The sequence below is a fragment of the Nomascus leucogenys genome, chromosome 15 (assembly GCF_006542625.1).
Source record: "Nomascus leucogenys isolate Asia chromosome 15, Asia_NLE_v1, whole genome shotgun sequence".
NCBI classification, from domain to species: Eukaryota; Metazoa; Chordata; class Mammalia; order Primates; family Hylobatidae; genus Nomascus; species Nomascus leucogenys.
In genome coordinates this window covers 20,944,456-21,062,755 of record NC_044395.1, presented here as the reverse complement: position 1 = coordinate 21,062,755, position 118,300 = coordinate 20,944,456, and the positions used below count along the sequence as shown (strand labels likewise).

At 42.7% G+C, this 118,300-nt stretch overlaps 2 protein-coding genes, 2 non-coding genes and 1 pseudogene across 11 annotated transcripts; 2 read left to right on the top strand and 3 right to left on the bottom strand.

The window, feature by feature from the left end:
• Positions 1-617: 617 nt before the first annotated feature.
• CLDN25 (claudin 25) lies at positions 618-1,291 on the top strand. Its single transcript, XM_004092837.1, is given in 2 exon segments — positions 618-690; positions 693-1,291. Coding segments are annotated over 2 exon segments (672 nt in total).
• Positions 1,292-14,454: 13,163 nt separating this feature from the next.
• On the bottom strand, positions 14,455-93,571 carry USP28 (ubiquitin specific peptidase 28). Of its 8 annotated transcripts, none has more exons than XM_030829307.1 (26): positions 93,450-93,571; positions 70,177-70,254; positions 68,422-68,554; positions 57,285-57,390; positions 56,223-56,382; positions 49,617-49,703; positions 48,789-48,926; positions 47,305-47,378; positions 46,253-46,329; positions 44,578-44,726; positions 42,622-42,749; positions 39,051-39,146; positions 33,153-33,332; positions 30,673-30,881; positions 29,379-29,449; positions 27,777-28,005; positions 24,543-24,734; positions 23,779-23,918; positions 23,434-23,619; positions 21,972-22,067; positions 20,341-20,519; positions 20,141-20,219; positions 19,263-19,342; positions 18,624-18,747; positions 16,937-17,132; positions 14,455-14,807 (listed from the first exon to the last, which is right to left on the bottom strand). In XM_030829307.1, exons 1-26 carry the CDS (start codon positions 93,504-93,506, stop codon positions 14,632-14,634), a joined length of 3,420 nt encoding a protein of 1,139 aa, XP_030685167.1. In that variant the 5' UTR covers positions 93,507-93,571; the 3' UTR covers positions 14,455-14,631. The 8 variants fall into 8 exon arrangements, with proteins under 8 accessions (XP_030685167.1, XP_030685166.1, XP_030685171.1 ...); XM_030829306.1 differs by lacking the exon at positions 93,450-93,571 and adding an exon at positions 92,515-93,183; XM_030829311.1 differs by lacking the exon at positions 23,434-23,619.
• On the bottom strand, positions 36,308-37,341 carry LOC105737562 (annotated as a pseudogene).
• LOC115830513 lies at positions 75,586-75,689 on the top strand. Its single transcript, XR_004026066.1, has one exon. It is a non-coding gene; the product is annotated as a U6 spliceosomal RNA (small nuclear RNA).
• On the bottom strand, positions 81,225-81,284 carry LOC115830530. The gene has a single exon (XR_004026080.1). It is a non-coding gene; the product is annotated as a U7 small nuclear RNA (small nuclear RNA).
• Positions 93,572-118,300: the final 24,729 nt, after the last annotated feature.

The window sequence follows — 118,300 nt, the reverse complement described above, 5'->3', positions numbered from 1 at the left end:
GGTCACTTGCTTTTCTCACTTAACAATATATCAAAAATATTTTTCAAATCATTAAAATTCTTTCTACAAAATCACTTTAAAATGGCTGCCTAGTATTAACAAAAACTGACAATTCTTAACAATATTACAATGGACATTTTCATAAATCTTTGTACATATTCATGATACATTAGGTAGACTCCTGGAGATAAGGTGCTGGGTCAAAGTATGCGTATGTTTAAAAGCATGAAACATAAAGTCATGTTGCCCTTCAAAAAGATTATATCAACGTATATTTCCAGAACATCAATCATCCTTGTGATCTCACAGCTGAGGAGTGATTTTAGTTTATGAATTTATTCATCAAATATGTATTGATGGCTCCCTGTATGGCTTTTTTGCCTGTCACGGGACCCTCCCCCAGATTTCACACCCACATCCGATATTGGACACACCCCCTAAACCCAAACATTGCCAATTCCTGGCACCTGCCTCAGCTGCTGCTCAAAACACTGAAACAAGAGCCCTCTCCCAGTGTGAAAGATCTTCCACTCAAGCCTCCCGAAAAGTAGTCCCTGCTAACCAGTCACTGACCCACTCGTGCTCCTTTTCTTTCTGCATCTGTAGTGGGAGTGACTATGGCCTGGAGTTTCCGTGCAAAAGTCCAGCTCAGGGGGCTACTTCTCTCCCTCCTTGGCTGGGTCTGCTCTTGCCCCAGTGGAAGACTCTTAATCTGGAACTGAACGAGATGGAGACCTGGATCATGGGGATTTGGGAGGTCTGCGTGGATCGAGAGGAAGTCGCCACTGTGTGCAACGCCTTTGAATCCTTCTTGTCTCTGCCCCAGGAGCTCCAGGTAGCCCGCATCCTCATGGTAGCCTCCCGTGGGCTGGGCCTATTGGGGCTTTTGCTCTCCAGCTTTGGGTCTGAATGCTTCCAGTTTCACAGGATCAGATGGGTATTCAAGAGGCGGCTTGGCCTCCTGTGAGGGACTTTGGAGGCATCCGCTTCAATCACTACCCTCCTTCCAGTCTCCTGGGTGGCCCACGCCACAATCCAAGACTTCTGGGATGACAGCATCCCTGGCATCATACCTCGGTGGGAATTTGGAGGTGCCCTCTACTTGGGCTGGGCTGCTGGTATTTTCCTGGCTCTTGGTGGGCTAATCCTCATCTTCTCAGCCTTCCTGGGAAAAGAAGATGTGTCTTTTCCTTTGATGGCTGGTCCCACAGTCCCTCCATCTTGTGCTCCAGTGGAGGAGTCAGATGGCTCCTTCCACCTCATGCTAAGACCTAGGAACCTGGTCATCTAGGACTGGCTTCTCCGTAGAATCCTTTCTCACTCTAGGTTTGTTTGCTTCCTTTTGGGGGTGGTGGTCACTGTCCCACTTATCAAGGATGTGATTGTCTTGATGATATGGTAGTCCTCTTTTCAGAATAAAAAATCAGGGCACAGTGTCTAACAAACATATTTTTCTGATTTGAGATTTTATTTATATAAAAATGCTTTAAAACTCATAACCTTAATTACATATTTGATTCTTTTATTACTAAGGAAAAATATATTACAAAATTGCAACCATCAGAGAAAATCTAGTGTGAAGAGGCACTTACTGTTCTGTAGAGGTTTAAAAAATAAAACTTGGAGAAGGTGCCTTGGCAAAGGAAAATGAATTATTGGCCCAGAACAGCATCTTAGGACAGAAATTCTCTTTGTGTCCATTTTCAGCCTCAGATGTACAATTTGAAAGAGAGCTTCATGATATACCTTTGCTGTTTTATAGATCCTTAATATCCCAAAGGAGAGACATGGTCTTGATTCTGCTACACTGTGAGGCAATACGCAGTCTACTCTGTCTTCCCTACCTGAAGGTTAACAGTCAGTCTGAGTGAGTGGTAGGGTGGCCAACCCTCCTGGTTTGCCCAGAACAAGGTACTTTCAGTGCTAAAACTAGGAGAGTCCCAAGCAAACCGGGACACAGTGATTACCTTAGAATGACTGTGTCCGAATACTGCCCAATGTGGGCATGTATATGAAAGAAGTAGCTTCTCAGAAACGTCTTCTACCATGTGCAAAATCACAGTATAAACTGCTTGCATTTTTGTTTTGCTGTGTTTTTTTGTTTGTTTGTTTTTGTTTTTGAGACAGGGTCTCACTCTGTTACCCAGCCTGGAGTGCAGTTGCATGATGATAGCTCACTGCAGCCTCAAACTCTTATTAGGCTCAAGGGATCCTCCTGCCTCAGCCTCCTGAGTATCTGGGACTACAGGCATGAGCCAACAAGCTCAGCTAATTTTTAAATTTTTTTGTAGAAATGGGATCTTGCTATATTGCCCAGGCTGTTATCAAACTCCTGGCCTCCTCTTAAATTTTAACCTGAGTGTCAGCAGACCTACCCCGGTTGTGACTACAAATCAAGTCCCTTCCACAACAATAACCTAAGTTCCTTTGCTTGTTCTGCCTGCAATGGACTACCCCACCTCAGGTCTTCCTCTGGCATTTCTGCAGGTCCTCAAGGAGGAGCCTCCTGTTGCTCATAAACCTGTTTGTCAGCTGCAATCATCCTGCAGCATCCACCTTGTTCCTCTCCCTGCCACCTGTCCTCCACTCCTGTAATCAGTTCAAGAATCACCATTAGCCCTGCCAACCGTTCCCTCAGGAGAGTAGCTAAAGGGGATGGCTCCTAATGACCCAAGTAGGTCATTTCTCCAGGTTCAGAGGCGTGCTGCATTCCTCACAGTACCAGGGACATTTCTCCCTCCCCAAGCTGGTGCTGTGCTTTGTCAGCTCAGCTCTGAGGTCTCACAACACCTCTCGCCTTCTGATAAAATAGCCCAAATATCACGAGATAGCCATTGCTCAAGCAAGAATACACACACTACGACACAAGAGTAAACAAATTTGCCAAAGTAGCCCAGGACAGTTCCCTCCTTAGAAAAATACCTTTTTTTTTTTTGCAGAAATTGAGTCTGCACAGGTGCAACTTCATCTTCTGCAACTCTTACCTTCTTACACAGAGCAGATTTCTCTGGAAGTCACAGTTTCTCCAGAAAGCTCCTTCTCCTTTTATGCCTGTCCTTTTGTGTATGTCTACTTGGCACGTGCAAATCAAAATGATCCCTAGGCAAATACAGCTCTGAGTACAAAGGGCCAGTTTGCATCAAAGGTGTATTCTGGCTTTCTGTGTCTGGTAAGTCAGAAAATGGTTTCCAATGTCTGTTTTATTAGCTACTCCTTCTCAATAAAGTTTCAAAGCTCTTTGGACAAAGTTTCAATCAGGGGTGAGGCTCAATTATCTAAGCATTTTCATGACCTTCCAGCATCTACATGAAAGAATAATTTCATTATTCATCCATCTGATCATTTATTCACTCACTTAACAAATATTTATTGAGCACTGACCATGTGCTAGGAACCAGGATAAAATGGTAAGACAAAATATATTCCTGTCCCTCATTCAGGCAAAATAGGGAGACAAATTTTTTTTTTTTAAGACGGAGTTTTGCTCTTGCCCACACTGGAGTGCAATGGTGCAATCTTGGCTCACTGCAAACTCCACATCCCAGGCTCAAGCAATTCTCCTGCCTCAGCCTCCCAAGTAGCTGGGATTACAGGCGTGTGCCACCACACCCCACTAATTTTGTATTTTTAGTAGAGACAGGGTTTCACCGTGGTCACGCTAGTCTCAAACTCCTGACCTCAAGTGATCCACCCACCTTGGCCTCCCAAAGTGCTAGGATTATAGGCGTGAGCCACCGCACCCAGCCAGGAGACAAATATTAATGTAAAATCACTCAAATAAATGTAAATAGTAACTTAGACAACTTTTACAAATTTGGAAAGGTACATGGTTCTATAAGATCATGCAATAGTTTAATCAACGTTTATGAATGTAAAAAAGAGAAAAATATATATACATAAAAAAGATCATGCAATAGGAAGGATTTAACCTAGTCAGTAATTCACGGATCGGTACTCAAAGGAAGCGATTACTGGCTGAACAGTAAAGGGTGGGTAGCAGTTCCAGATGAGGAGGGGAGAGGAAGATGCATAAGGTGAAGCTGGCAAAGTAGGAAGAAGCCAGGCCTTGTAGGGCCTCGTAGGCCTCAGTAAGGAACATAGTCTCTATTCTCAGGACCATGGGAAGCCAAGCACGTGGTCCGGGAACAGGAGCTTGGCTTCCAATTGACTACAGCAGTAAACTGCTCTCCCTTTTCTAATGACTTGTCTCTGTGAAATTACCTTATCACACGGTTGTGATGGGCTTACAGGTTTACAAAGCACTCGTACAAATTTTGGTAGTTTTACTGAACATATCTTGAAAATTTTTTGAGTTTTCGAAGAGCAGATATTATTAGTTTTGCTACTGAGGAAAATGAGATTCCGAGAATTTAGGTGACATGACCGTGGTGAGTAATTAACTGAGTCAAGACTTGAAGCCAGGTTTGGCACCATGGCAGTCTTCCTTTGCCTTATCTTATGGCCCCATGGGATGAGTTGCCTAGACAATCGACCAGACCAAAGGAAAAACTCGCTGAAGGCCAGGTGTGGTGGCTCATGCCTGTAATCCCAACACTTTGGGAGGCCAAGGCAGGCAGGTCACCTGAGGTCAGGAGTTCAAGACCAGCCTGGCCAACATGGTAAAACCCCATCTCTATAAAAATACAAAAATTACCTGGGCATGATGGCAGGTGCCTGTAATCCCGGCTACTCAGGAGGCTGAGGCAGAGGTTGCAGTGAGCCGAGATCACGCCATTGCACTCCAGCCTGGGTGACAGAGCGAGACTCCGTCTCAAAAAAAAAAAAAAAAAATTCTCACTGAAGTCGATGGAAAAACCAAAGACCTTCAAATAAAACCCTCCTTTGTGCTTATATTGAGGTTTAAACAGGGTCTTTGTTGCCAGGTGGCTCACCTGCTCCTGCTGGTGGCTTGCAGCCCTCACCTGAATCCCACATTTGCAGGTGCTGATATTTTTTCATCAGCAAGTGATTATGGCTTCCTCTGCAGAGAAATGGACACTAAAGATTTGTTAAGAAAATATTGTCTTCCCAACTCTCTTTATAAAGGACAAAAGGAATTTTTTAAATGGGTGTGGGTAGAAACTCTTGATGACATACTGGCCATGTGGCCAAAAGCATGTCTTTCCCTGAAAGGGAATGTGATCTGAATTCTAGTGGGAATCCACATTTAGAGAAAGAGTTTGAGGAAGGAGATGCTGTCCACCTAAAACTGCCACTGTTTTTAGCCATCTGCTTTGAAGGGGGAAATAATGAGAAATAAAAATAGAACTAACTAAATCATAGCTTCAACACAGCTTTTTCTCATATAGATCTGTGGCAGATTACTCTCACATCAAAAACATTTCTTTATTGTGGTTACACATGGAGAGGTGTGTAGTCATATGTATCAGAAAGAGAAAGAAACATTAATCAATCAATATTTCAAGCCAGAAGTATTGTGCAAGGTAGTGGAGGAAAATATGTGCAAGGTAGTGGAGGAAAATAACTCAGGGACTCACCAAATTTGATGCAGTTAGAGTTTAGGAACTTGGTGCTATCTTCTCCATCAAACTATCTTTGGGTTTGAAAATTGGGAGTGAAGGCATTCCAGAAGGTCTCTATTAAAATACTCATCTGTAACCCTTCTGAGCTTCTGAATTAGCTCTAGGGAAAAGTCCTAAGGGAACCTAATTTGGGGATGGGAAAGAAGTCAGAATGGTTTCATGGGCTTCTGGCCAGGAGATGTGTTCTCACAGCCAGGATTAGGACAATAAGAAACTCAGTTAGGAAAATGTTTGTTTGCAGTCACTGGTCTCACAGGGAACTAAAAGAAGATGTAGTTTCCTTTCTACTCCATCAATTGATGGATTATTTTTTAAACCAGTTGTTTTTGTCATGATCCCATCTACGTTTATAGGATGTGGAACGAACTTTTCTGTTGCCCAGAGTTTTGAGTAAAGCCTCAAAGCCCTGTCCCATAGGTGATAGTGCCTTATATTCTAAAGAGAGGGGCTGCTAAGAGGTGTCCAAACTGGTCCACCTTCACTCCCAACATCCTACAGGAGAGAAGAGTCCAGACTCACTAAGGGAATTCATAACGGTCTAGAGTATTATTATGTTCTCTGTCCTTCCTAGTGAGGAATGGGATGGAGGTGGACCTTGAGAGAACCACTTGCAGATCCAAGTTGTTCCCAGGAGGGAAGACTGGCATCTGAGACAACCCCCATTCCAAACCTGCTGAGCCGCAGAAACTCCATGGGCCCGCTCCTGCTGCAACCAGAATGGAGCCCAAGAACGCTCTTGGGAAAACCTAGGCAGAGGCCTAGAGGCAGGTGTGTGACCTCCACTGAAGCAGCCTGAAAGCAGGAGGCTTGTCGGAGTGGGACAGCAGCAGCACTTGCACTTCTGCCTTTTACTAAGACAAAGTGGTGAACGTCCTATACCCAAATGGGTGCTGGAGAAGGCAATCGGGGTGATGTTCCAAAGTGCCATTGGAAAGTGTGGATGACTAGGGCAGTACCCAAGAGGAATGGGAAGAGGTCAGCCAGAAAACCCAAAGCCATCAGGGAATGAATGGCGTGTGAAGGTTTTCTACAGGGCTCTCTGAAGAGCCCATAAAATGCCCCCTACAAGACCTAGTAACAAGACCTAGTAATTGGGTTCCTGTCATAATAAAGGACATTGAATCAAGAGACTATTATAAATGGCAGTTATTTTTATAATTTAATTTTTATTTTTTAACAGAGGCAGGGTCTCACTATGTTGCCCAGGCTGGCCCTGAACTCCTGGGCTCAAGTGATCCTCCCATTTCAGCATCCCAAAGTGCTGAGATTATAGGCATGAGCCACTGCATCTAGACAATGACAGTTTTTTGGTTTTTTTTTTTTTTTTTTTTTTTTGAGACGGAGTCTCTGTCGTCCAGGCTGGAGTGCAGTGGTGCAATCTCGGCTCACTGCAAGCTCCACCTCCTGGGTTCACGCCATTCTCCTGCCTCAGCCTCCCGAGTAGCTGGGGCTACAGGCACTCGCCACCATGCCCAGCTAATTTTTTGTATTTTTATTAGAGACAGGGTTTCACCGTGTGAGCCAGGATGGTCTCGATCTCCTGACCTCATGATCCGCCCGCTTCGTCCTCCCGAAGTGCTGGGATTACAGGCATGAGCCTGGGTACCACTTTTGTGCCAGCTTATCAATTCCAAGTCATCTAAATTCTTCAGATAGTTTCTAACCTCTACTTGTACTCAAAGTTAATATTCCTACTCATTAATTATGATAATTTCTTGTCCTGCTGGGATAGCAGGGACAACCCAGGCTTATCTTCTTTTTAAAAGGAAAGAGGCCAGGTTTGTCCCTTGTTGGACCCATTCCTGGAATAGATTCTATTCTCTTGTCTATAAATGGCAATCAGATAACACAACAAGGAGATTGAGGGGTCATCATAACTAGCCAGCAACTTAATGGGCAATGCAGCAATCAAAGGTGCTGTTTTGTTTTGAGACAGAGTCTCACTCTGTCCCGACTGGAGTGCAGTGGTGAGATCTCGGCTCACTACAACCTCCGCCTCCCAGGTTCAAGCGATTCTCCTGCCTCAGCCTCCCAAGTACTGGGATTACAGGTGCCCACCACCACACCTGGCTAATTTTTGTATTTTTAGTAGAGATGGGCTTTCATTGTGATGGCCAGACTGGTCTTGAACTCCTGACCTCAAGTGATCCACCCCACTTGGCCTCCCGAAGTGATGGTATTACAGGCGTGAGCCACTGTGCCCAAGCCAAGGGTGCTAAAAGGAAGACATGTTAACATCCTTAAAATCTCTTCTCACCTATGCTTGTGTCCCTTTACTATACACACACACACATACCCCTCTCTTAAGCCAGTTCTACTCAGACTTATAGTAAATCAATGTGTCAGTTTATTGTTCAACAACTTAAAAAGAAGGTAGAGAATTTTTTTAAAGGCTCAGGAAAAAGTTATGTAATGATTGATTAGCTCAGAACTTCAACTTATGAGAAAACCTTAAGGAACTGACGGGTTTTGGGTAATTAAAGGAAAGGCTAATTATACAGAAAATTATATATATATTTCTATATCTCCACTAGAGTCAAGTTTAACATGAAGAATGTGCAGAAGATAAAAAGTATTAATTTAAAAGATATGTAACATTTAATCTATCATTGAAGGAGGTTCTACAGACTTTTTATAAAACCATAAAGTGTTGATGATAATGTAAAATCCTTTTTTTTTTTTTTAGTAGGTATAAAAGTTCTATAGGCCAGGCATGGTGGCTCATGCCTGTAGTCCCAGCTATTCAGGAGGCTGAAGCAGGAGGATCGCTTGAGCCCAGGAGGTCGAGGCGGTAGTGAGCCATGACCATGCCACTGCATTCCAGCCTGGGTGACAGAATGAGACAGTTTCAGAAAAGAAAAATAAAAGAAAGTTATATGAATGAGTAGGTCTCAATTGTGACTGTATATCAGAATCACCTGTGATGCTTTTTAAACCATAAAAGCATCAGTGGCCCAGCCCAAGTCTAACAACCAACCCTACAGTATCCATAGGGTTGAGGACTTGGCAGCTGTATTTTTTAAAGTGACACAGCTGATTCTGAATTGGAAGCCAAGGTTAACGACCACCACTGAAGAGTTTTTTATTAAAAATATAGGAAAAAGTGCTGGGCGCAGTGGGTCACGCCTGTAATCCCAGCACTTTGGGAAGCTGAGGCAGGTGGATCACGAGGTCAAGAGATCGAGACTATCCTGGCCAACATGGTGAAACCCCATCTCTACTAAAAATATAAAAATTAGCTGGGCATGGTGGCACATGCCTGTAGTCCCAGCTACTCAGGAGGCTGAGGCAGGAGAATTGCTTGAACCCGGGAGGCGGAGGTTGCAGTGAACCGAGATCGCGCCACTGCACTCCAGCCTGGCATCAGAGCAAGACTCTGTCTCAAAAAAAATAACAATAATAATTTTAAAAAGCAGGAAAAACCTTATAAAAGAGAAAAATAAAGCAAATAATTACTTGAAAAGACTAATTAATAAACCCCTGAAAAGACTGACTGCAAAATACTGAAAGCAAAAAAGATACAAATCACCCAATATCAGTAACAAAAGGCAGATATTACTATACAGACCCTAATTAGAAATAAAAAGTCGGCCAGGCGCGGTGGCTCACACCTGTAATCCCAGCACTTTGGGAGGCTGAGGCGGGCAGATCACGAGGTCAAGAGATTGAGACCATCCTGGCCAACACGGTGAAACCCCGTTTCTACTAAAAATACAAAACTTAGCTGGGCATGGTGGTGCGCGCCCATAGCCCCAGCTACTCAGGAGGCTGAGGCAGAAGAATCGATGGAACCTGGGAGGCGGAGGTTGCAATGAGCTGAGATTGCACCACTGCACTCCAGCCTGGGCGACAGAGCAAGACTCTGTCTCTAAATAAATAAATAAATAGTCACAAGATAAAATTATGAACTTCTTGTAAATAAAATTTTAATTTTAGATAAAATGGACACACTTCTAATAATTTTCCAAAACTGATACAAAGCAACCAGAAAGATCTGAAAACCCCACATATCTGAAAGAAACTACATCTATAATTAAAAGCATTCCCACAAACCAAAATGACAATTCCAGGCTCAGATGGCTTCAACAATGAATTCTTCCAATCATCAAGGAAGAAATAACCCTATTTTACCCACACTCTTCCAGAGCATAGAAAACAAGACGACTTGCCAATGCATTCAATAAGGCCAGAATAATCTTGACACCAACACCTTAACAAGCACATTATGAGAAATGAAAATACAAGGCAAATCTGTCTTATGAATATTCATGCAAAAATCCACCTACATATAAAAAATATCATGGTCAAATTTACTTTATTCTTACAACGCATGGCTGGTTTAACATTGGAAATCAAGAAATGTAATTCACACATTAACAGAATAAAGAAAGAGACCTATGTAACCATCTCGACATAAAAGCATTTGATAAAATTCAAGCTTAAAAAAAACTCAGCAAACTAGTAACAGAAGGAATCTTTTTCTACCTAATAAGTGGAATTTACAACAAACCTACAGCATACTTAATGGTGAAATATTGAACCCCCCCCCCACCAGATACTAGGGGACAAAGATGCCCACTTTTCACCATCTATATATTCAGCATTGTACCGAAGGTCCTAGTAAGTGTAATCAGGCAAGAAAAATAAATAAAAATTGTAAGAATTTGAAATAAAAGTCATCGTTCACAGATTACATAATTATGTATATAAAAAAATCTTCTGAAGTCTATAAACTATTAAATATCAATTCACTTCTAGATATGAGAAGAAATAAAAATGCAATCTGAAAAATGACATTTACCCGGAAATGTCAAAACTTAAAAAAACCCAGGAATAAATCTTTTGGAAGAGGTGGAAGACCTTTATATAAAAATTAAGAAAAACCTTTAAAAAATAAGATATACCATGCAGATATCAGTTTTTCCAAATTATCTCTGGTCATTGTAAACTTAATCAAAAATACTTGGAGATTTGTGTGTGCATGTGTGAAACTAACGAACTGATCCTAAAATTTATGCCAAAATGCAAAGGATCAAGAACAGCCAAGAGGCCAGCCTCAGTGGCTCACGCCTGTAATCCCAGCACTTTGGGAGGCCTAGCTGGGAGGATCACTTGAGCCCAGGAGTTCAAGACCAGCCTGGGCAACATAGTAGGACCTCCATCTCTACAGAAAATACAAAAATTAGCCAGGTGTTGTGGCAAGCTACTGTTGTCCCAGCTACTCAAGAGGCCTAGGTGGGAGGATCACTTGAACCTGGGAGGTTGAGGCTGCAGTGAACCATGATCATACCACTGCACTCCAGCCTGGGTGACAACAAGACCCTGTTCAAACAAACAAAAAATGAATAGCCAAGACAATCTTGAAGTACAAAACTGGAGGGAAGACTTTTTTTTAACAGAAATCAAGAAATAAAGACTTGTTACAAAGCTATACTAATTAAGAAAATGTGAAGGCCGGGCACGGTGGCTCACGCCTGTAATCCTAGCACTTTGAGAGGCCAAGATGGGAAGATCACCTGAGGTCAGGAGTTCAAGACCAGCCTGGCCAGAATGGCAAAACCCCATCTCTACTAAAAATACAAAAATTAGCTGGGTGTGGTGGCATGCGCCTGTAGTCCCAACTACTTGAGGAGGCTGAGGCAGGAGAATCACTTGAACCCTAAGGCAGAGGTCACAGTGAGCCGAGATCATGCCACTGCACTCCAGCCTGGGCGACAGAGCAAGACTCTATCTCAAAAAAAAAAAAAAAAAAAAAAAGGAAAAAAGTGCAATATTGGTACAAGCAGACAAATAGGATAATGGGACATGCAAAAGAGCCCAGAAACAGACCCCTGTGAACACATCTGATTTATGACAAAAGTCGCAGTGCAAGGCACTGGAAAATGGATGATGTTTTCAATAAACAGGGCTTGGTCAATCAACTACCAAAGATGAAACCTGGCTGGGTGCGGTGGCTCATGCCTGTAATCCTAGCACTTTGGGAGGCCGAGGTGGGCGGATCACCTGAGATCAGGAGTTTGAGACCAGCCTGGCCAACATGGTGAAACCCCGTCTCTACTAAAAATACAAAAAGTTGCCGGGCATAGTGGCACATGCCTATAATCTCAGCTACCTGGGAGGCTGAGGCAGAATCGCTGGAACCTGGGAGGCGGAGGCTTGCAGTGAGCCGAGATTGTGTCACTGCACTCCAGCCTGGGGGACAGAGTGACTCTGTCTCAAAAAAAAAAAAAAAAAATGCTTAGCCTGACAGCTGGGAAACAAACAAACAAACCAGTCTGAGACCTTAGTTTGTGGAGGCCTTTGGTTGTACCTAAAGGCAGCCAGCTACTCTTAGGAATAAGAAACTATTAATAGTTCTCAGCACTCCCCCTGGTGGATCCAAATGATACAGACTACTCAGCACCACATACTCCAGATGTCCATCCGTTCCTTTCTTGGCCACCTGTAGATTCCCAATAGCTGACCAGCAAATAACTACTGTGAAGGAGACACAAAACAAAATATTTCACATGATTACCAAGGACAGTTGAACAGCTGTTAAAAGCACAGGCTATGAAGTCAGACACACCAAGGATTAGTGTCCTAGTTCTACCACTTACAAGATCTACGACCTTGGATAAATCATGGTCCCTATCATCATCCCAGGGTTAAGTAAAATAATATAACTGAAGCACTGCACACAGGACTCAATATTGACAGGGATTAAAAAATGAAAGGCAAATGGTGGTACACAGAATGTTAAACTGTAAAGGGTAATCAGTAAGAAAATTGATCAAATTCCCATGAAACAAATCTTTGCGATGAGTTTTAAAACACTAAAGCACCTCTGAATATCTGTAAAGCATGGCCTACCATTAATCAAAATACAGTCTGACCCTTGAAAAACTCAGGTTTGAACTGCATGAGTCCACTTACATGAGGAATTTTTTCAACCAAACGCAGATTGAAAATAGAGTATTCACAGGATGTGAAAACCCAAGCGTATGGAGGGTCAACTTTTCCTATATGTAGGTTCTGCAAAGCCAACTACAGAATTTGAGTATGCATGGATTTTGGTATATGCAGGAGTCCTGGGAGCAATTGCCAGTGTCTGCTGAGGAATGACTATATAAGAAACTCCATTCTAAGAAAATTGCTGTTTTTGCATTCTAAAATTTGACAAATTACAAAGTAGATAAGCTTACATGCAATGCAAATAGCCAAGGAGATTAAAAAGTATCAGTTACCACTAGGTGCTGCTCAAGAATTGACTGTTGCCTTCTATCTCAAACACTGGCGCTTCAGTCCCCATCCAGTTTATCAACCCTTGCTTTTTGGTTTTAAAGAAGAAAAACTGGAACAAGACAAATACCAAGTATGTCCATTTCCCATATGGAAAATATATATTTAAATAAAGGCAATACTGCACACCAAAGGTAAAACAAATACTTTTATTGCACATTTATAAAATCTGCATAGTTTTATCAATTTTTTTTCCCTTTCATGATTCCATTAATCTTTAAAATTTGGTTAAAACACAATATCCAATCAGAAGCCTTTTAAAAACGATCAACGGGAAGTATTTTTCTCTACATATACATATATATATAGTTTTGCATATGTATGCTGCTTTTTTCTTTCTTTCCTTTTTTTTTTTTTTTTTTGTACAAACCCACTCCCTTGGCCGGGCACAGTGGCTGACGCTTGTAATCCCAGCACTTTGGGAGGCCGAGGCGGGCGGATCACGAGGTCAGGAGATCGAGACCACGGTGAAACCCCGTCTCTACTAAAAATACAAAAACATTGGCCGGGTGTGGTGGCAGGCGCCTATAGTCCCAGCTACTCGGAGAGGCTGAGGCAGAAGAATGGCATGAACCCGGGAGGCGGAGCTTGCAGTGAGCCGAGACAGCGCCACTGCACTCCAGCCTGGGCGACAGAGCAAGACTCCGTCTCAAAAAAAAAAAAAAAAAACCCACTCCCTTACTTTTCAGGGCAAAAAAGAAGGCCGGATACGGTGGCTTGTCTGCAATCCCAGACTTTGGGAGGCTGACGCAGGCAGATCACTTGAGGCCAGAGTTAGAGATCAGCCTGGCCAATATGGTGAAACCCCATCTCTACTAAAAATACAAAAATTAGCCAGGTGTGGTGGTGCACGCCTGTAATTCCAGCTATTCGGGAGGCTGAGGCACGAGAATCACTTGAGCCCAGGAGACAGAGTTTGCAGTGAGCTGAGACTGCATCACTGAACACCAGCCTGGGCCACACAGTGAGACTGTCTCAGAAAAAAAAAAAAGCAAAAAAGAGGAGGTGGACCAAAATGGTCTTTGGGCCAGCAGTAGCCCTATTGACTGTTTTTGACAATTTTTAGGTATTTGAAAAATTTACCTAAATGCCTAATAACTATTAATGCATGATCTTCGGTCAAGTTACACAATGCTGTTCTGTCTAAAGTCCTTAATACTTTACTTTCTTTCACTGAGGACTGAGTATGAGGTTTTCTGGTTTACTTAAAGATAGAAAAGAAAGGAGAAAGACAGGTCTCTTTTGACTTTTCAACATCTCACTGCCATCTGACCTTATATTCTACCCACATGTAAAAGGGTGCAGTTCATCAGCAACCCATTTTGTCATCTCCTGGCAAGAGCCAGGCAAGGTTTATATTTCTAATCTCTTGTAGTTAAGAATTTTTAAATGTCAACTGTATTTGATAACATAACTAGTAGCTGTTCATCTGGTTCAGGTTCTCATGAATCATTCTTCTATTCTGCTGTCAAAAATATTTATGCCTGAAGGATAATTTTAAAAGTGGCAAGAGGCTTAGAAAAGCCTAAGCATTGTTGTAGGTACAAGGCATTTCAGGTCTTCTGGTGTAATTCAACACCTTAATACACTGCTTTCTGCCTTTTCTAGTGAAATAGCTTTTATGATTTTGTACCTAAAAAGTGCAATTTTATTTTCAATCCTTCTTTACCCATGCAGCATGGTTGGGGTCTGAATTGGAATCTTATGTGCCCACCTAATCCTTTTCCCAAGGTGAGCACTATGACAACGAACTCTGTGCAAGAGGCAGGCAGCCAGAAACCAGAATGGGCCTTGAACATGTGGGAGCTTATTTCACTGTCACAGTTGAAACTCCTTGAATTGACTCCATGACAGCTGCAAATCGGCTACATAGGTCATAAGGAGAATTGGGTCGAATAGTTGGAGGCTCCTTCAAGACGATGATTTCTGCAGAAGGATCTAGTAGTCTGGGTAGAAACTCCCCTAGGCACAGCTGCAGATTTTCTGTGGAGGGAAAACAGATGGTTACATATACAGCTAAACAGATTTCTGAGTAAAGGTGAACAAGCCTTCTATTAGCCCCTTACCTAACCTCAAAGGTCAAAGCATTATGCTGGCCAGCTACTAACAAATGATTATTCCTTCAGGCTAAACCAGGAGCAAAGGCAAATAAACCAAACTTTAGCTCACTGCTATATAACACCATATAATTACTTTATTATGAAATGGTCTTCTAACCAATTGTTTTCTTAAAATACAAGGATGTAGATATGATACTCTAACATAGATATGATGGTAATTATTTTCTTTCAAATGTTTACAATATATCAGTGTATACACATGGTTTTAAATCAGGGGTGTACAGTCTTTTGGCTTCCCTGGGCCACACATGAACCTCACTAACAATAGCTGATGAGGTTAAAAAAAAAAATTCATAATGTTTTAAGAAAGTTTAGAAATTTGTGTTGGGCTTCAGGTTGGACAAGCTTGGTCTAAATAAAAACTGAAGACAGTAAAGGGAAACACATGGCAACTAGCTATTACAGGATTTTTAAATAAATACTATCAACTTAAACATTTGAACAAGTCAATGGAATATATTTTTATATATATATATATATATATATATATATATATTTTTTTTTTTTTTTTTTTTTTTTTTTTTTGAGACAGTCTCACTCTGTCGCCCAGGCTGGAGTGCAGTGGTGCAATCTCGGCTCATTGCAAGCTCCGCCTCCCAGGTTCATGCCATTCTCCTGCCTCAGCCTCCCGAGTAGCTGGGACTACAGGCTTCCACCACCACGCCGGGCTAATTTTTTGTATTTTTAGTAGAGATGGGGTTTCACTGTGTGAGCCAGGATGGTCTCGATCTCCTGACCTCATGATCCGCCCACCTCAGCCTCCCAAAGTGCTGGGATTACAGGTGTGAGCCACTGCGCCCGGCCTTTTTTGTTTGTTTGTTTTTTAAAGATAGGGTTTCACTCCAAGCTGGTGTGCAGTGGTATGATCTTGGGTCACTGTAGCCTCGGCCTCCCATACTCAAGAAATCCTCTCACCTCAGGCTCCTGAGTAGCTAGGACTACAGGTGCACACCACTATACCCAGCTAAGTTTTCATTTTTTGTAGAGGCAGGGTCCTGCTATGTTGCCCAGGATGGTCTCGAACTCCTGGGCTCAAGTGAGCCACCCACTTCAGCCTCCCAAAGTGCTGGGATTACAGGTGTTAGCCACTGTGCCCAGCCCCATCAATACAATAACTTTATGTCAGTGAGAAGCTAACAAAGAGGATTCATATCAGAATATATAACAATTTTCCAAGTCTACTGAACTCACCTAAAAACAACCAGCTTTAGGTTCCCTCCTCAAGATGCTTTAAACAAGCAAGGATATTCCACTAATTAATCTTGAAATCATCATAGTTAATATGTTATATAACTTCAAGCCACAGAAAAAAATTCGTCAAGGCACCCCTCCCATAACCATACTCTGCATGATTTTTTTTTTTTTTTTTTGGATATGGAGTCTCATTCCGTGGCCCAGGCTGAATTGCACTGGTGCTATCTCGGCCCATTGCAAACTCCGCTGCCCAGATTCAAGCGATTCTCCTGCCTCAGCCTCTCGAGTAGCTGGGATTACAGGCGCCCACCACCACACCTAGCTAATTTTTTTATTTTTAGTAGAGATGTGGTTTTGCCTTGTTGGCCCGACTTGGTCTTGAACTCCTGGCCTCAGGTGATCCGCCCACCTCAGCCTCTCAAAGTGCTGGGATTACAGGAGTGAGCCACTGCGCCCAGCCAGATTTTTATTTTTAAACTATAAAAGAGTTCATCTTTTGGTACATGAGAGAGTAATGGAAGTCTGACATTCCTGGAGAGCAGTGACTTTTTCAAACCAGGCTTGTTGGTTGCCCATGGAGGTGATTTGGCAGTCACGGGGAGGCTAAAGGGAGGTTAAGAGTGGCAGAGGCCCAGGCTCCCTCCTCTTGTTTCAATAGAGCAGATCCATTTTTAATTTACTTATATGCTAGAAGGTTCCAATTCCTTAAAAAGGTTTGGCAACCAGTGCTATCAAGTGAGAACACTGCAATTTCTAGAATTCTCAAAACCTTAGAATATTATTAGCAAGAGCATATACCTGCAATATCTTGCCCAAGGTAAGAGCACCAATGGTTTCTCATGACCTCAATGGCATCCAGGTCATCCTTGGAAATGTCATTATTAATGATAAGGTGAATGCAGGGGATGATCAGTTCATTCATCACATTAATGCCCTCAGTTACAGAGTGATCATCATTTGTTTCAAAGAGAGAAGCTGCTTTGGCATTCAGCTCCTACAGATAAACGGTAGAATTAGGTGGGAAAAAGTCTGAAAAAGATAAATATCTCTTTAATAACAGTCTAAACAAGTGGTTCCCAAACTTTACTGAATATTGGATGTACTTAGGGATCTTTAAAAACTACTGATGCCCGGTTCCCACTTGTGATATGATGATTTAATTAGTGTTTAGATGACCGGGACATTGGGATTTTATGAAAGCTCCCAAAGTGATTCTAATGCAGCAAAGTTTATGACCCACTGGCCTAAACTTGTAAGTCAAGGTCATGCTTAACACCTGTTTCAACCAAAGACCTGTTCACTGGTTCTCTATCTCCTCTGAGCATCAGAATCACCTGCAGAAGACACACTGATGCCCAGGGCCCTTCCCAGGGATTCTGGTTTCAGTGTCTAGGGAGAGGCCTGAGCTTCACGACTGTCTGAAAGCTCCCTATATGATTCTGATGCACACTAGGGGTTGGGACTCAATAATGGAAAGAGTCTAAATCCCTATAATTGCATTACTTCAGAAGCTGAGTAGGATATTCAAAATGTCAATCTATTTGGTGATTTAAAATATAAAAACATGGCTCTAATAAAATTCAGATCCATCAAACTAACAAGATCCCTTTTCAGCTTCAAAGTGGCTCTGCCACACCTATAACTAATACAGATGTCAAAGCATAAAGCAGAAAATAAAGCTATTGAGTATATGTCATGACTTAATCTCACCCATTCGGTATGAACAAGGCCAAGGCAGTGGTAGAAATATTGGCCTGACTTCTGTGAAGGGCAAATTTGCTGGGTATTGGTGAAAACACACACAAGCCCACACTCTGAAGGCAGGCCACCCCTTTACAGTTCTCTGAAGGACACACATCACATAAACCCCTGGGGAGGCAAGGGGATGTAGGTCTGCCTTTCCATGTAGTTACACAGTGCAAATCAGGCCAGGAGAGAGTTAGTCTTCACTAGTATATGACAATGATGTTATCAGAACAGCAGGACCAATTCTTACAGTTCCTACCTTTATTTAAAAAAAATGGAGTGTCAGAAGTCACTACAACTTTAAGTCTACCAGCTTAAATGTGAACATGGAAAAAATGCTGCATTCCTTCCACACACATTTATTACATGCTTCCTACATGACAGGCACAGAGGAAATGGCTGAGTGAGAAAAGGATCTGTGCTCGAGGAATTTACAACCTAGTAGGGAAAGCAATGTGATAAAATCCGTAATGCAGGCATACATGAAGGGCACACAGAGGGATGACTGATTCTCATCTTAACTTCTATCAGTTATCATGAAGAAGAATGACATTCACTAAAAGTAACTGAAAAAAAAACACCTGTTCCAATGTAAAACTGTTCATGAGAATTGGGGGGGGAGGGAGGAATCTACAACCTACTGGAGATAGTCTGTTTTGAAAGCCATGTACTTTCCTGCCTTCAAGGAGCAGAGGTAAACAACAAAAAAAAACCTTAAGGCTTTACAAACAGTACAAACCAGAAGGCATTTTCTTCGGTATAAAGCAATCACAGATTCTTTGACCCCCCGGCGGGGCCCCTTCATCAGCAAGGCAGCATTGCTCTGGTAGGCATATACCAGGTAGGAAAGTGCCTCTTGGTACCTTAGAAAAATGGGAGACAAACAACAGCTGAGTGCTCTTTTACTAAAATCTAGGGCTCAGACCTCACTTCTCCCCATTTCAAGAATCTACTTGGCTGCAATTATGAACAAGTGAAGGGCCAAAGACCATAGCCAGTCTCAGCTCTTCTACAAATTGGCCTAGCCATCCAAAGCAAATATGAAACTTCCCTAGGCCTCAGTTTTTCCCATCTCTAAAACAAGGAATGCTCATTAGGGTCCATGTCAACTCAAAAATTCATTTTCTGAGTTCATCTTCATTGATCACAAAGACAGCCTGGCACAATATATCTCTCAGCTAATACATCTCATCATGTGAAGGATGAAAAACCATGTGTGATATTTAGAGCAAAAGCGAAGCACTGCAAGAGAAGAGGCACACTAGTGTATGGGACAAGGGAGGTTATGCATGGCTGTGACTCTTAGTATTCTCAGGTAGGCATCTACAGAGAACAGCATCCTGACTAATAATCTTGGTAAAATAAAAGGCCAACATACTTTCCTTTTTGATAGAGTTCTAGGCCTGTTAGGAGATACACAGACACTTTTCGGAACAAACTATAATCTTCATGCCACTTCTGAAAAAGAATGACGATTATTAATAATTATGATCATAATAAATTGTTAGTGTCCTTTCCATCTAAGTTTTAAATTCATTACAAATATTTACTGAGCACATCTGGCTAGCCACAAAAATAACAAACAAAACCTTTCAGATAAAAACCTACTCAATGTCTAAAATAAAAGTCTACCATTGACCTTAATTTTCAATGTTCTGTTGTTCCTTTCACTTGAGTAACAGAAGTATTTATTTCCTACGAGCTTTGGATTTTATCCTAATTTCTAACAGCTATGTCAAAGATATTCAGCTCTAGCTTAAGTGAATGACCTCTTTAGGACTGGTAAAACCATCCAGATGTTGAAAATACGGAAGCACACGGACATTTCTAGTCATACAGAGCAAGTTCAAGTTCAGTAAGTGTGGTGAATACACCTTGAGTGGTACATAACATTGTTTTACATAGGATGCAATTGAAAACATGTGTAGCTATGTATTTTAATGCATATTTTTAAAACTGTATCATTTAAAACAAACCAAAAGCATGATTGCAAGAATTTTACTGCCTAGGACAAGGCTAAAATAGGTATTTACGGGAAGTGAAGTGTTGACTCACTCTAATTGAAGAATGAAAATACAGAGACCTACTATTCTGAGGGCAAGAAAATATCATTTATCCATTCTTTACCAGGATTTTGGGGGGAAGGTGGGAGAACAAGTCAGTTTGTGATAGCACAAAATTGTTCATTTTGCCTCAGGTACCATTTACCTCAGGAATTAATATTTTTGCTCTATAGACTTGAAGGAAAGACTTTACCTTGTACTCTTCCATATTCATGTCATCTGGACCAATTTCCTTCAGTTTCGCTTGAGCCACCTTCATAATGCTGATTGATCTGTGTGGGACAAAGTTCAGAAAGCAATGAAAAGGCACAGGGCAAAACTTCCCCAACAGAAGAGTCGGTCTAGCCCAACCCAGACCCCAAAGAGGGATTCACCTGAATATTCTCTTCTCACCTTTCATCATAGCTAAGATTTTTATCTGCAAACTGTTCCAGAAGGGTTCGTTCTACTACCCTTTTGGGTGCTTCATTTTGGAAAAAGTAGACAAGGACATGCTGAAGTCGAGGATCACTGTGAGAGGTGGGGGTCTCTTTGGCAAGCTGATAGAGCCTGGAGTATTCTTCATGGAATGCCTATTAAGGGCAGAATCAATAGTTAGAAAATAGTGTGCTGTGGGCTTCTGCACACAGAAATTGATGCCTAGGAGCTAGGCAGTCTCTTGACTCTAAAAAGACTTCTAAAAAATTCTTATCGAGGAATTACAAAAACAACTATGGAATTTTGAAGTTTCTTGCATTTCATAAGGGATAAAACTCTTTTAGCATTCTGGCACCAAAAACATACTTTTTTTTTTTTTTTTTTTTTTGAGACAGAGTATCACTTTGTCACCCAGGCTGGACTGGAGTGACATGATCACAGCTCAATGCAGCCCTGAACTCCTGGGCTCAGGTGATCCTCCCACCTCAGCCTCCCAAGTAGCTGGGACTACAGGCATATACCACCATGCCCAGTTAATTTTTGTATTTTTGATAGAGATGGGGTTTCACCATGTTGCCCAGGCTGGTCTCGAACTCCTGAGCTCAAGCCATCCACCCACCTTGGCCTCCCAAAGTGCTGGGATTACAGGCATGATCCACTGCGCCCTGCCTACTGTACTCTTAAGAAATTCAGTTTTCTCATAAAGTTCTCAGAAAAACAAATATTTAGTTTTAATTGTTATAAAAGGCAGATCCTTGCATGTCAATGACTTAAACTTTAAGCATCTATACAAATGCAACTTTACTCACGTATTTTTAAAAACATGGCCTGCTTTGTTATGGCCTCAAAATTACAAAGGCACAATCTAACTCAGTGTTACTAACAGACAACTCCTAACAACGACAATGAAAAGCCCTCCAGGCTAGGTGTCACAGAGAACGTTACTGCTAGCCAAGGCTGGATTAGGGTCAAGAGAAGAGAAGTGAACAGCTTGTTCATCATTTGGTCAGGAAAGGGAGTTTCATATTTCACTTCACAGAAGACTTTTTTTTATTTTTTGGAGACAGGGTCTCACTGTCACCCAGACTGGAATGCAGTGGCACAGTCATGGTTCACTGCAGCTTTGAACACCTGGGGCTCAAGTGATCCTCATGCCTCAGCCTCCAAATTAGCTGGGACTACTGGTATGTGCTACCATGCCCAGCTAATTTAAAAAAAAAAAAAAATTCCTTAGTAGAGATGGAGGTCTCACTATGTTGACCAGGCTGGTTTTGAACTCCTGGCTTCAAGCAAGCCTCCCTCCTGGGCCTCCCAAAGTGCTAAATTACAGGGGTGAGCCACTGTGCCCAGTCCTTTTTTTTTTTTTTTTAAGAGATGGGATCTCGTTATGTTGCCCAGGCTGGGGTGTGGTAGTGCAATCACAGTACATTTCAGCCTCCAACTCCTGAGCTCAAGTGAGCCTCTACTTCAGCTTCCTGAGTAGCTGGGACTACATGCACACACCACCACACCCAGCCTTAATCCCATTTTTTCCCTTCTTATAGAATTATTTCCCCAATATTATGATGCCTGTATTGTAAGAATTAGAATTTTAAAAACAGAGATACCTTAATCAGCCCTGCTTCAGACCCATCTCGGTCAAAGGTCTGACGGGCTTTAGCTATGGCCAGGATGACCCCTTGCATGGCAGGGCTCAGCATCACCTACCACAAGGGGGCACAAAACACAGAGAGAAAGGAGAGAAGAAAGGTTCAGCAGAAGACTGTATGAAAGCAGGCTGAACAGAGTGCTAAAGGGCAGCAGAGCAGTGTGCTCTTTGGCCAGCATGTATTGCAAGCTGAGTTTCACACACCCATCCCTATGTGCACCCACCGCCTCTGTCCTTCTATATAATGTCAACACCCTGCCCAAGACAAGCTATTCCTACACTATATGTTCTAATTTAGTAGGATGAAGAAAGATTTATGCCTAAAAATATCTCCCAATATGGCACTGCTGAAGAATTAAGTTAAATTATAGTTCTCAGAGGGGAAGTGTCTAAGGTCAGAATTCCAATTTAGTTCTGTACTTTAGGTGTGTATCTTAAACACACAAATACTTTAGAGTTTTACTAGGATGAACAGTACATTTAAAATAGTCTGGAAACTAGCGACTATACAAATATGACTCCATAAAGTGAAAACTTTTCAAGGATTTTTTTTTGGGGGCGGGGGAGACAGAGTCTCGCTCTGTCGCCCAGGCTGGAGTGCAATGGCACGATCTCAGCTAACTGCAACCTCCGCCTTCCAGGTTCAAGCAGTTCTCCTGCCTCAGCCTCCCAAGTAGTGGGATTATAGGTGTACGCCACCATGCCCAGCTAATTTTTGTATTTTTAGTAGAGACAGGTTTCACCATGTTGGCCAGGCTGGTCTTGAACTCCCGACCTCAGGTGATACACCCACCTTGGCCTCCCAAAAGGCTGGGATTACAGGCGTGAGCCTCTGTGCCCAGCCTGATGTCAATGATTTTTTTTTTTTTTAAATACTCCACAGAAAAAAAGTAGAAATCTGAGAGAGACAGAATTCATTATTGTTTATGTGCAGTGCAACTGAAGAGGAGACAGACAACAAATAACTTGGGATTCTACAGCTTCTTCCTAAAGCTTTAGAATTAAAAATAACTTCAATCCACATTTGTTTAGCTCACTGGACAACTGAAAAATTTATATCTGGAGGTAAAACAATGGACTAATATCCAAAAAAAAGATTCCCTACTTTAAATTAGAAGGCAATCTTTTGTCCATAATACCAAAAAGGGAACTTAATTTTACTTTTCTGAGCAATCTAGACTCTGCAGTGGCCCCATTAAGTATAAGCCTGGGTAGATATACATATGCTGGGAGCGCTATACAATAGAAACATGGCTATCTTTTAAATAATGGTAACTAAGGTCAAAACCAAATAGGCTTTCTTGACAATCATTTTTTGCAATGAGAAAATATCAGCTATTAGCAGATACCTTAATATAGTCACAAGAGAAGGAAATATAAGACTGACAACAAACAACTATATCCTGCACTCATCTCTGTACCTCCTCATCATATCCATCTGCATCAGATCTAACCAGAATCCTTCCCACACTGGGAATCTCGACTTCAGAGACCTCAGAATTAGGCTGGGCAGTAGACTCTGCATCATTAGCCTTTGGGGGCTGTTCTGACTGCTCTGCAAGGTTTGTTTCCTGGGGCATGGGCTTCTTGGGTTCAGCTTCTTTAAGCTGTGGCAGCAGAGTGGGGAAAAAGAGTAAGAAAAAACAGGAGAAATAAAAAGGGGTTGGTTAAATGCAGCAGAGACACAGAATAATAGAAATGTGAGAAAACTGACCATTGCTGCTGAAAGCCCGGCTCTCCTGAATTTGGGCTTCCCAGTCACTCACCTTACTCAGCGCCGCTTCTACACCGCTCTTCTCATAGGCACGGGCTGTGTTTGCAATAGCCTGGGCAGTTTGCTCCTTTACAATCACAGCATGCTCAGATGACAAGCAGCGAACCCCATGAGAAGAGGCTACTGAAGGCTCTGATAAAGAATTGTACAAAGGTCTTAGCATCTAATGATAAATAGTCTAGAACGCTCAGATAAAAAGCAAGCAGAATGTATACAGTTTAATATATAACCCTGTTAACATAGCTTTCTACAAAGCCTATGCAGATTTTCACTAGAAATTAGTAACTATAAGAAATGGCTAATTCAGCAAGAACTCTATTGATAAAGTCTGTAAACTTTGAACCCACAGATAAGTCTGTAAAATTTAATGCACTCCCAACTTTGTCATATCTCTATCCATTAAGAAAGCTTTCTACAAACAAGTATCTTTTAGGAAGATCACCTTTGGAGAATGGTTTTCATAAAGTCTACCTACTAATCCTATCACAGTTTCTCCCATAACCTGGGAAATAAGCAAAACTATATACACAGTGAAGGTCACAGGTAGTTAGTCTTTCTGATACTGCTTCTGTTCATCAGAAATCACATTCTAATGCCACAATTCATTCCATCAGGTTGTACCTGGCATACCAACTGTATATGAAATATACTGTGAAGACTGCGGCATCACCTAGCCAGCTGAAGGGTATAGGGCTGGCTAGGGGAGTACAGCATGAGATGTTACTGGATCACTGGCATAAATGCCTTCTCAGGTACCTTGTGATGTAGAGAAGTCCTGTGATGAGGAGTTGGTGGAGGACTCCATTTGAGGGATTTTGCAAGACTGCTCTTCTTCCCACTCCTCTACTTCCTGCTCAAACCGCCAGTTATCCTCCTGAATGTAATGCTTGAGTTCCACAGATAGGGCTTCCACTTCTGACATTTGATCTGATTCATTTGGGACTGCCTCTGAGGAAAAGCAAAGATAGAGTTAAAAGGTCACAAGGAGCCAAAGCATCCTTTTTAGAAAAGAAGAAAGCAGGGTATTTCATCTTTATCTTACTTCTAACTAAAAATACATACACATAGAATCCATCAGAAATGCAGGCTGAGTATCTCATCCAAAATGCTTGGGACTAGAAGTGTTTTGGACTTCAAATTTTTTTCAGATTTTAGAAAATCTGCACCATTACAGTTGAGCATCCCAAATCCTAAAATCTAACATCTGAAATTCAAAATGCTCCAGTGAGCATTCCCTTTCAGCATCATGTAATGAAAAAGGTTCATAAAGTTTTGTGGAATTTGGAGAATTTGGGATTTTGGATATTCACATGTGGGATGCTCAACCTGTATGGACAATGTAAGGGCAACAATTGATAACAGTGCCTGACATTTAGTAGGCACTCATTAAACATCTGCTAAGTGAATGAATAATACAGAGTTAAAGATAGGGAAAGTGGGCCGGGTGCAGTGGCTCACGCCTGTAATCCCAGCACTTTGGGAGGCCAAGGTAGGCAGATCACTTGAGGCAGGAGTTCAAGACCAGCCTGGCTAACATGGTGAAACCCTGTCTCTACTAAAAAAAAACACAAAAATTCGCCAAGCGTGGTGGTGCATGCCTGTAATCCCAGCTACTCAGGAGGCTGAAGTGGGAGAATCGCTTGAACCCGGGAGGCAGAGGTTGCAGTAAGTTGAGGTTGCGCCACTGCACTCCAGCCTGGGAGACAGAGTGAGACTCCATCTCAAAAAAAAAAAAAAAAAAAAAGATTTGGAAACTGGTTACTGTCAATCACTAGACATACCAATCATTTCAAGGAATTTCAGAAAATCATTAGAGCCAATAAAAATTTCAAGCTAAACAGTTTTATCAATTTAACCACTGCATTTGATGGATAAGAATGTCCATTTCAAAAAGGTTAGAGATGAATTTCAAGACATTTATACCATTAACTTTCACACAATTAAGTACTATGAGAAAGCAATTTGATACAATGGTGAAATGGTCAATAACACCTGGCTTTAATGGCAAGGATATCAATGACATATTAAATTTCATTTTCTAATCCTGTGACCAAAACAATTAAAAAAAAAAAAAGTCTATAGCAGATTAACACATTCACTTACTGGTTGCCATTAATCAGCCTTTTCACTAAGCAAATGACAGTTTCCACTTGTTTGTTTCTACAATATAAAAATAAACCATGCATGCAATAACAAGGCTCCTATATACTACCAACAGCTAGTACATTCAAGCAGCTATTCATTCCTTCACAGCATAAATATACAATTGTGAAGATACCATTCAATGATCATTCTCTCCATTCCCTAATCCCCAACCACACTAGCAAATCAGACAGATAACGTACTGCCTGGACAGAACGCCTTACATGTTTGTTTTTTTGAGACAGAGTCTCACTCTGTTGCCCAGGCTGGGTGCAGTGGCACGATCTCAGCTCACTGCAACCTTTGCCTCCCAGGTTCAAGTGATTCTCCTGCCTCAGCATCCCAAGTAGGTGGGATTACAGGTGTATACCACCATGCCTGGCTAATTTTTGTATTTTTAGTAGACACGGGGTTTTACCATGTTGGCCAGGCTGGTCTTCAACTCCTGGCCTCAAGTGATCCGCCCGCCTTGGCCTCCCAAAGTACTGGGATTACAGGCATGAGCCACCATGTTGGGGCGATGTTTTCTTACTTACACCACACAGTAAAGTTTGAATACTAAAGGCAAAAGCTTTCTATTATCTTACTTATAAAATGCTCATCATAAGACCTCTCATAGAGGATGTGAAAGAGAGAGAGAATAATGTAAATTGAAAACACCACAGAATTTGGAGAATTGTATTTGAATTTTGGGACTGCCATTTATTTACTGACTATGTGATTAGTCAGCTTTAGAACCTCTTGGAATCTGTTATCCAGCTGGAAAATGAAGATGACAACATTTTCTAACTCCTTCCCTCCTTTTCACATTTGTAAGTTCTTAGAGAAATAAAAGTTTGAAAGCATGCTTTAAGGAGTAATATAAATGATAATTATTACTGCTCTCTGCATGAGTAGTAGTATTATGAAAACTGTGAAACTATTCAGGCAAATACACCTGTAAAATTTAGTTATTCTGGGCCAGGCTCAGTGGCCCACAACTGTAATCCCAGCACTCTGAGAGGCTGAAGCGGGTGGATCACCTGAGGTCAGGAGTTCAAGACCAGCCTGGCCAAGATGATGAAACCCCGTTTCTACTAAAAATACAAAAATCAGCTGGGCATGGTAGTGGGCACCTGTAATTCCAGCTACTTGCGAGACTGAGGCAGGAGAATCACTTGAACCCGGCAGGCGGAGGTTGCAGTGAGCTGAGATTGCGCCATTGCACTCCAGCCTGGGCAAGAGAGCAAGACTCTGTCTCAAAAGAAAAAGAAAGGAAAAAATTTAGTTATTCTCCAAAGGGTGCAAAAATATATGTACTATCAGCACCCTAAGATGGGGCAAGAAAAAAAAAAGATGTCACTAAAAACAACAACAACTAGAGAATTAAGTCTATCTACGGGAGGAAAGATTAGTAAATTTTTAAAATATGTATATTCCACACAATGAATTATTATATAGTTGTTAAACAGAATGAGTTAAATTCTTTTTCTAAAAATATAGAGATTGCTAAATACTTGATTAACGAAAAAAGTTCAGAGTTGAATGGAAAAATAATCCATTTGGGGAAAAGGGGGAGGGGAAGATACAGATAAATAGAATCTAGCATATGTATACAATGTGTCTTGAAGACTACATAAGAAACCTAACATTGTATACTTGCTGGGGAGTGGGACCCATCGTCAAGGAAGGAAGTAGTAAAGCAAACTTGTTTTTCCTTTTCATTTCCTTTTATACTGTCTATATCTTTTAAATCTATTATTATAAAATAGTAAGTTGTAAATTTTTTAAAAAGCAGTACAAGACCATTCTCCTTCCTGAGCAGTACAGATTTTCCCCAATCTATAGATTCTGCCAAGATATTTTTACCTGCATTGAAGTAGGGTAGTTTGTCATTAATGTACATCAGACAGTAAGCACTAACATTTCTCAGGCCTCCATAGGAATCTCTTTCAACTTCTTCCCAGGAAGATTCGGTAACAGAGATGTCATTGTACTTGAGCCAGCTCTGTCGGGGTTGATTATAGATATAGGCCCAATAGTGTCCAGCATTTGCTTGTCCTTCATGAACAAGAACTGCATGCAAGCGATAAGGCACCTGTAAGTCAGAATGTACATTCTCCAGTCAGGTGAAGAAAAGTAATCTAATAAAGTTTAGGTTATTAAGAAATGACTATTTATGATGTGATTAATATGGGGTTCATATTAAAACATCTTGTTGATTCACGATGAAGCCCACAAAAACACAGCCTTGGAATTGATCAATTATGTCTCAGTTCCCAAATCTTGAAAACCAGATCGCTGAACTACATGACCTCTCTGAAGACTCTTTCAACTCTAAACTCCTCAGATCTAAAACCAAATATAACCTAAACATATGCATCCTTCTAAGTCAAAACCCTGTTTAATCTAAAAATAGAATCACCTTGACCACTCACGCTGAAAATGCTTAGCATATTGCTACAAAGGTTAGCAGCTATTTTGTTCCATGCCTATTTTATTTGGCACCAAAATTTAAGTTAACATATTTAATTCAGCCACATGCTTCTTAGAGTTGTGATCACTTATCTATCTGGAGTGAAGACCTTTTTAATGACATACTTGTTTGTTACAACATTTGAAAAGCACATTTGTATATTTTCAATATGGAGAAAATAGAGCAATGCTTAAATGCTAACTAAATACTGGTAAAAGGGATGAAAGTCAGTCACAGAATCAAATTAAATTTACACTTACTTTGACCTATTTTAACTACTGGTGAAGATTTTTGAATTAACACAAAAGAAAAAATGGGGAAGCCTGAGTTTTACATGGTGCATTCCTGTTAAGCAATGGGACTGTGCCTCAGTGCCATTCTACAAACAGGGCTCTCCTCCTACAGCCATTCTGCCCATTCCGGTGATTCACACAGAAGCCACTGAAAGTCCATGCCCCTAACCAGAATAGGTTCAGAGACACTCCTGGAGGCTCTTTACCCCTCCATTCCCAGAATTTATTCTAACAAATGCTTCTGTGGATAGTTAAGAATTTCCGTCCTAACTCTCTTTTGGAATTTATTATTACAGAAATAGAGCTTGAAAGCATGTTGTTAAATTAAAGATCCTGAAGAATCATGGAACTTTGGGAAAGAAAGGATAACTGTTCTCTAGTTCAGTTTTTCCCACTGCACTACTTAAAGTACCATTTTGTGAGTAATTTTTATTAGTATCTGACAGCAAACCTTTCTACAATATGAAAAAATTCCATGTGGCAGAATTCAAACAAGTATGTGTTAGGTCCTGTTGTTGGTAAAAGGTATATTGCTTTCTTTAGCCTAAAATAAAGAAACAGAACAACATCAATTTATATCTTAAGTTTATTCTTATATCTTAGGGGGATTCCCATTGGGTTTAAAAGAAAACTATCAAATTTTATTTTTGTATCTACCATCAGCACATACTTTGACTACTTTCCCATCAATTTTCATTCTACCTGACGAAGGAGAGGATCGCAGTACATCTGTTCAATAGTCTGAGTAGTACTTGCAATACAATTCTTTAAATCTGTTTGGAAAAAGAAAAACAAAGGCTTCATTAAAATGATCTCATTCTATGTCACACAGGCTACTTCAACTAAGCAAAGAATATTGCTAGGGTCCTAATGATTTCAGCTTCCCTCTATGAACCACGAAACAGTATACAGTTTTAAAGCATCTAGTACTTTAGGTTATGAAGGCTTTTAGTTCAATATAATTATATTAAGGTTTTTAAAAAATATTTTTTATAATTGGCACCAAAATTTCTCAAAGAGTAAGCTGTTTAGGAAAAGATCTTAATGGGTCACTTGGCTGTAAAATGTATGCCTCAGATAGGATCTGAAATGAGAAAGCAGAACAAAGCGTAAAGCTAAATTTCTCTGAATAGGAATCCGGGAAGAATCTGGAATTTCCATCATCTTTTTGTTCCCTAGACAAAAGGAGAAAGCAAAAAGGGTAAGGCTAGTCTGAGCAATATGGGCAATGAGGTCAAAGGGCTTTTTAAGAATACAATGCTGAATAATCCAATTTTACATTGTGCATACTGCTCAAACACTCTGCCTCATTAACCTTCAGTAAAGCATGCTTCATATAGAAAAGACTGAAGAGTAGAAGCCCAGAAAAGCTAAATGCTAAATCTGGGTCAGCTTAAGCTGGAGTTCAGATAATCTACCACAGAAATAGAAATCAGCAGATGCAAAAAAATCTCAGCAAAGGTGATCCCAGAAATTTTGAGGCGGAGATCTTTCCATATCTGTATAATAGGGGTGTGTGAGCCAAGCTTACAGGGCACTAAAAGTGCAAAAGAAGTCATAATTACCATGTCAAAATTCAAAAGCATGGGCCAGGGGTAGTGGCTCACACCTGTAATCCCGGCACTTTGGGAGGCCAAGGCAGGCAGATAGCTTTAGCTCAGGAGTTTAAGACCAGCCTGACCAACATGGTGAAACCCTATCTCCACTTAAAAAAAAAAAAAAAAATCAGCCAGGTGTGGTGGTACATGCCTGTAAGCCCAGCTACTTGGGAGGCTGAGGCAAGAAAATCACCTGAACCCGGAAGGCAGAGGTTGCAGTGAGCCGAGATTGCACCACTGCACTCCAGCCTGGGTGATAGAGTGAGACTCCATCTCGGCAGGGGGGCAATTCTGTAGCATGTACAGTAATGTCAGGAAGTGTACCGAGGTGCTTAACCTCCAAATAGTCAAAAAACAGAAAAGGCAAAGAGTAACTGACAAGTTTTAAAAGAGCCAACCTTGTATATCTTGTTCAATCTCACTCCTCCACCTCTGAAGACAGGTCTTAACAAAATTTATCTCCTCATCTGTGACTGTTCGTGGAGCTGGCTGTGAAGGCATTTCCATGGAAGACCGAGAAGATGTCAGTGGTTTAGACTTGTGTAAAGAATCTTCAGGAGAAGAAAAGGTACTTTCAACATCCTGAGAAGAGCTTTCTGTACTTGTACTGAGGAAGACAAAAATCATGCTCATATGATAATTTCCAAAAGATACCTTGGCCTAAATTATGTACTTTGGAAAGCAAGATGCTATATGAAAAAGTACAGGTATTGAGCAAGCATTAACTCTATAAAGGTACGGAGCCAACCTTTTCCTCTATCATCTCATGTACCACAACTGGCCTGTGAGGTAGATACTTTTCTATCCCTATTTTACCAACTGCAAGCCTAAGGTTTAAATAAATTATGCAACATGCCCAAGTTCACCAAGCTAGAAGGTAATGAAAATGAATCCAAAGCCAGATCGGCCAGAGTCTTTAGCTCATGTTCTCTGATCGCTGATTATTCCTGCCCCTGAGGATGGGAAGAGAAGGAAAATGGAAAAGAGAAGACTAGGCCTGGAAGAATCAAGGAATCAACTACAGAGTTTACAAGATGAAGCCAACTAAAGTGACACTATCCTTCCTGGAACAAAATACACAGATGCAAGAAAAAGGAAGCATCAGCTGAACACACAACTCACAGGAATACACACCAGGTGACACCTTGGAGAGTTCTGAGAGAAGGGCTTCAAGTCAAACAATCCTAGCTCTACTACTTTAGCTAAATACCCAAGGAAAAAAGTATTAATATCTCATCTACAAAATATAAATGCTAAATTCTTTATGTCATTTCTGTAAACTAACAGAGAATAAAGCATATAAAGTAAATGCTAATTTCTCTATTGTCAAAGTAAAACTGCAGGTCAACAAACCAGCAGGAATATAAAATAAGCTTCTAACTGTAGTTAGGTTTCTCTTTTACACCAAAGCTGAAAATATAAACTTCCTTTACTTTGACTTTGAAAAAAACTCTCACTCCTGCCGGGTGTGGTGGCTCACGCCTGTAATCCCAGCACTTTGGGAGGCTGAGGTGGGCAAATCATGAGGTCAAGAGATCGAGACCATCCTGGCCAACATGGTGAAACCCCATCTCTACTAAAAATACAAAACTCAGCTGGGCGTGGTGGCGCGCCTGTAGTCCCAGCTACTTGGGAGGCTGAGGGCAGGAGAATCGCTTGAACCCAGAAGGCGGAGGCTGCAGTGAGCTGAGATCACGCCACTGTACTCCAGCCTGGCGACAGAGTGAGACTCCATCTCAAAAAAAAAAAAAAAAAAAAACCCTCACTCCCTCCTCCTCACTCTCTCACATGCACAAAATAATGGAAATCTCTTTTCCCTAAGGTCCATACTTATGGAAAAATAAGCTCAACAAGAGAACAGATATCTCAGTTTCAGAGGAGATTACACACATACACCTCCCTGTAATTTTTAAATCTAATACCAAGCACTATTATTTTATTTGATTAAATAGCCTGCCGAACCACTTTTTAAAAATTAAAACTATTTACATTTCATAATATACATAAAAAGATTCTATTTTTAAAAAAATTAAAAAATCTAAGTAGAATATAAAAAGTGAAAGAGCAGCCCCACTCCTATCCCCAGACTCATGTCACTCCTTAGAGATAATCATTCTTGACATTTGGTATGTTCTATCCAAATAAGCATTTCTATGCATACATGGATGAATAAATATTAATACGTGGGGTGGTGGGGGGGGATGTGTTGGGGAGAATAGTTAAGATTTTTTGACAAAAAAGTCTAACTTTTTATTGAGTATTAGTGTTTTTATTAGCCAGGTAACACATATCAAATGTCCCAGCTACCTATCATGGCTCCTCTAGGCAATAAAGATTGTTGCACATGACTGGATGGAATAAAATCAGAGGGCTCCTGTGACTTTGCCTCCCTCTGTCTCTACTAGAGAAGCCCCTCTAGGCTGTCCTCTTATTTCTAGCCAGTTCTTTTTCAAGTACTAATTTTCTATTCAAGAGTAAGCCTCTCTTTCTTTGATGTTTCTTAGTCATGCATACTTCAAGTGTGGGAGCATGAGATGTTTTGGAAGAGCAGGGCTTGAGGTTTCCTCTGAGAACGGCCTTTAATGGCAGCTGGCTTGTAGTTCAAAACAAGGTGCCACTGGGAGGAGCCTGAACACTATCCTGAACAGTTCGAGAAGCCTCTGAAATAACCCAACAATTCTACGGATAAGACAAATGCACTGGTGGGCCCACTCCCACCCAAGCGACAGTCTTAAAGACAAAACCCTTCCCTTTAAGACAAAGAGCTCCCAGCTCCTGTGCTCTTATAGGTGAGTGTGAATCAGGTATAAAGATGGTGCATAGTTTAAATTATACCAGAAAAACAATACATACCATTTTAAAAAAATGTTTTCATTACCTTTCCTTGGATGTCTGGTCAGAAACCGGGCAGTGCACTGAAGAAAGTGGTAATGTCATGTGTGTGTCACTTTCAGGTGGACAGCTTTCTGAGGCAGGTTTTGTACTAGCAAATTCAATAACATATTTCAGCATGTCCGGGAGCGGGAACCGAGCTGGGCCTGAGCCATATTTCACATACCTAAGTGACAAAGACAGTGGTACTCTACTGCCCAAGTCTGTTTTGTATTTTAAGAGTTGCTGACAAAAGATCTGTTTATCACAGGGAGTCAATGGAAAGGCTTATTCCTAGAGGCTATACAATATTTAATAGGGTCCTCAAACAATCTATAGGGTAAAAATTCTCTAACTACAAAACTAAAAATTGCCAACAATCTGAAGTTTTATATCTGGCAGGAAACATTTCGAATGGGCTGCTAATCAAAGTCATGCCAGTTACACTTTCTCATGATGTCATATTACATTTAGGCTTTGGTCATTTATTTAATGTATCTTTTATTTATTTTTTTTTTTTGAGACAGAGTCTCCCTCTGTTGCCCAGGCTGGAGTGCAGTGGCACTATCTTGGCACATTGCAAGCTCCGCCTCCTGGGTTCACACCATTCTCCTGCCTCAGCCTCCCCAGTAGCTGGTACTAACAGGCACCCGCCACCACGCCTGGCTAATTTTTTTGTATTTTTAGTAGAGACAGGGTTTCACCATATTAGCCAGGATGGTCTCGACCTCCTGACCTCGTGATCCGCCCACCTCGGCTTCCCAAAGTGCTGGGATTACAGGCATGAGCCACCGTGCCTGGCAATTTTTAAGTCATCATTTTACAACTTTAATTCTTCCCAGGTTTGCTGCATTTTAATACAATACTTACACAAGAAAAATTTTTCTTTAAGAAACTTATCTTCAATTTTATGACATAACAATTTTCAGCTGGGCATGGTGACTCATGCCTGTAATCCCAGTACTCAGGGAGGCCAAGGAATTCAAGACCAGCCTAGGCAATATGACAAAACCCCGTCTCCACAAAAAATGAAAAAAATTAGCTAGGCATGATGGCATACCCCTGTAGTCCCAGCTCCTTGGGAGGCTGAGGCAGGAGGATCTCTTGAGCCTGGGAGGTTGAGGCTGCAGTGAGCCAAAATCATGCCACTGTGCTCCAGCCTGAGTGACAGAGTGAGCCTCTGTCTCAAAAAAAAACAAAACAAAACACCAAAAAAAAAAAAGAAGACAAGACATAATCATTTTCATCTACTGAATTCCTTTATACAACTTTTAGGACCAACTACTTCATACAATGTACACCTCTATCAGTTTAGTAGAATCAGAGCAAAAGTGGTTTAAAAAAAAGATGTCTATACTATATACAAGAAATTCAATTTTCAAAAATATATCAAGGTTATCTTACAGAAGAAATAGTGAGCATCTTTATTCTTTTTTTTTTTTTTTGAGACAGAGTCTCATCGTCACCCAGGCTGGAGTGCAGTGGCACGATCTTGGCTTACTGCAACCTCTGCCTCCTGGGTTCAAGCAATTGTCCTGCCCCAGCCTCCCGAGTAGCTGGGACTACAGGTGTGCGGTGCCATGCCCAGCTAATTTTTATATTTTTAGTAGAGACAGGGTTTTGCTATGTCAGCCAAGCTGCTCTCGAACTCCTGATCTCAACTGATCCACCCACCTCAGCCTCCCAAAGTGCTGGGATTACAGGCATGAGCCACTGTGCCTGGCCAACATTTTTATTCTTAAACTGTAAAAGTAATGCATGTACCAGGTACAAAAATTCAAATACAAAAAAGTATAAAACGGACCATAAAAGTCATCTACCTTCATCTCAGTTCTACCACCTAATGGTATCCATTAACAGTTTCTTTTATATTTTCCCAGGACTGTGTCACACATATACAAGCAGGTATATGTAACCTTAAAAAAAAAATCTGAAATTTATAGTCATTTTATTTTTTCCATTATAAAAATGTATCAAGAGAATAATTAGAGTTTTTAGGGGCTTGGTTTACCAAGATAAAGACTAAAAACAATTATTTATTTATTTATTTATGAGACAGAGTTTTGCTCTTGTTGCCCAGCTGGGGTGCAATGGTGTGATCTCAGCTCACTGCAACCTCCGCCTCCCGGGTTCAAGTGATTCTCCTACCTCAGCCTCCCGAGTAGCTAGGATTACAGGCATGCACCACCACGCTTGGCTAATTTTGTGTTTTTAGTAGAGACAGGGTTTCACCATGTTGGTCAGGCGGGTCTGGAACTCCTGACCTCTAGTGATCCACCGCGCCCGGCCAGACTAAAAACCATTAACCCATTTATGCGTAGTGTTCCATTATTGGAATGCTAAGCTTGTGGGAGTTATTTAATATCCTACTGCTCAAGGTCATTGCCAAGGTCGTATTTTTCACCAAAAAAATTTGCAACCTCCAGCATGAATGAGTTAGAAACACTTTACAAATTCTTTTTTAACCTACCAACTGGGACCTATATGAAATAAATCCTCTATTACCTTAGGAAAGAGACTGCTTTCCTAAATCAGAAAAGTTGACTTCCAAGCTACTGTCTTACCTCCGCTGCCTTAGAACCCTAAGGAGAACTAAACCTCACCTGCGATGGCACCTCTGGCAGTCAAGTAGGAAGAACGAGCAATGTCCTGAAACAGGCTAGATGCAGACTGTGAGCCAAAGGCAGAGGCTGTGTTAGGAATGGGACCATATAATTTATTATCAAACCAGGATACTTCTGAGAGTGAAAGAAGGTGCTGTTAATTACTCAAGAAGAAGAGGCACAAAATGAGCCATATAGCCACTCTAGTGATCAGGCATTTTGGGAAACTACATTTCCCAGTATGCCCTGTCCCTTGAAATTCAAAATGCTTCACTGGCACAGAGCACCCTGGGACCTGGGTATAGCACCATGTAAGAGGTAAAAGGCACAGGGCTGGTTCTGACATGGAGGTGTCTTCCTCCCATGGGACACTTAACTAGACACAGGACATAACACCAAAGATGGAATTTCAATGGATATTAAATCTAGAGTAGAACCTTTCTCTTGCCAACAATTTTAGCTTCCAAAGATGTGGAACTAGTTGAGATGTCCACTGGTCCACTGCCCTATTTCTCCTGGTGCTGCTTCTGACTCCCCCACATCACCAACATCCCCATTGTCACCAGTCTTTCGAGGAATTCTGGGCAAGGTGTTCTTCTCACTTGAGTTCAACCAATTTGTATAGCTCCATGGTGGCCTGGGTGTCTTCCACAGAGGAATGCCTATTTTCCCAACCCAGATGTCCCAATTCAGCAGATTCTTGATGAGATGCTTCAAAGACATGGTGACATTCACTGGGCAATCAGCCTTCCAGTTGGGGGGGAGAAGGGGGATATGGGAGTTGTCACTGGTGAGGGGCTTGGGATGAAAGTACCAGGGCTTTGAAGTCATTGTGGATGGCATGTCCACCACCATCTTCCCTGTATCTTCAAGATATGCCATGAGCAATCTTGAAGAGCATGGCATTCACCATGTGCTGCTTCTGGACACCACTCCACCTGGTCTGACAGTCCACAGTGCGGCCGGGGAGAAGGATGTACTTGTCATGAAGCGCATCTCCACTGTAGCTGACAGTGCTACGTGGAACCAAGAAAGTAACATGCCCCTTGGGTCCTGTGTCCAGCATCTCACAGCCAAGTGCCACTATTCTTCCTTGGCAACTTCTGGGATGCTCCAAAGCATTTATTCTGAGTGAGCTTGGGTAGAGTTCTGTGGGGCGCTGACCTGACAAGATTTGTTCTGGGGGCCTTTCTTCTGGGAGTGGGTTGGGTGGCTGTTACTCTTTAGAAGGGCACCTCCAGCAAATCTACTTAGCTGCAACAGAATCAGCATTCTTTGAAGGGGCAGGGGACAGCCAAGACACTGCAGCTTTCCTGTCCAGGGACTCTTCTGACACACTGCTGGAGGCAGCTGCCTTCTTTTCTGGGAAGGCAGGGGTCTTCCAAGTGCCATGCACCCTAGGAGTTTCTTCTTTCTTTGGAGGTTCTGATTGCAACTTGGGTGTCTTGCTAGGGGGCTGGTTCTTTTTATTGAGAAAGCCTCTCTGTTCCAAAAGTTGCCATTTCTTAACAAAATTTAGTGCTTGGCAGTTCCTTCTAATGCCTTTTTGGGAGCAGGTTCCACCAAATCCAGATTGAGGAGTCAGATAGACATGGGGACAGTGGGTGGTGGAGGGTGTGAGGGTGGGGTTGGGGAGTGGGGGAATACATTCCCTGGCCCCTCTAGCCTCATGAAAGTACAACTCGAAGGTCTCATTTTATTTTAAAACAAAAGTATTATCATGCTAAGGAAAATGCTCCTATACTCTATTTTAAAATCCAGAATACCCTGTTGTCTCCTGGTAAATTGGTATTTTTGAACTATAAAACATCAGTATTCTCGTTTCTTTTATGTTGTTGTGAAGAGATGGGGTCTCTTATGTTGTTGTGAAGAGATAGGGGCCAGGCACGGTGGCTCACGCCTATAATCCCAGCACTTTGTGAGGCCGAGGCAGGTGGATCACGAGGTCAGGAGTTCAAGACCAGCCTGGCCAACATGGTGAAACCTTGTCTCTACTAAAAATACAAAATGAGCCGGGCATGGTGGCACATGCCTGTAATCCCAGCTACTCTGGAGGCTGATGCAGAAGAATCGCTTGAACCCAGGAGGCAGAGGTTGCAGCGAGCTGAGATTGTGCCACTGCACTCCAGCCTGGGAAACAAAGCGACACTCCATCTTTAAAAAAAAAAAAAAAAAAAGAGAGAGAGAGATGGGGTCTTGCTAAGTTGCACAGGCTGGTCTCAAACTCCTGAGCACAGGCAATCCTCTTGCCTCAGCCTCCCATATAGCTGGGATTATAGGCACATGATACCTCATCCAATTGGTATGGTTGATTCTATAAAAATAATTTAAAATTTCTAGCCTTACACAGTATCACTAAAACTTAAAGGTTTAGTAAAATACTGCCAGACTTAAGAGTCCTGAAAATCACTTCCAGGACAGTATTTGAGGAACTGGTTTTCAGCTTAAGTCTCTATTAAGGGAGACAAATGACTAGTCACAATACATCTTGTATAAGCTCTTCTGGAGTGAGAGTGGAAGCTACAGTGGTAGTGGTGGGAGTACAGTGCAGGGTCCATCTTAGGCCTGGTAAAGAAAGTGTTGCCCTTCAAGGAAATTAATGGCCTAATAAGGGAGTAGGTGGAAGTGGGGTGGTCATAGAAAGAAAACTGTTAAGTGGATAAAGGGAGGAGAAGCTATTGACTGTGTATGGGATCTCTTTCTTAAGCGCAAAATCAATGGGATCTATCTAGACAAGAAAGAAATTAAACTGACTCCTAAGGAAATTACAGAAAATCATTCCACAGAAATAGTGTAAAACCAACAATCAAAAAAGTGAAAATTCCTCCGAAAGAGAAAGAACTTTGTACGCATCAGAAATATTGGCCCTTTTAATCAGTTAGCACTGCTCTAGGTAGAAAAGCACTGTTTTTTATCTTAGACACTTCAGAAACTGCTTTTCCAAAAGTGGACGGCACCATCGTGACACATGCTTCTCTCATGTTTGTGAAAAAGATGGCAAGAGGAGCAGAAAAAAAGTCTATAAAATCAGAACTCAGGTTCTCCTTGGTACACTGTAGTAACTAACTGTGTGACTCTGAGTCACTTAAGTAGTCTGGGACTATTATTTACCCCCATGAATAATACTAGCTGATCTTGAAGACTGCTTCACACTTACACAAAAAATTTTCTTAGCTATTTTATAAAATATTCTAGTTAATATTTAAACGTTGAGTTAATTTTTAAAGAAAAACAAATTATCTATTTTTAATATTCTGTCTTTTCTGCTTACATTTCTAAGCATGAAGGTGTCCAAAACTCACCTTTCCAATTTTTGCTGCAGAATTTTTATTTCCTCCTTCAACTTTCGAATACACTCTCTCTTATTTCGAATAAGCTCCTTGCTCCTGTACATGTACCTAAGTAAATAATCCCATAAACACAATTATATTATAAAACATTAATGACATAAAGTCTCAATAAACTAAAGATTCAAGGAAACTTCTTCAATCAGATATAGGGCATCTATGAAAAACATACAGCTGATAGCATACTCAAGGTTAAAACTGATGCATTCCCCCTAAAATCAGGAACAAGGATACCCACTCTTGCTACTTCTATTAAATATTTAACTGAAGATACAACCAATGCAATAAAGTAAGGAAAACAAATGAAAGGCATGCAGATAGTAAAGAATGAAGTAAAGCTGCCTTTTAGTTCCACATGATGTAAGTATGCAGAAAATCTTAAGGAACCTAAAAAAATACATCAGAACTAATAAGTGAGTTTAGTAAAGTCAAAGGACACAAAATCAATTTAAAAAAAGAAAACAAATCAACTGCAATTCTATACACTTGTAAAGAACAAATGAAAAATGAAATTAAAAGCAGGAATTAGAGATAAATTTAATCAAACATGTGCAAGACCTGTACACTAAAAATTTACAAAACACTGTTCTGTTGAGAGATATTAATAAGGACTTAAATAAATCTCTATTAACTTATTTAATAAATGGAGCTATACACTGCTCATGGATTGAAGGACTCAATATTATTATTATTTTTGAGATGGAGTCTCACTTGTTGCCCAGGCTGGAGTGCAATGGCGTGATCTTGGCTCACTGTGACCTCCACCTCCCGGGTTCAAGCAATCCTCCTGCCTCAGCCTCCCAAGTAGCTGGAATTACAGGTATCCATCACCACGTCTGATTAATTTTTGTATTTTTTAGTAGAGATGGGGTTTCATCATGTTGGTCAGGCTGGTCTCGAACTCCCTACCTCAGGTGATCCACCCGCCTCAGCCTCCCAAAGTGCTGGGATTACAGGTGTGAGCCACCATGTCCGGACGAAGGACTCAATATTATTATTACGATGTTGGACCAGGTGCGGTGGCTCACGTCTGTAATCCCAGCACTTTGGGAGGCTGAGGCGGGTGGATCACGAGGTCAGGAGATAGAGACCATCCTGGCTCATACAGTGAAACTCCGTCTCTGCTAAAAATACAAAAAATTAGCCGGGCGTGGTGGCGGGCACCTGTAGTCCCAGCTACTCGGGAGGCTGAGGCAGGAGAATGGCATGAACCCAGGAGGCAGAGCTTGCAGTGAGCCAAGATCGCGCCACTGCACTCCAGACTGGGCGACAGAGGGAGACTATGTCTCAAAAAAAAAAAAAAAAATCCCAATAGCCGCTGGGTAGAAACTGACAAGCTGATAAAAATTTACATAGAAATGCAAAGGACCAGAATACCTAAAACAACTTTGAAAAAGAACAAAGTTGGAGGATTCATACTATCTGATGTCAAGATTTACAATGAAGCCATAGTAATCAAAACAATATGGCACTGACATTAGACCAGACAACAGACAGAACAGACTCCAGATATAGACCCCCATGTATATGTTCAATTAATTTTTGACAAAGTGCCAAGATAATTCAATGGGGGAAAAGGAAATAAAAATCAAAAGAAAAATAAGATATTCCTACACACTCACTAGATGGCTAAAATTAGAAACACTTATAATTCCAAGCACTGGCAAGGATGTAGAGCAAATGGAGCCCTCACACACTGCTAGAGGGAATGCAAAATTGTATAGTCACTTTAGAAAATAGGTTGGAAATTTCTTATAATGTTAAATATACACTTTTCATAGAACCAAGCAATCCTACTCCTACATATTTTACCCAAGAGAACTAAAAACTATGCCAAGGATTATATGTGAATGTTCATGGCAGCTTCATTCATAATAGACTAAAACTAGATACATCACCAAATGGTGAATGGAAAAAAAACACTGCAGTACATATTACAATAGAATATTACTCAGCAATAAAAAGGAGCAAATTACTTATATATGAACAACATGGGTGAATCCCAAAAACATTATCCTAAAGAAAAGACACAACCAGAACAGGGTACCTACTAAATATTAATGTTACTAATGCCACATTCTAGAAATGGTAACATTATAGGGTCCAAAAACATTAAGTGGTTGCCAAGATGTGGGGATGGAGAGAAAGGGATTGACCACAATGGGACAAGGAAGACCTTTTGGGTGCTGGAAATGTCCTACATATTGACTGTGATATGGGTTATTTGACTGTATATCTGTCAGAACTCTACTGGTTATATGCCTAAAAATAAACCATGGGATAAGAATGACTACATAAAAAATAAGTAAAAGAGGCCATGGCTCACGCCTATAATCCCAGCACTTTGGGAGGCAGAGACAGAGACGGGCGGATCACAAGGTCAGGAGATCGAGACCATCCTGGCCAACATGGTGAAACCCCATCTCTACTAAAAATACAAAAATTAGCCAGGTGTGGTGGCGCATGCCTGTAATCTCAGCTATTTGGGAGGCTGAGGCAGGAGAATCACTTGAACCCGGGAGGCAGAGGTTGCAGTGAGCCGAGATTGTGCCAGTGCACTCCAGCCTGGGCAACAAAGCAAGACTCCATCTCAAAAAAAAAAAAGAAAAGAAAAGAAAATCAAGCCATCACACCCAGTTTTTTTTTTTTTTTTTTTTGAGACAGGGTCTCACTCTGTCACCCAGGCTGGAGTGCAGTGACACGAACAGAGTTCACTGGCCCCACCAAGTACCTAGGACTACAGGTGCACACCACTAAACCCAGCTAATTTTTTTTAAGAGAGAGGGTTTTGCCATGTTGCCCAGGCTAGTCTTAAACTCCTGAGCTCAAGCTATCTGCCCTCCTTGTCCTCCCAAAGTGCTAGGATTACAGATGTGAGCCACCATGCCTGGTCTCAACCAGACTTTTATAAAATTAAAATTCTAGGCCGGGAGCGGTGGCTCACACCTGTAATACCAGCACTCTGGGAGGCCAAGGCAGGTGGATTACCTGAGGTCGGGAGTTCGCGACCAGCCTGACCAACATGGAAAAACCCCGTCTCTACTTAAAATACAAAATTAGCTGGGTGTCGTGGCGCATGCCTGTAATCCCAGCTACTTGGGAGGCTGAAGCAGGAGAATCACTTGAACCCAGGAGGTGGATGTTTCGGTGAGCCAAGATCGCACCATTGCACGCCAGCCTGGGCAACAAGAGCAAAACTCTGTCTCAAAAAAAAAAAAAAAAAAAAAAAAATTAACGTTCTATAATGTAAGTCTGCTAGGAGCCCCCCACCCCTGTAATTCAGGTAGTTCCTACCCCCAAAAGGAGGAGGGCTTTCACCTAAAGTCTTGCTTCTGGAGATCAGAAGCAACATGAGCACAACCCTGGGAGGTCTCAGAAAAAGGCAAAAACCCTCAACCTAGACTGATAGAATCCAAATTTGCATATTATCATGACTCCCAGGTGATTCCTATGCACACTATACTTAGTACATGCTCATCTCTACTGCTGTAATACATCAGGAAAAAAAAATCAGCCAAGAACTCACCTGTCCATATAAATAATCTGAGGAAATTCCAGCTTATTGTGAATTTTCTCTGGCTGCCCAAGGGACTGATTAAACTCAAATCTTGAGAGTTCAAAGGTCAACACTGGAGGTAGCTTTGTAAACCAACGCTAGTGTTAAGAGTAGAAATGTGAGAGAAAGAAAAATTAATTTTAGGAAATAACAATAGCCAGATTTAAAATCTCTCTCATCAAACTTTCTTCCTTTGGTATAGAACTTATACTCAAGGCAAACTCATACTAGAACTTTTTTTATCCCAAACACTAAAGGGAATGAACACTTAGAATCTCATTTTCTTACAGAATATGGTTCAACATTCCTCAAGACTCCAAATTTACTAGCCAGTCAACAGAATTTTACTCAACTATCATCCTCAGAATAAACCACCCTTGAATATGCGAACTGCACTAAGCATCTACACAACTCATTCATTACATCATCAGTATTCAAAAGAGGTTTAAAAACAGCTAGCCTAACTACAGAATATGAAATTATGACCGAAGCAGCATGTAGCTAAAGAGACAACTCCATGTGCCAGCTAAAAAGACTCATATGTGTACATGTATTACATGCTGTTTTAGTCTATTAACCATAATTTGAATCTCCTTTATATATACAAAGGAAATTTGAAATAGCCTCATGGTTTTACAATTTCTCAATGTCTAAGAAAAATCTCTGAATTTCAAAAATTTACAGAGGTCTCATAAAGAAGCTAGTCAAATCAACCTACGATGTTACTTGAGTTTCAAAGAAGGAAGGCACTGACATAAAAAAAGACTCAACTGTCAGGGATCACAGGTGAGGAAAAGCTAAATCAGATTTGGCTTTTCTATTCAATTCACCTGTACGTCTGAGGTTCCTCTCAACAGCTTTAAAATGTTTCCTTTACCATAAGTGCAAGCAACGTTTCCTTCACATACCCTGTCAGCATAATGAGGTGAATTCAGACAGGCTGTGAGACCACCTCAGGGTGAAATCTAAATGAGCATGACAATTTTGTTGTTTTGTTTAATTTTTATAGAATTCCCATCCTGGAATACAGGTCTCCGCAGGCCTAAGTATAACTGGTGAACATTGCCTCTTTTGTAAGAGGATGCACCAGGTTTGCACAGATGGTACATATGACATAATCCCTCCATTAGGAATCAGTTTTTCCTTGAAAAGCCAGGGAGGCAGTAGCTCTCTGAGTTCCAACACTGCTCTACAGTGAATGTATTTTCATATGGCTCATGTTAGGCTCCCTATTTTAATTCAGGAAAGCTGCACTTTCTCCTATAAAGAGTTGGACTCACATATAAGCCACAGTTTTGTCTCAAAATGCATGATCAATGGAGAACAATCCCAACTGTGTAAAGAATTATGTTACAAATGCTATTCACTAATTCTTAACCTAACTGGAATACTGAGATGTTAACTACCCATGCTCTCCCTTTAACTTCCCCCCTTTCTTTCCAACCCAGAAAAAAAAGTAGATAAATAAATAAACAAATGAAAATTAAATTTTAAAAATGTTAAAGCAAAGGCAGAATTTACAATTGAGAACAGTAAATACTATAACAGGGAAAATATTCTAAATGGCATACCATAGGAGTTAATCACTGTACTTTTACCCTCCGAAAATATGGAGGCAGTGGGTTCTCCCTACTCAGGTACAGGTAGGCTTCAACAGAAAGAGAGAAACTTGATCATACTTAAAACATCAGAAGCAGCATACAACCTTTACATGAGTAACTCAAATTCATAGTTTTAGTAAAAATTTTATTTATCAAAGTACTGATACTCACTGACTCACATCAACTGATGAGAGACTTAAAACAAATTCAAGTTCTGCTAAGTGTAAAGTTACTTAATATGTGATGGGAAACTAGTCTGCCCAAAAGCTCACTCCTACTTAACTGGCTTTGTCACTGGCACAGCAAATAAAGATCTCCAACGTACCTCTTGTCCATACTTCACTGAGTGATCGGAGGGAAGAAGCTCAACATCACCCTCCACCATGGCCCCTTCCAAACACTCGTCTAAGTTGCGATAACCGTTTACCTGAAGAGGATACTGGCCGAAGGTCTCATTGTTACAAAAGGGTTTTCCTAGGCAAAGAGAGAGACTTTTTAAAAAAGACGTCACTATGACTATCTAAAGCCTATCTTCTGGCTCCACAGAGACAACATTTTAAATTCAGCAACTTCCTAATAGCTGGTTAGAAATGCACTTAAGCCTTTATAGCAACCTCTGGTGAGCCAGTCAATCTAGACACTGAACACTGAAAACCAGTAACACTGGAAAAAGGCCAGGGGCGTGGTGGCTTATGCCTGTAATCCCACCGCTTTGGGAGGCCAAGGTGGGAGGATCACTTGAGGCCAGGAGTTTAAGACCAGCCTGGAAAACATAGTGACACCCCTGTCTCTACAAAAAATAAAAATTATCCAGGTGCAGTAACACACGCCTGAAGTCCTGGCTACTCAGGAGGATAAGGTAGGAGGATTTCTTGAGCCCAGAAGTCCAAGGTTACAGTAAGCTATGATGATGCCACTGAGCTACAACCTGGCCAACAGAGCAAGAACTTGTCTCAAAAAAAAAAAAAAAAAACTGCAAAAAGAAAGACAACCAGACATTATGTACTTCCTAATCAAGAGTTTTCTCACCACCTGTGAATAGTCTTGCCAAAAAAAGCCTTACCTAAGTCTAGTCAAATCTCTAGATTCAACTACCAATTTATAAGAGGAGAAGTAGAGAGGAACATGGGGATATGTTAAAATATGTTAAATATGTATCAGAGGACATGCAAACAGCAAAATTTCCAACTGTGGGAAATGCTACAGAACAAACAACCCAGTTTCTCCAAAAAATACATTTCAAGGAAAAAACGATGGAGGGGGAGCCTACAAATATTCAGTCATAAATGAATCACACACTGGAGTCCTGATTAAAACAAACTCTAAAAATAAATTTTCCGTTTTTTAAAAACTATGAAAACAAATTAGAAATCTGAACACTGACTAGATATTTGATAGTTTAAAATGCTATTTTTCAGAGTCATATTGGTATTGGGTTATGTTTTAAAAAGAGTACCAGATTGGTAAGAGTGGGGTGAGATGGGGAATGACTGGCTGTGGGCTAAGGCTGGGTTCATGGAGGTTTTAAAATTGCTCTATTTGAATGTATTCTAAATTCTTCACAATTAAAAATAAATTACGTGCCTAGCATGCAGCTTAGATAAATAAGCCTTCAGAGTGAAAAGCCTCTAGTCTAGAAAAACATTTTTGGCAGTCTCACTCAATAAAACCTTTTGAGATTAGGTATTGTATTAGAATAAGCAACACAGAGAAAACTGAGTAAAATCACTATCTGACATTAATGTCAGATTTGGGCTGTGCAAGTATTAATATGACAAATCTGAGATAAAGATTGTGCACATTTTACAGATGAAGAGACTGAGGATCCAGAAGCTCCCATAGTTTAACCACAGTTAAACAGATACCAAGAGGCAGAACCAATATTCAGACCTGGGTACTGCTGACTCTCAAGCCTATTCACTATACTGCCTCCTCAAAGGGACACAGTAATAAAGATACGATCAAAGGTCTAGAATTAAAATTCAGAGCAGAGAATTTACCTTCACGAACCCCTTCAGTCAGGAAAGTACCATAGAACAGCTGCACCATTGGATTTTCAGATTTGTTCCTGGGACTGCTGCTTTTAGGAAAAGGAGACAATTCTGGATTGTTTGGATTAAAATACGCGCTACATAAAATCCAAGCATCATTCAAAAGCAAAAATAGTGCATTTTCATCAACCCCCAAAGAGCCAGGTATGATCTAAATAAGTAACAATTAGTTCAGTTCAAATATTATTTATTGAACACCTTCTTGCGAGCATTGTGCTAAACTCTGAAGACACAAAGACAAGAAGGCCCAATCCCTGGACCTAAGGAGCTTAAAGCCTAATAGTGGAGTCACACATGCAGACAAATATGCTTTCAGTATATACATCTATATCCAATGATAGATGTATACAAGGTATAGAAGTAGTATAAAGGTAAGAATGAACTCTGTTGCAGTTTTACAAATAAATACAAAAAATTTTTCTCCATGGTACAACAGAAATAAAAAGTTTCTTCTTACAAGTCCATAAATTGCTAACTATGTTAAGGTGCTGTTTCCAAAACTATTTTATAGTTACAATTCTTCTACCGAGAATTGAAACCATTTAAAACACAGATTTCTCAGAGGGATATCCGTATTGTGCCCTGAATTTCACTTCTCAGTGACTGAAATGACTATAGCCTATCCTCTACACATTCTAAGTAGACCTCAAAAGGGATCTTAAATTTAAGTATCCATATTATACCATCGTGTTCACAACAGAGGTTGATTTGTCCTTTTTACAAATACATTTTACAGCACATGCTGAGTTTATTAACAAAGTTAACAGTTATAGTCCTTTAGTTAGAAAAAAAAAAAGCTGCAGGATAAGATGACTGCTATATCCTCAGAAGGGAAAGCTGAAGGCGACAGTGATACATGATGAGGACTACCTCAGTGGTTATCCCAGGAGGTATGGTTAAAAACCAGCAATTTCTAGTTAAGGAGAGTAACTTTCCAGCATATAATTCTCACTGGCCCACTGTGAGTCGGAAGGATGTACAAACAAACCCTCAACACTCACTTAACATTAACAGCTAGCTGGAATGCGTCCTCTAGCCAATCCAGGAGCTTGTGTGTGAATTCACTCACATCTTGCTATAAGAGAGGCACAAATTGCATAAAAGTTAGATGCAATACTAAGAGAAATTAAAATTTATGCTTATCCCACCAGTGAATTAAGATTATACTACTATAAAAGCATTTCTTTTCTTTTTTTTTGTTTTGAGACAGGGTCTCACTCTGTCGCCCAGACTGGAGTGCAGTGGTGCGATCTCAGCTCAATGCAGCCTCCACCTCCCAGGTTCAAGCGATTCTCCTGCCTCAGCCTCCCAAGTAGCTGGGATTACAGGCACATGCCACCACGCCCGGCTAATTTTTGTATTGTTAGTCGAGATGGGGTTTCACCACGTTGGCCAAGCTGGTCTTGAACTCCTGACCTCAAATGATCCACCTGCCTCGGCGTCGCAAGTGCTGGGATTACAGGCATCAGCTATTGCGCACAGCCTGAAAGCATTTATTTTTTGGGGCTGAATATCATGAAAACATAGGAACACTGAAACCCAGCTACTATACATAAAAAAGAAGGTGCATTAAGCAACCTGTAAGTTGTAGCTAGAAGGAAGCTGGAACTCTACTACTTCCAGTCACATCTATTTATGACAAAGAAAGAAAAATAAACAAAATCTTCAAAGTAGGACTTTTTAAGAAAAAGGCCCAAGGAACTCTAGAACAATACAAAGATCTGAATAAAGAAAGAAAACTTCAATGTTTTGAGAATTTTGTAGAACTGTAGGACCTTCAAATAAAGAAACAAAAAAAAATCATATGAGGAAGAAGCTGATCTAATTAATGACAGCTTTGTTTTTGTTTTTAAATTATTTTTTCAGAGACAGGGTCTCACTCTGTCACCCAGGCTGGAGTATAGTAGCGCAATCACAGCTTATTGCAGCCTCCAACTCCTGGGTTCCAGGGATCTTCCTGCCTCAACCTCCCGAGTAGCTGGGGACTACAGGTGGGTACCACCATGCCCGGCTATTTTTTAATAGGAGGTAGGGAAAGGAAAGTAGAAGAGAGAAGTTGCTGAGAAAAGCTCCTCAACTCAGGTTTAGATAGTTTTAAACATACAATTTCCATCTGGACCATTCCAAGACAAAGGTGCAGACAAAGGACTACTTTTCTTGGTATCCCTTTTGTTATAGCTCATTGAGGTATTTTCCAATCTCCTCCTTTCTACATCAATAGCCCTTGAATAATTCTACATTCTTTCTACTACTATTTCTTCTTCTCTTTACAACTGCCAGCCCCCGTGCAACACACGCACACTCTCTCACACACACATGCTTTCTCTCTCACCACCTGTTCTGTAGGCAAAATAAAAGTCAGAAACGAGCATCCATAGTCCTGCTTAGTCATGTTCACAGCTTGTTACGCAGTTGAAATAAAGCAGTACCACATTAACGCTGACAAGGCATGACTTCAAACTCAAGAACAAGGCTTCTTCTGTACCTGCTGTTCCTCAGATGATCGGAATGCTCCCTTTAATAGATCCAGGGCTGCAGACGGGTCTACAAATTTTCTATTTGATCCCATCATTAGAGCAAACAAATACTGAAGCTCTTGCATAAACATGATATTTCTCTTTTCCTGTAGAAAACACAGCACATGTACTCTTACAACATCTCATTTAGAAAATCAGAACGTGTAAAGAAAAAAAAGTTGTCAATAATCATGCCCTCATTTATATTTACCTAGATCTAGATCAAAGTCACAGGGCTATGTATGTTACAGAGACTCTGGTAAGGACTGCACTCTAAACTGAAGAATAACTATGTAGAAGCCAGAGACAGCACTGTTGGAAAAACAGAAATGTCCACTTTCTGAAGCTGCTGCCCTTCCTCTCATGAGGAAAATGCATTGCGCCAAGGTGGAATCCTGGGAAGGGTTAAATTGCTAGGAGGAGGCTACGACCTTTGGCAAAAACAGAATAAAATAGACTAAGAAGGCTCAGGTCTCTGGCATCAGGGCATCTCTCCAGCATCACATCACTTGAGCAGCTCAAGCAGAGAAAGGATACAACAAACACAACAGGTATTCAGGGTCTCCCCACCCACATATTCTTGGAGCTGTTTTTCTCATTTTATTTCTACTTAATTTTACATTTTTGCATACCCTTATATGTTATCCCAAAAAAGGAAAATGAGCCATTTAGAAATGAAAACAAATATTAGCACAAGCCAAAGAGTATCACGGATATCAGCTTTAGGCAAAAATCTAGAAGCCTTAGGGATGAAAGGGACTAAACAACAGTGAAGAAATTCCTTGACACCAACTTACTGTATGACTTCGACAATTTTCAAGTACATTTTGTGGCAGACTATAACTGAGAACAAGTCTTCGAAATTCAGGCAATTGAAAGAGAGACTGAAATAAAGAAAGAAAGGGATTCATAGCCTTTCCTGAAAAATTAACTGCAGCAACATATATATTTTTCATATATATTTTATTTCATATTTAAAAGTATGTAAAACTATCAACCTGGTAATTTGACTTATGTTATTTCTAAGGAAATAATGGTTGTGCACAAAAAATTAGCTCAAAGAATATTAATACTTTTAGGTAAAAAATAGAAACAACCTAATGTCTAACAAAAGGAGTAGCTTTTGTTTTGTTTTTGTAGAGACCGGGTCTCCCTATGTTGCCCAGGATGGTCTCAAACTCCTGAGCTCAAGTGATCTGCCTGCTTTGGCCTCCCTAAGTGTTGGGATTACAGGCATAAGCCACCAAGCCCAGCCAAAAGAAGTAGTTTATATAAACTATACTACATTTATACAATAGACTATTAAGAAGTCATTGAAATAATATTGTACAAAGTGTTTATAAAATGACCTACTATATAAAGTGAAAATGAAAAAAACAAGAGCTATGTGTATCAACATGGATAAACCTCAAAAATACATTTTGAGTGAAAAAAAGTTACAGAAAAAAAGTATTATACTGCTTATATTAACAACATGTAAAACAATACTACATATTGTTTAGGGATACATCCATGAGTGGTTATGACTGTGGGAAAGGGAGGATGTCACAACAGGAACTCAATAGAACAGAAATTTGTAACATTAATTTTTTAAGCCAGGTGGTTAGTATAGCAGTGTTTACTATTCTCCACTTCTTGTCATAATATTGTATTTTTTAAAAGTTTAACAGCAGATGGTACAACTGGAGAGAGGGATTCTTTTTATTATTTGCAAATCACATTTTTCTACTATGAATACCTTTCATAAGTTAATTTTCTTTAAAAATATCTCCTGTATGAATATACAACTCCTCATCTCAACATGCTCCTCAAATGAAAACCCTCTCAGGCCTGCACTGTGGAACTCTCAAAGAAGCATCCTAGGTAGATAATAGGCAAAACTTTGGAATTAGAACTAAATAAAACAGCTTCTTGGTATTCTAAAAGCCCCAGGTATATTTCCTAATGTCAACCAAAGAATCCAAGTGTCGGTACTGACTAGAGCCCACGTGCACCTCTCTGGCTTCCCTCACTCTAACACAAGCCTTGGTGGGATTCAGCCAACAGGGTGAGTGTTACCCAAAATGGAGTGTAAACCCGGGTCATGCTGCACCAAAGTTCTCTCTGGAACCAGGGCTTGGCTAGTGAGCTCTATCCTCAGCCACTCTCTTCTCTTCCACCTCACCTGTCTACTTAACACACTTGGATTCCTACTCTGCTGGCTACCCTGTGACATTCTTGAGTTTCTATTCTGCTGTGAGAAAAATGGCTTTACATTCTCAGCCACTTAACTCCACCTCTTCACCATCAGGAAAATCGGGCTTTGCCATTATTCTCAAAAGCCACATTAGGCTGGAAGTGGTGGCTTACGCCTGTAATCCCAGCACTTTGGGAGGCTGAGGTGGGTAGATCACCTGAGGTCGGGAGTTCGAGACCAGCCTGACCAACACGGAGAAACCCCATCTCTACTAAAAATACAAAATTAGCCGGGCGTGGTGGCGCATGCCTGTAATCCCAACTACTCAGTAGGCTGAGGCAGGAGAATCGCTTGAACCTGAGAGGCAGAGGTTGCTGTGAGCCGAGATCACGCCATTGCACTCCAGCCAGGGCAACAAGAACGAAACTCTGTCTCAAAAAAAAAAAAAAAAAGAACAACAACAAAAAACCACATTGAGTGTGAGCTAATACTATTCACATCTCCCAATTTATTCCCTACCCAACCGCAGCTGCTTCTGTGTTTTCTGCGTCACTTCATTACATCCTCCTCCCCCAGTCACCAATGTTTAGAACTGCAGAAAAATCTTGAATCTTTCTCCTAGCCATTCACATCTAGTAAGTAGCAAGTCCCTTGGCCTCTGACTCTGGGTGCTCTTTATAACCTAACTGCTTTCTCCCCATCAGCGCCCCATCAGCTGCCCTAATCCAACTCCCAACGCCGCTTACTTACACATGGTCTCTCTGCTTCCAGAACTTCCCTCCACCAACTCACACTTGCTCACAACTGCCACGCAGCTCCTTGTAAGTACCTCACTAAAATGGTGAAAATAAAGCTCCCGATTCACTGAAGACTGTCATCTAGTAACAGCTTTCCTCACTCTCCCAAGTCCTGACATCCTCCTAGGTGACTAGAGTCAACATCCAATCCCTGAGGACATCCTGTCAGTGCTGCCTTGAGAATATATCAAGAACTCCAACTCTTTTCTATTTCCAGGGCTACCAGTCCAGTCCGAGTCACCATCACTCTTCATGGATGACAGCCATGGGTCTCTCCCTGTGCATCCTTGCCCCTCCATCCTCATCTCGCCACAGGAGCCAGAGGGAGACTCTTAATACTTCAGCCAGAGTTGATCAGTCTGCCACTGGGGACCTTCAGTAACTCCCTGTCCACTCCGACTCTCCTCTCCAGTGACCCTCCCTTTGCTCTTAGCATCTAGCCACTTGGACTCTAGCATGTTCCCTGAACACACCAAGCCCATTCACACCATGAAGCCATTGCTCTATGTGTTCCTCTACCTGGAATGTTTTTTTTATCCCAACAGCTGCCTGGTTCACTCCCTTGCCAGTCTCACCCCCTTCCCCACCTCAGTGAGGCTCATCCAACACCACAGTTAATACTGCAACCTGTTCCCACCTCTCCCGCAGTTCCAATCTCCCTAACCTTGTTCTTTTTTCTACTGGACCAATCACAGTCTAATGTATTATACACATTTTATTCAGCTAGTTCATAATTCTGTTAGTTTTTAGTTTACTGTTCATTTTCTATCTCACCTCATGAGAATTTACATCCCATGTGGGCACAGTTGTCTTTGTTTTGTTCACTCCTACATCAAGGGCCTAGAACACTGCTAGACACAGAGCAGGTGTTCAACTGTTTGCTGAGGGAACGCGCATGCATCCAGTCTGGAGATCTCTCGGCTTCTTGGGCATCCCATCTCTAGTGACACATTCCTCCACTCCATCTCTATCTACACCCACATCCCAGGCTGCACCCAAAAATACACCAACACTTGAAAGGTGTCAGTTCGCAGATTACACGTTCAGAAAAGCTCACTCTGGGACCATTACATGTCTTCTTTGTGTCCAGTTACCTGCAGGATACCTGTTCTTTGCCTTCAGCAGGGGCCCAAGCAAATTGATCTCTTTCCTGGCTCCCTAACAATCAGTTCCTTCCTATCTTCATTTCTTTCTCCATCTAGCTTTGATGCTACGGTCTTAACTACCCTTCATTAAATTCACAAAGTGCCCTTTTGTCCTTTGATCACATACCCAGCAAATGCTCCAAATTAAATGAGTTGAGTTTTCCATGTAAGAGGTTCAAAGTGCTGTCAAGAGGATGCCCTGATAGAAACTGAACATTTTAGTATCACTACACATTTAAAGCCAACAATTTCAAGCAGATCTTCAAATTTTTGGAAATCCTACTACTGTACTCTGGTGCCAACTGGTTCTCCCACCATCTCCAACAACTATTTCAAACTTTCACTCCCTTTAAAATCTGACTGTCACTTCTCCACTGTCTCAAACAATAGCTACTTATTTCACAGAGGAAAAAAAAAGACTAGACACTACTTCAACTCTAATTTGCAGTTATCATTTCTTCCTCTTCCCTTCCCATTATTCTCCTGTCCTTTTCCTTGTTAAGGCCGACTCCTCAGATATACTTTCTATGCTGTCTGCTCATGCCGTCCCAGAAGCCTTACTCAGCTATCTTCTCCATCTGCTGGCTCTTGTCCACCCTCCACAGGAGTGAAGGCTAATGGGGGGTGGGGGGGGTGTGAATCCAGGGAACATTCTCTTTCTCTCTCTCTATCCTTTCAGATAGGAAAGAACTGACATGTTCCACATTATCTTCCTACGTTCTATTCTCAACACAGATGCCAGTGATCCTTTTAAACTGGAAGTACGGTCATATCACTTCTCTGCTCCAAACCTTCCAATACATTCCTATTTCATCTACAATTCCCAAATCTTCATCATGACCCCAAGCTCTCCCACTCCACCTCCACCACCTTTCCTATCCCACTGCTATCAGTTCTGGATCACTCCGTCTTAGCTATTTGCTATTTGTCAGACACATTAAGCAAGCTCCTGAACCTCAGTCTGCTTATTTGCTGTTCCTTGTCTGAAATGTTCCCTATGTAATTAAACAGCTCATTCCCTGGCCACCTTCAGACCTCTGCTCAAATTCTCGCCTCATCAGAAAGGCCATCCCTGACCCTCTGCCCTCTCCAGCTGAACCCTGTCCAGTCCCCCAGACTCATTCATTCATCTTTACACTTGTCACCTCCTGATGTTTTGTTTACTGTCTGTGCCACTCTTTCCAAAGTAAACGATGAGAGTATGGGCTTTGTTTTAGTCACTGCCGTTTCCCCACAGCCTAAGACAGTGCCAGGCACATAGAAGCTGGATGTAGTGGATGTGCAGAAAGGGAGAATTCCATTTTTTCGCTTGAGCAGCTGGGTAGGTGCCATGTACCATGATGCAGAAGACTACTGTGGTGAGCACCAAGGGTTGCATTGGGGCTATGTAAGTTTAAGGTGCCTGATTGATTAGACTTCTAGAGAGCCACTACACTCTAGTGAATTCATTCACTCCCTTGGTTTTATTGCCATCTATATGGTACTGATTTCCAAAACTGTATCTGAGCCCAGCACTTTTTCTGAAGTACAGATTCATATAATTATCTGCCTACATGGTATCTCCTTAAACTCAACTCATTTAAGTTGGAGGATTTGCTGGGTATGTGATCAAAGGACAAAAGGGCACTCTGTGAATTCAATGAAGGGTAATTAAGACCATAGCATACACAGGCACAGGCACCTCAGACTTGGCATATCTAAAACTGAACTGATCGTGGGGCGTGGTGGCTCATGCCTGTAATCTCAGCACTTTGGGAGGCCAAAGCAGGTGGATCACTTGAGGTCAGGAGTTCAAGACCAGCATGGCCAACATGGTGAAACCCCATCTCTAATAAAAATACAAAAATTAGCCAGGTGTGGTGGCACATGCCTGTAATCCCAGCTACTTGGGAGGCTGAGGCAAGAGGATCTCTTGAACCTGGGAGGCAGAAGTTGCACTGAGCTGAGACTGCGCCATCTTGTCTCAAATGAATAACTAAATAAATAATAAACATAAATTTAAAAAATGAAGACATTGCGCCAGGCGCGGCAGCTCACAGCTGAAATCCCAGCACTTTGGGAGGCTGAGGCAGGCGGAACATCTGAGGTCAGGAGTTCGAGACCAACCTGGCCTACATGGCGAAACCCTGTCTCTACTAAAAAATTAGCCGGGGCCGGGCGCGGTGGCTCACGCTTGTAATCCCAGCACTTTGGGAGGCCGAGGCGGGCGGATCACGAGGTCAGGAGATCGAGACCACGGTGAAACCCCGTCTCTACTAAAAATACAAAAAATTAGCCGGGCGTGGTGGCGGGTGCCTGTAGTCCCAGCTACTCGGAGAGGCTGAGGCAGGAGAATGGCGTGAACCCGGGAGGCGGAGGTTGCAGTGAGCCGAGATTGCACCACTGCACTCCAGCCTGGGGGACAGAGCGAGACTCCGTCTCAAAAAAAAAAAAAAAATTAGCCGGGTGGCCAGGCGCGGTGGCTCACGCCTCTAATCCTAGCACTTTGGGAGGCTGAGGCAGGCAGATCACATGGTCAGGAGTTGGAGACCAGCCTGACCAACATGATGAAACCCCGTCTCGACTAAAAATACAAAATTAGCCAGGCCTGGTGCTGCATGCCTGTAGTCTCAGCTACTCCAGAGGCAGGAGAATTGCTTAAACCCGGGAGGTGGAGGTTGCAGTGAGCCGAGATCGCACCACTGTTGCCTGGGCAACAGAGCGAGACGCTGTGTCAGAAAGACAAAAAAAAAACCTGAACTGAAACCCACTCTTAACACACACCCAAATTATTCCTCCTCCAGGGTCAAATGGTACTATAATCCACCTGGTTACTCAAACTAGAAACCTCATAGTCTTACTCAACTACTGCAGGCATATCCTGTATCCAACTGCCCACCAATCCTGTAGATTTGTTCTCCTCAGCGCCTCAAAAATGCATTCACTTCTCTCCTTCCACAACTTCTGCCACTTCTCTACTCCAGGCCACCACGGTCGCCTACCTGGATAGCTATGATAGCCTTCAACAACTGATTCCTCCTTATTCACTCTCACTGCTATAATACAGTATTCACTAAATGCTTATCCAAAACACCTATTCAATATATTTACAACCACAGCAGATTTCTTTTTAGTACTGCCCAACTTAGACATCAAAGCATCTAAATCCAAACACAATAACGCCAGAAAAACTCCCCAATTTTAAATATCTGTTTTAATCCTTTGAAAGCTATGTTTCTACTTTTCAGTTTAATAAATTACAAAGTTATTTCCAAAGGACACAGTTATCTCTTAAAAATATCATACCTGAATAACAGCACTAAACCAACACGTATTGCCAACATTTTTCAGCCCAACTGGCCAACCATCAACTCTCCTCCAGTCATTGGGATTGGGGTTTTCTCCCCAGACTTCGCAGCGTTTTCTCTTTGAGCGTTTAGTTTCTGCAGAGGTTGCTTCGTGCATCCTATATTGTGCAGCATGCCACACATCAAAAAAGAAAATAGTTAAAGAATAATATAGCATATGGAGGATGCTATCACCTTTCATGGATAATTAAAAACGCCAGAAAAAGTATTTACTGGATAATCCCTAGTTATATACGGAACTGTAAGACTGTAATGCAACTGAAAAGCAAGATTTATACATAGAAATGTTAATCCTTCCATAACAGACATTATTACTAATAAGGTCTATGATAGAACTGAGTTGAAATTCAAGACTATTTAAGGCTACCATATTAGAAATTTTAGATTTCAACACAGTGTACTATCTAAGACCTCACCATCGAATAGGGCAGGAGAGACACTGTGCTAAAGACAAGAGCCTCCAAATTGCCCAGGACATAAAACACAGCCCTGTGTTCCCTGAAATAAACATCTCAGCAGTGTGAGGGAATAAACATGTCCAGAAACTGATAGGCCACCACTGGAACTGGATATTGGTGAACAGTACCAAACAATCACCCAATTAGTACCAGTTCAAAAAAATAGATTCCTTGATCACCTATGAGACAGGGTAGTTGAATAACTTTCACTTAAAGATATGCAACAGCGTAACTCTCAAAGTTTATAAAAGAGAATATACATTTAGCAGATACCTGGACTAGGTTGTTTTTAATTCACCCTAGCAATTGTAAACTGAAACACCTTGCACACTTCTACTCAAAGACACAGGATGCAATAAGACCCCTTTCAGCTGGCTTTTTCAAAAATGAACCAAAGAGTAAGCTAATGCGAAATCAAAATTTCTCCTAAAAGAAATTTCATTCAGGTGCTTAACAGAATTATTCCTGAGTGGCATTCACAGAGCTACTGCCTTTGACATACACACAATGTGGGGGCAAGGATTATAAGTTAAATCAATAACCTGTTAAGATCTCTTCCATCAGCTTGAATTTTGGGGGACTCCAGTAGACTCAAAGCAATGGCAGCCTGAAGATCATCTTTGTTATCATGAGTAAGGTCTATCACTTCTGTAAGATAAACAGAAATTTAATTAGTCTATATATAGAAAACACTGCCCTTCTGTAATATAAGAAAAAGGTAAAGACATACTCCCTAGCTTTCACTACAACAATGGCTCAACTGTGTAACAATTTTATTACCCTACTGCATAGTCAAATGAGTAACTTCAGCTACACTGTAACCTTAGACTAGCCCACAGTACAGAAATAACAAGCTGCAAAAATCAAATGAACCAAATACCCTCTTCTGTATTCTCACTCCACAAAGTCAAAAGTAGATCCCATACATGTGGGTTAAATAGTCTCTATTATCACAAAACATCAGCCAAATATCAAACATCCAGGGAACAGATATTTTCAATCTCATACAAAATATTCCAGAGAATAGGGATATACTCCTCAACTAGTTAAGAACGGTAAGAGAAAGAAAAAGTGAAACTCACATGTGATACAAAATACTCACAGATACAAAATACCCAAACAAAATATTAGCAAATAGAACCCAAAAATATAAAAAAAAAATTACATATTAAGACCAAGTTGGCTGGGCGCGGTGGCTCACGCCTGTAATCCCAGCACTTTGGGAGGCCGAGGCAGGCAGATCACGAGGTCAGGAGATCGAGACCATCCTGGCTAACACGGTGAAACCCCATCTCTACTAAAAATACAAAAAATTAGCCAGGCATGGTGGCGGACACCTGTAGTCCCAGCTACTCAGGAGGTTGAGGCGGGAGAATGGCGTGAAGCCGGGAGGTGGAGCTTGCAGTGAGCCAAGACCACGCCACTGCACTCCAGCCTCGGCAACAGAGCGAGACTCGATCTCAGGAAAAAAAAAAAAAAAAAAAGACCAAGTTGAGTTTACTGCAGGAAAAAAAAATGAGTTAATACTAGATGGAGCAGTAAAATTCACTGTCTTAACAGTTAAAAGAAAAAAACGATCATCTTAACAGATACAGAAAATGTATTTGATAACATTCAGGATAAAAACTCAAAGCCAACCAGGAAGAGAAAAAAATATCCTTAGGCTGAGAAAAAGTATCCATGAGAAGCCTATAGAAAACTTTTATACTTAATGGAGAAACATTCACTTTAAAATCAAAACTGGGACAAACACATCTATTATCACTGCTTTTATTCACCATGGTTCTGGAAGTTCTAGGCAGGCAATAAATACTTTTGGGCATGGTGGCTCACGCCTTTAATCCCAGCACTTTGGGAGGCCAAGATGGGAGGATCAATTGAGGTCAGGAGTTTGAGACCAACCTGGCCAACATAGTGGAACCTCATCTCTACTAAAAATACAAAAAATTCGCTGGGCGTGGTTGCACGTGCCTCTAATTCCAGCTACTTGGGAGGCTGAGGCAGGAGAATCACTTGAACCCAGGAGGCGGAGGTTGCAATGAGATGAGATTGTGTCACTATACTCCAGCCTGGGCGACAGAGTGAGACTCCATCTCTAAGAATATAAAGACTGGAAAATAAGAAGCAAAGCTGTCATAATTCACGGATAATAATCACCTACAAGGGAAACCCAAAATAATCCACAGCTACTCTGGGCACACTGCCTATGTGGTAGCCCTATTCCACAGGAGCAGTTAAAAAAAAATAAAAGACGCTGGAAGCGGTGGCTCACGCCTATAATCCCAGCACTTTGGGATGCCAAGGCAGGCAGATCACCTGAGGTCAGGAGTTCGAGATCAGCCTGACCAACAAGGAGAAACCCCCTCTCTACTTAAAATACAAAATTAGCCGGGCGTGGTGGTGTATGCCTGTAATCCCAGCTACTTGCGAGGCTGAGGTAGGAGGATGGCTTGAACCCGGGAGGCGGAGGCTGTGGTGACCCAAGATCGTGCCATTGCACTCCAGCCTGGGCAACAAGAGCGAAACTCCATCTCAAAACAAAAAAAAAAAAATTAAAAAAGATTTTTTTAAACAAAATAAAACACAAATATTACAAAACTCTAGTAATCAAGACTGTGTGCTGCTGGCATAAGGAGACATATACATCAATGGAATAGAATTTATAGTCCAGAAATAAACTCTTACATTCCCGGTCAATTGATTTTTGACCTAAGTACTAAGACAACTCAAGAGGGAAAGAATATCTTTTCAACAAATGGTGCTGTGACAACTGAACACCACATGCAAAAGAATAAAGCTGAACCCCTACCTAGCCCCACATACAAAAATTAAGTCAAAATGGATCAAGTCCTCAAGATGAGAGCTAAAATATAAAACTAGAGGACAACACAGGTGTAAATCTTCATGACCTTAGATCAGGCAACGGAATCTTAGATGACACCCAGAGCATAAGGAACCAAAGAAAAAATAGATTAAAAAATCCTTTGGGCTTCAAAGGACACCATCAAGAAGTAAAGAGACTGCCGGGCATGGTGGCTCACGTCTGTAATCCCAGCACTTTGGGGGCCCAGGCGGGTGGATCACGAGGTCAGGAGTTCGAGACCAGCCTGACAAAAATAGTAAAACCCCATCCCTACTAAAAATACAAAAAAATTAGCCGGGCGTGGTGGCAGGTGCCTGTAATCTCAGCTACTCGGGAGGCTGAGGCAGGAGAATCGCTTGAACCCGGGAGCTGGGAAGCGGAGGTTGCAGTGAGCCGAGATCATACCACTGCACTCCAGCCTGGGCGACGGTGTGAGACTCCATCTTAAAAAAAGAAAAAAAAGAAAAGACAACTCACAGAAAGCGAGAAAATATTTGCAAAACATGCATCTGATAAGAGATCTACACACAGAACATACAAAGAACTCCTGTAACTAACTGAATGAAACACACAAATAGTGATTTCAAAAATGGGCAGAAAATCTGAATTGACATTTCTCCAAAGAATACACAAGATAAATGACCAATAAGCATAAGATGCTCAACATCACTAATCATCAAAAAAATGCAAATCAAAACCACAATGAGATATAATTTCACACCCATAGGGACAGCTATCAAAAAATAATATTAATAATAAAACTGGCAAGGATGTGGAGAAACTGGAACCTTTGTGCACTGTTGGTGGGATTTTAAGATGGTGCAACTGGCCAGGCGCGGTGGCTCACGCCTGTAATCCCAGCACTTTGAGAGACCAAGGTGGGCAGATGGCTTGAGCTAAGGAGTTCAAGACCAGCCTGGGCAATGTGGCGAAACCTTGCCTCCAAAAAAAATTCAAAAGAAATAAAAATAAAAAATAGCTGGGCATGGTGGTGTGTGCCCATAGTCCCTGGTACTTGGGAGGCTGAGGCAGGAGAATCACTTGAGCCCGGGAGGTCAAGGCTGCAGTGAGCCCTGTTGGCACAACTGCACTCCAACCTGGATAACAGTGAGACCATGTCTTAAAACAAACAAACAAACAAAATAAATAAATAAATAAAATACGGCCAGGCATGGTGGCTCATGCCTGTAATTCCAGCACTCAGGGAGGCCGAGGCAGGCAGATCACTTGAGGTCATGAGTTCGAGACCAGCTTGGGCAACATGGTGAAACACTGTCTCTACTAAAAATACAAAACTTAGCTAGGCGTGGTGGGACATGCCTGTAGTCCCAGCTACACAGGGGGCTGAGGCACGAGAATCACTTGTACCCGGGAGGTGGAGGCTGCATTGAGCTGAGATTGCGCCACTGCACCCCAACCTGGGCGACAGGGCAAGACCCTGTCTCAAAAAAAAATTAATAAATAAATAAAATAAAATAAATGGTGCAACTGCTACAGAAAACAGTATGAAAGCTATTCAAAAAATTAAAAATAGAACAACCATATGACCCAGTAATCCTACTTCTGGGTATATATCCAAAAGAATCTAAAGCAGGGTCTTTTTTTGAGAGAGTCTCACTCTGTCACGAGGGCTAGAGGGCAGTGGGTACAATCTCAGCTCACTGTAGCCTCAACCTCCAGGGCTCAAGGGATCTACTTGCTTCAGCCTCCCAGGTAGCTGGGACTACAGGCATACACCATCACACCTGGCTAATTTTTCTATCTTTTGTAGAGACAGGGATTCACCATATTGCCCTGGCTGGTCTTAAATTCCTGGGCTCAAGCTATCCACCTGCCTCAGCCTCCCAAAGTGCTGGGATTACAGGTATGAGCTACAGTGCCCGGCCTAAAACAGGGTCTTGTAGAGATATCTGTACATCCAAGTTCACAGCAACACTACTGACAAGAGACAAGAGGTGGAAACAACCCAAATGTCCATTAATGAATGGATAAACAAAACATGGCATATACATACAATGGAGTATTACTCAACCTTAGAAAGCAAAGAAATTTGAGGCATGCTGTAACATGAAGTCTGAAGACATTCTGTTAAGTGAAATAAGCCCACTGCAAAAGGACAAACAGTGTATTCTACTTATACGAGGTTCTCAGAAATTCACAGAGATAAAGAGTAGAATGCAGGAGAGAAAAAATGGGGGTTACTATTCAACGCATACTGAGTAAAGGAAATGTTCTGGAAATGGATGGTGGTGACAGTTGCGCAACAATATGAATTCATTTAATACTTCTGAACTGTACATTTAAATAGTTAAGATGGCAAACTGTATGTTTTACAAAAAAAGACTGGAAAAAAGAAGAAATACTGTCACATGCTACAACGTGGATGAAACTTAAGACAGATATTATGCCAAATGAAATAAGCCAGTCACAAAAAGACGAATACTGCATGAGTCCACTTACATGAAGTATTTAAAGTAGTCAAATTCATAGAAACAGAAAGCAGAATGGTAGTTACCAGGGGTGCAGATATGCAATATGGTAACATTCTGGGGGTTGTTTCACAACAATTTGACTATTCTTAACACTACTGAACTCTACATTTAAAAATGGAGAAAGTATTTAAAAATCAAATATTTGAGATATTCTTAGATTTTATGTAATGTGTTTTTTACTAAAATAATAATTTCAAGTAATAAATTATCCAATTATCAGGCTGGGCACTGTGGCTCACACCTGTAATCCCAACACTTTGGGAGGCTGAGGCAGGCGGATCACCTGAGGTCAGGAGTTTGAGACCGGCCTGGCCAACCAACATGGTGAAACCCAGTCTCTACTAAAAACACAAAAATTAGCCGGGTGTGGTGGCATGTGCCAGTAATCCCAGCTACTCGGGAGACTGAGGCAGGAGAAGAGCTTATACCCGAGAAGCGAAGGTTGCAGTAAGCCGAGATCATGCCACTGCACTCCAGCCTGGGTGACAGAGCGAGCCTCCTTCTCAAAAATAAATAAATAATCCAATTATCACTATAACTATTCCAATTACCATAATTATGATAGAATATTACCATCCTATTTCCATTTATTTTTACCAAAATAATGAATCTAGGTAACAATCATCAATGGCTGCTGAAAATGCTAAGTGAGAAACTTCGTAATAGATGAATTAAGCTGACAATACCTAAATACAATTACGATTTTAACAACACAAAGAGGGCAACCAGACATTATATGCTTCTAAATGTAACAAAATAGAACATATATACACAACACTACCTATGACACAGTCATGCCAGATAAGTATCTACATTTATAGGAAAGACATGAGACAGAAAAATCCACTGAAAGATACCACAGTAATACAATCGCCAAACTCCAGAATGTGTGAAAGCTGACATAACAAAGGACTTGATTTCTTTGGATATTAAGCTGCAAGAAACAGGGCAGGGGGGTGGAGATTTATAAATAAAGAGAGTCTTAAAAGACACCTCAAACATACTTAATGTTCTAATTTATCTGGAACATTGTTCTTAACAAAAACTGCAAACACTGTTAATGAGATAACCAGGGAAATTTCTACACGGGGTATTTGATGAGATTAAGGGATTACTGATGATATTAAGGGATTATTTTTAGTGTGATAATGTCGCAGTTTCAAAAAATAAACAGTCCTCTTTTAGAAATGTTACCCAAAAAGCTAAATACAGAATTATCATATGACCCAGCAATTCTATTTCTAGGGATATACACAAAAGAACTGAAAACAGATACTCAGTTAAATAGACACTGGCTTTATCATGACAGCGATATTCACTCACTGAATATGCCCATTACCCAGGTCATGCTGGTTAAGGACACCCCTTCAGTGTGGACCCCTCATACAACATGACTAGCAAAATGGACAAACAGTTCTGGAAGCCATATTAGATTTGCTATCTCAACTTCCTCTCATGGGTCTTACAGATGCTAATAAAAAAACAACAGGTTTATTAACAGGAAAATGGTGAAAGGCAGATGGGAAAAGTCAAAAGACAAAGGTGGAAATGTTTAAAGGATTATTAAGGAAGTGAGTAAAGAAAACACTGATAGGGTGAAACTAAAGGGAACAAGAAATTTTGAGATAACACAGAATTGATACTGCAGATCAGTGGGGAATTACAGTCTTTCAATTAAACATACTGATTAAACATTTTAATACAGCATTACCAAAGGTGGGTGGACCAAAGAGAACTCTGCTGATTAACCAACATTAAAGGGCTTCAAACAAGTTTCTTGCATTTACCCCAGTTTGGAGAAACTTTATAAGCTGAAAGGCAGAGACCACAAAGAGAAAGATGATCAACAATTGTGTGGGGCAATGTTGAGGCAGGTTAATCAAGATAAAGACTGACAAACAGCCAAGAGTACTTTGGTTCAATCCCTTGCTGGGGACCCAAAGCCTTATGTACGCCAGTGGTGAAGGGTTAAGGGTGTGGAGTAGAAACCTTTCTGTGGCTTCGGGACACAGAAGCACAATGCACTGTGATTTCAAAACCTGTTGATAAAGTCCTAATGGAGGCTATACTTAGGAAAGTAAGGGTTGATGGAATTAGGATAAAATTTTATAGGCGAGTTGGCATATCTGAACCTGCTTCAATGTGAAGTGGTTCCATCTTTTCTACTTGATTGTATTATGGGGATGGATACTGTATCTGCCTGGAGAATGTTCCCTCTACCTACTCCTGTAAAACAGAAGGCATGTAAACTTGTCCTTCAAGCAATAATAATTAGACATGCTAAATGGGAACCAGAAAGATTCCCTGAGCCTACACAACAGAGAATTGAAGCTGAAGTGCTGGTAGGGACAAACTGATTGTGGAGCGTTTACCAGGTCTTATGGCACAAGCCTGGGAGTGCCTCCCAGAGACGACTCCTGAGACTTTGGACTAGAGAATTACCACTTGAGGGGCATTTATTACCTTGATATGAGACATTAATTGAAGCTACCCCTATAATTGAGGACATAAAATAATCTTGAAACCTGAAATACTCATGCTGTCTTGCTGGGGGATGTCAGAGAAACACTTCAATGAGGATGGCAGTGCCCAAGAGAGTTCCATAATAAAATGGAAATGGTTTATACAGGATCTTGCTACCTGGAGAATGCAAGGAGGTCTTTGCATTCTCCAGGTAGCAGAAAGCCTCTTTTCCCCTAGGACTGACTCCGGAATTGTGTGAGGAGCTGCTGGATCCTATCCACACTTGGACAGTTTCCCAATAAACAGCTCCCAATAGACCAACAAAGAGCTGCTTGGTTTGCAGATGGCAGTTCCAAGGTGAATGGACAACATCCTATTTGGAAGGAAGGACGCCAATGGGATCAAAGAAGGTAAAAACCAATCAGCAGCATGTGTTCATTGCATGCTGTTTTTCTAGCAGTGATGGAAGAATTGAACAGTGATAAAAGCCCGTGTTAGGCTTTTTACTCACTCATGGGCGGTGGCCAGTGGCCACATGATCAGGCAGGAGAGCAATGGAAACCTGGCCTATAAAAGGGATGTCCGTATGAGGCATGGCCCTATGGAAATTTGAAGGGTGCATTAAAGTAGGACATGTCAATGCCAACCAGAAGAAATCCCTTAGATGAGTTGATATGGGAGTACTGCAGCAGTGCCGAGATGGGCTGAGTCTAGACACGTTCCGTTTCCACCCTTTCAAGAACAAAATGCCAATAAGAACTGTTCTGTCTGCCAGGAAGAGAAAGATACTGCCGACAGCTATGGAGAGATTCCCTGGTGGCAAGGCCCTGAACGCTGCTGGCCAGTGAGACTGATGCTGGTAACCCTAGGTGACTACAAATGGGTCCTGACAGGTATAGACACTGACTCTGAACTGGGCTTTACTATCCCAACAGATCATGCAAATGCTTTCGGTGCTAAAGAAAAACAGTTAACAGAACCATTTAAAAATTTCCACCTTCCTGGAGTGAGCCCTTTGACTCTCCCCTTCCCCATTCTTTTGTTAATTAACCTAATGTTTTTATTAGCATCTGTAAGACCCATGAGGGGAAGCTGAGGTAGCATTTCACATGAGAAGGAAGGGTGACAATTTCCCAATCTAAGATAACAAATTTGAGAGCAATGGTTACTCTCAAGCCCTGTTAAAGAGAGTATAAATAGGTAAAAAAATATTTTGGAAAAGACTGTCATTACCTATAAAGTTGAAGATAAGCGTATCTTAATACCTACCAACTACATCACTAGATATATACACTAAAAAACCTCTTCCATACAAGGACAAGAAGCATGAATCTAAACAGCTCACAGCTGGCTTGAATAGCAAAAGCTTGAAAACAACCTCAAAGTCAATCAACAAATACATACAATGTGGTATATTCAGACCATGGAACACTACACACCAGTGAAAATGAATGAACTACAGTTATAACCCTCAGCATGGGTGAGTCTCAAAAAGAACAATGTTGTCCCAAAAAAAGTTGCAGTGTGTACCAAGAGAAACATATGAGAATACTCACAGCAGCATCATTCAGAGTAGCTCAAAACTGTTAACAGCCCAAATGTCCATTAACACCACCTCGCCTTCCTCCCAGAAGGTTCTCCTTGGTCTCTCCTCCCAGAAGTCTCCTTGGCTTCCAGAGTCCCATTCTCCTGGCTTTCCCTGGGCACTCTTCACCTCCCCAGACCTCTGAACACTGGCAGCAACCAGTGCTTAAGCTGCAGAACCTTCTTTCTCCTATACCCACTCCCGTGGAGAGCTCCTCAGTCTCACAGCTTTACAGAGCATTTTATAGGTTATGATTCCAAGTCCACCTACCTCCAGCCTGGACCTCTCCTCTGAACTGTGCACCTGGGTCTCCACCATCTTTCTGACACTTCTGCTGTGAATGTCTAACAGGCATTTCAAATTTCGTATTCCCAAAACTGATCTCTTCATCTACCATCCCAAATCTGCTCCACCTACAGTGATTCCCATCTTGGTTAAATGCAACTCCTTTCAGTTGCTTAGGAAAAAAATGTTTGAGTCACCTTTAACTCTTCTCTCTCTCACAACCCTAGCTCCTCAGTAAGTAAATCCTACTGCCTTTACCTTAAAAATAATATATGCCGGAATGCCAGCACTGCTTACCGTACCTCCACCACAGCAGCCTGGCCTGGGCTCCCTGATCTGACCCATGCTCGTCACTGCCTCCTCTCCCACATTCTGTTCTCAACACCACAGTCAGAGTGATGGAAAATGGAAATCAGTTTGTATCATTCCTTTGCTCCAAACTCTTCAAAGGCTACCCACCTAACTCACAGCAAAAGCTAGTACTTAGGAAGGTTCTGAATGATCCACCTCCTTCTCTTTCCATGGCCCCATCCCTTTCGGCCTTCCTCACTCAACTAAGCCTTAGCCCTGGCCTCCTTGCTGTTCCCTGAGCAAGCCAAGGTGCACTCCCATCTTAGGGCCTCAAATGACTTACTCCCTCACCTCCCCTGCACGTTCTTAAAAGTCCATCCCGGCCAGGCGCAGTGGCTCACACCTGCAATCCTAGCACTCTGGGAGGCTGAGGCGGGTGGATCACCTGAGGTCAGGAGTTCAAGACCAGTTGGTCAACATGGTAAAACCCTGTCTCTACTAAAAATACAAACAATTAGCCAGGCGTAGTGGCGGGCGCCTGTAATCCCAGCTACTCGGGAGGTTGAGGCAGGAGGATTGCTTGAACCTGGGAGGCAGAGGTTGCAGTGAGCCCAAATCGCGCTATTGCATTCCAGCCTGGGCGACAGAGTGAGACTCCATCTCAAAAAAAAGTCCATCTGTCGGGCGCGGTGGCTCACTCCTGTAATCCCAGCACTTTGGGAGGCCAAGGTGGGCGGATCACGAGGTCAGGAGATCGAGACCATCCTGGCTAACATGGTGAAACCCCGTCTCTACTAAAAATTAAAAAAATCAGCCGGGTGTGGTGGCACGCGCCTGTAGTCCCAGCTACTCGGGAGGGCAAGACAGGAGAATCGCTTGAACCCAGGAGGTAGAGGTTGTAGTGAGCCGAGATGGCACCACTGCACTGCAGCTTGGGCAACAGAGCGAAACTCAGTGTCAAAAAAAAAAAAAAAAAAAAAAAAAAAAAAAAAAAAAAAGAAAGTCCATCCAATTGGAAATATAGTACCCAGCACTCTCTTTTTTCATCTCTTTCATTCTGTCCTTTTTCTCCATGGCATTTATCACATTCTAATATATCAATAATTTATTTACTTGTTGATGTTCTCCCACTGAAAAATAAGCTACACGCAGGCAGGGCTTCAAGAGTGCTTGGCACATAGTTGGTCCTCACTAAATAAATGCTAAACAATGAGTAAATGAACAAATGAAACTTTTTCTTTTTTAAGAGACAGAGTCTCACTCTGTCGCCCAGGCTGGAGTGCAGTGGCGCGATCTCAGTTCCCTGCAAGCTCTGCCTCCGGGGTTCATGCCATTCTCCTGCCTCAGCCTCCCGAGTAGCTGGGACTACAGGTGCCCGCCACCACACCCAGCTAATTTTTTGTATTTTTAGTAGAGACGGGGTTTTACCGTGTTAGCCAGGATGGTCTCGATCTCCTGACCTCGTAATCCACCCACCTCGGCCTCCCAAAGTGCTGGGATTACAGGCGTGAGCCACCGCGCCTGGCCAAAACTTGTTAAGTGCTTAGAATTGTGCCTGCCACATAGCAATAGCTCAGTCATAAGCTGTTATTACTATTATTTTCAAAGGGCTGATGTGATTGACAGGGAACTCACATACACTTGGTTTGTTATTTTCTGCTAGTTCAGCAAAGAACCAAGACAGGATATACGGTACCTACTTGCTAATACTTCCTTGTTGGCAGCACTCCCCTCTACTTCAGAAGGTTCTGTAGCAACAGTGTCTTGACTGGGCTCCTTAACTCTCTCATCAGTGAGAAGGCTCACTGCCTGAGTAATGTCCCCATTACTGGCCTATGGGAGAAAAAGACAATAGAAATTTCAAAAGGAATCATCATAGAATTTAAAACCAGTTTTGAATATTAACTTTACTACCCTGGTGACACACTTGAGTACTTTTAGGCATAATTCTAGGGTAGAATTATGAGACTATGGTGAACAGTAGGTCTAATGTGCTTGAAGGTCTATCAAATGCTCGTTACAGGAGGGAGTTTCCATGCTCTGACTTCCCACAACACCCAAACAAAAGTGAAATCTCGATGGAGATTTGTTCCCATTGCTTCGGATACTACTACTCATGATTTCTCTGAACAGTCTAAAGCACGATGTGTCAAAAAAGGGGGATGGCAATTAACATAGACATTCTAAATGAAGTCAGCCCTACAATAAAAATGCCAAGCAGGCCAGGCGCAGTGGCTCACGCCTGTAATCCCAGCACACTGGGAGGCCAAGGCGGGCAGATCGCTTGAGCCCAGGAATTGGAGACCAGCCTGAGCAACTTGACAAAACTCCGTCCCTACTAAAAATACAAAAACTAGCCAGGCATGAGTCCCAGCTACTAGGGAGGCTGAGGTGGGAGGATCACTTGAGCCCAGGAGGCAGAGGCTGCAGTGAGCCTGAGCCGAGATCACACCACTGCACTGCAGGCTGGGCAACCGAGTGAGATCCTCTCTCCTATCTCAAAAAAAAAAAAAAGCCAAGCAGTTACATATTTTCTAGTGGTGACCATTCTTGTTTTTAACGTTTTATGAGGAAACATTTCTAACATACATACCAGGAAAGGGAATAACAGAACCTCATGTACCTATCACTTATCTTCAACAATTACCTAGTCACTTAGTCATAACCTTTCTTATTTTATCTAAACCTCCTATACTCTTAGATATTCTGAATCAAATCCTAACCATCTTATCACTGGTCAACATTTCAGAATGTATCTTTTAAACATATAACCCATGGCCAGGCATGGTGGCTCACGCCTGTAATCCCAACACTGTGGGAGGCCAGGTCGGGCAGATCACTTGAGGTCAGGAGTTCAAGACCAACCTGGCCAATATGGTGAAACCCCGTCTCTACTAAAAATACAAAAATTAGCCAGGTGTGGTGGCGCATGCCTGTAATCCCAGCTACTCGGGAGGCTGACTGAGGTGGGAGAATCACTTGAACGCGGGAGGGAGAGGCTGCAGTGGGCCAAGATTGTGCTACTGCACTCCAGCCTGGGCATCAGAGTGAGACTCCATCTCAAAAAATAAATAAATAAATAAATAAAATATATATATATATAAATACACCTTAAGAGTAACAACAGGTCTTTTCAATATCAGATAACCAGTTCAAACTTCCCTGACTCAAATATTACTTAGTTTGCTGGTTTGGATCAGGAAACATAAGGCCTAAACAGTGCAATTGGTTGATGTTTCTCTTAAATCTTTTACCCTGCAGGGTTACCTGAACCACAAATCTCTCCCAGCCCCTTATAATTTACATGTTGAAGATATTGGGTAAGTCATTTGACCTGTAGAGCTTCTGTCCCTATATGTGCTTTAATTTTGGCATAGAAATAGCTTGAACTGACGTAACTATAACATAGACAGCTGCTTTAAAGCCTCCTGACTAACAGAGATCTGGAAACCAACCTTCAGAGCTTCATGGAGAAATGAAGGGTCCTGAATGCCTGTGATTTCTCTCAGTTGATTTAACAGCATTTGGCAGCTCTATATTTGCAAAACAAAAAAACCACAAACATGTCAGTCAGAAAGTAAACCTGGGTACATTTAAAGAATAACTAAAAGCACCTTCGATAAACAAGCCTGAGGCTTGTCCAGGCTGGAGTGCAGTGGCCCGATCTCGGCTCACTGCAACCTCCACCTCCCAGGTTCAAGCTATTCTCCTGCCTCAACCTCCAGAGTAGCTGGGATTACAGGCGCATGCCACCACACCCAGCTAAGTTTTGTATTTTTAGTAGTGACGGGGTTTCACCTTGTTGGTCAGGCTGGTCTTGATCTCCTGACCTCGTGATCCACCCGCCTAGGCCTCCTAAAGTCTGCTGGGATTACAGGTGTGGGCCAACGCAAACAGCCCTGCATTTTTTTTACTCTAAAGAACCAACAAGCTCCAAGTAACAAGGTATTGGCTGTCAGAAATATTCTGAAATGCCAAATCTATTTCTCTTTTAAAAGTTCAATCATGGAAAATACCTTTGGTATTTATGAAAGAAATAGATGACAGTAAAATTACAAATATATAAAACATTTAAATGTAATATTCTAGCCTTAATGGACACTTAAAAGTTCCCCAGGCTTTTCTTCTGGTAGTCAATGCATTAAGTAGGGCATATAAGGAGTCAGGGGAATTTGCATGGATATAAAGATGTGCTATTTTAAGCTTTCCTGTACATGCCATTAGCGTGTATCATTTTTCACTGACAATAAGTTTCCAATCATGTAACTAACCAATGATAACACCAACATATTTAAAACTCTGTGTTTGATTAATTAAAAAGAAGTACAGCTAAAGCTAGAATTTTCTCAATTAAATAAAATATATAATTTCAAAGGGTATAAAGTATGAAATGTTTTCTCTTCATTAACCTAAATCATGGAAAAACCTAAATTGTTAACTTCCAGCTAACACAAAATCAGTTTACAACCCCTTCAGCCTTAACATCTTCACTCTATTATTTTATCCTGCTTTACACAAAGACAAAATACAAAACACCGATTTGCAAGTACAGCTCAATCTAAACAACTGGCTGGCCCAACTTGAGACACAATGATCTTTTTAGATGAATGCTGAAAACAAAGTAGCTCGAAATTAATTCAGCAACAAGAAATCTAATTTATACCATTCCTAAGGTTATGCGTAAGTTAGTAATATGTCTCAGAGAGATAGTCTACCTTTACTCCCAACTATAATAGAAACAGTATCTTATGTTCTTCAACAGCTGTGGGCCCAATGCAACACTAAAGTATTATACAACTAGAAATAACTAACTGAAACATCCCTCTGAAGTCCTAAAGAGGTCGGAATGGTGGCTCATGCCTGTAATCCCAGCACTTTCGGAGGCCAAGGTGGGCGGATCACTTGAGGTTGGGAGTTAGAGACCAGCCTGACCAACATGGCCCCGTCTCTATTAAAAATACAAAATCAGTTGGGCGTGGTGGCACATGCCTGTAATCCCAGCTACTCAGGAGGCTGAGGCAGGAGAATTGCTTGAACCCGGGAGGTGGAGGTTGCAGTGAGCCAAGATCGCAGCATTGCAACTCTAGCCTGGTCAACAAGAGCACAACTCCGTCTCAATAAATAAAGAAATATAGTCCTCGAAGAAGCATCAACAGTCGTTCTGCTGTAGTCAGACTATAGTCAGAGGCTACAAATGGAATCCTACCCTGCTGAGACCAGCAGACTTTCACGCTATGAGTCTTGTCAAATCCAGTCATTGCCTGTGCACTGGGAGAGTGATTATCATACTAAAAGGTATCCAGATTCAGCCTGAGCAAAAACTGAAATCGCGAGCATGTAATTTTTAGAAAAATTGAATACTAGTTTTTTTCGAAACTAATTCTAATTCCATTTGATTTTACTGTATAAAAGTGGTACGAATCTATGTATCTCACACAAATCACACATAATTTTCTAAAAGATCAACATCAATATGCCCAAAAAAGGGTGGAATAATTGAGAGAGGGAATCAGTAGTATATTAACACCAAACTAGCATCAAGAAGGTAACAATAGGATAATCGCGTCTTCATTAGGAATTATTCCCTATAAAAAGTAACGTTTATGATTCAGAGAAAATAATCCCAGTAAAAAGTAATAGCTAACATATACTGCTTACTTTTAGCCAGGTGCTGCTATAAACACTTAGCAAGTATTAACTAATTTAACTCACTGAACCCGCAGAGCAGACCTGTGACGTGGGTATGATGCCCGTCCTACAAAAAGCTGAGGCGCAGAGAAGTTAATTAACTTTACACAAAGTTACTGCTGATAAGGGATGCACTATACCACACTGTATCTGAGAAGACAAAAAGATAGGCAAGAATACCTATCTAATGCAAAAAAAATGCAAATATCTTATTCTTGTATTTTTTATTTAGTTAGTTTTATTTATTTATTTATTTTTGAGACAGAGTCTCACTGTGTCGCCCAGGCTGGTGTGCAATGGTGCAATCTCAGCTCACTGCAACCTCTGACTCCTGAGTTCAAGTGATTCTCCTACCTCAGCTTCCTGAGTAGCTGGGAATACAGGCGCCTGCCACCACACCTGGCTAATTTTTTGTATTTTTAGTAGAAACGGGGTTTCGCCATGCTGGCCAGGCTGGTCTCGAACTCCCAACCTCAGGCGATCCATCCGCCTCAGCCTCCCAAAGTGCTGGGATTACAGGTGTGAGCCACCGCGCCTGGCCAGTTTTTTCTTTTAATTAATTTATTTCTCACACTGTCGCCCAGGCTGAAGTCCAGGGGCGCAATCTGTGGCTCACTTCAACCTCCACCTCCCGAGTTCAAGCGATTCTCTTGCCTCAGCCTCCCAAAGTGCTAGGATTATAGGTGTGAGCCACCACACCCAGCCTATTTTTATATTTTGACCTTGATCTTTGCACCCTTACAAGTTTATTTTAAAAATTTGCTTGTCCTTATACAATCACAAGTTTGATTACTTAGTAGTGCAATCTGTTCTAAACCAGCTATCATCAGAAGTAGAGAGGTAAATACTACATTTGACTAAATCTAAGGTGTCATCGGTTACTAACAAAGAAAGGAAAACTGCTGCCACTTGAACTATGACACAATGCCTTAATGGCAGTCCTGGGAGACATATAAATAAGTCACACTGGCTTCTTAAATCTCTGAACATTTTCATTTATGTTGAGGAATATAGCAATTTCCCCTGCTTCCAGGTGCACTGTTTGGCATGTGATAGGCAATTCTTTCACATGTTTCTCGGCAACAAAACTTAACACAGCATAATACATCTATGGTATCTTCCCTTCTGGGTTGCATAAAGCACTTGACTGTTGCAAGAAAATCTGAAACTGCAAACATTCCTCCAAAGGTAAATATTTTGCTTCATATAAAATCAAATTTATACCCTGCCATTCTGCTTCCATGCCTTTCTTCATACACAGGTTTTTTGTTTTTTTTATTTTGTTTTCATCTCAATGTTGAATCACAGTGTAAATTTTTAAGTGGCATATGCAATGGCAAGTAAACCATGTGGTACTAACAGTACATATAACTTGACTGCCAACTGTTGTTATAACAATAGTAACAGCTATGACCAAGTTCATACAAGTGCAGACAATGACATCACATCCGCTACTTGGATGATAGTAAAAATGTTAAGAACATCTTGATCTCAGAGATCTCAGAATGCCAAATAAATATGAATCAATGAAATATAGTATTCAAATACTAATTTACTAATTATTTACATTTGACCTTGGATTAAAGTCAGTTACACTGTAGTATTACCATTCCTCTTTCTCCATTTTGTAATAGGTAGCAGCGGACATTAATATCTGGGATAACACAATCAGGAAAGGAAAATAAACTCTTTTGTTTCCTTTTTTTTTGAGACAGGGTCTCGCTCTGTGGCCCAGGCTGGAGTGCAATGGCATGGTACAATCTTAACTCACTGCAGCCTCGGCATCCCGGGCTCAGGTGACTCTCCCACCTCAGCCTCCCGAGTAGTAGGGACTACGGGTGCCCACCACCACGCCCAGCTAGTTTTCCTATTTTTAGCAGAGATGGGGTTTCTTCATGTTGGCCAGGCTGGTCTCAAACTTCTGGCCTCAAGTGATCCACCTGTCTCAGCCTCCCAAAGTACTGGGGTTACAGGCGTGAGCCACTGCACCTGGCCTAGTGACCTTTTTTTAAAGGCTACTGGGTAGAGATGGCAACTATGTAAAATTATTTTGTACAGCTCCAAGAACAATGTTCTACGTGGAAATTCAAATCCAAATTCCTCATCTTGCCATTCAAAGACCATTACCTGATCCCCCCTTAGCCTGTTCCACCTTGTCTCCTCTCAGTTCCTCACTGCAAACTCATTCTCTCATGCATAGACTGTTGCTCCTAGAATCACTAGTAATACTACCTACATTATTAAACTATGGTATGCCAACTACATTCAAGGGTTATATTTGTCTTACCTCCTCCATATGAAGTCCTTCTAAGAACTCTGGCCCATACTGTTCTCTCCCCTTTCTCATCTCCCATGTTAAGGAAATGAATACGCCTGTGACTGAATGTGGCTCACTGTCTTCACTTGACATTCCTCAACATGTGGTTCTCTAATTGTTTTATTTTATTTTAATTTTTTTTGAGACGGAGTCTTGCTGTCACCTAGGCTGGAGCGCAGTGGCGCGATCTCAGCTCACTGCAAACTCCACCTCTCGTATTCAAGCGATTCTCCTGCCTCAGCCACCTGAGCAGCTGGGATTATAGGCACCCACCACCACGCCCAGCTAATTTTTGTATTTTTAGTAGAGATGAGGTTTCATCATGTTGGCCAGGCTGGTCCCAAACTCTTACCTCAAGTGATCCACCCACCTTGGCCTCCCAAAGTGTTGGGATTACAGGCGTGAGCCACCGCGCCAGGCCTGTTCTCTAATTGTTTTAAATATGAAATTCTTGCCTTCTTTAAAGTGAGACTCATGCAATACACTGCCTAATTTGAATCATCCATAGGACAGTGCTGATAATAATGACAACTAACATTTATTGAACAACTACTTTAATTTTTTTTTTCTTTTTGGAGATGGGGGTCTCGCTATGTTGACCAGGCTGGCCTAACTGCTGGACTCAAAGGATCCTCCCACCACAGCCTCCCAGGTTGCTGGGACTACAGGCACACATCACCATACCTGGCTTAACATATGACAGGAAACAGGCGCCTTACATGCATGTAATCCTAATAACAAAGGTAGGCATTGCACACATTAGGAAATTAAGGTTCACAAAATCTATTTATCATCAAATGACTTGAATTAAAAGCTAAATCAAAGATAGCTATAAAACACATAGCTATTAAGGGTCTAAGTGCTTGCTTGAGCAGTACATTAACTAAATATGGAACAATACAGAGATTAGCTTGGACCCTGTGCAAGAATAACATGCAAATTCATGAAGTGTTCCATAATTTAAAAATAAAAATAAAACATAAAGCGTATGAATAACAAATTTCACATGCATTATTTATATACATATTCAAATGCTATGACATGACCCAGTCTTGTAAAGATTTAGCTAAAGTTCTCAACAGAACCCACACTCCAAATCCTCGTACTATATATATATATATTAATTTTACAGTAATACTAAACCCATCAGGATCCTACCATATTACTAACTCACTTCACCTGAACTTCACAGAAAGAGGATTTAAATATTAACTTCACTCTACCTTGCTATATGTAAAGTACACACCCAACAAGGAGACAAGACAAAGCCTGCACTCCAGTCACGATGAAGTCAAATAACTTGCAAGAGCCAACAGGTTTGCATTTCCTGAGCTAAATTCACATTGTTTTCACAAAACAAAAAGTACTCCCTTTTCTTGCCCAGAGGCAGCAAAGAAAGACAGGCAAACACAAACCTTTATCAGGAAGGAACTCAAGCTTTTTGACCTCACTGCTACTCAGTGGTTTTGGTGCAATCCAGCCCACTTCTCAGAAGGAGATTTTCTTAGAGCAAAAATAACTCACCCACAATCAGCAATTAACAAGATTATTCAGACACTAAAAACCTTAAACTATCAATTTTCTGTAACAAACAATACCTGGCCTGATCCTACAGTAACTGTCTGATGTTAAAACTGTCTGATGAAATAATGCAAAATATTTCATTATTAATTATTAAAACTCCTAATTTAGCATTGTGATGAAGCTTTACAGATTATTCCATTCCTTCAAACAGTGATGCTATGTTCATCATTCTGATGCACATATTTCCTGATCTCAATTGTCTAATCTTAGGAAGACAATTCTAAATTTACAACTAAATAATTAATAAATGTTCCCTTGATAAATGTTCCCTTACTCCAAAGAACTACCAAGGTATGCCTAATAAAATTCCTTCCAAAGCACTAAAGATCTGGTTCGCAATTATAAAATAAAACAAGTACCCAAGGAAAGCAAAAAAAAAGAAAAAAGAAAAAACAAAAACAAAACCAACTGAAGAGTCAAAGAAAACATATAGCATCAATGCCAAAAACTCTGGCCAGGTACGGTGGCTCATGCCTGTGATCCCGGCACTTTGGGAGGCGGAGGCAGGTGGATCACAAAGTCAGGAGTTCAAGACCAGCCTGACCAATATAGTGAAACCCCGTCTCTATTAAAAAAAAAAATATATATATATATATATACACAAAAATTTGCCAGGCATGGTGGCGGGCACCTGTAGTCCCAGCTACTTGGGAGGCTGAGGCAGGGAGATTGCTTGAACCTGGGAGGCGGAGCTTGAAGTGAGCCAAGATCGCACCGCCACACTCCAGCCTGGGCAACAGAGCGAGACTATGTCTCAAAAAAAAAAAAGGGCCAGGTTTGGTGGCTCACGCCTGTAATCCCAGCACTTTGGGAGGCCGAGGCAGGCAGATCATGAGGTCAGGAGCCCGAGACCATCCTGGCTAATACGATGAAACTCTGTCTCTACTAAAAACACAAAAATGTAGCCGGGCACGGTGGCAGGCACCAGTAGTCCCAGCTACTCGGGAGGCTGAGGCAGGGGAATGGCATGAACCTGGAGGCGAAGGTTGCAGTGAGCCGAGATCGCGCCACTGCACTCCAGCCTGGGCGACAGAGCGAGACTAAGTCTCAAAAAAAAAAAAAAAAAAACACCTCTGTCTGGACAAACAGAGACGGTTGCTAACCTTTCCAACCTCTATAAAGCAAGGAATGGCCCTCAAAAGTCTTGGTACTTTTTCAGTTTTTCTTCCAGCAACAATGCCCTGCTGATCCAATTTATTCATGGAATGGAAACCTAAAGTGGTCATAAGAATATGGCTGTCTAAAAAAGACAAACAGCAGCTTTCTGTGGACACAGCTAAATTCCCTGAAATAGACTACTTGATAATTTTTGTGAATGATGCAAATGTCAGTACATGATGAAAATGCCTGTTTGAGTTTATCAACTGGCTTAAAGTTTTTAAAAACCATTAAAAGTGTTTAAAATTTAGCCACTGTTACATCATGTAGAGGGGTTTAAACTGGGACTTAAAAACAAGAAAAAAAAAGGAACTAATCATTATTTACTTTTTAAATTTTTTCCATCTCTTTCTTCACATGTACTAAGAGATTCCAATAGTACAAAAGGTATAAAATGAAAAGGAAATCACCTTCTTCCCGACCTAGTTCTATTTCTCAGGGGCTACTACCATTAACAGTTTCTGTTATCTTTCCCGAAATTGTCTATGCACATGAATATATCTTTTCATATGATACATAATGTCCTATACCTTGCTTTTTCCTTATTTTAGAATACATTAAGACAATATTTTTCATTTCTTTGAATACATGTTCCAACTAAATATGAGAAATGAGGCTGAAAAACATATCGAACATATCTCCAAAAATGAAGGAAAATACAATTTTTAACAACATATTGGTAGGGCGAATTGAAAAACTGGGAAAATATCAGGGAAAGATTTGAGAAATCAAATTTACATGCTTATAGTTTTAGAAATATGGCAATGGTAAAATTTTAAGTTATTACTAGCTGGGTCTTTGTGTGTAGTTTCTATTTTTAATAAATAACAGAGATTGCTGGGTGCGGTGGCTCACGCCTGTAATCCCAGCACTTTAGGGGGCTGAGGCAGGCGGATCACCTGAGGTCAGGAGTTCGAGAGCAGCCTGGCCAACATGGTGAAACCCCGTCTCTACTAAAAATACAAAACTTAGCTGGGTGTGGTGACAGGCGCCTGTAATCCCAGCTACTTGGGAGGCTGAGGCAGGAGAATGGCCTGAACCCAGGAGGTAGAGATTGCAGTGAGCTGAGACTGTGCCACTTCCAGCCTGGGCGACAAGAGCAAGACTCTGTCTCAAATAAATAAATAACAGAGATCAGAGAGGTGATGTGGGATTGGATTACAAAGGGTTCTAAACGTCAGGAAGAGTTTAGGTTTGATCTGATGAACAATGGATAATCACTGCAGGTTCCTCAGCAGGGAAGATACATGAACGATGAAAAGGCATTTAAGTGGATTAATCTAGCCTATGTGAACAACTGGTTCAACGTGGGATGACACTAGGAAAAGAAAGTTTGAGTTACAGGGCTACGGAGTAAACAAACTGTGACGAGAGAGGCAGGATGCTGGTAGGCAAAACATCAAAGTAGGACATACTCTGAACATCTCAAAGAATGAAGACAGAAAGCTTAGTCATACATTTGCAATGGATGCCTAAGAGAATGACGTTGCCAATAACATAAAAGGAAACCAAACAATGTGATATGCCACACCAACAGAATGAAGGAGAAAAAAACAATGGTCACCTTGATTGATACAGAAAAACATTTAACAAAATCCAACACACATTCGTAATAAAAACAATCAGAAAACTGGGAATAAAAGGTAATTCCCTCAACACGATACAGGGCCTTTATAAAAAAAACCAAGAGTTAACATCATATTCAATGGTGAAAGACTGAAAGCTTTACCCCTAAAATCAGGAACAAGACAAAGATGCCCACTTTCACCACTGCTATTCAACACTGTATTGGAAGTTTAAGCCACAGCAATCAGGTAAGAATAAAAAATAAATGGCATCTAAATTACAAAGGATAAAAAAGTAAAACTGTATTCACAAAATGACATGATCCTATATATACAAAATCCCAAAGAATCTGCAAAAAAGTTACCAGAGCTGGTAAACAAATTCAGCAGCTTCAAGGTAAACAGGCAAAATTCAGTTGTGTTTCTATAAAACAGCGTAAGAAATCAAAAAGGAAATTTAAAAAACAATTACATTTACAACAGCATCCTAAAGAATAAAATACTTAGGAATAAATTTGACCAAAGAGGTAAAAAACCTGGGCCGGGCGCAGTGGGTCACTACTGAGGCTGGGTGCGATGGCTCACACCTGTAATCCCAGCACTTTGGGAGGCTGAGGCGGGCAGACTGCTTGAGCTGAAGTGTTCGAGACCAGCCTGAGCAACATGGTAAAACACATCTCTACAGAAAACACAAAAATTAGTCGGGTGTGTTGGTGCGTGCCTATAGTCCCAGCTTCTCAGAAGGCTGAAGTGGGAGGATTGCTTGAGCCCAGAAGATGGAGGTTGCAGTGAGCCAACATTGTGCCACTGCACTCCAGCCTGACAACAGAGTGAGACCCTGTCTCAAAAAAAAAAAAAAAAAAAAAAAAAAAATTGCTGGTCACGGTGGCTCACGCCTGTAATCCCAGCACTTTGGGAAGCTGAGGCGGGTGGATCATCTGAGGTCAGGAGTTTGAGACCAGCCTGGCCAACATGGTGAAACCCCATCTCTACTAAAAATACAAAAAATTAGCCAGGCATGGTGGCACGTGCCTGTAGTCCCAGCTACTCGGGAGGCTGAGGCAGGAGAATCCCTTGAACTCAAGGTGGAGGCTGCAGTGAGCCAAGATCTCACCACTGCACTCCAGCCTGGGCAACAGAGTGAGACTCTGTCTCAAAAAAAAAAAAAAAAAAAAAAAAAAAAAAAAAATTTTTTTAATTTATGAAAGAAGTTAAAGACCTAAATAAATTGAAAAACATCCAGGTTCATGAACTGGAAAACTGTACTAGTCAGAGTTCCCCAGAGAAACAGAAGCGAAAGGAGATAAATACAGGAGGTAAGACTTATTATAAGGAATTGGCTCACATGACTGCGGAGACTGAGAAGTCTCAAGATCTGCAGGTGGCAAGCTGGAGAACCAGGAGACTAGTGGTGTAGTGTTAGTGTAAGTCTGAGACCCAAGAACCAGGAGAGCTAAGTGTGTAAGTTCCAGTCTAAGTCTGAAGTCCTGTGAACCAAGAGAGCTGATGGTTGTCTAAGTTCCAGTGCCAGGACCAAGGAAAATCAATGTCCCAGCTCAAGCAGTCAGGCAAGCAAAGTTTCCTCTTACTCAGCATTTTTGTTCTATTCAGGTCTTGATTGAATGAGGCCCACTACCCACATTAGGGAGTTCAAACTGCTCTACACAGTCTACTGATTCAATGTTAATCTTATCCAGAATCACCCTCACAGACACACCTAGAATAATGTTTGACCAAATGTCTGCATACATACCTCATGGCCCAATCAACTGACACATTAACTTAACCATCATGAAGACAGTGTTTTTTTTTTGGAGATGGGGTCTGTCTCTGTCACCCAGGCTGGAGTGCACCTCAACCTCCACCCTATAAGCTCAAGCGATCCTCCCTCCTCAGCCTCCCAAGTAGGTGGGAACACAGATGTGTGCCATCAAGCCCAACTAAGATTTTTCACATTTTTGGTAAATGTGGGGTTTCACCATGTTGCCCAGGCTGGTCTTGAACTCCTGAGCTCAAGCAATCCACCTGTCTCGGCCTCTTCCCAAAGTGATTACAGGCGTGAGGCACTGCGTCTGGCCACAAAGACTTAACACTGTGAAGGTGGCACTACTACTCAAAGCAATTCAAAAGTTCAGTGTAATCCCTATCACAATTCCAATGGCCCTTTGTGTGTGCGTGTGGCTGGGGGTTGGGGGGACCTCTAGTGAAAAACAGAAAACCTGCTAGACAAATCCTAAGAGCTGCAATGCTTTGGCCTTTCTTGCAGAAATAGAAAAGCTGATCCTCAAATTCACACAGAATTTCAAAGGACCTGGAAGAACTAAAACAACATTGAGAAGAACAAAGTTGGAGGACTCACACTTCTTATATCAAAACTTAGTATCACTCCAAAGCTACGGTTATCATAACAGTGTAGTACTGGCGTAAGGACAGATATATAGACTAATAGAATAGAATTGAGAATCCAGAAATAAACTCGTATCTATGGTCAACTGATTTTCAACAAGAGTGCCAAAACCATTTGATGGGGGAAAAACCATGTCTTCAACAAATGGTATTGGTACAACTGGATATTCACAGCAGAAGAATCGCACTGGACTCCTACCTCACACAATACACAAAAATTACTCAAAATGGATCGACAACCTAAATAAAGACCTAAAATTATAAAATTCTTAAAAGAGAACACAGAGATAAGTCTTCATGACCTTGGATTTGTCAATGGATTCTTAGCTATGACACCAAAAGCACAAGCAACAAAAGAAAAAATAATAACACTTTTGAGCCAGGCATGGTGGTGTGCACTTGTAGTCCCAGCTACTTGGGACACTGAAGTGGGTTGATGTACTTTTCTTCATCAAAGGGCATTATCAAGAAAGTGAAAAGACAACCGGTGTACAAATTCAAGAAATACATACATCAAGAAATACAACAAGAAATATACAGTGCTGGCCGGGCACGGTGGCTCATGCCTGTAATCCAAGCACTCTGGGAGGCCAATGTGGATCACCTGAGGTCACGAGTTCAAGACCAGCCTGGCCAACATGGTGAAACGCTGTCTCCACTAAAAATGCAAATATTAGCCAGGTGTGTTGATGTGCGCCTATAATCCCAGCTTCCTGGGAAGCTGAGGCAAGAGAATCACTTGAACCCAGGAAGCGGAGGTTGCAGTGAGCCGAGATCATGCCACTGCACTCCAGCCTAGGCGACAGAGTCAGACTCTTTGTCTTGAGAAAAAAAAAAAGAAATATGCAGTGTACAAATTATCAAGAAAGTGAAAAGACAATGGGAGAAAATACTTTTAAGTCATTTATCTGGTAAGAGTCTAGCATCTAGATGATATAAAGAACTCTCTTTGAACTCTCTTTAAGTCAACAACCAAAAAACAGACAACCCAATTCAAAAATGGACAAAGAACTTAAAAAGATATTTCTCCAAAGAAGATATACAAATAGTCAATAAGTTTATGAAGACACTTAACGTTAGCCATAACATTAACATGGCCAAATCAAAATCACAATGAGATGCCACTTCACACCCATTAGGATGGCTATTATCAAACAAAAACAAAAAATAACAAGTGTTTGATGAGGAAAGAGAAAAACTAGAACCCTTGTGTATTGCTGATGGGAATCTAAAACTTCCCCAGCAACCTTGGAAAACAGTCTGGCAGTTCCTCAAGAAGTTAAACATAGAATTACCGTATGAGTCAACAATTCCTTCTAGGTATATACCTAAAAGAATGGAAAACAGGTACTCAAATACAAGTATATGAATATTCATAACAGAACTATTCATAATAACCAAAAGGTGTAAATAACTCAAATGTCCATCAATGGAAGAATGGACAGGCAAAACATATCTATACATACAGTGGAATATTACTCAGTGATTAAAATGAAAACCTAATACATGCTACAACTTGAACAAATCTCAAAAACACTACAATAAATGACAAATGCCATACATAATAGGTCACATATTGCATGATCCATTTAATGAAATCTCTCTAATAGGTAAATCTAGAGACAGAAAGTAGATTGGTATTGCCAGGGGTTGAGGGCATGGGGGAATAGGGAGTGACTGCTTAATGGTTACAAAGTTTTCTTTCAAGGCCGGGCGCGGTGGCTCACGCCTGTAATCCCAGCATTCTGGGAGGCCGAGGTGGGCGGATCACGAGGTCAGGAGATCAAGACCATCCTGGCGAACACGGTGAAACCCCGTCTCTACTAAAAATACAAAAAACTAGCCAGGCGTGGTGGCAGGCGCCTGTAGTCCCAGCTACTCGGGAGGTTGAAGCAGGAGAATGGCGTGAACCCAGGAGGTGGAGCTGGCAGTGAGCCAAGATCGCGCCACTGCACTGCAGCCTGGACGACACAGCAAGACTGTCTCAAAAAAAAAAAACTTTTAGGGTAATGAAAATGTTTCAGAACTAGACGGAATGGGTGATTGCACAATATTGTGAATATATTAAATGTCACTGAACTTGTACACTTGAACTTTTTTTTTTTTTTGGAGACAGAATTTCACTCTTGTCACCCAGGCTAGAGTGCAATGGCACGATCTCAGCTCACTGCAACCTCTGCCTCCCGGGTTCAAGTGATTCTCCTGCCTCAGCCTGCCAAGTAGCTGGAATTACAGGTGCTCACCACCACATCTGGCTAATTTTTGTATTTTTTAGTAGAGACGGGGTTTCACCATGTTGGCCAGGCTGGTCTTGAACTCCTGACCTCAGTGAGCCACCGCGCCCAGCCCCACTTTAAAATAATTTTATGTTATATAAATTTTGCCTCAATTGAAAAAAAATCACCTAGGTGCAGTGGCACACACCTGTAGTTCCAGCTTTGCAGCAGGCTGAGGCAGAAGGATCACTTGTGCCCAGGATTTTCAAACAGTAGTACACCATGATCATGCCTGTGAATAGCCACTGCACTCTAGCCTGAGCAACACAGCAAGACCCCAACTCTATGAAAAAACAAATGAACAAGGAAACCTGTATAAACATCCCCACACAGAAGGAAAGAAGGGAGGAAGGGAGGAAGGGAGGGAGGGGACACCAGAAAGTACTAACTTGGGCAAGACGACTGAAAAAGAAAATGTTGTTTAGAGCTTTCTCTCTCTCTCTCTCCTTTCTTTCCTTTCTTTCTTTCTTTCACACGGTCTCCCTCTGTTGCCCAGGCTGGAGTGAAGAGGCATGGTCTCGGCTCCCTGTAGACTCCCTGCCTCGGGCTCCCGTGATTCTCCTGCCTCGGCCTGCCGGGTGGCTGGGATTGCGGGCGCGCGCCACCACGCCTGACTAGTTTTGGTATTTTTGGTGGAGGCAGGGTTTCGCCATGTTGGCCAGGTTGGTCTCCAACTCCTGGCCTCGCGTGGTCTACCGGCCTCGGCCTCCTGAGGTGCTGGGACTGCAGACGGAGTCTTGCTCACTCGGTGTTCGGTGCTGTCCCGGCTGGAGTGCGGTAACGTGGTCTCGGCTCCCAGCAGCCTCCGCCTCCCAGCCGCCTGCCTTGGCCTCCCAGGGTGCTAGGATTGCAGCCTCTGGGAGGTGGGGAGCGTCTCTGCCTGGCCGCCCATCGTCTGGGATGTGAGGAGCGCCTCTGCCCGGCTGCCCCATCTGGGAAGTGAGGAGCGCCTCTGCCCGCCACCCCATCTGGGAAGTGAGGAGGGCCTCTGCCCGGCCGCCCATCGTCTGGGAAGGGAGGAGAGCCTCTGCCCGGCCACCCCATCCGGGAAGTGAGAAACGCCTCTGCCCGGCCGCCCCGTCTGGGAAGTGAGGAGCGTCTCCGCCCGGCCGCCTATCCTCTGGGAAGTGAGGAGCACCTCTGCCCGGCCGCCCCGTCTGGGAAGTGAGGAGCACCTCTGCCCGGCCGCCCCATCTGGGAATGAGGAGCGCCTCTGCCCGGCCGCCCCGTCTGGGAAGTGAGGAGCGCCTCTGCCCGGCCGCCCCGTCTGGGAAGTGAGGAGCGCCTCTGCCCGGCCGCCCCGTCTGGGAAGTGAGGAGCGCCTCTGCCCGGCTGCCCATTGTCTGGGATGTGAGGAGCGCCTCTGCCTGGCCGCCCCGTCCAGGAAGTGAGGAACGCCTCTGCCCAGCCGCCCCGTCTGGGAGGTCTACCACGGAGGCCAGACACAGTGTGGGGGCTGGACGTGGTGGCTCACGCCTGTAGTCCCAGCACTCTGGGAGGCCGAGGCGGGTTGATCACTTGAGGCTAGGAGTTCGAGACCAGCTTGGCCAACATGGCAAAACATATGAAAAATACAACAAACCAACCAACCCAGCAACAACAAAACAGGTCTACCCTGGAGTCATACTCTAATTTTTTCTATTTTCCTCCCTTTCTGATCCTTTATCCCACTTTCTTTTTCTTCCTTTTCCTTCTCCTTCTTCTTTGTCAAAGACATAGAGGATTGAGTTATTATCATTGATCCATACAAACTCCCTCTCTCATTTATTTTTTTTCATTCCCACCACCCATTTCTATTCCTGGTCTTCCCATGTGCAACCTTCCTAATATGTTTGATATGCATCTTTTTGTTTGTATGTATTTTTAGAAAATGTTTATTGTTTTGTATGCAAAAAAGGAAAAAAATTAATTAAAAAAAAGAAAAAACAAACAAAAATTAGCTGGGCGTGGTGGCAGGCACCTGTAATCCCAGCTATTTGGGAGGCTGAGGCAGGAGAATCGCTTGAACCCTTGAGGCGGAGGTTGCAGTGAGCCAAGACCACACCAACGAACTCCACCCTGACCAACAAGAGCAAAACTCCATCTCAAAAAATAAATAAATTAAATTAAAAAATAAAAAAAAACAAGTAACGTATTCTACCCATGAAGAAAAAAAAAAAAAGAAAAGGTTGTTTAGAAAACCTTCTTAGGGTTAAAGTGCCTACCAGCCATCATGTAGCATGCAGCTGGTACTTACTGAGGCAGGTCTTTAGTTTGGTTTTGTGTGTCTGATATTTTGACCCCTGTTTCATGTAGAAAGCCTAGATGCTGGAAATAGTGCCATGCAGCCCAGACTCCAGCACACATCAGCCTCCTGGCAAATCTCAATCTTCCTCAGCATCAGTTTCCAGAATGGAAAATGAAGTACACCAAAAGCTTTGACAGCCCTGTATGACTATCAAAGGAAGTACTGCAAACAGAAATTGTTAGTAAAATGAAGAAATGCAATAGAAATGAAAAATACTGGGACTTGCCTGTCCAACTAAATTCCTCTAGAGTTTACAGTAAAAATACTGATATCCTGTGTTATAGTTTTGGTTTTATCACTTACTCACTGTGTCACTTTGCAAATTCTACTTCCTGGTCATACCAAATTTTATTTCATAGAGTGCTTATGAGGTTTCAATGAAAAGTTATTAAAATTATTAAAGTTATTAAAGTGCGACATAGTCAAGTGGTAAGTCAGAAACTTTGGTTTTAGAAAGGCTTGTACTAAAGTCGGATAAATGTTATGCTTCAAGTCAGAATGGCTTGAAGTCACAGCTCTGCTACTTATAATTTAATCATGGTCATAAGCTGCATTTCTCATCTGTAAGATAGAAGCAAACAGACTTAGTTTAAAATCTCATACGAATAAAGAAAAAAAAGAGATAGGGACCATGGCTCACCCCTGTAATCCCAAAACTTTGGGAGGCTTAGGCAGGAGGATCACTGGAGCGCGGGAGTTCAAAACCAGCCTGGGCAACATAAAGAGACCCCGCCATCTCTACAAAAAATAAAAATATTAGCTAGGCATGGTGGCACATATCTGTAGTTCCAGCTACTCAGGAGGCTGAGGTAGGAGAATTGCTTGGGCCCAGGAGCTTGAGGCTGCAGTGAGCCATGGTAAGAGCCACTGCACTACTCCAGCCTAGGTGACAGAGTAAGACCTTGTCTCAAAAAAAAAAAAAAAAAAAGACAGAGGAAAGAAAAGGAATAAATAAATAAAATAAATCTCATATGAGGCCCTTATAAGGCATACTAACATCTGAGGTCAGGCACGGTGGCTCATGCCTGTAATCCCAGCACTTTTGGAGGCTGAGGCAGGATGACTTCGTTCATAAGTTTGAGACCAGCCTGGGCAACACAGAGAGACACCATCGCTATAAAAACTTTTAAAAGTAACCAGAGGCTGGGTGCAGTGGCTCACGCCTATAATCCCAGCACTTTGGGAGGCCAAGGCAGGTGGATCACCTGAGGTCAGGAGTTCAAGACCAGCCTGGCCAACATGGTGAAACCCCGTCTCTAAAAATACAAAAATTAGGCGTGGTGGCGTGTGCCTGTAATCCCAGCTACTTGGGAGGCAGAGGCAGAAGAATCACTTGAACCCGGAAGGCGGAGGTTGCAGTGAGCCGAGATCACGCCACTGCACTCCATCCTGGGCAACAGAGCGAGGTCCGTCTCAAAAAATAAAACAAAACAAAAGTAGCCAGGTGTGGTGGTGCATACCTGTGGTCCCAGCTACTCAAGTGTCTGAGGATTGCTTGGGTCTGGGTGGTCAAGGCTGCAGTGAGCCTTGATGGTGTCACCACACTCCAGCTCGGGTGACAGAGTGAAACCCTATCTCAAAAAAACAAACAAACAAGATGTCTCAGTTTCCTTATCAGTAATAGGATAATAGTTCACACCTTGCTGGGTTTTTGTAAATAAAAATGTACAGAAAAGTGCTTAGGGTGGTACATATGGCAGACACTAGTAATACAAGTGTACATTCCCATGCCTAGTATAACCACCCTGGGAAAATAAGTATAAAGCAAATGTTTATAGCCAAGGAGGTTGATATTCAAGCAGACCTGTTCAAAAAGCACTGCGAAAGAGTATAGAAGTCATTTGCAACTCAGGATTAGAAATGTAGATTTGGAGCCAGGCGCAGTGGTTCATGCCTGTAATCCCAGCACTTTGAGAGGCTGAGGTGGGCAGATCACCTGGGGTCGGGAGTTCGAGACCAACCTGACAAACATGGAGAAACCCTGTCTCTACTAAAAATACAAAATTAACTGGGCGTGGTGGTGCATGCCTGTAATCCCAGCCACTCGGGAGGCTGAGGCAGGAGAATCACTTGAACCCAGGAGGCGGAGGTTGCAGTGAGCCAAGATCGTGCCAATGCAGTCCACGCTGGGCAACAAGAGCGAAACTACATCTCAAAAAAAAAAAAAAAAAAAGTATCAGCAAAAAAGTGGTAATGAGGGATCATAAAAGCATAAAATAATAAAAGTATGAGGGAGCCAGGTGTGGTGGCTCATGCCTGTAATCCCAACACTTTGGGAGGCCAAGGCAGGAGGACTGCTTGAGCCCAGGAGTTCAAGACCTGCCTGGGCAACATAGTAAGACCTCATCTCTACAAAAAAATTAAAAAAACAGCCAAGCACGGTGACACACGCCTGTGGTCCCAGCTACTCAGGAGGCTGAGGTGGGAGGATCGCTTCAGCCTAGGAGGTCAAGGCCAAAGTGAGCTATAATCACATCGCTGCACCCCAGTCTGGGTGACAGAGGGAGAGATCCTGCTTTAGCAAAGTAGGCTGCTGAGCAGATTCTGATTACATAAAACCACTCATTGCCTTTCAACCTAACCTGCTGCTGCCTAGTCAGTCCCTCTGCAGGCCTCTGAACAATTGGCCATTTGCTGGAGCTCAGACTGGTCCACACGGCCATCTCATTATTGGGCTTTTGCAGAAGCTGTTATTGCCACCTTAAGCTCTGTAGCAGAATCTGGGAACCAACGCCCTCAATCTCCTGTCAGAGTTAGTCTTGCTCAAGTCTGTATTTTCCAAGTTTTGTATACTGAGTCTGAGTACATTGTCACTGGAAAAATGTTTTAGAAACAGGTGGGGTTAGAAACTTTGTTCCAAAAGCAAACAAAAGAAGGAAGGTGGAGACAACAGCTGGACTGGGCAGTAGACACTTTTGTTGTTGTTATTTGGTTTCAAGATAGAAGACAAGTGCACAGTAAAATGGAAAATGCAAATTCTATCCACATGCTTTTCAAAATGTAATATGCAAATGAATCACCCAAGAATCTTGTCAAAAGGCAGAAACTGATTGAATAGGTCTAGAGTGGGGGTACAGGCAGTGGTATGCTGATCGGCAGTGTATGCTTGTTTCCTTGGTATAAATATTCCCACCTTGGCACAGTTATCAACATGAGGTCATTGAACACAGAGCTGGAAAGAGATGTATAAAATCAGCTGGAGAGGCAGAGCAAGCTGGCTCTAGCACACTCAACTTTCTGCATTTCTAAATCCTAGGGGATGTGAATGCCGCTGGTCTGTGGACCATAATGTGAGTAGCAAGGGAGAAGACAGTGAAGGTGTCTGGGGGTTAGACTAGGACTAAGGAGAAGGGACACAATAGAAAGAGAAGAGAGACATCATCTAGATCAGAGTTTGTCAAGCTCAGCACTATTTTATACAATTTACACATAGCTCTGTTTTAAGGGGCTTACTCCTGTACACTGCAAGATGTTTAGCAGCATTCCCGGCTTCTACGCACTACATTCCAGTAGCATCCTCCCTCCGGAGTCACAATCAAAGTCTCCAAACATTGCCAAATGCTTCCTAGATTACAAAATCTCTCCCTAGTAAAAAACCATTAATCTAGGTTTATCTCTAAGAAATGAAAGCGGGAAAAAGGAAGGGAACCTTTTCCACTGAAATAAGAGAAAAGAGATGAGATGGCGTAGGGAGAAGGGGACAAAACATGAGGCAGGGAGCTCTTTTTAGACATCAGCGAGCTCAGTCAAGTAGAAAAGAAGATTATCTATTTAGAAAGACTGTAGGGAGGACTGGAAGTTTAAAACATTAGGAGAGTTCTAGAAAAGGCATTACAAGAGTAGTGGAAAGTCTGTGATCCAGGGCAATGGGCCCGTCAACTATGAGATAGGATCAGGGGCACCTTGGGCTCTTGGGGTCAAAACTGCCTAGATACAATTCCAACTGTATCATATCCTCACTGGGTGACCTTGGACAAATTACTTAACAAGTATAAGCCTTCTCACAGAAACTTCATGGAGTTGTGTAAGTACTGAGAGAATGCTATGTTAAGTTCTGAGCACAGAGTCTGGCACATAGTGCATGCTCAGTTAGCATTAGCTATTACTATTACCAGCATGATTTTCCTTGGTAAGTACTTGCTTCATTTTACTATTGATTTAATTTCTTTGATGAAACAGAACACATGGAGAGCTCTCACCTGGTAAGATGCTATTTGCCAGTAAGTCTTAAAAATACTGTTTGCAGGCCGAGGCGGGCGGATCACGAGGTCAGGAGATCGAGACCATCCTGGTGAACACTGTGAAACCCCATCTCTACTAAAAATACAAAAACATTAGCCGGGCGTGGTGGTGGGCGCCTGTAGTCCCAGCTACTCGGGAGGCTGAGGCAGGAGAATGGCATGAATCCAGGGGGCGGAGCTTGCAGTGAGCAGAGATCGTTCCACTGCACTCCAGCCTGGGCAACAGAGCGAGACTCCCTCTCAAAAAAAAAAAAACATACTGTTTGCATTTGGGGGCTGACGGGCATGAGAGTTGTGGAACCAATCACTGACTTACCAATGTTTAAAAATCAGTTAATGAGACAAAGTAAAAGGAAACGAAAGGTCAATAAATCAACAGAAAGCAAAAAGGGCATTAAATTTTCACTGAAACTGGCAGGTTTTTATAGGGCTTCAGCTGACATAAAGAATGTGTGATGTGAACCCTCAGTACAGCTGCCAAGAATGACAGGTTTATAAGAACCAAACTGACTTCAAGTTGTTTCTCCTGTAGTAATAGTAAACTTTGCTGCTATCGAAGTCAAGAATTGATTAAAATACAGGAATCTGTCAGTATGTAATCTCTTTAGATATTCGAATACCAGTTTGCAGTCTAGAGGATTTAGTGAAATCATAAAGTGTCTACTCTCAGATTCGAGCCCATACTGACAGCATATTTCAAGAGTACTACATATTTCTCTCACTAAAATTCTTGGGAGGCCATAAAGGGTTTTGTCTGTCCTGTGTACAACTGACCAATAAGGGAAGGGAAGCAGTCTAGGCTTTAAATAGCTTCTGAGTGTCAGGGAAGGATAGCTCTCCTCAACTAGAACAATGAAATATCCTTTAAGGGAAAGTAGAATGCCTCAGAGAGTTCAAAATAAAAGAATCCATTCCAACATGAAACTTACCAAGATGAGGAAGAAGTTATTAAAATCTTTCCTGTAAGATCAAAAGGTACTTTTCCTGTAAGTTCCTTCAACCTATCCTGATAACTTTAAGCATTTTATTAGCAAAAATAAAAGAGGCAAACATTATCAAGCATTCCAAGCTTATCAGCTTTCCGTATAGGGCAAATCACTGGGAAGAACAGTAAATGTCATCACTCTGCAGGTGGCCAGGAATCAGAGTACTCCAGCCAGCCACAGCCACTGGAGTTCCAAGCCTTCCCAAAATAGCTATGACTTACATACAAATGCTCATCAAGTAGCTCACACACAAACTCTCAAATGGAGAATGCCGAAATAGGGTCAGTACTCAAACTGCCGCAGAGGTAAATGAAGATGCCACTGATTAATAGGCACATGGTCTTAAATGACTGAGCCACGACAAATTTAAGTATGACTTCTCTCCCTTAAAATAGTCTCTTCTCTAAATCAATGATAGTCTCCAAACTAAAATTTTCCCATGTTTTTAAATCACTGTGCTAAAAACAAATACAACTGATCTCTGAAGCCAGAGAAAAACCTTGACACATTTCAATAGGCACTTGTGAACATCTAACAATAATATTTCCATTAGAAGTCAGTGCATGATACTTTCGTTTCGGAGCCCAGGACCTGGAAGCATCTTTTTCTATACGAGTTTTAAAAAGTGCATCCAGGCTGGGCGCCCTGGCTCACGCCTGTAATCCCAGCACTTTGGGAGGCCGAGGCGGGCGGATCACGAGGTCAAGAGATCGAGACCATCCTGGCCAACACAGTGAAACCCCATCTCTACTAAAAATACAAAAATTAGCTGGGCGTGGTGGCACGCGTCTGTAGTCCCAGCTGCTCGGGAGGCTGAGGCAGGAGAATCGCTTGAACCCGGGAGACGGAAGTTGCAGTGAGCCGAGATCGCGCCACTGCACTCCAGCCTGGGCGACAAAGTGAGACTCCGTCTGAAAAAAAAAAAACAAAAAGTGCGTCCAGAGACTGGGCGCGGTGGCTCACGCCTGTAAGTAAGCCCAGCACTCTGGAAGGCCGAGGCGGGCGAATCACCTGAAGTCGAGAGTTTGAGACCAGTCTGACCAATATGGTGAAACCCCGACTCTACTAAAAATACAAAACTTAGCCGGGCCGGTGGCGGGCGCCTGTGATACCAGCTACTCAGGAGGCTGAGGCGGAGGATGCAGTGAGCCGAGATCGCGCCATTGCACTCCAGCCTAGGTAACAGAGGGAGACTCCGTCTCAAAAAAAAAAAAAAAAAAGCGCCTCCATGCTAAATACTACTGGCCTTCCAGACAAGAGTAAAAAGGTATAAAAGGATTCTCACCTGAGGGTATCTGTCTGCCAGCTTTGTATGACAAATATAAAGTTTCTCATCTCCAAACTCGTATTTGAATAACTGGCGCAGATTTCCCGTTTTCTCTTGAAAAAGTGCAGTACTTGAGGGGTGAGGAGGTGGTGTTAAGTTATAACATTCTGAAGTAACACTAGACAACATGCTCAAATTGCCCTCTTCCCAAGTTTCTTCATACAGACATTAGCTTTTCTCTCAAACCAGGGTTCTTTCACTCTCACCAGATTCTTAGATCAGAAGTCCTTGTATTGATTTCAATCTTCTTAGACATTGGGAACAGGAGATCATTATCAGTAGACTTTCTATTCATCACGCAGCTCCTCCCCCTCCTTAAAAATCTAGAGTGATGAAGGCAATAATTGAGGAGGCTGCGCCGTTTTGTTTTTAAAGCCGGGTGGGGAGGGAAGGAAGTGGTGGCAACTGGGACCCCTGGTCTTATAGAAGACGGTGATTAATTCCGGACTTTAAGTGAGATAACTTCGGTCTGCTCTAACCTTTTAAAAACGCCGCCATAAAACTGATTTAAAAGTCAAAGCAAAACAAAACAAAACCAACCAACGCTGCCGCTTTCAGAAGTTTCTCACCCCGGTCGGGGCCCAGGAGCGCTCACCTTACTGATCCCTGCGGCGGAGAACCCCACATCCAGCCCTTTATATTTGGTTTTCCAAAATGTGGAAATCCCCCTCCAACTTCAGCTCGCCCACGGACGCGAAGATGCAGTCCTCAATCTCCGCGGCCCGAGCCCCGCAGAGCCCTTGGCCTTCTCACCCACGCTCGCGGGCGCACCCCCTGTCCTGCCCAGCCGGGGCGCCCTCCGCAGCCCGCAACCCGCAGCCCTGCAGGCCCCGCACGCTCCCCTCAGGGCCTGGAGCCCGCCCCCAGCTCCCGCTAGCCGCCGCGGAGCCCACCGAGCCGTGGCCGTCTGCCGCGCCGGCCGCGTCGTCCTGCTGCAGCTCGGCAGTCATGGCCGAGGCGCCCAGCCGCGGGTCACCCGTCTCCCGCCGCAGCCGCCGCCGGCCCAGCCTCTCAGGACTAGGCCCCGCCCCCGCCCTCCACCCCGCTCCGTCCTGCCCCCGCCCCCGCCCGCAGCGCGCGCCGGAGGCCTGGCCCACATGCCCCGCCCCCGGCATGCGCGCGCACGCAAGGCGCGCGGCCGGGGGCCGAATACTTCTGCGTGCTCCCGCGCACGCCCGGCTGACCAGTCGTCGGTCACGTGACCCCCGCCCCGCCTGTCGCTGTTGGTCAGCTTCACAGCCCGCGGAGGTTGCGGGCCGCTCTGCTAGAGCCGAGTAACTCGGTTTGCGAATCCTGGGAGCCGCGTTCATGAATCTTCTCCGTCAAAACCTCATTTCTAGGACTGACCTCCGGCTCCACCCTCCCCACGGACGAGTTAAAGCTGCTCCTCCACCGTAGGAAACTGCCGAATGACCGTGGAATAAAGGATTTCCCACCAGGCTTTGTAGCCATTTCCAACTCCAGTGACATGAAAAAGTATTCACCATCTTTAAGGAGAAATGGAGGCTGAATGCAGTCGCTTGTCTAAAGCTAACCAAACGGACCAAAGCCTCCGTTCATGGGTGTCCCGCGTGGTGCCCTTAACCCTGATGCTCTTAAGAGGGCATGATAAGAAAAATTGCATTTTTTCCATTTTCGATTTTCAGAAGTTCAAACTAAAATTTTGTGTTACTTTGTTATGTTTGAGCCAGATATTTACGATTTCATGTTAAAAGACCAGGTGCTCCTATTGAATTGTTTTTTTGTCTGGTTGGTTGGTTTTGGTTTGGTTTTTTTGTTTGTTTGTTTTTTGTTTTTGTTTGTTTTGAGACGGAGTCTCACTCTGTCCCCCAGGCTGGAGTGCAGCCGCACGATCTTGGCTCACTGCAACTTCCGCCTCCTGGGTTCAAGCGATTCTCCTGAGTAGCTGGGATTACAGCCACGCTCTACCACAGCCAGGGTTTCACCATGTTGCCCAGGCTAGCCTCAAATTCCTGACCTCGGGTGATCCGCCCGCCTCGACCTCCCAAAGTGCTGGGATTACAGACGTGAGCCACCGCGCCAGACCTGAATTGTATTTTCAACAACTGTGTGGAAATTGTGATTACTGAACCATGTTTCACATTTAAGATACAAATGTGTCATGATGGCAAACCCACTTGACAGCCTGCTGGGTATCCCAAATCTGCGTAGAGGCTGAGTGTGGAAGGGCATCTTTTAAGAGTAGCACCTACACCCTTGCCCTGGTTTGGTCTGACTCTCAAGCTACACTTTAAGTGTGAATTTAACATGGACGGTGGCCTTTCCTATACTCCTGGCATTGTTGTCGCTGGGATTGTTATGTTTCACCTGCAGGCCTCCCTAGTCTGCATGCGGGCACAGTTTTTGACACAAGGAAACTGGTACAGGTCAGGTGCAGCTCCCAGGAGAGGCCAGATTACTCTCTGGGGCCTGGACTAGGACTGCTGCTACTTCCACCACCTGGAGATACAGGGATCCCCTTCCCCTGGCAGAGGAACTGGCAGATTAGCATGGTTGCAGTGATACTACCTTGGAATCTTCCACATTCAACAGGCTGACTCTGCGTTTGTGGCTGCGGGTTGTAGGACATTTTATGTTTGTGGCTCTGCCATTTTTCTTTTCCTCATAAATGACTGTGTTTATGGCCTCAACCTGGGTGTCATTGCAGAACAGGTTAATTTCAGGTTGATGCTGGTTTTCTTTTTCTTTCTTTCTTTCTTTTTTTTTTTTTTTTTGAGACAGGGTCTCGCTCTGTCACCCAGACTGAAATACAGTGGTGAGATCATGGCTCACTGCAGCCTTGAATTCCTGGGCTCAAGCGGTCCAGCTGCCTCAGCCTCTGAAGCAGCAGGGACTTCATGCATGTGCCATGCCCAACTAATTTTTGTGTCTTTTTTGTGGAGATGGGATCTCACTATGTTGCCCAGGATGGTCTCAAACTTCTGGTCTCAAGCAATCCTCCTGCCTTGGCCTCCCAAAATGTGGGGATTACAGACATGAGTCACCCCACCCAGCCCACGTTGATTTCTGAGTCTAGCTTATTTGCAGCATTGCCTATTTCTACACTGCTATTATTCTTTAATTACCATGTCTCTGGAGCAACCCTTATTTGTCTTTACACATTCATTTAGGAAATTGCATGTTTATTATGTGTAAGTGGTGTCAAAACCTATAACCCTTTGTGTTAGTCTGTTATCACACTGCTCTAAAGAACTACCTGAGCCTGGGTAAGTTTCGAAGAAAAGAGGTTTGACTCAGGGGCGTAACAGGAAGCAAGACTGGGAGGCCTCAGGAAACGTACAATCGTGGTGGAAGGCAAAGGGGAAGCAGGCATGTCTTACCATGGCAGAGTAGGAGAGAGAGAACAAAAGGAGAAGTGCCCCCCCCCACACCCCCCTACACAAAGATCTCATGAGAACTCACTATCACGAGAAATGCATGGGGGAAATCCACCCCATAATCCAATCATGTCCCACCAGATCCCTCCCCTGGCAAGTGGGATTACAATTCGACATGAGATTTGAGTGGGGACACAGAGCCAAACCATATTACCCTTATTCATTAAAATTTTCTTTTTTCTTTTCTTCTTTTTTTTTTTTTTGAGACGGAGTCTTGCTCTGTCTCCTGGACTGGAGTGCAGTGGCGGGATCTTGGCTCACTGCAAGCTCCGCCTCCCGGGTTCACACCATTCTCCTGCCTCAGCCTCCTGAGTAGCTGGGACTACAGGCGCCCACCACCACGCCTGGCTAATTTTTTGTATTTTTTTTAGTAGAGACGGGGTTTCACCGTGGTCTCGATCTCCTGACCTCGTGATCCACCCGCCTAGGCCTCCCAAAGTGCTGGGATTACAAGCGTGAGCCACCGCGCCCGGCCCTTTTCTTCTTATTTTATTTTATTTTTTTATTTTTTTTGAGACAGAGGGTATCGCTCTGTTGCCCAGGCTGGAGTGCAGTGGTGTGATCTCAGCTCACTGAAACCTCTGCCTCCCGGGTTCAAGCAGCTCTCCTGCCTCAGACTCTCAAGGGACTATAGGTGCCTCAGACTCCCCTGGGACTACAGGCACGCACCACCACGCCTGGCTGATTTTTAGTAGAGACAGGGTTTCACCATGTTGGCCAGGCTGGTCAACTGACCTCGTGATCCACCTGCCTCTGCCTCCCAAAGTGCTGGGATTACAGGCATGAGCCACCACGCCCAGCCTTCATTAAAATTTTCTTAAAGAACCAGCAGACCTAGGCCAATCACAGCAGTTCATGCCTGTAATCCCAGCAGTTTAGGAGGCTGAGGTGGGCAGATCACATGAGCTCAGGAGTTGGAGACTAGCCTGGGCAATGTGGCAAAAGCCCATCTATACAGAAAATATCAAAAAAAAAAAATATATTAGTCCGTTTTCATGCTGCTGATGAAGACATATCCAAGACTGGGCAATTTACAGAAGAAAGAGGTTTAATTGGACTCACAGTTCCACACGGCTGGGGAGGCCTCAGAATCATGGCAGGAGGTGAAAGGCACTTCTTACATGGCAGGAGCAAGAGAAAATGAGGAAGAAGCAAAAGTGGAAACCTCTGATAAACCCATTGGATCTCATGAGACTTATTCATGATCACAAAAATAGCATGGGAAAGACCAGCCCTCATGATTCAATTACCTCCCCATGAGTACTACCCACAAACACATGGGAATTCTGGGAGATAAAATTCAAGTTGAGATTTGGGTGAGGGCACGGCCAAACCATATCATTCCACCTCTGGCCCCTCAAAATCTCATGTCCTCACATTTCAAAACCAATCATGCCTTCCCAACAGCCTCTCAAAGTCTTAACTCATTTCAGCATTAACCCAAAAGTCCACAGTCCAAAGTCTCATCTGAGACAAGGCAAGTCCTTTCTGTCTATGAGCCTGTAAAATTAAAAGCAAGCTAGTTACTTCCTAGATACGATGGGGGTACAGGTATTGGGTAAATACAGCAGTTCCCAATGGGAGAAACTGGCCAAAAGAAAGGGGTTACAAGGCCCAAGGAAGTCCAAAATCCAGCAAGGCCGTCAAATTTTAAAGCTCTAAAATGATCTCCTTTGACTCCAGCTCTCACATCAAGGTCACATTGATGCAAGAGGTGGGTTCCCATGGTCTTGGGCAGCTCTGCCCCTGTGGCTTTGCAGGGCACTGTCTCCCTCTCGGCTGCTTTCATGGGCTGGCATTGAGTGTCTGTAGCTTTTCCAGGCACACAGTGCAAGCTGTCGGTGGACCTACCATTCTGGGCTCTGGAGGACAGTGACCCTCTTCTCCCAGCTTCACTAGGCAGTGCCCCATTAGGGACTCTGTGTGGGGGCTCCGATCCCACATTTCCCTTCCACACTGCCCTAGCAGAGGTTCTCCATGAGGGCCCCTCCCCTGCGGCAAACTTTTGCGTGGGCATCCAGGTATTTCCATACGTCTTCTGAAATCTAGACGGAGGTTCCCAAACCTAAATTCTTGACTTCTGTGCACCTGCAGATTCAACTTGGAAGCTGCCAAGGCTTGGGGCTTCCATCCTTTGAAGCCACAGCCCGAGCTGTGCGTTGGTCGCTTTCAGCCATGTCTGGAGCACCTGGGACACAAGGCACCAAATCCCTAGGCTGCGCACTGCATAGGGACCCTGGGCATGGCCCACAAAACCACTTTTTCCTCCTGGGCCTCTGGACTTGTGATGGGAGGGGCTGCTGTGAAGGTCTCTGACGTGGCCTGGAGACGTTTTTCCCATGGTCTTGGGGATTAACATTAGGCTCCTTGCTACTTATGCAAATTTCTACAGCTGGCGTGAATTTCTCCCCAGAAAATGGGTTTTTCTTTTCTTTCTTTCTTTTTTTTTTTTTTTTTTTGAGGCGGAGTCTTGCTCTTGCTCTTGGTCTGTTACCCAGGCTGGACTGCAATGGTGCGATCTCGGCTCACTGCAACCTCTGCCACCCAGGTTCAAGCCATTCTCCTGTCTCAGCCTCCCGAGTAGCTGGGACTACAGGCACCCGCCACCACGCCTGGCTAATTTTTGTATTTTTAGTAGAGATGGGGTTTCACCATGTTAACCAGGATGGTCTTGATCTCTTGACCTCGTGATCCACCCACCTCGGCCTCCTGCAGTGCTGGGATTACAGGCATGAGCCACCGTGCCCAGCCAGGTTTTTTTCTTTTCTACCACATTGTCAGAGTGCAAATTTTCCAAAATTTATGATCTGTTTCCTTTTTAAAACTAAATGCCTTTAACAGCACCCAAGTCACATTTTGAATGCTTTGCTACTTAGAAATTTTTTCTACCAGCTACCCTAAATTATCTCTCTCAAGTTCAAAGTTCCACAGATCTCCAGGGAAGGTGCAAAATGCCACCAGTCTCTTTGCTAAAACATAACAAGAGTCACCTTTGCTGCAGCTCCCAACAAGTTCCTCATCTCCATCTAAGACCACCTCAGCCTGGACCTTATTGTTCATATCACTGTCAGCATTTTCATCAGAGCCATTCAACAAGTGAGGTTGGGTGAAGGCACAGCCAAACCATGTCAAAAAATTAGCCAGGTGCAGTGGCTTGTGCCTGTAGTCCCAGCTACTTGGGAGGCTGAGGGAGGGGAATCACCTGAGCCCAGGATGTTAAGGCTGCAGTGAGCCCAGATCGCACTACTCTACTCCAGCCTGGGTGATGGAGTGAGACCCTGTCTCAAAAAAAAAAAAAAAAAAAAAAAAAAAAAGACCACCAGACCTCCTATACCCTTATCTCTGAAAGAGAAGAGATGTGTACAGGCCCTTTGGTAAATATAGGCCCTGAGTTTTGATTAAACCTCTTTCTGCTGGATGGTTCTAAACAGGGCTCCAGATCTAATAAATATAATTAATTAGGGACTAGATATGATAAATCCTGTTAGCCTCCTTTAACTTCCACTGGGTGCTGGACATGGTAATCAGCTAGACACACCCTGTCCTACCACAGCTTTTAATGAGCAAGCCTACATCAGTGATTGGCCATCAGTTGGCAAGTCTCACAGTGATCAAATATCAAAAGTGGGTATCATGGAACATGTGCTGTCACCACAGAAAATCCCATCTCATTCCTCTAACAGGCTTATACATGAAGGCTCTAGAATAATTCTATTATTAGTCAATAATCATTTCAAGAGTATCCAGGGGAGAAAATAATATTGATAAGAAGCAATAATAAACAATTGGTGTGTTTAAACAGGGAATAATTTGCAGAGTATTTTCCCAGAGAGGAAATTGATTTTTTTTCCTTTTCCTGGAAAACCTTTTGTCCCAATGCTATTTTTATTTTTTTATTTTTTTCCTGAGACGGGGTCTTGCTCTGTTGCCCAGAGCTGAAGTGCAGTGGTGTGATCTCAGCTCACTGCAACCTCCACCTCCCAGGTTCAAGTAATTCTCCTGCCTCAGCCTCCCGAGTAGCTGGGATTACAGGCGTGTGCCACCATGCCCGGCTAATTTTTGTATTTTTAGTAGAGATGGGGTTTCACCATGTTGGCCAGGCTGGTCTCAAACTCCCCGCCTCGGCCTCCCAAAGTGCTGGGATTACAGGTATGAGCCACTGCGCCCAGCCTATAAGTTATTTTCTGAGCCAATGGATTTCTCTTTTGATTTACTGCAAACCCAAAATATAATTTATATTATAATAAAATGATCTTGTTTGAATGATTGAATTCTTGTGTGGATTGAGGAGCTCAGTGACAATGAAGGGAAAATGTTAGGAAAAGAATAGAGAAAAGAAGAAATAAAGAAACATGCACTTATGTTTCTTCTCTGCTTCACTCTTGTAAATGTTTTTTGCCAGTGGCTTCTGAGCAACTGGATTTGAAAGCCGCAGGCTATGGCTGATTGACAGGTATGACTGGTCTTTAAGCTATGGATTCCTTTCCAGGAATGATTAGTCAGAAATGTCCTTAAGGGCCAGCTCCTCAGCAGCTAGGAAAATGGTCTTTGGAGGATAAAATACAGATTTTCAGTAATAACCCCTAGATTAAAGAGTTCGCTTATTTAAGGTTAAATTATAGGTGTTAAGAAAATGTTTCAGAAAAGGATCTATGGTTGGTTGAAAAATAAATGGATTTCCAACCTGCCTCAAATGTTTAATGTAGGCAATGTAGCGTGTGGAGAATTGAAATAACTTTTGGTAAAGTTAATGAGTTCATTTTAGAAGTACAGTTAACTAGGCCGGCGTGGTGGCTCACGCCTGTAATCCCAGCACTTTGGGAGGCCAAGGTGGGTGGATCACGAGGTCAGGAGATCGGGACCATCCTGGCCAACATGGTGAAACTCCATCTCTACTAAAAATACAAAAATTAGCCGGGCGTGGTGGCATGTGCCTTACAGTCCCAGCTACTCGGGAGGCTGAGGCAAGAGAATCGCTTGAACCTGGGAGGCGGAGGTTGCAGTGAGCCAAGATCGCGTCACTGCACTCCAGCCTGGGTGGCAGAATGAGACTACATCTCAAAAAGAAGAAAAAAAAAAAGTATAGTTAATGAGTATACACAAAGGATTGATTCCAGGACCTTCACCTGACTCTACCATAACGAAGTCTGCATACACTCAAATTGTGAAGTTGACCCTGCAGAACCCACTTATAGGAAAAGTCAGCCCTCTACATACTCGGGTTTCATAACCCTTGAATACTGTTTGTTTGTTTGTTTGTTTGTTTTTGAGACAGGTTCTTTCTCCGTTGCTGAGACTGGAGTGCAATGGCAGGATCACAGCTCACTGCAGCCTCGAATTCCTGAGCTCAAGCGATCCTCCCACCTTGGCCTCCCAAAATGTCAGGATTACAAGTGTGAGCCATTGCACCGGCTTGAATACAGTATTTTTGATCCATGTGTGTATTTTGTTCTGCATATAAGTGGATCCATGCAATTAAAATGCACGTGGACTCTATTTGGCTTTCGTATTCAGAATATGAACTCTCGGTGGCTGACATTTGTAATTCCAGCACCTTGAGGGGGCTGAGGTGAGAGGATCACTTGAGGCTAGGAGTTCCAGACCAGTCCAGACAATATAGCAAGATGCTATCTCTACAAAACCTACAAAAATCAGCTGGGCATGGGTGGTGCACACCTATAGTCCCAACTACTCCAGAGGCTGACGCAGGAGGATCACTTGAGCCCAGGAAATCGAGGCAGCAGTGAGCTATGATTATGCCACTGCACTCCAGCCTGGATGACAGAGACAGACTGCATCTGTAAAAGTAAATAAAATAAAATAAAATAGAACATTTTTAGAGGAAGTAACAGCTAACATTATTGAGCACTTAGGTCAGGTGGTTCTCTGAGTACTTTGCGCATAGGAACTGATTTTATTCTCACAATACCCTATAAAGTAAGTGCTGTTAGTATTACAGTTGTACCTGCTTTACAAGTGAGGAAACCACCACAGACAGATTAAGTAATTTGCCCAAGGTCTTTCTAAAACAGCACTCTAAATCAAGCATTTAAGCTGTCTCTTTCTATAGCCCAAGGTTAAAGATAAGGAGATTCAGGTTTAGAGAAACCCTAATTGGGAAAGATGAATAATTAGAGAGAAAACCGCCTCCAAAGATTTATCTGGCCAGGTGGCAAGGTGGCTGACGCTTGCAATCCCAGTACATTAGAAGGCTGAGGTGGGTGGATCACCTGAGGTCAGGAGTTTGAGACTAGCCTAGCCAACATGGTAAAACCCTGCCTCTGCTAAAAATACAAAAAGTAGCCGGGTGTGGTGGCTGGCGCCTATAATCCCAGCTACTCGGGAGCCTGAGGCAGGAGCATCGCTTGAACCAAGAGATGGAGGTTGCAGTGAGCCAAGATTGCATCACTGCATTCCAGCCTGGGAGACAGAGCGAGACTCCTGGGGGTGGCACTGCAGCTGAGTTGACAAAGATAGGGAAAGCTGAGGGGAAAAATGGCAGTTTTAGCACTGCTAAGTTTAGCTTAAAGCTGCCTCCTTACATACTTTAAGTTCAGCCCAAAGGTTCCTCCATACATAGTAGACCATAACTAACTGGATATGTAAATAGGCTGTTTCCTACTCTTTTTTTTTTTTTTTTCGAGATGGAGTCTCACTTTGTCACCCAGGCTGGAGTGCAGTGGTTGCAATCTCGGCTCACCACAACCTCCGCCTCTCTGGGTCAAGCGATTCTCCTGCCTCAGCCTCCTGAGTAACTGGGATTACAGGTGCCTGCCACCACACCTGGCTAATTTTTGTATTTTTGTATTTTTTTTTTTTGAGACAGAGTCTTGCTCTGTCGCCCAGGCTGGAGTGCAGTGGTGCAATCTCGGCTCACTGCAAGCTCTGCCTCCCGGGTTCACGCCATTCTCCTGCCTCAGCCTCTCTGAGTAGCTGGGACTACAGGCACCCGCCACCACGCCCGGCTAATTTTTTGTATTTTTAGTAGAGACGGGGTTTCACCGTGGTCTCGATCTCCTGACCTCGTGATCCGCCCGCCTTGGCCTCCCAAAGTGCTGGGATTACAAGCGTGAGCCACTGCACCCGGCTAATTTTTGTATTTTTAGCAGAGACGGGGTTTCACCATGTTGGCCAGGCTGGTCTTGAACTCCCAACCTCAGGTGATCCACCCACCTCAGCCTCCCAAAGTGCTGGGATTACAGGCGTGAGCCACTGCCCCCAGGCTGTTACCTACTCTTGTACCAACCAGATAGTTTCAGAAATCGCAGGCAGACAACTGTTCAAATCATGTTCAAATAAGGCAAACGCCAAGCTGCAACCAATCCAGCTATTTCTGTACCTCACTTCCCTCACTTCTGTTTTCTTTCCTTTTCTTTTTTTTTTTTTTTTTGAGACAGAGTCTCACTGTGTCGCCCAGGCTGGAGTGCAGTGGCACAACCTTGGCTCATTGCAGCCTCCACCTGCTGGGTTCAAGCACTTCTCCTGCCTCAGCCTCCCAAATAGCTGGGATTACAGGCGTGCCCCATCACACTCGGCTAATTTTTGTATTTTTAGTAGAGATTGGATTTCATCATGTTGGCCAGGTTGATCTTGAACTCCTGGCCTCAAGGGATCTGCCTGCCTCCTTGACCTCCCAAAGTGCTGGGATTACAGGCGTAAGCCACAGGGCCCAGCCTCACTTCTGTTTTCTGTAGGTAATTTTCCTTTGTTTGTTAATAAATGTTATCGAGGCCGGGCCTGGTGGCTCATGCCTGTAATCCCAGCATTTTGGGAGTCTGAGGTGGGTGGATCACGAGGTCAGGAGTTCGAGACCAGCCTGGCTAACATGGTGAAACCCCGTCTCTACTAAAAATACAAAAATTAGCCGGGCATGGTGGCACACGCCTGTAATTCTAGCTACTCAGGAAGCTGAGGCAGGAGAATTGCTTGAACCCGGGAGGTGGAGGTTGCAGTGAGCTAAGATTGAGCCACTACTGCACTCCAGTTTGGGCAAAAGAGCAAGACTACATCTCAGAAAAAACATAATAAACAATAAATAAATAAATAAATATTATCTGATCAGGTAGCAGCCCTGGAGTTACTCTGAACTTTTTCTGGTTCAGGGTACTGTCCAATTCTCGAATTGTTCTTTGCTCTGTTAAACACCGTTAAATTTGTCTAAAGTATTTTCTTTTAACAGCACTCGATCAGAAGACTAGTTACAATTAGAGTAACCACAGGTCCCAGTTTGCCTGGGGCAATCTGATTTACCCCTATTTTCCCAGTATGCTTATCAGTAACTCCTCCTTTCTCAAATTTCCAGATTTGAATGATAAAGCAGTTTCATCTTAAACTTAAGCAAAGGTCCTAGAGAATATTGACATTGTATTCCCAAAAATATTTTTTGTTTGTTTGTTTGTTTGTTTTTTGAGACAGAGTCTCGCTTTGTTGCCAGGCTGGAGTGCAGTGGCGAAATCTCAGTTTACTGCAACCTCCACGTCCTGGTTCAAGTGATTCCCCTGCCTCAGCCTTTCAAGTAGCTGGGATTACAAGCACACGCCACCACGCCCAGCTACTTTTTGTACTTTTAGTAGAGACAGCGTTCCACCATGTTGGCCAGGATGCTCTCGATCTCCTGACCTCGTGATCCGCCCCCCTCTACTTCCCAAAGTGCTGGGATTACAGGTGTGAGCCATCACGCCCAGCCACACTCAGCTTTTAATTGTTGGTTAATCGCTCTCTGTTTTTCTTTATCTTTTTCCTGAGTTCAAGTCAACTCAATAGTCATAGCCAGTCAATTCCACTGTTTTTTTTTTTTTTGAAACGGAGTCTTGCTCTGTCACCCAGGTGGAGTGCAGTGGTGCAATCTCAGCTCACTGCAAGCTCTGCCTCCTGGGTTCACACCATTCTTCTGCCTCAACCTCCTGAGTAACTGGGACTACAGGCACCCGCTGTCACGCCTGGCTAATTTCTTTTGTATTTTTAGTAGAGATGGGGTTTCACCGTGTTAGCCAGGATGGTCTCGATCTCCTGACCTTGTGATCTGCCCGCCTCGGCCTCCCAAAGTGCTGGGATTACAGGCGTGAGCCACTGCACCCGGCCAATTCCGCTGTTTTTGTAGTTGCTATTACCCCTATAAATCTCAAATACCTGATATATTACACCAGCTAATGCTAATTCACCACCAATGAAATTGCACTTCTGCTTTGTGCGGGGGCTATTTATGAGTAATCATGTCCTCTTGCCAGCTGGACATCAGGTTGTAACACTCCCAGCAGCTGGGGAAATCAGTCCTTTATTCCTGTATAAGGGTCTTGGCAATACATCATGGAGGCAAAATACCATCTTAACATTTTTTTATTATTATTATACTTTAAGTTCTAGGGTACATGTGCACAATGTGCAGGTTTGTTACATATGCACACATGTGCCATGTTGGTGTGCTGCACCCTTTAACTTGTCATTTACATTAGGTATATCTCCTAATGCTGTCCCTCCCTGCTCCCCCCACCCCATGACAGGCCCCGGTGTGTGACGTTCCCCACCCCGTGTCCAAGTATTCTCATTGTTCAATTCCCACCTATGAGGGAGAACATGAGGTGTTTGGTTTTCTGTCCTTGCGATAGTTTGCTCAGAATGATGGTTTCCAGCTTCATCCATGTCCCTACAAAGGACATGAACTCATCCTTTTTTATGGCTGCACAGTATTCCATGGCATGTATGTGCCACATTTTTTTAATTCAGTCTATCACTGATGGACATTTGGGTTGTTCCAGGTCTTTGCTATTGTGAATAGTGCCGCAATAAACATATGTGTGCATGTGTCTTTATAGCAGCATGATTTATAATCCTTTGGGTATATGCCCAGTAATGGGATGGCTGGTTCAAATGGTATTTCTAGTTTTAGATCCTTGAGGATTCACCACCCTGTCTTCCACAATGGTTGAACTAGTTTACAGTCCCACCAACAGTGTAAAAGTGTTCCTATTTCTCCACATCCTCTCCAGCACCTGTTGTTTCCTGACTTTTTAATGATCGCCATTCTAAATGGTGTGAGATGGTATCTCATTGTGGTTTTGATTTGCATTTCTCTGATGGCCAGTGATGATGAGCATTTTTTCATGTGTCTGTTGGCTGCATGAATGTCTTCTTTTGAAAAGTGTCTGCTCATGTCCTTCGCCCACTCTTTGATGGGGTTGTTTGATTTTTTCTTGTAAATTTGTTTAAATTCTTTGTAGATTCTGGATATTAGCCCTTTGTCAGATAGGTAGATTGTAAAAATTTTCTCCCATTCTGTAGGTTGCCTGTTGACTCTGATGGTAGTTTCTTTTGCTGTGCAGAGCTCTTTAGTTTAATTAGATCCCATTTGTCTATTTTGGCTTTTGTTGCCATTGTTTTTGGTGTTTTAGTCATGAAGTCCTTGCCCATGCCTATGTCCTGAATGGTATTGCCTAGGTTTCCTTCTAGGGTTTTTATGGTTTTAGGTCTAACATTTAAGTCTTTAATCCATCTTGAATTAATTTTTGTATAAGGTGTAAGGAAGGGATCCAGTTTCAGCTTTCTACATATGGCTAGCCAGTTTTCCCAGCATCATTTATTAAATAGGGAATCCTTTCCCAATTGCTTGTCTTTGTCAGGTTTGTCAAGGATCAGATGGTTGTAGATGTGTGGTATTATTTCTGAGGGCTCTGTTTTGTTCCATCGGTCTATATCTCTGTTTTGGTACCAGTACCATGCTGTTTGGTACTGTTTTTACTGTAGCCTTATAGTATGGTTTGAAGTCAGGTAGCATGATGCCTCCAGTTTTGTTCTTTTTGCTTAGGATTGTCTTGGCAATGCGGGCTCTTTTTTGGTTCCATATGAACTTTAAAGTAGTTTTTTCCAATTCTGTGAAGAAAGTCCATCTTAACATTTTTTATCTTGGACCACTCTTAGAACCAAACATCACATGTTGAGTTCCCCGGGAAACAAACTCTGAGAAGAATCTAATGTGCAGGATATTTTATTAGGAAATGTTCTTGGAATCAAGAGGGTGAGGCTGGGTGTGGTAGCTCATGCCTGTAATCTCAGCACTTTGGAAGGCTGGGGCAGGAGAGAACTGTTTGAGGCCAAGAGTTCAAGACCAGCTTGGGCAACATAACAAGACCCTGCCTCTACCAAAAACAAACAAAATTAGCTGAGCATGGTGGCACACATCTATAGTCCCAGCTACTCAGGAGGCTGAGGTAGGAGGATCACTTGAGCTCATGATTTTGAGGCTGCAATGAGCTATGATCACGACACTGTGCTCCAGCCTGGGTGACAGAGTGAAACCTTGTTTGGAAAAAGAAAAAAAAAAAAGATAAGAAGAAAGGAAACAAGATTGAGCAGAGGAAGACATTGAACTGCAATGTAGTCACAACAAAGACCTCAGCTGATCCTGCAGGAAGCTCTGGAGTTGCAATGGCTCTTTTGAGTTGTCCTCAGTGGGCATGGGGACAGGACAGCCCTTATACCACCACATTGATCAACTATTGAATGTGGGCCACCCCAGAAAAGGAATATGATCTTGGACAAAGTAATTTTCTTCAGCTGAGACACTCCCCAAAGTGACTGACAGTTGAAGGCTTCCTGCTTACAGCACTCCCAGCAGCTGGGGGAATGAGTCTTTTATTCCTGAATGGGGGTCTGGGTAGCACATCACAGTATCAACTACATCCATGAATGCAAGATAGGTTAATATTTGAAAATCAGTGTTATTCACCACTGTGAGAGTTTAGCCAACTGCAATGTTAGAGGAATCACAATGACCACACAAGATCACCCTCACTTCTGACACTAATTGTAAGCTTCAGGATCCCCCAAATCACTTCAGTTTATATAATTCACTAGAAGGACTCGTAGAACTTACTGAGAGCTGTTATACTCAGGGGTATGTATTATAACAGCTAAAGGATACAAATATAAATCAGGTAAGGGAAGACATGCACAGGGCAGTGTGCAGAAAAAGTGCGAAATTCAGAGCTTCCTCTCCTTGTGGAGTCAGAACATTGTAACTTTCCCAGAAGCAAAGTATAACAAAGTGCGTGAGTATTACCAACCAAGGAAGCACCCCTGAGCTTTAGTGTCCAGAGTTTTTATTGGGGGCCCTAATATGTAGGCATGATTGACTGCTCACATGGCTGATCTCAGTTTTCAGCACTTCAAGAAGTTGAGCTGATACTGTATGACCCAAAACCCCTACACTAAACTGCATTATTGACCTTCCTAGTATGGTTGGCCAGCACCCTATATATTATCCTGCATAGCCAATCCTCTGGTAAACAAAGATAGTTCTATCAGGCATGACATCCCAGGAACTTAGAGATTACCTTCCAGAGAAACCAAGGGCAAAGTCCAGATCTTATTTTGGGCATGGTTAATTATTTTGCGATACAACCATATTAATCGAAGAAAGAAGAAAAATTATATAATTATTTCCATGGATGCAAACTAAGCATTGACAAACATCAAAATCCAATTATTATATAACCCACAGAAAGCTAGGACTAGAAGAGAATTTTACAACTGGATAAAAGCCATCTAAGAAAAATGGATAGCTAATACCACACTATGGAATATGGAAATACTTTTCCTCAAAGATTCAGAATAAGGTAAAGATGTCTGCTCTCACTACTTTTGATGCATTTAATACAAGTAGGAATGAAACAGGTAAATTTGTCTTTATTTGCAGATGGCATGACTGTGTATGTAGAAAATCCTAACAAATCTACAAAATAACTATTGAAGCTAGTAAATAACTATTGGAGCTAGTAAATGAATTTAGCAGAGCTATAGTGTATACAAAGTCAAAAGTCAACAAACAAAAATCAGTTTCTTTTTTTTTTTTATTTTTTGAGACACAGTCTAGTTCTGTCACCAGGCTGGAGTGCAGTGGCATGATCTCGACTCACTGCAACATCCACTGCCCGGGTTAAGGTGATTCTCCTGCCTCAGCCTCCTGAGTAGTTGGGATTACAGGTACGTGTCGCCATGCCCAGCTAATTTTTGTACTTTTAGTGGAGATGGGGTTTCACCATATTGGCCAGGATGGTCTTGATCTCCTGACCTTGTGATCCACCCGCCTTGGCCTCCAAAGTGCTGGGATTACAGGCTTGAGCCACTGCGCCCGGCCAAAAAAAATCAATTTCTTTTCTATGTATTAGCTACAATTTGTTTTTTGGGTTTTTTAAACTTTTTTTTCTTTTTTGAGAAAGGGTCTCATTCTGTTGCCTAGGCTGGAGTGCGGTGGCACAATCTCAGCTCACTGCAACCTCTGCTTCCCGGGTTCAAGTGATTATCCTGCTTCAGCCTCCTGAGTAGCTGGGATTACAGGTGCCTGCCACCATGCACAGCTAATTTTTGTATTTTTAGTAGAGATGGGGTTTCACCATGTTAGCCATCCTGGCCTCAAACTCCTAACCTCAAGTGATCCACCCACCTCATCCTCCCAAGTGCTGGGATTACAGGTGTGAGCCACCACACCCAGCCAGATAATATCTTCCCTGCCTAGGAATAGGCAAAACTGTTAGACAGCAAGTATACACTAGCCAAAAGAGAAGAAATTGATAAATTAACTTCATCAAAATTTAAAATTTCTGCTTCTCAAAAGATACTGTTAAGGAAACGAGGCCATGTACCGTGGCTCACTCCAGTAATCCCAGCACTTTGGGAGGCCGAGACGGGCGGATCTTGAGGCCAAGAGATCAAGACCATCCTGGCCAACATGGTGAAACCCTGTCTCTACTAAAAATACAAAAATTAGCTGGGTATGGGGGAATGTGCCTGTAGTTCCAGCTACTCAGGAGGCTGAGGCAGGAGAATCACTTGAAGCCGGGAGGCAGAGGTTGCAGTGAGCCGACATCATGCCACTGCAGTCCAATCTGGTGACAGAGTGAAACTCCATCTCAAAAAAAAAAAAAAGAAAAGAAAAAAGAAAAAGTAAGCCTCAGACTAGGAGAAAATATTCACAGTACATACATATTATAAAATGATTCATAACCAGAATGTATAAAGAACTTCTATGGATCATTAAGAAAAAGATAACCCAATTTAATAATGGGTAAAAGATTTGAACAGATACTTTATAAAGTTAGATATGTAAATAGCTAATACATCATGAGTCGTTAGAGAAACAAATTTTTTTTTTGTTTTTTTTTTGAGGTGGAGTCTTGCTCTGTCACGCAGGCTGGAGTGCAGTGGCACAATCTCTGCTCACTGCAACCTCTGCCTCCTAGGTTCAAGCAATGCTCATGCCTCAGCCTCACGAGTAGCTGGGACCACAGGCACGTGCCACCAAGTCCAGCTAATTTTTTTGTATTTTTAGTAGAGACAGGGTTTCACCATGTTGGCCAGGCTGGTCTTGAACTCCTGTCCTTAAGTGATCTACTTACCTTGGCCTCCCAAAGTGCTGAGATAACAAGCATGAGCCACCACGCCTGGCCTGAGAAACACAAATTAAAACAACAATGGGGTACCACTATACACCCACCAGAATTACTAAAATTTAAAAGACTTTATAAAGTGTTGGAGAGGATGTGGAACAACCCTGCTACGGTCTGAATGTTGGTGTCCCCAAAATTCATATGTTGGAACCTAATACTCAATGTGATAGTATAAAGAGATGGGGTCTTTGGGGAAGTGATAGGTCATGAGGGCTCCACCTTCATAAATTGGATTAATGTCCCTATAAAAATAGGTTGAAATGAGACGCCTTGCTCTTTCTGCCAATAAGGACGCATAGAAAGCACTATCTTGGAAGCAGAGAGCAAGCCTCATCAGACATCAAATCTGCTGGCTCTTTGATCTTTGACTCCCTACCCTCCAGAACTGTGTGCAATAAATTTCTATTGTTTATAAACTACCAAGTCTAAGGTATTTTGTTATAGCTGCCTGAATGAACTAAGATGAACCCAGACTCACATACATTGCTGGTAGAAGTATAAAATGGCATGGCTACTTTGGAAAACTCTTTGATTCTTTTTTTTTTTTTTTTTTTTTTTTGAGGCAGAGTCTCACTCAGTTGCCCAGGCTGCAGTGCAGTGATGCAGTCTCGGCTCACTGCAGCCTCTGTCTCCTAAGTTCAAGTGATTCTCCTGCCTCAGGCTCCCAAGTAGCTGGGATTACAGGCGCCCGCCACCACACTCGGCTAATTTTTGTCCTTTCAGTAGAGATGGAGTTTACCATGTTGGCCAGGCTGGTCTCGAACTCCTGATCTCAAGCGATCCACCTGCCTCTGCCTCCCAAAGTGCTGGGATTACAGGTTTGAGCCACCACGCCCAGCCTTGATTGTTTTGTAAGTGTGTTTACATACCTATCCTAATGCCCAGCAATCCATTCCTAGGTTTTTACCTGGAAGAAATGACAGCGTGCATCCATGAAAAGACTTATACAAGAATGTTGGCTGGGTGCAGTGGTTCATACCTGTAATCCCAGAACTTTGGGAGGCCGAGGTGGGCAGATTGCTTGTGCTCAGAAGTTCATGATGAGCCTGGGCAACATGGCAAAATCTCATCTCTGCAATTATTAAAAAAAAAAAAAAATTTAGCCAGGTTTGGTGGCATATGCCTCTGGTCCCAGCTACTTAGGAGGTTGAGGTGGGAGAACAGTTTGAGCCCTGAAGGTTGAGGCTGCAGTGAGCCATGATCATACCACTGCACTCCAGCCTGGGCAACAGAGCAAGACCCAATCTCAAAAAAAAAAAAAAAAAAAAAAAAAAAGAAAGAGAGAAAGAACGAAAAAAAAAGATTCATAGCAGCTTTATTTAGCAGCTTTATTTGTGAGTCCTGGCCAGACATGGCAGCTCACGCCTGTAATCCCAGCACTTTGGGAGGCTGAGGTGGGTGGATCAACTGAGATCAGGAGTTCAAGACCAGCCTGACCAATATGGTGAAACCCTATCTCTACTAAAAATACAAAAATTAGCGGGGCGTGTTGGCATGCACCTGTAGTCCTAGCTACTCAGGAGGATGAGACAGGACAATTGCTTGAACCTGGGAGGCGGAGGTTGCAGTGAGCCAAGATTGCACCACTGCACTCCAGCCTGGGCGAGAGAGCGAGACTCCATCTCAAAAAAAAAAAAGAGTTCTAAATTATAAACAACCCACATGTGCATCAACAGGAAATCAGATAAATTGTGTTATATCCATATAATAAAATATCATTCAGCAATAAAAATCAATGAATTATTGATATAAGAAACAACATGTTTGAATTTCAAAAACATTAAGTTGGGAGAAAGAAGTCCGATATAAAAGAGTACATACTATATAATTCTACTATATGAAGCTCTAAAACAGGAAAAGGACACGAAGGAACTTTTCAGAAATGCTTTATATCTTGATTGGGGTGTTGGTTACATGAATGTATACATTTTTCAACACCCAACTGCTATGGTTTGAATGTGTCTCCCAAATTTTGTTTTTTTTTTTTTGAGACAAGAGTCTCGCTCTGTCGCCCAGGCTGGAGTGCAGTGGCGCAGTCTCGGCCCACTGCAAGCTCCGCCTCCCGGGTTCACGCCATTCTCCTGTCTCAGCCTCTCCGAGTAGCTGGGACTACAGGCACCCGCCACCACGCCCGGCTAATTTTTTGTATTTTTTAGTAGAGACGGGGTTTCACCGTGGTCTCGATCTCCTGACCTCGTGACCCGCCCGCCTCGGCCTCCCAAAGTGCTGGGATTACAAGCGTGAGCCACCGCGCCCGGCCTTGTCTCCCAAATTTTGTGTGTTGGAAACTTAATCCCCAAATTCACATGTTGATGATATTTGGAGGTGAAGCCTTTGGGAGGTCGTTACGATTCAATAAGGTTATCAGGGTGGAGCCTCCATGATGGGACTGGTGGCAATATATATATATATTTTTTTTGAGACGGAGTCTCGCTCTGTCGCCCAGCCTGGAGTGCAGTGGTGCGATCTTGGCTCGCTGCAACTAGGTTCAAGCAATTCTCTGCCTCCGCCTCTTGAGCAGCTGGGATTACAGGGGCCCACCACCACATCCGGCTAATTTTTAAATTTTTAGTGGAGATAGGGTTTCACCATCTTGGCCAGGCAGGTCTTAAACTCCTGACCTCGTGATCCACCCGCCTCAGCTCCCAAAGTGCTGGGATTACAGGCGTGAGCCACCACACCTGGCCTAAAATAAGATCTTTAGTGTGGGCCCAAACCTATTATGACTCATGCCCTTATACAGAGAGGGGATTAGGACACAGAAAACACAGATGGAGGGCAGCCATGTGAGGACACAGTGAAAAGGCAGCCATCTGTAAGCCAATGAGAGAGGCCTCAGGAGAAACTAACTCTGCTGACACTTTGATCCTGGACTTCCAGTCTCCAGAACTGTGAGAAAATAAATTTACATCATCTAAGCTACCAAGTCTATGATAGAACAAAGTCTACTTTGTTATAGTAGCCTTAGTAGACTGAAATGTACATATTCTATTCAATAAGGCTAACGGTTGAATTTAACAATTATTCATTGAAGACACATTTTACTGTGCTAAATGCTGGCTGGATGATTAAGGTATGGCCTCTTTCCCTTAAATGCAGACAGACATGGTGGTAAGGAATGATTCTGCACAGGCCACCAACGTACACACACTATCAGCTTATATTCCTCTACATAGCCATGTGTCTTAACGACAGGGATATGTTCTGAGAGATATGTCGTCAGGCAACTTCATTGCTGTGTGAACATCATAGAGTGCACTTACACACCTGGATGGTACAGCCTGCTACACACATAAGCTTTGTGGTATAGCCTATTGCTCCTATTGCTCCTAGGCTACAAACCTGTTCAGCATGTTATTGCACTGAATACTGTAGGCAGTTGTAAAACAGTGGCACGTGTTTGTATATCTAAACATACTATGTGTATCTAAACATAGTAAAATATGGTATAGAAGATAAAAAATGGTACACCTATATAGGGCAGCTCCATTATGATCACCTATATAGGATTTTAATCTCTTAACGGGATCCCTATCATATATGTGGTTGGTTGACCAAAACATCCTTATGTGGTGCATGACTGTACTTTACCTAGTAGAAAGATACTGTTTTGGTACAAATATCACACCTGGCCAAATTACCATGGTTTTAATGAAATCTTTTTTTTTTCTTTTTCAGACAGTGTTACTCTGTCACCCAGGCTGGAGTGCAGTGGCGCGATCTCAGCTCACTGCAACCTCCACCTCCTGGGTTCAAGTGATTCTCTTGCCTCAGCCTCCCAAGTAGCTGGGATTACAGGCATGTGCCACCAAACCTGGCTAATTTTTTTTTTTTTGAGACGGAGTCTCACTCTGTCACCAGGCTGGAGTACAGTGGTGCGATCTCAGCTCACTGCATCCTCCACCTCCCAGGTTCAAGCGATTCTCCTGCCTTGCCTCCCGAGTAGATGGAACTACGGGCATGCACCACCACACCCAGCTAATTTTTGTATTTTTAGTAGAGACAGAGTTTCACCATGTTGGCCAGGATGGTCTCAATCTCTTGACCTCATAATCTGCCCGCCTCGGCCTCCCAAAGTGCTGGGATTACAGGTGTAAGCCACTGTGCCCAGCCTTAATTTTTGTGTTTTTAGTAGAGACGGGGTTTCGCCATGGTGGACAGGCTGTTCTCAAACTCCTGACCTCAGGTGATCCACCTGCCTCGGCCTCCCAAAGTGCTGGAATTACAGGCGTGAGCCACCGCAGCCAGCCTAACAAAATCTTTTTAATTGTGAATAACAGAAACTAGCACAAGTAGCTCTAAGTAAAATTAGAAGGGAAGGTGATTTTTTTTTTTTTTTTGGAGGCCACAGAGCAGCCTTATAGTGTAGCTAGGCCACACAAGCTGTGAAGCCAGTTCCTAGAGAGTCATCAGAAATCAAAATGGCTCCTTTCTTTGGGGCCACATGTGACTTTTCATCCTTGGTCTCTCCACAGGCCTGTTTTCTTTTCTTTTTTTTTTTTTTTTAGATGGAATCTCGCTCTGTCACCCAGGCTGGAGTGCAATGGCGTGATCTTGGCTCACTGCAACCTCCGCCTCCCTGGTTCAAGCGATTCTCCTGCCTCAGCCTGCTGAGTAGCTGGGATTACAGGCGCGCACCACCACACCCAGCTAATTCTTATATTTTTAGTAGAGACAGCGTTTCACCATTTTGGTCAGGCTGGTCTTGAACTCCTGACCTTGTGATCCGCCTGCCTCGGCCTCCTAAAGTGCTGGAATTACAGGTGTGAGCCCATAGGCCTGTTTTCTTTGCATTTTCTGTAGCCAATGTTCTTTGTTTCTCTGTCGAAATGGTGGAAATTGGCATCATCCCAGCCCTGGGTCTACAACACTTCTTATTTCACAGTTGCAGCACCGTTAATCAACTGGCTAGTGACTTACTGTCCTGGTTCCAAGTTTTGGGAAAGAGTCTAGTGGTCCGTTTGGACCAGGTGTCCACCCTTGTCCTATTGTCTTTCATCAGAGGGGGGTGAATAACAGTACATACGTGGCCAATGAAGCTGGAGAAAAAGAAAATTCTCAAAGAAGGGAATTATTAACGGGGCAGGCATCCCCAAAAGTTCCTTTTAGAAGCATCAAAATTGAATTGAATAATAATGGAATGAAAGGAAATTCATTCCATCCATCAGCAAGTGAATCTATTTATTTGCATTGATTTAGACTTGTGGTTTTCAAATCTAGTTGCACATTAGATTTACCTAAGGAGTTTCAAACACATGCCAGAGCCTGGGTCCCATCTTGTACCATAACGTCAGAATCTATAGAGGTGGGACCCAGGTCATTTAAAAATACCTGATGAGTCACATGTGCCGCCATGCTTGCAGATTACTTGCTTAGACATCACACCAAGTATAACTTAGACTTCAGATTTTTAAGTTTCATATTTCATTCTTAAAATATGTGGTCAAGATAGGAACCATGTGACTCTGCTAAAACTATGGCAAAGTCATCAACAAATATTTGGGGAGAGAGCTTTTTTCAGGAGGTGTAATGTTTTTTTTTCTTTCTTTGAGATGGAGTCTTGCACTGTTGCCCAGGCTGGAGTACAGTGGTGCGATCTCGGCTTACTGCAACCTCCACCTCTTGGGCTTAAGTGATTCTCCTGCCTCGGCCTCCCAAGTAGCTGGGACTACAGGCAGGCGCCACCATGCCTGGCTAATTTTTGCATTTTTAGTAGAGATGTGGTTTCACCATGTTGGCCAGGCTGGTATTGAATTCCTGACCTCAAGTGATCTGCCTGCCTTGGTCTCCCAAAGTGCTGGGATTACAGGTGTGAGTCACCGTGCCTGGCCAGGAGGAGTAATATTAATTTGAAAAAAGCAATGCCGGGCTCGGTGGCTCATGCCTGTAATCCCAGCACTTTGGGAGGCCGAGGAGGGTGGAGCACGAGGTCAGGAGTTTGAGACCAACCTGACCAACATGGTGAAACTTCGTCTCTACTAAAAATACAAAAATTAGCCGGGTGTGGTGGCACACACTTGTAAGCCCAGCTACTCGGGAGTCTGGGGCGGGAGAATTGCTTGAACCTGGGAGCCAGAGGTTGCAGTGAGCCGAGATCGTGCCATTGCACTCCAGCCTGGGCAACAGAGCAAGACTTTGTCTTGAAAAAAAAAAAAAAAAAAAGAAAAAAAAGCAATAAACCAGCCTGGCCAACATGAGGAAACCCCATCTCTACTAAAAATACAAAAATTAGCCAGGTATGACGGTTGTGATCCCAGGGATGCCTGTGATCCCAGCTACTTGGGAGGCTGAAGCAGGAGAATTGCTTGAATCCAGGAGGCGGAGGTTGCAGTGAGCCCAGATCGCACCACTGCACTCCAGCTTGGGTAACAGACCCAGACTCCATCCAAAAAAAAAAAAAAAAAAAAAGAAAAGAAAAGAAAAGAAAAGAAAAAAACAACACGAAAATTAGCCAGGTGTGATGGCATGCATCTGTAATCCCAGCACTTTGGGAGGCTGCGGTGGGAAGATCACTTGAGGTTAGGAGTTGGAAACCAGCCTGGCCAACATGGTGAAACCCCGTGTCTACTAAAAATACAAATATTAGCCAGGCATAGTGGTGGGTGCCTGTAATCCCAGCTACTCGGGAGACTGAGGCACGAGAATCGCTGGAGGTTGCAGTGAGCTGAGATTGCTCCACTGCACTCCAACCTGGGTGACAAAGTGAGACTATTTATTTATTTATTTTGAGATGGAGTCTTGCTCTGTCGCCCAGGCTGGAGCGCAGTGGCGCTATCTCCAATCACTGCAAGCTCCGCCTCCCAGGTTCACGCCATTCTCCTGCTCAGCCTCCAGAGTAGCTGGGACTACAGGCACCCGCCACCACGTCCGGCTAATTTTTTTGTATTTTTAGTAGAGACAGGGTTTCACTGTGTTAGCCAGGATGATCTCGATCTCCTGACCTCGTAATCGACCCACCTCGGCCTCCCAAAGTGCTGGGATTACAGGCGTGAGCCACCCTGCCCGGCCCAGAGTGAGACTCTTGTCTCAAAAAATAAAAAGAAAAGTGTTAATTATATTTCTGTATGTCTGGGCTCTGCAAAGTTAATCATCAGGTTCCTGGAAATTTAATTGTCTTCTTTTAAATTTAATTAATTTATTTATTTATCTATTATTATTGTTGTTATTTTGAGATGGAGTCTCGCTCTGTCGCCAGGCTGGAGTGCAGTGGCACAATCTCGGTTCACTGCAACCTCCGCCTCCCGGGTTCAAGCAATTCTCCTGCCTCAGCCTCCCAAGTAGCTGGGATTACAGGCGCGAGTCACCATGCCCGGCTAATTTTTGTATTTTTAGTAGAGACGGAGTTTCACCATGTTAGCCAGGCTGGTTTTGATCTCTTGACCTCGTGATCCACCCGCCTCGGCCTCCCAAAGTGCTGGGATTACAGGCGTGACCCACTGCGCCCGGGCTATTATTATTATTATTATTATTTTGAGACCAAGTCTTGCTCTATCACCCAGGCTGGAGTGCAGTGGCACAATCTCAGCTCACTGCAGCTTCCGCCTCCTGGGTTCAAATGATCCTTGTGCCTCAGCCGCCCCATTAGCTGGGATTATAAACGCATGCCACCACGTCCAGCTAATTTTTGTATTTTTTGGTAGAGATGGGGTTTTGAGGCCAGGCGTGGTGGCTCACACCTGTAATTCCAGCACTTTGGGAGACCAAGGCGAGTGGATCACTTGAGGTCAGGAGTTCGAGACCAGCCTGGTCAAATGGCAAAACCCCATCTCTACTAAAAATAAAAAACATAGCCAGGCATGGTGGCAGGCGCCTGTAATCCCAGCTAATGGGGAGGCTGAGGCACAAGGATCATTTGAACCCAGGAGGCGGAAGCTGCAGTGAACTGAGATTGTGCCACTGCACTCT

Excerpts from the sequence above, each read along its gene's own strand:
- USP28 (XM_030829306.1), bottom strand. The coding sequence starts at position 92,685 with ATGTTGTCTAGTGTTACTTCAGAATGTTATAACTTAACACCACCTCCT. Across the intron at positions 70,255-92,514 it reads TGGCAGACAGATACCCTCAG|AGCTGCCAAATGCTGTTAAA; the intron begins GTGAGAATCCTT and ends TTGCAAATATAG. Across the intron at positions 30,882-33,152 it reads GACCAGACATCCAAGGAAAG|TACAAGTACAGAAAGCTCTT; the intron begins GTAATGAAAACA and ends TGTCTTCCTCAG.